Raw genomic sequence first — 125,987 nt, 5'->3', positions numbered from 1 at the left:
ATAGTGTCAATGCTTTTCTTAGTTTACATACATTACCAATTATCATCATTCATCAATTTAAGGGAGACTTTGGCGCAAAGGTAAATTATTAATAATTTTATCAATTTATTCAATTATTTGTACTTTATATTTCAGATCCCTTTTCATCTTTAATTAGTTATTCATATGATTGTATATTTTCAACTTTCAAGGAGTAAAAATTATAAATTGGTGTAATTTGCGACTATGTATTCGTGTTTATTTTAGGCTACAAACCCTATAATTGTGCATTAGATAGTATTGCTACTTGTTACTTTGTTAGATATTTTTAGTTTCCAATAATTAAATATTGGATTGTTCATTGCCAATTATACATCACCAGACCACCTAAAGATGAAGAGTTGAGCGTTGAATTGGCTCATCTTTTCAAGCGTCAACACAGTCCATAACCAACGAAACTCCTAATTGTAATAATCAAATAAAAATTATTGTATCCTTCCTACTTCTTATCTATCTATACCGTACACATATTCCTATTCGTTTTCATCATTTTTTATACTACTCATTATCTCCAATAATAATCATGGAAATTTCTAATAATAATCGCTCTATGTTCGCCAAAACCCCCCTATGTTCTCCAAATCACAATTCTCCGATCAATCGCTCAAATTCTCGGTGAGAATTCGGTGACTCTTACCTATAGATGTTAAATCTACCAATATTTTCTTGGAAAATTTGTAGTTATTAAGCTAATCTTTTGGCCATCCGCTTTTATTATGTCAACCTGGCATTTTTATTATTTAACTAATGTGTGGCCTGAGCGATGCTCCGAGTTATTTTTTGTAGCACTTGTAATTGAATAGATATATAGGGTCATTGTTTACTATTTATTTATTAATTATTTGTTTATAATTTATAATAGTTTCTCATTAAACCTTTGAATAAATTATTTATTGAATAACTATTGACTAATTATATAAACATGTTCTTGTAAAAAGTTATATAGACATGTCCTTTGTATATAATTTAGGTAAAATTGGTATAAACCACCTTTTTTGTCCAACTTTTCTGAAAAAACCACCTTTTATATATTTTTTTATTTACTAAACCACCTTTTAATTACCTAAATTTTTTATTGCACCACCCCTATTTAAAATTTTGACGAAAAATTTAATGGAGCGATTTAGGAGGTGTCGGGAACTGGTGTTGGAATTTCGCGAAATACTATGAGATGAATCCGAGATCATATAATATTGTATGGACCCATATATATATGACCATTATCCGGCAACGTAAAGGCCCCGTGAGAGTTTATAGCCAATACAAGAGGCATGTACGAAAACGGGTAAAATGATCATTTAAAGACAAATTGGATGGTTCCACCCACCCATTAAACTCTCATAGGGTATTAGAGACTATGGTAAACATCTCGGCAATTTTTATTTTCGGGCGAAAAAGAGTCAAAAAAAATTACAAAATTGAAGACTATTTAATCCACAGTTTTTGAGGAATTTTTGAAGTTTCGGGACCCGATGGAAAAAATATTGAGTCCCTAAAGCTGTCAAAAACTGACCCGACCCGAGGACCCGACCTTGACCGATAATGATCTGAACCCAGCCTATACTCGAACAATAGGGTGGATTATAGCCTTCAATTTTGCCACATTTCGCCACCGGGCCCCAAAATCTCAAAATTTCCTTAAGAAACGTGTATTATAGCCTTCTATTTTGTAATTTTTTTACCTTTTTTCGCCCGAAAATAAAACTTGTCGAGATTTTTACCATGATCCTTAATACCCTCCAAGAGTCCAATTGGGTCGGTGGAACCATCCAATATGCCTTTAAACGGTCATTTTACCCGTTCACAACTTGAAGTGATTTCGTAAACTCAAGTTTACCACGAACGTTTATGACAACATATAATGATCATATATGGTTTCAAACGGCTTTATATAACCCTAAGATGTATCCCTTAGGCTTTCGAGGCTTTTCGCTACCAGGCACTGAAACCTCAAATTTTCCTCAATATACGTGGATTATAGCCTTCAATTTTGTAATTTTTTGACCTTTTTTCAACCGGAAATAAAAAATTTCGAGATGTTTACCATGGTCTCTAAATCCTCCAGGAGTCAAATTGGGTCGGTGGAACCATCCAATATGCCCTTAACAGTCATTTTACCCGTTCACAACTTGAAAAGATTTCGTAAACTCAAGTTTACCACGGATGTTTATGACAACATATAATGATCATATATGGTTTCAAATGGCTTTATATAACTCCGGGATGTATCGCTTAGGTTTTCGAGGTTTTTCCCCACCGGGCCCTGAAGCCTCAAAATTTCCTCAAAAAGCGTGGATTATAGCCTTCAACTTTGTAATTTTTTGACCTTTTTTCGCACGGAAATAAAAATTGCCGAGTTGTTTACCATGTTCGCTAATATCCTTCGGGAGTATAATTGGGTCAGTGGAACCGTCCAATATGCCCTTAAACGGTCATTTTAGCCGTTCACAACTTACAGTGATGTCATAAACTTAAGCCTATGACGGACGTTTTTGACAACATATAATGATCATATATGGTTTCAAACGGAATTATATAACCCCGAGATTTATCCCTTACGGTTTCAAGGTTTTTCGCCACCGGGCCCTGAACCTCAAATTTTCTTCAAAAAGCGTTGCTTATAGCCTTCAATTTTGTAATTTTTTTGACCTTTTTTTGACAGGAAATAAAAATTGTCGAGATGTTCATCATGGTCCCTATTATCCTCCGGGTTTCAAATTGGGTCGGTTGAACCATCCAGTATGCCCTTAAACGTTCATTTTACTCGTTCACAACTTACAGTGATTTCGTAAACTCAAGCCTACCACGGACGTTTATGACAACATATAATGATCATATATGATTTCAAACGGCATTATATAACCCTGAGATGCATCCCTTAGGGTTTCAAGGTTTTTCGCCACCGGGCCTTGAAATCTCAAAAATTCCTCAAAAAGCGTGGTCTATAACATTCAATTTTGTAATTTTTTGACCTTTTTTCGCCCATAAATAAAAATTGCTGAGATGTTTACCATGGTCCCTTCCCTTCACGAGTCAAATTGGGTCGGTGAAACCATCCAATATCCCCTTAATCGGTCATTTTACCCATTCACAACTTAAAGTGATTTCGTAAACTCAAGCCTGCCACTGATGTTTATGAAAACATATAATGATCATATCTGGTTTCAAACTACATTATATAACCCCGAGATGTATCCCTTTGGGTTTCAAGGCTTTTTGCCACCGGGCGTCGAAACCTCAAATTTTCCTCAAAAAGCATGGATAGCCTTCAATTTTGTAATTTTTTGACCTTTTTCGTTCGGAAATAAAAATTGACGAGATGTTTACCATGGTCCCTAATACCCTCCAAGATTCCAATTGGGTCGGTGGAACCAACCAATATGACCTTAAACGGTCATTTTACCCGTTCACAACTTACAGTGATTTCGTAAACTTAAGCCTACCACAGACGTTTATACTACATATAATGATCATATGTGGTTTCAAACGAAATTATGTGATCCCGAGATGTATCCCTTAGGGTCTCAAAACTTTTCGCCACCGAGCCCCGAAACCTCAAATTCCTCAAAAAGCATGGATTATATAGCCTTCAATGTTGTAATTGTTTGATCTATTTTGCGCTCGGAAATAAAAATTGCTGAGATGTTTACCATGGTCCCTAATATCCTCCGAGAGTCAAATTGGGTCGGTGGAACCATCTAATATGCCCTTAAACGGTCACTTTACTCTTCACAACTTGTAGTGATTTCGTAAACTTAAGCCTACCACGGACGTTTATGACAACATATAATGATCATATATATTTAAAATGACATTTTAGAACCCAAAGACGTATCCCTTAGAGTTTCAATGTTTTTCGCCACGAGGCACCGAAACCTCAAATTTTTCTCATAAAGTGTGGATTATAACCTTCAATTTTGTAATTTTTTGACCTTTTTTTGACCGGAAATAAAAATTGTTGAGATGTTTACCATGATCCCTAATATCCTCCGGGAGTCAAATTGGGTCGGTGAAACCATCTAATATGCCCATAAACAATCATTTTACCCGTTCACAACTTGAAGTGATTTCGTAAACTCAATTTTACCACAGACGTTTATGACAACATATAATGATCATATATGGTTTCAAACGACTTTATATAACTCTGGGATGTATCCCTTAGGTCGTCGAGGCTTTTCTCCACCGGGCCCCGAAACCTTTAATTTTCCTCAAATATCGTGGATTGCCTTTAAATTTGTAATTTTTTTATCTTTTTTTGCCCGCAAATAAAAATTACCGAGATATTTTCCATGGTCCCTAATATCCTCCAGGAGTCAAATTGGGTCGGTGGAACCGTCCAATATGCCCTTAAACGGTCATTTTACCCTTTCACAACTTGATGTGATTCCGTAAACTCAAGCCTACCACGGACGTTTATGACAACATACAATGATCATATATGGTTTCGAACGGAATTATATAACCCTGAGATGTATCCCTTAGGGACTCAAGGCTTTTCGCCACCGAGCCCTGAAACCTCAAAATTCCTCAAAAAACGTGGATTATAGCCTTCAATTTTGTAAATTTTTGACCTTTTTTTGCTCGGAAATAAAAATTTCCGAGATGTATACCATGGTCCCTAATATCCTCCGAGAGTCAAATTGGTTCGGTGGAACCATCTAATATTTCCTTAAACGGTCATTTTACCCGTTCACAACTTGTAGTGATTTCGTAAACTTAAGCCTACCACGGACGTTTATGACAACATATAATATTTTGACCTTTTTTCGACCGGAAATAAAAATTTTCGAGATGTTTACCATGGTCCCTAATATCCTCCGGGAGTCAAATTGGGTCGGTGGAACCATCCAATATGCCCTTAAACGGTCATTTTACCCGTTCACAACTTGAAGTGATTTCGTCAACTCAAGTTTACCACAGACGTTTATGACAACATATAATGATCATATATGGCTTCAAACAGCTTTATATAACCCCGAGATGTATCTCTTAGGTTTTCGAGGCTTTTTGCCACCGGACCCGAAAACCTCAAATATTCCTTAAAAAGCGTGGATTATAGCCTTTTGTAATTTTTTAACCTTTTTTCGCCCGGAAATAAAAATTGTCGAGATGTTTAACATGGTCCCTAATTTAATATCCTCCGGGAGTCAAATTGGGTCGGTGGAATCGTCCAATATGCCCTTAAACGGTCATTTTACCTGTTCACAACTTGTTGTGATTCCGTAAACTCAAGCCTACCACGGACGTTTATGACAACATGTAATGATCATATATGGTTTCAAACGGAATTATATAACCCCGAGATGTATCCCTTAGGGTTTCAGAGTTTTTCTCCACCGGGCCCTGAAACCTCAAAATTTTTTCAAAAAGCGTGGATTATAACCTTCAATTTTGTAATTTTTTGACCTTTTTTCGACCAGAAATAAAAATTGTCGAGATGTTTACTATGGTCTTTAATATCCTCCGAGAGTCAAATTGGGTCGATGGAACCATCCAATATGCCCTTAAACGGTCATTTTACTCGTTCACAACTTAAAGTGATTTCGTAAACTCAAGCCTACCACGGACGTTTATGACAACATCTATTGATCATATATGGTTTCAAACGGCATTATATAACCCTGAGATGTATCTCTTAGGGTCTCAAGGCTTTTCGCCACTGGACCTTAAAACCTCAAAATTTCCATAGCCTTCAATATTGTAATTTTTTGACCTTTTTTCGATCGGAAATAAATTTTTTTGAGAAGCTTACCATGGTTCGTAATACCTTTCAAGTGTCTAATTGGGTCGATTGAACCATCCAATATGCCCTTAAACGGTCATTATACATATTCGCAACTTGCACCGATTTTGTAAACTCAAGCCTACTATGGACGTTTATGACAACATATAATAATCATATATGATTTCAAACGACATTATATGACCCCGAGATTTATCACTTAGGGTCTCAAGGCTTTTCGCCACAGGCCCTAAACCTTAATATTTCTATAAAAAAAAAAACGTGGATTATAAGCCTTCAATTTTGTAATTTTTGACTTTTTTTCGCCCGGTAATAAAAATTGTCAAGATGTTTACCATGGTCCCTAATAGACTCTGGGAGTCCAATTGGGTCGGTGGAACCATCCAATATGCCCTTAAACGGTCATTTTACCCGTTCACAACTTGTAGTGATTTCGTAAACTCAAGCCTACCACTTACGTTTATGACAATATATAATGATTATATATGGTTTCAAACGACATTATTTGACCCTGAGATATATACCCTAGGGTTTCAACACTTTTCACTACCGGGCCTCGAAACCTCAAAATTTTCTCAAAAAGCGTGGATTATTATAACCTTCAATTTTGTAATTTTTTGACCATTTTTTCGTCCGGAAATAAAAATTGCCAAGATGTTTATTATGGTCTCTAATACTCTCCACGAGTCCAATTGGGTCGGTGGAACCGTCCAATATTCCTTTAAACAGTCATTTTATCGTTCACAACTTGAAGTGAATTCATAAACTCAAGCCTACCACAGACGTTTATGACAACATGTAATGATCATATATGGTTTCAAACGGCATTATATGATACCTAGATATGTCCCCTACGGTCTCAACACTTTTCTCCACCGGATCCTTAAATCTCAAAATTTCCTCAAAAAGCGTGGATTATAGTCTTCGATTTTGTAATTTTTTGACCTCTTTTCACCCAAATATAAAAATTGCCGAGATTTTTACCATGGTCCCTAATACCCTTTGGGATTCCAATTGGGTCGGTGGAACTATCCAATATGTCCTGAAACGATCATTTACCCGTTCGCAACTTACATCGATTTTGTAAACTCAAGCCTACTACGGACGTTTATGACACAATATAATGATCATATATGGTTTCAAACGAAATTATATGACCCCGAGATGTATCCTTTAGGGTCTCAAGGCTTTTCGCTACCGGGCACCTAAACCTCAAAATTTCCTCAAAAAGCTTGGATTGTAGCCTTTAGTTTTGTAAATTTTTTACCTTTTTTCGCCCGAAAATAAAAATTCCCGATATGTTTACCATGGTCCCTAATACCCACCGGGTGTCCAATTGGGTTGGTGGAACCATCCAATATGCCCTTAAACGGTCATTTTACCCATTCACAACTTGCATTGATTTCGTAAACTCAAGCCTACTACGTACGTTTATGATAACATATAATGATCATATATGGTTTCAAAAGACATTATATGACCCCGAGGTATATCCCCAGGGTCTCAACACCTTTTTCCACCGGGCCCCGAATCCTCAAAATTTCCTCAAAAAGTGTGGATTATATCTAGAGCTGTAAAAAACTGACCCGACCCGAGAACCCGACCTTAACGGAAAATGATCTGAACCCAGCCTGTACTCGAACAATGAGGTGAAACTAATGACATGTAACTTGACTTGATCTTAACCGAAATCCCATTTGATCCAATACTTTATGGTCTGAACTCGAACATGTCCCCAACCTGATAGTAACCATCAACCGATTTAATCCAACCCGAAAATAATCCGAACTTGAACTAGTACCCGACCCAATTAAACCATGAACCCGAGTCATGGAAGGTTTAATAAAATTTTGATATACCTTTTATTCAGCTTATATACTGGTATAATTCTGTAAACCTTCAATCCGATTTAATAAAATATTTTGTTCAGCTTATATAACTTTTGTTCTCTATTACTCGTATATAAGTTTAATAAAATATTGATGATGCTTGATCAAATTATAGAAGGCGTAATTATATAGTTCAACTTGGCTACATCGATATTTATTAGAATTGAACTTGAACTAGAACCTGACTCAACACTAACCCGAACCCGAATGTACCATCTTGTTAACCCATCCAAACCTGACTCAACACAACCTGAACCTGAAATTGAACCCGATCTGATTTTAACTCGATTGAACCTGATCCATATCCGATTAGGTGAACGACCCGTTATTACTTGAACTGAAATTGACCCAACGTGAACCTGAACCTGATCTGAAGCTAGATTGACTCGACATAACCCGATCCCGATTTAACCCGAGACCTAATTTGACCCGAGCCAAACCCGATTTGAATATCCGAATTGACAGCTCTAGTTTGGGCCCATTTGGATAGACAATGCAAAACCCCAACCAGCCATCTTGGTCTATGTCATCAAGACAATTTGAAATGGACTTGTTAGGAAATGAGTACTGAACTACTCTTTCCTTAATTTTTTTTTAAGATGTTGCACTTAGTTTTAGACAATCATAAATTCTCAAGAAAGACGGAAGTACGTTAATTTATTGTAAGACTACGGGTTAAAGTTATCTTAGAGCATTGCCACTAATGGGCATTTTTTTGGTTGCCCCATCTCTCTCTAACCACTTTCTCACTCCTCCTCCCAATGGGCATTTTCTTGGTCATTTTTATTCTAAACCAATGGTCAAAAGTTATAATCCCCACCACTCTCTCCTACTTTTAACCCTATACCCCACCAATATTTATCTCTCCTACACATCATTAAATTTGTAATTTAGTATTTCTTAATTTTATTGTTAACAAAATTTTGTATTGATTAAATTATTTATGAGTAGTACAATATTAATTATTTTTAATATTAATTTATGAAAAATGTATTTTTTAATAAAATAATAATATTTATTCTTAACTAAATTTTTTTATTGATTAAATTATTTATGAGTACAATATTAATTATTTGTGTCATTATTTTATGCGAAATTTCATTTTTCATTAGTACAACATTAACGATTACAACATTGGAACATAATGATCGTACACCAATCATACAAACCAAATAAATTAACGATTACAAAACTATTTATTCATTACGACCGTATTTTTGCCAAATATGCTCAACTAAATCATCTTTCAAAGAAAAATGGGTTTGGCTATCACGCAGGGTAATTCTTCTTTGAATATAAACGTCAAAATCAACGTTTGGTGGTCGGCCAACGTCAAATTCGAAAGGCTCGTTGTTATTCACTGTGGCACTTGTACTCAGACCGAACCTTGCTCTATGAAGCTGAGGGCGATCTTCTTCATAATACCTTCTCAAAACTTCGGCACGAGTGTAATTGTGTCGTTCATCCTCGACAATCATGTTGTGCATAATGATACAAGCTTTCATTATGTCGCTCAAAATGTCTTCGTCGAAAGCAAGTGAGGGTTGTCGTAATATGGCAAACCTAGCCTGTAGAACTCCAAACGCATGTTTAACGTCTTTCCGAGCTGCAGCTTGTTTATCTGCAAATAACTTGTCCTTCTGGAGTTGAGGATATGTGATACCTTCTATAAATGTTGCCCAGTTCGGATATATACCATCTGTTAAGTAGTATCCCATGTTGTACTCATGGCTGTTTACCATAAAACTAATTGGTGGTGCCCGACCTTTCAAAACATCGTCAAACACCGGAGAGCGGTATAGGACGTTAAGATCATTACAAGAGCCGGGTATTCCAAAAAATGCATGCCAAATCCATAAATCTTGATCCGCAACAGCTTCAAGGATAAGGGTTACATTCTTGCTACGACCTGCGTATTGTGCTTTCCAAGCCATAGGACAGTTCTTCCACTCCCAGTGCATGCAGTCGATGCTACCGATCATGCCCGGGAATCCACGCATTTCATTTTGGTGAAGGATTCTCCTTAAATCTTCATCTGTTGGACTTCTTAAGTACTCGGCCTCAAAATGCTTGATCACCCCTTGAGTAAAATGTTGCATTGATTTTCTAGATGTTGTTTGACCCATGCGTATGTATTCATCTACGGCATCCGGAGCAACACCGTACGCTAACATTCTTATTGCAGCGGTGCATTTCTGCAGAGGTGATAAGCCAAGCCTACCAGCTGCATTCCTACGCTGCTGGAAGAACGGATCGCCCTCAACCACTTTATTCATAATCCGACAGAATAAAGGTTTGTGCATTCGAAATCGACGACGAAACTGATTTTCGGAATACACAGGATTTATTGCGAAGTAATCATTGTACAATTGCAAATGCCCTTTCTCCCTTTCTCTATCTCCCCTATGCTGCGGGACTGTTTCATCTTCATTTACAATTTCGATCTGGATGGAGGTGGTTGAGGAAGCATTATGTTAGGTAAGTGATTTGTGACAAATTCGTCAACTAGATTATCAAATTCCTCATATTAATCTGAATCAGAAGAATTTGAGCTTGAGGTTGAGCTTATGGAAAACATTTTCTGTGTTTGGTTTTTGAATGTTTTGGTGTTGTGGATCAATTTATGGATTTCACACCTTTAAATAGGAAATGTTATCAGTGCATGTCCTTCAAATGAGTGTGAACTGACTACTCAATGTATAGTAAAAACAAAATACATGACTACTCAATTCTTAATAATCAATACCAATGCTTGTCATACGGTTGAAGTTATGTATGAAATGACTACTCAATGCTTGTATAAAACAAAAACTACAATTGGACTTGACTACTTTTTGGGATTTGACAGTTCAATGGTTGATAAAACCAACCACTTGACTCATAATTGTATAAGACAAAATCTACACACACTAACTAGTACTTCACTCATAATTGAACAAAATATATGAAAATGTAATATAATTTGATTAATTTTTGGAACATAATTAATAATAAAAATTAATTCATTGCAACATAAAATAAACAAAATACTTGAAATCATAATGCATAATAAACTACTCTACTTTCCACCATACACTTCTTGAATTAGTTCCTCCTTCCACGCTTCTTCAGCTGGTGTAAGTGGCGTCGTTTTTGACATAATTGCTTGCAACATATCAAATTTCATCTTCTTCTCTTGTAATTCGACCTGTTTGTTTTTCCTCTTTTTTCTTTTCCCTTTCAAGCTCCAACCTTTGCTGCCGTAAATTTGCCTCAAAGCTTCTAACTTCAGTACAAGCCTGTATCTGTTCACCAATACTTAAAATTGCACTATAATGAGCAATAGCTTTTCCCTTACGCTTAGCCTTTGCTTTTTTTACCCCGTCGGGTTTGGGTATACCTCCTAATGAAAACCCACCAACGGGAACATCTCCTTCAGATTCACTGTCAGTTCTCGATCTCTTTCCACTTCCACTGCTATCCTCGGTGTCCCCTTCCGGACGCAGTTGACAATCCTGTTGTTCCTTTAGTGACAATGCCCATCTGAGTTTCGGCCTCCACTTTGGGTCATTCTTTATCATTTCCCAAGCGTGGGGAAAAACAAAATTGTGTGGTGGTTTGGCTGATATATGGAACAACTTCGAGGCCTTTTGAATTCGATCAACTTTGTTGAATCCACTTCCAGTTAACGGACCCGCTTCATCATAACAACTTGTCCATAACAGTACATCTGCCACCATCCTTCTCCAACGGTTCTCCAAACTCTTCGCATTTCTGGGTGGTAGTATTTCTAGCTTCTTAGCTTGAACCATGTCGTACGCCGCAGATATTTGTCGCCAAAGTTCAGCTGCTTTCATGCCCGTACCCACTATCGCATTTCCACTGTAATTTAAATATAGCCCAATAAGAGCTTCATCTTCTGCGACTGACCAAATACGACTAGCTTTAGCGAGTTGTTGGTTGGAACCCACCCGCATTCTTTGAGTCGACGGAGGGTATTGAGGTGTCTCAGGCACATTTTCTTCTTGGCTATCATCGTACTAAGAGTTACTTCCTTGGTAGACAGGAGGTGATTGCTCGTAATCAGTGTTTTCAGTTGGAATTTGTGGAGGTATTTCAAGTTGTGGAGGTATTTGTTGTTGTGGAGGATTTTGCAGAGAGGTGTTGCTCAATCTTTGTAGGAAAAGTTGAAATTGAGGTTGATTCATGAAATTCTCATCTAAATCATTACAATTTTGAGAAAGTATTGAGTAAAAGGGGTTATTGGGATCCATATCTATTTTTTTTTTATTAATTTCAAAAACTAACACAATAATAACAATAATAATAATAATAACTATTATAAAAATAATAATAATAATAATAATAATAATAATAATATTAATAACAAAAATAATAACGAACAACAATAATAATATTAATAAGCTAAAATAATAACAATAATAATTATACTTCCAATAATAATAATAATAATAATATTTATTTTAATATTAATAATAATAATAATAATAATAATAATAATAATAATATTAATACTCATATTAAAAGGATGACTAATTATGAGGGAGAAATTGAGAGAAAATGTAAATACAACAAATTTATGTGAATTTTGGAAATATGAAAATATAGGCAAAATGGGTCTCTATTTGTAGAGAATTTTTTTTTCTACCCGTTGGTAATTTTTTTTTTTTAAAAAAATTTTATAAGCACAAAATACCCGTTACAAAATTGTTACCGTTGCAATAATCAGGAATTTCCTGATTGGTCCAACTCACCTGACAGGACGCGTGTCAGCGCCTGATTGGGCGTGCTGACGCGCCTGTCAGGGCTGCAAATATAATTTTTTTTTTGCTTGTCCTACCCTCAAAACGCAGCGTTTTGAGGTGAAGCAAAGCACACGCTTCCTCAAAACGCAGCGTTTTGAGGTAAGCTGAGCAAAAAAAAAATTAAAATGCAGCTATGCACGTGGGGCCCAGTTCTTCTTGGTCAGATTTTAATTTTGCCCAAAGTTTGATCAAAAATTGATTTGCCCATGGGCATTTTTAATTTAGACCATTGATGGGGAGTTATTTTTTTTTATTAAACCCCAAAAACTACCCATGGGCATTTTTCTCCCCATTGGTGGCAATGCTCTTAAAAGTATTTAAAGTTACCCTATATACGTAGTACTATAAAAGTTATTATTCTTTTTTTTAATATATAAACTTTATCTTATAAAAAACTTACAATGTATAAGATTAATCCTTTAGTATATATCACGAATCTATAAGAAATCAAGATCATATACGATCATACGATTCATACCCAACAAATCAAGTTACTTATTCAAACTACTGAGGCTGAAAAGATTTGGATGGAAAGACAAGATTGTTTTAACATGTTCACTGACTTCTCATCCAGTCAAGATCTAATTACTAGTACAGTATGATTTAGGCCAGTAACAAAAATATTAGGCCAGTACTTAAAACCAAACTGATTTCACCACAAAATTCCATAAATTCAAGCATAATTATTAATTAAGCTTCACAACCTTGAGCATTTGCGCATTACTTAGAAATTTCAGTTTTTACAGCCCTATTATTTTAGCATTTTGATAAGAATGCAAGACAACACTATACAGCTTATATAATCTGATTGTTAGCTTAGGTTTCAAATGTATGTATGACTTCCACTTCCTTATTGATATATAATTTTTGCATTGCATCCCAAATTTGGATCTAATTCAACAACAGAAAAAATTCAACAACAGACATAATTCGTCATGAGGAACAAGTAAGTGTGCGGAATTAAATTAAAGTAATATACTGGGAGTAACCTTAACATATTGCAATTTAAAAATGAGGGCGCTCTACCCACAAGGGAGGAGTAATATCACAGAATTGTGAAGGACCTTCATAAAATCGTTCAATGACTTTTCTTTCCTTCAAGCTGTAAATACCCATATCGCTTCCTCCATTGCATACACTCGTACTACGAAATGTTTCGATATAAACATCGGTAAAATATATGCAATCAGCTTTACAACCATGTTTATACGATGATGCATCTACAGAGAAAGTAGAGTTAAAACCCAAGAATATAGCATGCTCACCCACACCCTTGACTTGTTTGAATTTTCCATCGTTCACATTCAACTGGAGTATGTCAAATGAATCGGTGTAATACTTGTCTTCATCCTCTTCTCCAACATCACCCATGTAAATCTTCCTCAGTATTACCAACAAAGTGTTTTCTACTTCTACCAAGTATGGAATGACATCTAGGTGGCTATCAAGGTCATCACTTCGAAGCGAAACATCAACAACAACTCTAGGTTGTCGTTTCATTACCTCACTTCCAAATGCCATTACCTTTCCGTACAAATCTATGGCATAGAATTCTTCTTTAAAGTAACAGACATCGAACACTTGATTAATAAAAAAATGCGCGTCAGGTATACTCCACTCGGCATGCCCAGGTCTCCAAAAGGCCAACCTTTGGGTTTTGTCGAACATTGTTGCAACAGCAAAATCATCACCAGAAGACGACGGCCTAGATGATATGATGAATTTGTAATACACAAATAAAGATGTAACCTCATCCACTAATTCAATTTCATCAAAATGCAATACCTTTGGAAGAATATTCGGTAGCTTGATCACTTTATTAGAGAAAGGATCAAAAAGGGTGATGTTTTTATTACTGAGACTAGAAGAAATAAGCCACCCTTTCGAAGCGAAAAACATCCATCGGTCATCATGATGCTCAGGCAGATTGATATTACGGAACATGTGTTTGGAGAGACTGTAAAGTCTGCGGTGTGAATTATTGGGAGGGTCGGCTAACATCAACCAAGGAAGTTGGGTGTTTTTATATGGACAGAAGTTGTTGATATCCTTTATTGAATTTCTCCAACTTGAACAGACCAACCCAAAAGCATCAAAATCTTCTAAACTTTCAAGATGCTCCATTGCAATTTTCCTAATAATTTCTTCAGGAATTTCACTCCAATTTACCATGCTTGCTGTAGCCTTCAAAAGGGAATAATAATACAATCAATCAGAAAAAACAATTGCTTTAAAAAAATATAGGCAGTATGTGGGAGAGTTTTATATGGTTTGGGTTAACTTTTTGTAAGCTATATTATTACAAAGAAGCAATTCAACTCACAAATTGATTGCAAATCACAATTCATATTCAATAAACAAATTGATTACAACCCAAAATTAGAATTCAATCAGCAAACTAAATTCAAAAAAAAATTAATATGAGTCTTCTCAATCAAATACGAATTCAATTTGTTGGCAGATAATTAAGAAACATAAAAAAAACAAAAAATGGTTATTAAATAACCATGCATTACCATTGAAAATTAAAGGTGTTTCCAAATATAGGGAAAAATAACTAATGGTAATAAATATTGCAGGCTAAATTTTAAATGGCTTAGGTTGTTTTAGGAAAACTATAAATTGAGCATTTCCTTCATTTGTATGTAATAATTTCAATAGAAAATCTGAGAGAAGAAAAATAACTCAGAGAAAAGAGGGGTTGTGTTTTTGCACTTTGGTATAAATAGACATTTTGTTTATGTAATTTATTTCTCCCTCAAATATGATTAAATAGAAAATTTGCATTATTTTCTTAACAATTGGTATCAAGAGCTTGGTTGACAATTAGTCCACATTACGATAAAAATAAAAACGATCCTAAAAGAAAAAGTCAAATTTGAGTGGGAGAAATGGCTGCAGACAAAGGAGAAGTTAAACTTGAAAAATTCGATGGTAAAGATTTCGGATTTTGAAAAATGCATATTGAAGATTATTTATACCAGAAAAAACTCTATCAACCTTTGGAAGAGAAAAAGCCAGATGGCATGCAAGAAGCAGAATGGAAGTTTTTAGATAGACAAGCACTCAGAGTTATTCGATTGACGTTATCACGCAATGTGGCGTTTAACATTGCAAAGGAAACCACAACGGCAGGTCTCATGAAAGCTCTCTCTAATATGTATGAGAAGCCATCAGCCTCCAATAAAGTTCATTTGATGAGGCGGTTGTTTAGTTTGAGGATGTCGGAAGGTGGATCGGTAGCTCAACACCTTAATGAACTCAATTCTGTCACAACCCAATTGAGTTCTGTTGAAATCAAATTTGATGATGAAGTATTAGCGTTAATACTTTTATCTTCCCTGCCAGATAGTTGGAATGCTACAGTCACAGCTGTGAGTAGCTCATCGGGAAATAACAAGTTGAAGTTTGATGACGTTCGTGATCTGGTTCTTAGTGAGGAGATTCGACGAAGAGAATCAGGTGAATCTTCATCCTCTTCAGTATTGCATACAGAGTCAAGAGGAAGAAATTTAATCAGAAGGAATGAACGCGGAAGATCAAACTATCGAGGACAATCCAGAGATAGGAGGTCAAAATCCAGGAATCCAAATAATTTCCAAAACTCAAAGACTGTGGAGTGTTGGAATTGTGGAAAGATTGGGCACTATAAAAATCAGTGCAAGGGAACACCAAAAGGCAAAGAAGTGAAGGCAGAGGCAAATGTCACTTCTACCGGAGAAGGTGATGATGCGTTGATATGCTCATTGGAGAGCAAAGAAGAGTCTTGGGTATTAGACTCTGGAGCATCGTTCCATGCTACTTCTAATAAAAACTTTTTTGAGAAGTATGTCCATAGAAACCTTGGACAGATATACCTTGGTGATGACCACCTTGTGATATTGTTGGTCAAGGTAATGTCAAAATTAAGTTAAATGGGTCAGCTTGGGAGCTGAAGGATGTCAAACATGTTCTCGACCTAAGAAAGAACTTGATCTCAGTTGGGCAGTTGGCTCGTGAAGGTTACACTATAATCTTTCAAGGTGATAATTGGAAGATTTCAAAGGGAGCAATAATAGTTTCTCATGGTAAAAAGAATGGTACTCTCTATTTGACAGCTGGAGCGTGTTATTCGATTGCAGTTGCAACAGAGAATGAAAATTCCAAGTTATGGCACCAAAGACTTGGTCACATGAGTGAGAAAGGAATGAAGATCATGCATTCAATTGGAAAACTCCCTAGTCTAAAATCTGTGAATTTAGACATGTGTGAAGAATGCATACTTGGAAAACAGAAGAGGGTAAGCTTTCAGACATATGGAAGAACTACAATGAAAGAAAAATTGGAGCTTGTTCATTCTGATGTGTGGGGACCAACAACCACCCAGTCTATAGGTGGAAAACAGTACTTTGTGACTTTTATTGATGATCACTCTAGGAAAGTATGGGTTTACTTTCTAAAATACAAGTCCGAAGTGTTTGAAGTTTTCAGGATATAGAAAGCTAGGGTTGAAAATGAAACAGGTATGAAGATCAAAAGATTCAGGTCCGACAATGGCGGAGAATATGAGGACACCAAATTCAAGAAGTTTTGCTACGAGCATGGTATTAAGATGGAAAGAACTGTGCCAGGTACACCTCAGCATAATGGCATAGCTGAGCGGATGAACCGAACATTGACAGAAAGAGCCAGAAGCATTCGTATACAGTCAGATCTACCAAAACAATTCTGGCAGAAGCAGTCAATACAGCATCTTACTTGATCAATCGAGGACCATCAACCCCATTGGAGTACAAATTACCAGAGGAGGTATGGAGCGGCAAAGAGATCAAATTGTCGCATTTAAAGGTATTTGGTTGTGTAGCTTATGTGCACATTAGTGATCAAGGCAGAAATAAGCTTGATCCTAAATCAAAAGTTTGCACTTTTATCGGTTATGGCGAAGATGAGTTCGGATACCGCATTTGGGATGATGAAAGCAAAAAGATTATTCGTTCAAGAGATGTAATTTTCAATGAGAGAGTCATGTACAAAGATAGGCATAAAATTGAGAGTTATGAAACAAATCAAAAAGAATCTACATTCATTGATGAAGATTATGTCCCAGACAGTACGATGCAAGAGTACACTATCATAAGTACTCCGCAACAAGAAGAACAAACTGTACAGGGCAGTACATCGCAATCAAATGACATACAACAACCTTCTTGTCCAACTCCTACACTAAGAAGGAGTACTCGACCACATGTGCCTAATAGAAAATATATGAATTATTTGTTATTAACTGATGATGGGGAACCAGAAGATTATTATGAAGCATCCCAGACCAGAGATGCTAGCAAGTGGGGGCTTGCAATGAAAGATGAAATGCAATCCCTGATTTCAAACCAGACATGGGAACTAACTGAGTTACCCATAGGTAAGAAGGCCCTTCATAACAAATGGATATATCGAGCAAAAAAGGAGCACGATGATTCCAAGAGGTATAAGGCTCGACTAGTTGTCAAAGGTTTTCAACAGAAAGAGGGAGTTGATTATAATGAGATATTCGCTCCTGTTGTGAAACTCAATACCATTAGAACAGTGTTGAGTATTGTTGCAATTGAAGATCTTTATCTCGAGCAGTTAGATGTGAAGACTGCATTTCTTCATGGAGATCTTGATGAAGAAATATACATGCATCAGCCAGAAGGTTTTATAAAAAGTGGGAAAGAGCAGATGGTATGCAAACTTAAGAAAAGTTTATACGGGCTAAAACAAGCCCCAAGACAATGGTACTAAAAGTTTGATAACTTCATGCACAAGGAAGATTTCCAAAAGTGCAACGCTGACCACTGTTGCTACTTCAAGAGATATCAATCCAGTTATATCATCCTATTACTTTATGTTGATGATATGTTAATAGATATGAATGATATTATAAAGTTTAAGCATCAATTGTCAAAGGAATTTGACATGAAGGACTTGGGTCCAGCAAAGAAGATTTTAGGAATGCAAATCACAAGAGATAAGCAGAAAGGCACTTTACAGTTATCACAATCAGAGTACATCAAACGTGTTCTTCAGAGATTTAATATGGGTGATGCTAAGCCTGTTAGTACACCGTTGGCGAGTCATTTTCGTCTATCAAAGGATCAGTCCCCTCAGACAGATGAAGATAAAGAATATATGGCCAAGGTTCCTTATGCCTCGGCTATTGGAAGTTTGATGTATGCAATGGTTTGTACAAGACCAGATATTGGACATGCAGTGGGAGTTGTAAGCAGGTTTATGTCCAATCCAGGAAAAGTCCATTGGGAAGCTGTTAAATGGATTTTGAGGTATTTACGAGGTACAATTAATAAGTGTTTGTACTTTGATAAAGGTGAATTGAAAATACAAGGTTACGTTGATGCAGACTTTGGCGGTGAAGTCGATAATAGAAAGAGCACAACGGGTTATGTATTTACAGTTGGAAATACAGCCATAAGTTGGATGTCCCAACTACAAAAGATTGTTGTTTTATCCACTACAGAAGCTGAGTATGTGGCAGTGACCGAAGCTAGTAAAGAGATGATATGGCTTCAAGGTTTGTTAGATGAGCTGGGGTTCAAACAAGTGAATAATATTTTGTATAGCGATAGTCAGAGTGTTATACATTTAGCAAAGAATTCGGCGTTTCACTCAAGAATAAGGCACATCGGTATTCGTTATCACTTTATCAGGTCTCTTCTAGAAGATGAAGTGTTAACTCTTAAAAAGATTCTTGGCAGTAAGAATCCAGTGACGATTGACAAGTTGAAATTGTGCTCAACATCAATTGGTCTTAAAATGACAGAAGACTAGTTGAGGTTCTACTCCTTGGTGTAAAGACAGATTGAAATCAGTCTTCAAGTGGGAGATTGTTGGCAGATAATTAAGAAACATAAAAAAAAAAAAATGGTTATTAAATAACCATGCATTACCATTGAAAATTAAAGGTGTTTCCAAATATAGGGAAAAATAACTAATGGTAATAAATATTGCAGGCTAAATTTTAAATGGCTTAGGTTGTTTTAGGAAAACTATAAATTGAGCATTTCCTTCATTTGTATGTAATAATTTCAAGAGAAAATCTGAGAGAAGAAAAATAACTCAGAGAAAAGAGGGGTTGTGTTTTTGCACTTTGGTATAAATAGACATTTTGTTTATGTAATTTATTTCTCCCTCAAATTTGATTAAATAGAAAATTTGCATTATTTTCTTAACACAATTATCATCCATGCTTGCCGTTGCATTCAAAAAGGAAAATAATTTTATTATTTACAATCAATTAAAACAATTAATTGCTTTAAAATTTAAAAATCAGTGGCAATTTCAAGATTATACCACCTTTTTTTTTTTTTTCAATCCGTTTAAATGTTTAATTAGGAGTCCTTCACATATCGGAAACATTGCATTATCATTTAAACATGAATTCAACAAACAAAGTGATATAGAATCACTTATACATATTCAATCAACAAATTTATTGCAAATCACAATTTAAATTCATAAATCATATTGATTTCAACTCAGAAATAAAAATTCAATCAGCAAACTAAATTCAAATCGACAAAATGCAAGTAACAATTTAATTTTAAATCACAAATACAATTCAATTAAGAAACAGGATTCAAATCAACTAAAAATTCAATTAACAAGTGGGAATACAAATTCAATCAACAACTTGTTATCAGGAATTAATGTTAATTTAGAGGTAAATATTAAACTCTTTTCAATCAAATACGATTTCACCTTCCCCTCAAAAAAAATACGATTTCACCTTTTGCCTCAAAAAAAAAAAAACGATTTCACTTCACAACAACCAATCAAAAAAATAAGAGTAATTTAGAATCACAAATACAAATTAAATCAACAAAATTGAATTTGCATCCAAAAATATATACAATTATACATATAGGAAAAAAATAAAAGCAAAAAATAACTTCAGAACTCAAGAACTCGGAGGCTTACAGTACAAGAGTTGAAACAAGACCAGAACTCACGAACTCGGACTGTCGGGGGCTTGCAGCAGATTTTAAAGATTGAATTTTTAAAACCAAATTCTTTTTTTGTTTATTATAATACCTATTTTTCCTAAAATAAATCATTAATAAACCTTATACTAGTACATTCCTATACAATATATATCTTTTTTTTTTTTTTTTTTTGAAACAAATACTTTTTTGAATTTTATTATTTGAACTTTAAATTATTTTTTAAAGTACAAATTTTTGTATGCGGTTAGCCACGTGGTGCGGCAGGGGTTACTTGTAGGGTGTTATTAGATTTGTCAGGGGTTACTTGTATTTTCATTATTTACAGGAAATTTAGAAACTATTGGTACATGTCTCTTTGGCTTTGAGTTAGAAGAGTTCTAGCAAGAGAAAGATTGTGTGCTTTAAAATATTTTTAATGTTAGAATTAAATTAGATACTTCGTATTCTCATTAGATTGAACAAAGTTGGAAGTTGCTGATAATGCTAAATATTACAAATTTTATAGCATAGATATGATACTTTTCCAAGAATAAGAGAAAATGTGATACAATTATTACAGTAACAATTTAAGATCTCAAAATTTGTTTTGAGAACAACAAATTGGGATTTTTTTTTTAAAAGAAAATAAAACTGCATCATCTTGTAATAATCATCCATGATCATTGATCTTTATTAATGATTGTCAAGCTCATTTTTTCCCTTGGCTCTCTAATCTGTCTCTTAATATCCTTACTCCCATGTACCTGCAATGTTAACATATCATTAGTATACTACTCTTAATAACATGATGATATTATTTGTATGTAATTAGTGAATTAATATTAAATTACCTTCCAAGCATCATAACAGTAGCCTGAGGATTAGTCCCAGGGGAGTAATAAAAGGTTGATCCATCAATCACTCGTAATGAATCAATTCCGATAACCTTATAATCCGAATCCACTACTCTTCCAACCAGACAACCTCCATGGTAATGCCAGATAGTCATGACTGTGTCCTTGCAGAACTGCTCGAGCGAGGTTGATACGTTGGCGTGGTGAGGCAGCAAGTTTACAGGGGTGCTAGCAGTCATATTGAGGAGTGTATGAACTGATATACCTTGATACTTGAACTTAGAAAATGGTTGAGATTCTATTACTTTTTCAATGGTTTGGAGCCCTTGCACACACCTTTGTAGGTCCTCGGGTTCTTGGAAGTAGTTGAAGGTTACTGATGGGTTGTCGTTTGGGTTGAGACTTTGAAGCTCGAGGTGACCTGTTGATATTGGACCCATTATTTTTTCGAGTATGAACCCGCCTTGGAAGGCTATGTCTGGTAGGTTGGACATTTGCTCTATGGCCTCGGCTAATGCCTCTGGGGTTCTTTGCTTTGGTGGTACTACTGATAGTTGACCAATCTGTAAAATGTAACACGTCATAATAACAATGTTAGGTAAAACTTGATTAGTTTTTGTATTTAGATATAGAATATATCGCGTACCTTTGGAGAGAGCATGCCAAAGTCTCTAGGATGGGTGTTGCTGCCACCAAAGTTCTCGCCGCTAGCAGCCTCAATGTAGCTGCCAAAGGGGGTGATGCCAACGACTTGGATGAGGGAGACCTCCACAGGAAGAGGAGAAGGGATGTAAATTGCATTCATTGGATTGTCTCTCATACCCTGCCCAACCATGGGCTGATCCAAAACTAGGCTAATATTGTAGGACTTAAGATGATCTGCTGGGCCAACTCCACTAAGCATTAGCAATTGTGGACTTCCTAATGCTCCAGCTGAAATTATAACTTCACTTTTAGACCCGGACTTTAAGTAGGCCGTGTGTCGTACCCCTTGTGCATCCACAAATCGCACCCCGTGGGCTTGTGGCCTCGCCACCCCTATCCATCCATCGTTAAAATATTTTGTCGAGAAAATACATTTAGGAATTACATACTAAAAATAAATAACTATGTTCTTAAATTAGCACATTGACAAGCGTGAAAAAAAATGACATTATATTTCGTACCTTTTGTTTTAAACAAGATCTTGTGGACAGTAGCATGTAAGAGCACATTAATTCCTTGGGGATTGGCATAGCCCAACAAATTAGCCGCAGTATGCCTATTACCATCTCTATCAAAGATGGTCCCACCAACTTTAGTCCCATTAATATGATCATAAGTGAACCCATTATTAGGGACTATTCCAGCTTGTAGTAGACCATCCCTAACGGCTGTTTGCCATTCCCTCATTGGGGGCTCAAACGCCACCACGTCCTCAACCCAGTGGTACGACTCGTTTACAAGACGTGAGTCCCACCCCACGTCTCGTACATAGCCGGGTCCTGCACGGGTGTAGAACCCGGCATTGAGGCAGGACCCGCCCCCTAGGACACGGGCCCTTGCATTAATAACCCCGTCCTCAGATATAAATCGTTGGGACGGGGAAGTTGGGGAGAGGTCCGAGAGGGCGGACCCAAATGAGGAGAGTAGGGTTATGTTCGAGTTTCCATACGGTGAGCCCCCTCGCTCTAGGAGTAACACGGTCGCGTTATGAGATAACGTTGCAGCTAAGGGACACCCGGCCGTCCCGCCCCCAACAATTATGTAGTCGTAATAGGAGGTTGTTGGTGCTGTTGTTGCATTATGGACAAAGCTATAGTTGGGAGCTGCCACCAAAATCACGTCCAAAAAAATTTAAAATGTCAATAAGATGTTGCATTTGGGTTCATAATGTTTAGCGTTACATGATTACACCATTTTATATTTATATGTACATGTATAATGAATTAGACTAATTCTGCCTCTTGCTATAAAAAAAATATAAAATAAAAATAAAAAAAAGGTAACATGATTCCTTTGAAAAGCTTGGATATCATTTAATGCTATTACTAGTTTTACATTATGCAAAGAACCTTACTAAAGTCGTTCTAAATCTTCTAACTGCTTTTGGCTACACTAATTACAAATTAAAAGGCTAGTATACTTATGTAAAGTGGTTGAGTTCTTCATTATAAAAGACAATATGTTTCAAAAAAAGTTGCAATGTCAACTAAATTTTAAATGGTGTACGCTTGTTTATAGGTCATACTCGTGCAAATGGGAGAGAGGAGCATTAAGGCAACCTTCAAGACTGTACTAATACTTATAGTAGAGTATTATTGTGTTTTACAATTTAAGTTTGGTCATCCATATATGGAATCTAAGGTTCAAATCTCAATTAAATCTGTATAGCTTCGTGTGTTAGACTAACTTTTTATTACTTTGTACTCAATATATGTATTAATAAAACTTAATACAATGTAAAAAAAATTGATTTTGTGTACTAATGTACTCTATGTACAAGTAGAAAAGATAAACGGGTAATATTTAGAATTTCCCAATATAAATGGTAAATCTTGATCTTGTTAAGAAAAAGGAAAAAAAAAGAGTAAAGTTCAATTTGTGGAGTATAATCTTCCTAATTGACCTAATCCACATTATTAAAATTAAAAAATTAAAAAATAAGATAAGTCAATAAGCACGTACTTTAATTATATTAAGCTCCTTTAACACTTCAACTAAAGTGAAACCCTTATTATTAATTAGAGAATTAGTTTACTACTTCATCTTTACAGTTAGTTCCTAAATTGACGGGGATTATCTTATATAGAAACAGAGAGAATAAACAGACTATAACGTGCATGCATGTACATTCAAAAAGCTAGTTAATTAGGAGAAAAAGAATAAAAATTACCTTTATCAGAAGAAGAAAGGCCATGAAAGAAGAAAGAAGCAGCAACCAACACTCTCCACCACCCAATTAGCCTTCCAACTGACTTACTCATTTTTGTTAAAATCTTTTCAAGCAACTTTATCTATAATAGTAACACTCGAAATCAACTAACAAGAATTAGAAGTTTTTAGTGTATATTACTTAAATTGCATGACTAATAACTGAACTTATTATATACTACGAGAAGAATACACTATGAATAAAATATAACTAGACAGTCCAAATATAGTAACTAATTAACGATCAATTTGGACGCCTAAAAATACTACCCCACTACAAAGATGATACAAAATATATATAAATATATATACCAAAGTTTGTAAAACCCTCCCAAAAATTTAAGGCAAATATTTCGAAACTATATTATAACACTTGTAATTTAGAAAAAAATTCACAACATATTTATGCGTGAATATATAAAATATTTTTAGTAAGTGTGACAACTTACACAACGTGGAGTATATGGATACCGATCGAATTTCAAGGTTTTTTTTTTTTTTTTTTCTTGGGGGGGGGAGGTGAGATAGAGAGAGTAGAATTAGCAAAATATTTGAACAAACATACACACCCCCTCTCTCTTTTTGTCCCTCTCAAAGAGTCACAATTTTAGAGGTTGATAGGAGAGAGAGAAAGAGCAATGCTTAATGCTTAGGTGGTGGATTAAAATTGATTGTTGCAACTAATTTTGGAGACATTAATTGTTAAGTTTGTACTTGGTAGTTTAGGTTTGAGTACAAGGTATCTATAATAAATATTTTACTACTCAAGTATTTGACACTGAGAAAGTACAAATTTTGCAGTGTACTTAAATTGGGTTAACTTTATGTTGCAACATAAGAGATAGATTTAGAAGTAAATCTCTATTTTGTTTTCAAGCAACATTAACATCTAACACCATGAATAACTGACGCAGTGGTAAGAGAAATTGATCATGTAATGAGATGAAAAATAATGACAGAGTATGTAAATATCTTTCAGCGATAAATATATGCTATATAGATTCAATAATTGACTACTTAATCAGTTAGTTAATGAAGGTCAAAAATCTATTTTGAAAAGACATCATTTCTTATCATGTTTAGATAATCTATCGACCTATTTGAGTTGTTCAACGTTTAAAACTTGTTCCTCATGAATGAACGTGAGATCTCTCTTGAATAGGATGTCTAACCCGAGGTTTGTATTTATATCCAACCCAAAAACAAGGGTGAAGAAAACCATCTATATCATTGTCATCTTTGATCAATCTAACATTTTCTTTCTTCTTTAGTCTTTTCTTTGCCTCCTCTAGAGTCATCACAAATGATTATATTCGATCACACAATGACACAAAGGGCATAACTAAATATGAGTTATTGGCCACAAATATGGAAATGTTAATATGTTATACATACTGTAATATGCTTAAAGTCAGTTTTTATAATTTTGCTGCCAAATTAGGTATATTTATATGTTATTAATTGTGATGAATTTTGGTGAATTAATTGTTGGAAATGGATGTATATGAGCACGATATTCACAAATTTTATAGTTGCTGGCGTTACAAATAGGCATGTCAAGAAACTCTCATGGAGTGGATAACCCCAACTAACTTTATTACTCATTTATGAATTATGCCAAAACTGTACCTAAATTTGGATCAACTCTTCATAACTCGATTCCAACCAATTCAAATAAATTTTTTTGATTGAAATTTTCTAGTAAATCAACACCACTCAAATCAAATTATAAAAAAAAAAAAAAAAAAAAATCAAATTAACGTGCATTATAAAATATACCAAACTATAAACAAAAGAAACAATTTAATTGTGAGACAATATTTATGTGTGTTATGAACCAAACTAAAGTTAGCTTTCTATTGAAAGAGAAAGTGTAAAGTTTTGAGCGTATGATAGAATTTTCTTCCCTTTTTTATTGCCTCATTTGTTATCGGGAATAACACATTTATTTTCCCTTTCTGATTGCGTCATTTTATTTGTTTTTGGGAGTAATAAAATATACGTAGTTTTACCTCTGTTACAAAATAGTTGCATCAATATACGTTCGACACTAAAAAAAAATAGGTACTTCGAGTACATTTGCTAGACAACCACGAGTACACACAAATGCTTTTCTACTAAACTAGCACTGGTTTCAACCATCAGGCCCATATTTATCACTAAGCTGTCGAGACAGAGGACAATAGAGTTCTAGATTAACCACTAAACAGAACATGAAGTGTACAGCCTCAAAAAGACTGTTCTTCCCCAATTTCGTACAAACAATTGATTTTAAAATAAATCAATACATTGATTCTGTGCTACATAACTAACATCACATTTCAAGTATTGGAAACTTGCACGATTTACACATGTACGAGTTATCAAGAATATGCGTATTCACCCCAATTTCCCACGGTACTATTAAGTACTCATCACTGTTATCAAATATTGGAAAATTTCATGTAATTAAATTTCAAAAAAGCTGCACAGAAATCATGCAGAAAGTGGCGAATTACAAACATTATTACTGCCCACAGCAAACCACCTCAAGTATTTAGCTAATTGAGGGCAAACTAACAAATAGGCCTATCTTGCCCTACAATATACAGCAAGAACTGAGAAAAATCAAAATTTTAAATACCACCAAAAAATTTGAGAGTTAGGAACAGATGCAGAAGATGCTTAGGACTGTAATAATCTAGTGCTACTGAAAAGACCGATCAGTACAGGGAGTTGTAGGTGTAGCAAGTAGCAACTATGCAGCCAATGCAGATGAATAAAGAAGGAAGAAGAGTCAAATTCAATAGAGTACTTTGACCCAAGAGCCCGATCAGGGTGATTGTGCCATCGGCAACCACTCTTGCCAGAGTTCCAGCTTCCGTTGATAATAATCCACCATTGTATGTTCCACGTGAGAGTCTTGATGACATAACCCGAGAGAGGAGTGACAGGTTGACCCCTAAAGATCCAAAGTTTATTGAGTTTCAAGAGAAAAGCCATGAAAGTTTATAAATATAATTAAATCAAAAATAAAGGCAGATAAAAGCAATTGTTAGGGAGAAAGAGCTTGCAATGATTCATCAAAATATTAACTTATCAGGTTATTCTACCTCCGTCCAGTATAAAAGACTTGCAAAAATTAAGCAACAAGAGAGGATACATCTTAATCAATAAAAAGCTATACAAATTCTTAAAGTCTAGATGACTAAATCCTGTTTCTAAGTGGTAATTAACAAGAACAACAGGGAATGATTAGTAACCAAATAATGCCAATTGTAAAATGAAGCTTGTATTTCAACATTTTAGGAAATTAAAAGCAGTCAGCATTAATATGAGAGGTCCCCAATTCTCCATTTAAGCCAAAGTTAAGGCTGTCTCTACCACCATAAAAATTTCACAAAAAGACAACTTTTAATGACTGCCAAATGATTTTGCAATATGCTTCCAATTTATCAGAAAATGACTATCTAATCTACTACGGAGTACTTCGTACTAGTTTATGAAATATTTACAGCTGTTCATTCTAAGGCATATCAAGCTGACCGAATATACTGATGCCTAAGGTCTAACAAAATAAATTTGTTTAAAATCGTATAATTTTAAGCTACATGCAGATTATTGTGCGTTCATTAGTAGGAGTATCATTTACCAAGGTTAACTCTCCTTGTTCAGTTAAAATCCTACATGCATCTCATAGCTCAACATCAAGCATACAATACCCTCCTAATTTCCTTAAACAAAAGACAAATTATATCAGGAGAGAAAATGTTAATACTACCAAACCATTAAATCACAAAATAGACTACTCTCAGGGTTCAGGAACAAAAAAAAAAAAAAAAAAAAAAAAAAAAATGTGACATATATAGCAGTAATCCCTTGGCTGTTTGCTTTATTAGATCCCTCCTAAATCTATAAGGTTCCACATGGATGCTGGTCAGTTATGCCAACTCTCCGTTCCAGTACAGTAAACTTAAAATTCAGGAAACTAATTGAAATTACAGTTTACTGTATGGATATATGTAGTAATAAGAAACCTTACCCTCAAGAACTTCAGCAGAGACAAACATGATCAAGCCTGAACAGACATATTGGGGCACAGTATACGGAATTATTAAGTTGAAGCTTAGCACGATGCCAATGCAAACCATAATCTCAGACGCCAATAAAATTTGCCTGCAACCAGATACAAGTGTCAAAATATAAAAAAAAAAATCAGCTACTACTGGCAAACAGGAATAGCTTATCAATAAGACAGCTAACTTGCTCCAAACTTCTTTCGATCTTAACTTCCTTTAAAAGGTAATTTTAATTTAAAGTCAATGTGCTAATAGAAAAATCTTTTTAAGCTATTGAACAATTTGCGATACAAAGGAACACCTAAGAAAAGCTGCCAGTTGAAGTGGTGACTTTATTTATTAATCTCAATTTTATCCACTCTTTTAAATCCTCCTTGGGCAACAAAATTTGACAGCTTGAACACACTAAATTTTATGTGCTCCCATTGGAAGACATCATATTTTTATACCAAATTATGAGGATAATCAAGAACAATTACCTCTCCTGAAACATGTTACTGATGTAGCTCCCAACAATAATATTCACGGGAAGTACTGTCAGTCCAAGGCAGGCAAGGAAAATAGACACTGAGCTTGTAGACCAACTAAAGTAGTATGTCGTAACAACACTAGATTCTGAAAGTAATATCTCCATTGCATACTTAAGCATAAAATAAATCAATAATTGGACCTGAAAACATCAGAAAGGAAAATGCAAAGTCAGTAACAGAAAAACTTTAAGACAGATGATTGTTGTTACAGTTTCTATATACTCCACCCATTCATATAAATAGACAATTTACCATTGATCATGTAATCCTAGAATATTTTTACGAAAACATATAATATATATATAAAAATAACAAAAACTTGACGAAAACGTCCTACCATGATCTCTTTCGTTAGGAAAGTAGAATGTAACGAAAGGAGATGATGGCGAAACCAATCAAGCACAAAATGCTTCTTAAAAGAGCTACAGAATTCAAAGACTTAATAATATTTTCATGGAGATTTAAACAATGAATCAACAAGGATTGAGATAAATTATTATAATAAAAAAAAACTCTGTAACTAAAATAGAAATTTCATCCCTTCATATTTGTTTTCTCATATAATCATGATGGTCACAAACAGGGGTAAACAGGTAATCAAATGGACTCAAAAAATCTTTATTTTCTTCCTGAATGTAGAGATCACCCAGAAAAGAAACAAATAAAAGGAATTGTGAATTGTGATATTGTCAACCCCCATATCAGAAACAGAAGCTTCCTATATTACTGTGTTTAACTAGTTCCTATATGGCTTCCTGAATCCTGAAGGTGGAACATTAGATAACACTGTAACTTATATTTCTATGTTAAATGTGCAATAAAAAAATATATTAGATGTTACAGATGCCTGTCTTATATAAAGACATATCTAGCCATTATATCTACCAGTAAAAGGCTTCTGGGATGTTTGACCATCACCATAATAACCGAAGAACCAAATTTCTTCAACTTAGAATGAAATACACTTCAAGGCACATTTCTACTCAGCAATCAAATCACAAGCAAAACTCTATTTCTATCATCAGCACTTGCAGTGAGAAAGTTCTAAAGATTTTTGGCCCAGTATTTGCTATTTTTTTTTAGTCTTGATGACAAAAATTTTAATCATCTTTAGCCGGTTGACCCAGCTATAAGCTTATAATCAATATCAGAATGCTTTTCCTTTAGTTAACAGCACAAAGACCTAGGCCTACCCAACCAGATTATAACTGTAAATGCCTTTAATTTAAACATGAAACCTGGAGGACTAAAAGCAATGTGATGTTGACAAATTGATATATGCTACTGAATTTGCATTAATCAGCTCATTAGCACTATCAAAGATTATACCAATTACCAAGTAAAGTGAGTTACATATCATAATTTCAGTATTCAGTAGTCAAGTCATCCATGAGGACCATGAAAATATCATGTTCCAGCAACTGTCTCCACTAAATAAAACACAGTCCAAGCTGAACACTGTACACTGTATGGCAAAGGTATACAAGTTCTGGTAACCATTTGATTGCATACCTTAATAGAAGGTGTGAGCAATCTGTAAGCAGCTGCAATTGAAGTGACTGGCTCACGGGAATCTTCAGGAGCTTCTTCACTCTCATCTGCATCATTATCACCATTATCATCATCATCCCGTACCTTTTCTTCTGAATTTCCTCCATTCTGTTCTGATGTCAAAAGCAAAGGTTGCTTAACACCTCTCTCCATAACATCACTCTGCTTTGTTTCTGTCAAAGGAAATGGCTTGGCTGCTTAATACTTTAACTTTCTCAACAATATAAAAGTACAATATCATAATAATATAAATGCAGTCATAAGAACCAACCAGCAGATACATAGCTCCAACGTAGTTCTATTTCAGCTAGGGAAAACTACTATTTTATCCAAATTAAGGAATAGTAATAATGTGAAAAAAATTAAAGAAAAAAAATTGAGAATATATGCTCTCTTAGCAACGGAGTTCCCATTACAGTTCTCATTGGTATTTGAATTTAATGTTAATTTCACACACTGCCAAGTCTAGTCAATGAAACAGGGGAGTTTCAAATATAGAAAAGGAAACCAACAAGAATGGCATCATAATATTTTCCATATAAAAACAATGATGTCTAGTCACTAGTTCAGCATCATCAAACTACACAGCTCAAGGCAACCCATCAGCAACTACAATTTTGCAGGATTCAAACCAATTATCATAATTCTCTAGAGTCTATAGTGATTTTCTTTCTAATTCGTCCCTGAGTCCTATAAAAAGCATACCTGTTGTAGATTGTTGTTCCACATGGTCGTCCTCGTGTGCAGGTTCTTTAAATGCAATCCACAGCCAAACTAAATAGAGTAGCCAGGCGACTGCCATAATCCAACCAGGCAGAGTATCCTGGTTGAAGGTCCAGTTAAAAAGCTTGAAATTTGTTTGAAGTAAGCCAGCAAGAGCAGGACCACATGCCATTCCAAGAGCACTTGCACTGACGAAACCAGCTGATGCTTGCATTCTAATCTTAAGAGGCACACAATCACTGATGTAGCGCCGGTTAACTGCTCTAGCAGAACCCAATCTGAAAAATAAATAAGTTTGCTAAATCATTCAAATCGTTGTTCCCAACAAAAGACACTTGCCAACACAGAAAGCAATAATACGTATAACAAATGCAGAATAAGCCATTATTCTGGTAATATCCAAGTAGAGAGACAATCTCAACATACCCACAGAAAATACGACCAATCAAGAGAATCCATATAGAGTTGAAATCATAAGCCATTGCATACATGACGTTTCCCACAAAAAGAACGATGCTGCTGAATACAAGAGGTCTGAAGTATGATCTGTTAGACCAGGCACTAAAATACACAGAAGAAAAGACTTGTGCAATAGCCATTGCCCCAATAACAATACCACAGACGGTTGCAGCAGCTCCAAGGCTCATGGAGTAGTCATCGGCAGTTGGAACAATAATATATGTATTGATCATATATAAAAACGTGTTCGCTAAGTTCAAAATAAGTGACATATAATTGTATCTTTTGTCATCTATTTGCTCCTCAACTGGACTTGGTAATATCTCCTCCTGCATGATAAGGGCATGTTGTGCCATGAAGTGAAGGAAATTCGTTGAGTAGCCCAACCTATCTACAGCTGATTTAATCGAATCAATTACAGGATCCTGCATAACATTTTAGTGAATTAGCAAGGAATGCTTAACAGATTGAAATAGCAGAAGCATTCAATTTAGCCAAAAATTAAAAAGCAACCTGAAGGGGAAAAGCGGGCTGATCATAAATTGAAGCATAGCTTCCTTGACGCTCCTGCAGGTCTCCAAGATTGCGAGTAATAGCTCCCACTACTGCTCCTATTCCCTGCTCGTAATGAAAAATCATGTAAGTAAAAAATGCTCAAATTAAGATCCCCGTGTGATTTGAAGACTGACATAAAAGTTTTTATCAGACTTAGTAAACTCACCACATGCTTGAACACTTGCTGGAGCTGGGAATAAGGATGATTAGCACGTGTTTTGACATAGTAATCAGTGAAACTATATCCAAATCGTTTATCAAACTTCTTAAGAATCTTACGAAGACCTATAGCATTAATCTCAACAAAGTAAAGAAGCTTTAATAGATCCAGCCCAACTTCTCTATATGCTTCCCGTAATTGACATATCGTTGCTATGTCAGACTGTTGATCAGGAGAGTTATGCTGCTCACCAAGCTTGGCCAACCTCCCAGCGAGTAGCCCTTGTTGTTCCAAAAGGAAAAGGACAATTTTTTCGATCTACACATCACATCATAGTATATGATGATATTACTACTGGAGTTCAAATTGAAACTCAACCATCAATCTAAGAACAATCAAAAACATTATTTCCTTACCTGAATATCTAGCATTCTTGAGAAGTCTTTCAACACCTGTCGTTTGTCCAATGTTCCATTCTTTATATGCTGAGCATATTGCTTGACTTTCTTCTTCATTAATTTGTAGTCAATATAATACCTGAAACAAATAGTACACCCTCAAATAGATAAAAATCTACTAGAACAGAAGTAGCTAAATGACCATCAACATTGGCACGACAACAAAATAAGGCGTCAAACATCATGCCCATATAGAATCAGTAATGCAACCAAATACCTTCCACTGATTGTGTCATTGTGTGTCTACATCATAAAATCGATGTGAAAAATGCAATAAAAATTGTAATTAGATTCCATACTTTAGTTGCACAAAGTAGCACCTCTGTGTCTGTAAAACACCTGAACAAAAGTTTCATTCATCATAATACTCATGGTTTCAAATCTTGAATAAGGTCGTGATAGCAGTAACGGTCATAGAACCACTTTTGTGGATAATGCGGATAGTTTGCGGCCTAACATCTCAGTCTTGGTAAGTTCAAAAACCTTTAGAAGGCGTTAGACGCAAAATACTATGACACTAACGGCCCCAGCACAAGTATATCATACCTGATACCACAAATCTCTTTCTCATTCTGCAGCTAATACATATACCATGTTTTTAAGGAGAAAAAAAAAGCTAATACATATATATAACATAAGTTCCTGACTTTTACTAAAGTCGTAATCTTCTTTTGCATCTTTTCATGAGAGTTAATTTAACAATGGTTTTAACTTCAACAACACCATCCAAAAAAAAAAAAAAACTAATCATTCAGTGAATATATTTCTTGTTAGTATTTACATTCCTTGGCTATCCTTGCCTCTTATTTTACCATTTAGAAGTGTTATATCACTCTGATCAGACAGCAAATTGCAACACATAAAGTAATTTCTTTGTAGGATTCAAAAACTACAAGCTATACTTATCAAGAATTAGAAAACTAGAAACACAAAAGTATAGCAATGTTAAAAAAAGCCGAAAATTCGAATCACAAACGTAACATACCCTTCCCATTCTTGAAGTTGCCTTTCTTTTAACTTCTTCCCAAAAGCAACCATCGTGAATGATCTGATAAACAGCAAAAGATACAATCGATCAGAACGTTTGGTAAAATGCAAATACAAACCAGCTACTTTCAAAACTCTACAAATATACCAAATGTAAAGATGTTATTGGCTGCTAAACTACTGACCAAATCATAAACACCTTTGCTCCCTTAATGACGCAGCCTAATAGAGAGATGATAACTTTACACTCTCACTAATTAAACTAAAAACTGTTTTTGTAAATTAATGCCACATCTCTCACCATTTTAAATCATGTCTTACCCTGAATCTGTCAATTGTCAACAACTTAGTTGCCATGCATCATTAAGTAACTATGTCAATTGAGATTAGGCACCATTATCTTCAACTGGTTGAAAACATCATAAAATGCTTAAAATATAACAGCAAAAACACATTTTTTATTCTTTTCAATAAATTTTTTCTTGTTTTTGGGGTGAAGAGGTCTCCAAATATGTCCATCAAAGTTTCGTTGAATTCGCCACGAATGAAAGTATCCTCATCAAGTCCATCCTTTTAACTTCTTATCAATATACTAACAATCATCACAAAAATATGAAAATTGACTGTTCTTCAACGAATATAATGACGAAATCTCATAATTTTCATCAATGCCTACGTAATCATATACCCCCCATCCCCTTATCAAACAAAACACGGCAACCCATTCTGATGTCCCATCTCTTCAAAAGATCCGTTCTCCCCAGAATATATTAATATAACAGAACAACCCCAAAAATAGACAACTGGAAGTTGTAGCAAATTTCTTTACAATCAATAACCCAATTATTCAATCAATTCAAATTTACATACAACAACTTAATTAGAATTACCAATTTATGGTAGTGTAATATACGGAAAATGATATACGTAGCCCTTTTAAAACTGAAACACTCGTACGAACACACCTGATTTTGTCATAAATTCCTAAATTAATAATTCAACAACAATAAAGCTACCACGATCATATAAACAAACAATCGCAATAAATTCAACTACTATCAGACGAGTCCGAACTGAGCAAGAATAATTCAGCTCTTCATTTCCAATCAAATCAATAATTTAATAAACCTTTAAAATTCAATATAAAAAACAGTCATATTCGACTAATCAAAACCACAAAAATACAAATAATCATTATAAAATCAATAATTAATAAATAATTAAATAAAAAACAGGCAATTGTCACGCCATTAATACACTGAACATGCAATTATAAAGAAGAACAAGCAATTTATCAATTACAAAAATCAAGTTGACATTAAAAAAAAATCAATTGAAAAATAGAAAACAAAATTAAACCTGAAGAAAACGAATCGAGAAGCGTCGTAATTAGATGAGCATCAACAAACAGAGATTTGCGATGAAATTTTGAAAAAATCAGCAGAATTTGCGGCAAATTCGAGGAGAGAGAAAGTGAAAAAGAAGACGGCGATTAAAAAAAGTGGATGTGTTAATTCGTCGCTTTATTTCTGTTGCTTTTTTATAGTGAGTAGTACTACTTCCGTATCAATCATGTAACAGAAAAAGAGGAGAGAGAAAATTGGAGAAGCTGCCGCCAAGATTAGTACTACTAATACTATTTTTTTTTTTTTTTTTTTTTTTTGAAAAGTTTATTTAATGAAAGTTGCTAAAGTTCTATAAATAGACATTTTTGGAGTATATAGTATACTACGTATTTGTGAGTTATGATCATATAAGGTGTGATGAGAGTGAGGCCATGTTATGGTATTCAAAGCTTAATACATGTGGATCTTGTACAATTTTCTTATTGTTTGATTTTATTTATTTTGGTGATTTCATATGATTTGATCTAGTGTTTATTGAATTTTAAATTTGAATTATTTAAATCTATATTAAAGGTGTAATTAAATGAATGTTTTTACAACTATGAGTTTGGCATGGATGCGAAAAATCTTTATTATTTGATTGAGAATCGAGATTGTAAGCCCGTGCGATGCACGGTTTTTTAATTTCTAATTATTTGTAAAAATAATATAAATCCTAATGTAAAAGATAATATAAAATATAATTTTGTTTTTTTTTTATAATTTAAATCTTAAATTACTATTTTTTATTTTCAATTCTCAAATTTCATTTGTATAATTTCAATTCTCAAACTAGATGTAAACCCGTGCGATGCATGGTTTTTTAAATATTTTATTTTGTATATTTTTTTTTGTAATTTCTTAATATATTTTTTTTTTATTTTCTATTCTATTATTTTAACATTAATTTAAGGTAAAATATTTTGTTAAGTTTTATATTATTCTTATTCAAATTTTACGTATATAGAACTTGAATATATAAATTGAAATAAATATTATCTCATTCATCGGATAGTTAGATAAAATCATTAAATCAAAATATATTTTTTAATTTCTAATCATTTGTTAAAATAATATAAATTCTAATGTAAAAGATAATATAAAAGATAATTTTTGTTTTTTTCATAATTTAAATATTACTATTTTTTGTTTTCAATTCTCAAATTTCATTTGTTAAATTTTTCTTAAATGGCGGCTGAATATTAAAATTCTAAATTAATTATAAATCTAATTTTTCATTGGTCGAAATATTACTTTTGCTTATGTGGCATGCAATGCACGAATTTTTATATACATTTTGTATATAAATATTTTTGTGGTGATCTCTTAATTTTTTTCTTGCATTATAAGTTTTAAAATTTTGTATGAAAGTATCATATCATCATATATTTACATAAAACCATTAACATCAAATGATAGTTTATATTTTTTAAAAATCAAAATATAATTTTTATTTTTTTAAATAATATAAATCCTAATATCTAAAGATAATTTTTAGTTTTGTAACAAATAAAAATGATAAAATTTAGTGTTCTTAAATAATTAAAATCCTAATAAATTACTATTCGTCGTTTTTACCTAAGTGGCAAAAATTTAAAATTTCATTCGTCACTTTTGTTTAGGTGGCGAGTGATTTTTTTAATTCTAAAATAAAATAAAAATCTAATTTTTGATTGATCGAAAATATACCTTTTCTTATGTGGCGCTCCCAATGCTCTCCAAAAATGCCTACTTTATTTATATATATTAGATTAGATTAGATTTGAATCTAAAATTATATCAATCGAGGATGTGTGAAAAATTAACCTGATTCGACTTAATTCGATCAATTTGGAAGTAACCACGTTTAAATTTAAATTTGTACAAGCACAATGATTTAGCTTTAGCATAACTCAAACTTAAACTAGACCCAAATCAACTTAACCCAAAAGTGAATGCCTCAAATTTCAATCAATATGGGCACAATGATTTACCATTACTCAACCCGAACTAAGTCTGACCCAACTGAATTCGACCTAGTTATTCGAATTGACACCTCTATGTACGAGAGTTACACGCGCCGATATATGGTTCAATAACTAAAAAACGAATGGAATTACCTTGAGATATATCCCCCCTCCAAAAAAATGATTTTTATAGGTAAAATAACACTCTTTACAAGATATTATTCACCCTAATCTCTCATTATTTATAAAGCTAATCAATTTAAATTTATAAAATGATAATTATACGTATAATATATAAATATAAATGGTGTATTGTGTGCATAAAACAAAATAAAGATAGCAATCTGAGGTGATGGAGTATTGACATCGCTTCTACCTTGCAAATCTTAAGGACTAAGAATTAAATTTCATGGAACTCATTTGAGGGATTTCCCTGATCTCATCCCCTCGAATGGGACCCTTCTTCTTACCAGAAGGGAGGGAAATATTAAAGATCAAACCCTAGAGATAAAATGGTGCCGATTGGAATCAGCTCCATGATTCCGTGTTTCATGTCAATTCTTTAAGATTCCAATGGGTTAAGTGTTGGAGTGGGACACTAAGCTGCCTGAGCATGCATGAATGCAGCACCCAATTATCAATTATTTAGTGGCTACAACATGTGCCATTTTGCAAGCAGTGAAAGGACCATCTCATTACTATGACAGAAGACAAACTTTGCCCTCATCTAATTTAATTTGAGACATACTTACCAAAAAAAATGGTTTGATTCAATTAATTATATTCTTAACTTACCACTTGTTTGGGTCCAATTTAGTCCAATTGGGCCTGGTCACTGAATGATCCAATTAAAAGCCCAAGGTTAAGGTTCAACTCTCCAAATGTGCTGAAGTCAAAAATCAACATCCTCAAAGCCATGTCAAGGTCAGTCAACGGCCCAATCAGCTTGGCCCAGCCCAACTGACTTCCGGGCCCAATCCGCCTCCTTCATTAGCCAAGGTATAAAAGCCAACAATTTGGTCAATTCTTGGTAAGACAATAAAGCCTCAAGCAACTAAACTCTTGCACAGCTTTCTCTCTCTAATATACTGACTTAAGCATCGGAGGGGCCTTCCTCGGCGTCCCCCCCGAGGCTAGTTTACGTGTATTTGTTGTGCAGGAAACCCTCGGCTCCTGCGTCGTTCGGACCGAGACCAAGTTCCCTCAAGATAAAAGGATCTTCCGAGATTCGATTGTTTTCATCCGAAACAATTTGGCGCCGTCTGTGGGGAACGCTACTAAATTTCGCGTCAGTCATCAAACACTCCGGCAGTCGCCATGACTAAGAGTGGAAAGAGTTCCAAGAAGGCTAAGAAGGGAGGAGGCCGGATTACGGTGAGGGAACGCCAGCCGGTTTATCCCTCCCCGGTGCAAGCCTCTTCCGAATCGGAGGCCCCCATTTCTCCGGAAAGGGAAGCCTCAAGAGGTCCTAGCCTCCAGGAGGAGAACACCTCGCACCACACTCGGCAGCCGGGGCCATCCCCGAGACCGAGTGGCTCAGGAGCGAGGAACTCCCCGCCGCGCCATAGCGTGCAATCCAGGTCACATCCGCGGGAGACTCCTCCCTCCGGACCCTCCACCGAGGAAGTGGCCAGAGCAGTGGCCATCTGCATGGAGTTCCTTAAAGCTCAAGGGGCTCCAATCCAGATGCCTGATGATCACCAGCCGAGAAACCTGAAAAGGAGGATCGGTCAGGATGATGGTGGACAAGTTCCACCACATAGACAACTCGGCCAGAGGTGGCGAGGGGACACCCGAAACTCCAGTAAGGAGAGGAGGAGGAACCCTCAACCCTCTGACCACTCTGAAGCTCAGAATTCCATGGGGCCCTCCAAGGACCCGGAATTCGCCCGCCAAAGCGTTCACGAACGCTTGGGTTCGAGGGAGGTGAGTGTGCATAGCCGCCTCACCTTCCCAGAGGATACCGGACCCCACCCAACCTTGTCTCAGCCGGGGACGAAAACCACTTCCACCTCTGAGAGAGGAGGGAGCGAGGTCCCTGAGGCCGGGTACAAGGGGAAGGCGGTCATGGTTCCATCGAACTCGCCCTTCCAGAAGTGGATTCTGGAAGAGCATGTGCCAACGGTCAAAATCCCGGCACATATTACTTACGATGGTACCTCAGATCCTAAGGATCACATTGCCTCTTACGAGGGGCACATGTATCTGAACCCGAGGTCTGAGGCTACCTGGTGTAAATACTTTCCTACGACCCTCAAAGGTGTTGCCCAGTCCTGGATCACCAAAGGGCTCAAGGAAGGCTCCATAACCGGTTGGAACGACCTCTCCAACAAGTTCAAGAGCAAATTCTCTACGGCCAACCGCCGAGAGAAGACCACTGCAGAGCTAATGAGTCTGCAGCAGGCGGAGGACGAGAGCCTCCGCGACTATCTGACTCGCTTCAGCAACGAGTCATCCGGAATCACAAGCCTGGATCAAGGCCTGGCCGTGTTCGCGCTACGGAACGGCCTCCAAGCTGGAAAGTTCCTGGACTTCATGGTCATGCATCCCCCGCAGACCCTGGAGGAAGCCTTGGAAGCATCGGATAGGTTCATCCGAGCCGAGGAGTGGAACAGATCCAGGTCTCAGTCTCGTCCGAGAATTGAGAAGCCGAAAGGGCAGCAGCCCGAAGTCTCGGCGCAGAGGAAAGGGAAGGCTAAGGCCTCAGAACCGTCCTCTGCTGCCGAGCCGAAGAAGGAAAGAAGCCTTGGAAGCATCGGATAGGTTCATCCGAGCCGAGGAGTGGAACAGATCCAGGTCTCAGTCTCGTCCGAGAATTGACAAGCCGAAAGGGCAGCAGCCCGAAGTCTCGGCGCAGAGGAAAGGGAAGGCTAAGGCCTCAGAACCGTCCTCTGCTGCCGAGCCGAAGAAGGAAAGACACTTTCCCTACACGGGAAGGTACGATTCATACACTCCACTCTCCCTTCCCCGTGCTAAGATTTTCAGCACGACGAAGGACGAGGGGAGATTCAAAAAACCTCGTCCGTTGCCTCCCTGGCATCAGACGAGGGGAAAGGACCAGTGGTGCGAGTTCCATGACTCACCCGGACATCGCACCGAGGACTGCGTCCAGCTGAAGGACCAGATTGAGGATCTGGCCCGCAAGGGGTACCTGAGCCAATACCTCGCGGACAGGCGCGAGGAGAAAAAAGCTGAAAAAGATTCTCGGCAGGACCTCAACTTCGCTCGGAAGAAGGATAAGGGACCTCAGGGCAAGGAGTCCCTCGACATCCTAGTTATTTCCGGGGGAATCTCGCGAGGCACAGCCAAACGCCAACTGAGGGGTCTAACCCATCAGATTCATCAGGCTGAGCTTCGGCAGTCCCAGTCACCGGCGCCGAACATCCTGTTCACAGCCGAAGACTGTGAGGGGGTGGTATACCCCCACGATGACCCACTAGTAATCATTCTGGGCATCGCCAACCGCAACGTCTGGCGGACCCTCGTCGACGGCGGTAGCGGGGCGAACATCCTCTTCCGAGGAGCGTTCGACCAGCTGAGGATGGGAGCCGAGCACCTGGCCCCCGCACCCTACCCGGTGTCTGGATTCAACGGCTCTTCATCGTATCCTGACGGGAAGATTACACTTCCTGTCACCATCGGCGAAGGCCGAGCAGCTAGGAATATCATGGCCGAATTTTTGGTCGTAGATGCTCCATCTGCATACAACGTGATCATGGGGAGACCCCTCATTCACGGCATTCAAGGAGTCGTCTCCACGTATCATCAAATCATGATATACGTTTCAGACGAGGGACGCTCCGAGAAAATAAAGGGCAGTCAAAAAGAAGCCCGCCGATGCAATCACCTCAAGCCATCCACGTCTCGCCGAGGCGACCGTGGCGATGGGGAGGAAAAGCACCGGGACCGAAACGCCAAAAAGCCGAGAGGCTCAGACGTTTCGGCTAATGAAGCCCCAGACAACGAGAAATCTGATGGGGGCCAAAAGGCTGACTCCGCCTCAGGGCCGAACGACTCTGATGGCCAGCCGCGGTCTGGAAAGTCTGCTAATATTGATAGCAGGCCGGAATTCGAGGAATCCAACTCTAAGAGCATGGAAACGGATGACCTGACCGAGTCAATAGAACTGACCGTAGGAGATCCGAACAGATGTGTTAGCATCGGGTCGTCACTGGAGCCAAACACCCGTGCGGCACTCGTCCAACTCCTACGGGCCAGTGGAGACGTGTTCGCCTTCTCAGCCGCAGAAATGCCCGGGATTGATCCGGACTTCGTCTCCCATAGGCTTAATGTCGACCCCTCCAGTCGACCCATTAAGCAGAAAAAGCGGAACTACTCCGCCGAAAAGAACCAGAACATCGCAGCTGAGGTCGATAAGCTCCTAGATGCTGGGTTCATTGAACCCTGTCAGTATCCGGAGTGGCTGGCCAATGTTGTAATGGTTCAGAAGGCAAATGGTAACTGGAGGATGTGCGTTGACTTCACGGACCTGAATAGGGCATGTCCCAAGGACTCCTATCCGCTGCCGAGGATCGACCAACTGGTCGACTCGACAAGCGGGCATGCTCTGCTCAGTTTCATGGACGCATTCTCGGGATACCATCAGATCTTCATGCACCCCGAGGACCGAGCTAAAACAGCGTTTATAACAAGTTCCGGGTTGTACAATTACAGAATGATGCCCTTCGGATTGAAAAATGCGGGGGCAACATATCAGAGGTTGGTTGATCAGGTTTTCGCCGAGCAAAAAGGCCGAAACATGGAGGTTTATGTTGACGACTCAATCGTCAAAAGCATAAAAGAAAAAGATCATGTCACGGACCTAGCCGAAACCTTAGCCACCCTCAGAAAATACAAAATGAAGCTGAATCCGAAGAAATGTGTCTTCGGCGTGAAGTCAGGCAAGTTCCTCGGCTTCATGGTCAGCAAGAGGGGGATTGATGCAAACCCCGCCAAAGTACAAGCTGCTTTAGACCTCCCCGAGCCGAAGACAAAAAGGGATATTCAGCGTCTAGCCGGGAGAATGGCTGCCTTGTCCAGGTTCATCTCACGAGCCTCAGACAAAGGGCTCCCTTTCTTCAAGGCGCTGAAGCTCCAAAATTCAAAAGGCATTGAATGGGGAGACGAACAAAAGTCAGCCTTTCAGCAGCTCCGTGAACACCTGGCTCAACTCCCAACACTGGCAAGGCCAGTCGTAGGAGACATCCTATACTTATACGTGGCGGTCAGTCCAGCCACGGTAAGCGCGGTGCTGCTAAGGGAAGAAGAAAAAGTTCAACAGCCGATCTATTTCGTCAGCCACACCCTGACGGATGCCGAGACGCGCTACCCATTGTTAGAAAAAGTGGCTTATGCAGTGGTGGTGGCTGCTCGGAAGTTGCGACCCTACTTTGATTCTCATCAAATAGCGGTTCTAACTGATCAGCCGTTAGAGAAAGTCCTCGGCAAGGTTGAAAAATCCGGTAGACTAGCAAAGTGGGCTTTCGAGCTCACCGAGTTCAGTATCGGTTATCAGCCGAGAACAGCCATCAAGGCGCAAGCCTTGGCAGACTTCTTGGCCGAGTGCTCCTATCAGGAGACTCTGGATGCAAGGAGGAAAATCTGGACCGTCTTCACGGATGGGTCCTCCACCGTGAACGGTTCGGGGGCAGGGGTCGTCATTACCTCTCCCGAAGGCAAAACCTTCGAGTATGCACTAAAATTTTCATTCAAAGCCTCTAACAACGAGGCCGAATATGAAGCAGCCATTGCTGGCTTAGACCTGTGCATATCGTTGGAAGCCGAGCATGTCTACCTCAAGACAGATTCTCAGCTGGTCGCCAATCAGATCCGGGGGGAGTATGAGGCTAAAGAGCCTTCAATGGCAGCTTACCTCACAAGGATCAAATCGACAATTGCGAAGCTGAGATCTTTCGAAGTAGAGCTGATCCCAAGGGGTCAAAATGCTCAAGCGGACGCACTCTCCAAACTTGCAAGCTCAACTCTGACTGAGTTAAGCCGTTCTGTCTATGTGGAGGTGCGCCGAGAAAAGAGTGTAGCCGAAGCAATATCAATCTGCTGCGCTGCACTCGAGCCGAGCTGGATGGATGACATCCTGGCTTATAAACTCAGGGACGAGCTCCCCGAGGATAGGAATTCGGCCTCCAAGATAAAGCGGATCAGTTCACGATTCCTCGTCTTCGGCGGCCAACTCCTCAGAAAATCCTTCTCCGCTCCATTATTGAAATGCGTGGGTCCAACGGATGCCGACTATATTCTCCGAGAGATTCACCTCGGCATCTGCGGAAACCACATAGGAGGGAGATCCTTAGCCCACAAAGCTCTCAGGGCAGGGTATTTTTGGCCTACAATGATCTCGGATGCAAAGAACATGGTCAGAAAATGCGAGAAATGCCAAAAATTTGCACCGGTAATCCATCGGCCATGCCTAGATCTCCAGCCAATTCTTAATCCTCTTCCATTTGCACAATGGGGGTTGGATATTCTGGGACCCTTTCCCGAGGCCCCATACAAAAGAAAGTGGCTGATAGTCGGAATCGACTATTTCAGCAAATGGATTGAAGCGGAAGCTGCTTCAAGCATATCTGAGCAAACTGTCAGACAGTTCATCTGGCAGAACATAATAACTCGGTTCGGCATCCCAAAAGTTTTTGTGTTCGACCACGGCAGACAGTTTGACAACCTGCCCTTGCGCCGATACACTGATCAATTCGGGATAAAATTGGCTTACTCCGCGGTTTGCCACCCTCAGAGTAATGGCCAAGCCGAAGCCGCGAATAAACAGATCCTTAACGCTTTCAGAAAAAGAGTAGAGGATCAAAAGTCCAAGTGGGTAGAGGAACTTCCGGGAACCCTCTGGTCACTCCGGACAACCGAGAAGGAGGCAACGGGGCATTCACCTTTTCAGCTGGTGTATGGATCCGAAGCAGTGCTTCCAGTGGAAGTGGGCTCAGAAAGCCTACGAGTGAATCTCTTCTCAGCCGAGGAAAATGAGCAGCTCATGAAAGAGTCCCTCGACTTCCTTGACGAGATTAGAGATCTAGCCCGAGAAAGGATGGCTGCACACAAGCTCAGAATGAGCAAGTCCTACAACCGAAGAGTCTATCAACGACCTCTCAGAGTTGGGGATTTAGTTTTGAGGAATGCTGCAGCTGTTCAAAAAAGTCGCATTCATGGCAAACTCTCAGCATCTTGGGAGGGGCCTTATGAAATTTATCAAGAGCTTCAGCCCGGTACCTTCAGACTCAAACAAATGGATGGCACCGAGCTGAAAAACCATTGGAATGCCGATGTGCTCAAAAAAATACTATGTGTAAATCCTTCGGATAGTACAATCTAGTCTTTATGCTTTCTACGGTTTTTCAAAAATTCAAGGTTTCATTCGGCGCTGTCCGGGGTATTGCATAATGATGCCTTGTACCTCGGCAAGCCGTAAAACCTGCCAAAAAAGGATACAAGCCCGAAGTATTGCATAGTGATGCCTTGAACTTCGGAGAATATGTTCCTTTGGGCAAAAAGGCCATAGACTTATCCGAAACATAGCCTAAAAAATAGGAACTGATAAAGCCCCGAAGTATTGCATAGTGATGCCTTGTACTTCGGATGAATCAGTTCCGGGTGGTAGTTGCAACTCTGAAGTATTGCATGATGATGCCTCGTACTTCAGATAAACTGCTGCCCCGGCATGGTGTTTCGGATAGTTGTTCCCTTGGATGAATTGAAGAAAGTGTCACAAGAGTACCATCTCTAGAGTGAAAACTCTCAGGTGGGAAATCAGTACTTTAAAAACAGATGTAGAAAATAAAGCAAAGTGTTCAAAGATCCTCGGCTTAGCCGAGAAAAATTATCAGCCATTCCAGAATTCAGAAGACCTCATCTTCAGATTTCTGGGGGGGCAGAGGGAAATAGAGAAATGGCACAACTGATCTAATACCCTTCAGCTCAGCCGAAGTTTGATACTTATGTCAGTTTTTTCACAAGTTGAAAACATCCGAGTACAAACGGCAAAAAGAAGTCTCAGCAGAAATGATTCTCGCTAGCCGAAGTTCTGCACTTAGCAAATATTTGAAAGATCATTCAAAGAAAGCAGTAAAGTGCGAAGACTGGTAAAGCGAAGAAAAAAAAAAAAATACACAAGAAAGCTGAGAAAGTGAACTTCTTTGAAATAAAAATGTTGAATTACAAAAACAGTCGGCAGCCGCCCACAAGCGGAAAGTAACAGCTGCCGAAATACGTACAGGCAAAATAAAAATATAATAAGCTGTTGTACGATAAGGCAAGCTGAAGCAAAAAAAAAACAAAAGGCAAAAATTCAGAAAGCGGCAAGTCTAAAGTTGAGCGCATGATGAACCGCAAGATTCTGAAGACGACTGCCCGAGTTCCTATGCTTCAGCCGGAGGATCAGACTGATCAGCGTTGAGTCCCATGGTGGCCTCAGCCCCAGCAGCAGAAGAGGCGGGCTTTGCACTTTGCCGAGCCTCCCTTTCCCTCTGCTCAGCTTCCAACTCCAGTCTTTCAGCTTCCTCTTCGGCTTCCTCAGCCTTAAGAATTTCAGCTTCAGCTGGAGTTGCATACTTCATGTGAGGGTCTTCGGGATTCTGGACCCACTCAGCACATTTAGACCAGTCCAGCTTCGGCTCAGCATGAAGGCAGAGTCTTCGGCATACTCGGAATCCGTTTCTGAAACCCATCTCATATTCCTCTTGGGTGTAAACACGGACTTTGAGTAAAGCCTCAGCATCAGCCAGCTTCTTCTGGGTCTCCTCCAAGTCCTCCTTGGATTTCTTCAGCTGTTCAGCGACTTTGGAGGAGGACCCCTTCAGCTCATTCAGCTCTTGCTGAATTTGGAAAGCCTTTGTCTGAGCTTGGGCCACTTCAACTTTCTGGATCAGCAGTTGATCCTCAGCCTCTTGGAATTTAGCTCTTTGAGCTTCAGCAGCAGCAGCAGCCTCTGAGAGTTGGACGTCTTTGGCCAAGAGCAACTCTTCAGCAGCCATTCGGCTGGCTTCAAGAGCCTCTAGACGCTGCTGCACTTCAGCTTGTGCAGCAGTTCCTTCTTGAATTCGGCTCTCAATAGCAGCCTTGAATTTGGAGACGTCCACTCCCATATGCTCCTGGAGGAATTTTTCCCCTTCCATCAGTGGGGGAAAAACCTCCATCTCCATAGCATCGCAGAAGGTTTTCAGAGCTTCGGCAGCTTTTTTACCGTACTCCTCAACCTCCTGCTGCTTCTCTTCAGCTGCTGCTTGCTTCAGCTTAGCAAGCTTAACTTCCTCTTCAGCCACCTTCCTTTCGTGCACAGCAGCGTCTACCCTATCTTGTAGGGTATCAATCAGCTCTACAGTGAGAGTCTGATTGTGCACGAACTGAAAACGGGGGCACAAGTTAAAAAAGTAAAAAATAATAGCTGAAAGGTTGAGTTCAGAAAGAAATCAAGGCAAGGAGAATTACCTGCATCATCAGCAGTTGGTTGGACCTGGCAGGGTCAGGAACTGATCTGCTGGATTCGCCCATCCCAGCAGTGGCCTTCAGCGACCAAATCCTTGCCCTATCTACTTCGGACAGGCCAGCAAAATCGCCGAAGTAGGCTGCAGCACCTTCTCGGTTCTGACCCCATATGAGGTCCCAGATGTGGTCTGGGACTGGAATTCGGGGGGCCGAGAAACCCATTTCTCCAGACTGCAGCGTCTGGAAGGAAGGGAAGGATGACGATGGAGCCTCTTTAGCTTTGGGTGGCTCAACGTCCTCCTCCTTCTCAGAAGAGTCAATTATTGTGACCTCTTCTTCTTCAGGTGTGAGGACGAAGGCCCCAACCTCTCTGGCAATGTCCGCCGTGAAACCCTCAGCACTGGGCATCACGGCGTCTCCATCCTTGTCCTCGGCGGCACTCTCTCGAGCTTCTTCCAGAACCTCTCCCTTAGGTTTGGGAGTTCTCTGATCCACCTCCATCTCGGGGGGTGGCGGAGAGGCCCTTGGGGGTGATTGAGGCGGTGGCCGGGGAACCCTCGGCGATCCATTGCCTTCCTCGGGTTCCCTTATTTCAACGCCGATGGTCATCGGCCTCCGCTGAAAGTCATGCGGGCCGATGATGGCCATTCTTCGGCGCCTCTTCTGAAGCGGCTGCTCGTCCATATCTGAGTCTGAAGACTCTTGTATTTGATCTTCGGGACGAACAGGAGCTTTGCCTTCTCTGTGTCTGTTACTCTCTTCAGACTGTAACAGACAGGGGGGAAGAAGAGTGTGAGTAAAAAAAAAAAAAAGAAGAAAGACAAAGTTAAGTCTAAAGGCTCACCGAGGTCTTCAGCAAAGCCTCGTCTTCTTCAGCTGCCCTAGCCGCAGCTTCTTCAGCAACTCTGGAGGACCCTTCTCCACCTTCACAAGCTTCAATAACCCGTGCAACCTCTTCGGCTGTACGGGCAGCTTCAGCTTCTTCTTCCAGCAGCTGAAACAAGGGATCCCTCTTCTTCCACCAAGGCTTCTGCCTCTGATACAGAGCAACAGCCTCAATTTGGAAGTGGGAAGAGTCCAGGTGAACCTCTCGGCGCCTTGGTTCAGTGATAGGGGGAGCCCGATCAGTTACGACTCGTTCTCGGTTGACGCCAAGGCGAGCGTAATCAATGCCGACGTTGGTCTCGTCCCGTTCTGAAAAAGAAAAGGGGAGAAGTCAATTCAGTTAGTTCGGCACATCACAAGAAAGCAAAATGAAAGAAGAAAAGAGATAATTAAAAGGCCTCGGCCCCAGCCGAAGAAGATTACCATCCCTAAACTTTCGGCTGAGGCCGACAGCTGCCAGCATATTCTCTTGGAAAACATAGTGCGTATCGGGGAGCCAAGTCTCCGGGATATGCTGCATTCGGCCGCTGCCTCCCCGGTTCGGCAGCTTGCCGAAGATGTTCTGCTGATTAAGGTTCGGGTCTGGCCCGCTATCTTCGGGAGGACCTAAACTTCCCATATCAGGATCCGGCTCGGCAAGATACCGGGGAGCGCTGAAAACGTAAGGGTGGCTCGGCTCCGTGGGTGCCCTAACCCAAATCCATTGACCTCTCCAGTCCTTGTCTGAAGAGTCGTTCGGCCACATGGTTAGGAACGGGGGCCGAGACTCAATCCGATACCACCCAGAGCCATGGCATCCGTGCCCACTTTGAATGTTTGGCACTAGCCGATGGAGCCTTTTGAAGCAATGCAGGTTCGGCACGTACCTGAAGAATTTGCAGACCCATAAGTACGTCATTACCCTTCGGATGCTGGTGGGGGTCAGCTGGCACAGGGAAATGTTGTAATGGATCAGCAAGTCTCGGACGAAAACGTCCAAAGGGAACCTCAGCCCATACTGAAGCTGTCTCGTGTACACCCCCACATACCCCGGGGGTGGACGATGGATTCTATCGGATGCTGAGGGCATTCGGCACCAATATCCATCAGCTTCAAAAATGCCGTAGTGCAACTCAATTTGCTCGGCAAATCGATATTGATCGGCGTTCTCTACCCACCATGAGTAGGGGCGGTTCTTTATCATGGCCGAAGCTACTTCGGCATCCTCCCACTCTGAAAACCCTGGGAGGATATCCCAAAGGACAGCGGGAACTTCATCATCCCGTCCTGAAGCGCTCACCCCCTCAGCCCTCTGAGGAGGAGCCGAAGAAATGGGAGTCGCCCTAACCCCTTCAGCAGGGTCAGACTCTGTCCTTCGTCCATTCCAGGTCCCAATCCTGTCCCTGGGATCGGGGATTAGCCTTGCTCTTCTTGGAGCACGGGCTCCACCTCTAACTCCCCTCACCATTGACGAATTTCGAAGGAAAAAGTCGAAAAAGGGGAAAGAGTGCAAAGTCGAAGAAAGATGAAATAAAATCAAAGGAATTTACCTCGATCTGAAGCAAAAGCCGCCGATTTACGAATTGGTAGTGACAAGTCTCAGCTTCTAAGCTTAATGCTCGGGGAATTTGCGAAGTTTTGATGCGGGCTCTTGAGCGTTCTTGAGAATTCTGGGTTTGTGTTGATGAATGAGTGGGGAGAGAAGACGCGCCTCTATTTATATCTCCAGAAATGGGAATTCAAGGAGTCTGCGTTTCAATTTCTCTCAAGCACCCCACTAAGTAACCGTTAAACACACGACCTTGCAGTTAAGTCGCCCACTACCCGTCCAACTTCCGCAATTATCCACATTAACTGTTGTTATCTCATTAATCATGGGTTAATTACGGTTTAAATTCACATTTTTGGATTAACAAATCATTCACTTCCCTCCTTTTCTGATTAAATCAAACCCGACCCGTCATCCTTCCAAATCGGGTCTGGGGGGCAAGTTGTTTGGGTCCAATTTAGTCCAATTGGGCCTGGTCACTGAATGATCCAATTAAAAGCCCAAGGTTAAGGTTCAACTCTCCAAATGTGCTGAAGTCAAAAATCAACATCCTCAAAGCCATGTCAAGGTCAGTCAACGGCCCAATCAGCTTGGCCCAGCCCAACTGACTTCCGGGCCCAATCCGCCTCCTTCATTAGCCAAGGTATAAAAGCCAACAATTTGGTCAATTCTTGGTAAGACAATAAAGCCTCAAGCAACTAAACTCTTGCACAGCTTTCTCTCTCTAATATACTGACTTAAGCATCGGAGGGGCCTTCCTCGGCGTCCCCCCCGAGGCTAGTTTACGTGTATTTGTTGTGCAGGAAACCCTCGGCTCCTGCGTCGTTCGGACCGAGACCAAGTTCCCTCAAGATAAAAGGATCTTCCGAGATTCGATTGTTTTCATCCGAAACACCACTAATTATGTCAAAAAAAAAAAAAACCTATGAATAGATATTTATCACCTTAAAATATTACTTTGTACAAGTTATAATTTTATTAAAATTCCAACTTGTTTAAATTTGAATTTAAATAAGCTATTAGCGAGACAAGCTCAAACAATATTTAACTTTTGCCAAACTTGAACAAGCATTAAGCATACTGAAATGTCGGTTGAGCTCGGCTCCAACTCATCTATTAACCCAAATAGGTCAACATCGGCTCGGCTCGGCTCGGCTCGTAGACATACATATATAGTATTATTAAGCCGCCCAATATTATACTGCATGCAATACATGGGAATTATTGACCAATCAACATGCTCTTCATAAGAGTACAGAGTATGAAAATGATGGAAATGGACTTTAGTTTAATTAAAAGGCCTGCCCCAGAAATAAACCAAAACATATTGGGACAATGATCTTAAGGAGCATATGTGGCCTTGTAAATTCTTAACCTCAGTCCAATTAGGTTGCTAAAAAAACGTTTCTAAATTATATGCATGAATTGAGATCATGTCATTCATGTCCCAAATTATACTACAAGTTGAGACTAGTCTATTGTCTTAATTTCCATTCCATCTCACGTTTCTGATCTTACACAGAGAGAGCAAGAAGCGCCGTAAGATAAGAACGTAGGAGGCCAGGGTGTAATTTTACATCTAGGTGTTGCGAACATCATTAACCTTAGACTTATTTCAAAATAATTTGTACTTGATGTAACGTATTTCATTTTCATATTAATCCCATCAATAAAAATCTCCATCTTAATCCAAGTTAAACAAGAAAAATTTGCATCCCTACTTAACACTTTAACACTCTAGGCTAATCTAGTAAAAACAAGTAAAATCAAATACCTCAAATAATCACTAATTAATCTAGTATAGTGCCAAATTATCCAAATCTAGTTTAAATAAGAGGTTTATATTTATCATCCTAATTTTTTGACTTAGATATTATTCCAAAAAGCAGAAGATTTTTTGCACCTGAAAACTTGAAATGGTGACAAAAGAGACGGATAGGAGGCAAAGGGGTAGGGAAAAAGGCAATATTATGTCTTTTGGTTAAGCTAAAAGCATTTTTTAATTTTAATTAGTGTTCTAATTATTTTATGACACTTGCCCTTTTAACATTTTATTAAATGCTACTCTTAATCCTATTAGCAAACTAGATATTGTTTTTATCCGCTTAAAGTATAAAGAAATGACTATATAATATTCATACTAAGCATAACAAGTTGCATAATAAGGTCGTTTTAGCTTTATCCATTAATCAAGATCTTAATGTTATCAACAGGCAAACTACTCTGGTTGTCTTACATGTGAGCAATGATAAAGTGGTTTAACTACTACAGTATTCAAGTTAGTCATCCACTTTGTTTCTGAAAGTGTGACATATATACATGTAAGTACATTTGCACATTCGCGAAGCCACTTAGATGCATGTGGTGTCGGTTACTCTATTAGAAATAAAGTCTATAATTAATTCTTTATACATAGTCGTGCATCGTTCAATTTTAGTAACGCAAGAGATAATCTGTAGCCGCCGTAACAGAGTACTAGTATTAGTATTACACATTAATAATGACTATCACTGCCATATCAAGCTTGATTAGCTTAGTTAAGTTAAAATATGAATATGAAGTAACAAAGAATTGAAATGGATGAAAGGAAAATGTTTGCACTGCGAAATACAGTTTTACAGATTACATGAAGAAAGTCAGAAACTATAATATAAGCTTTCCCAGCTTCTCTTTGCTGCTTCCACTAAGATCTTTTTTGCCTTTACAAAATCGCAGCAAAATAGATGAAGATGAAGCTGCAAAAAAGAAGCATAGAGGAAGGACTAACCCTATCATATTTCACAAACACAACATAACGCAACAGGTGGTCTGCTGCATCACAGTTCAATTCGGCAAAAAAATTGTACTAGTACAATATATATAGTTCTAAAAGCTTAAATTGTTGCTCAGATACCTTGCTGTGTCATTCAGGTCTGAAAACTCAAATATTCCAGAAAACCACAGAAATAGGTTTTTTTTTTCCTTCATTATCTTTTTTCCGATCCTTTTGGGGGAAGAAGGGTGAAAGAACACCATCTGTTCAAACATCAGACAACCATTGTTGGACCATCAGGTTTGACAGAGTTTTGCCCTCCAAGGAGCCATAAGCTTCAGTGCACCAAACACGCATTTCTTATACGAGAAGTCTTCCAAAGTTTCACCATCCCTCTCCAAAACGAAGCACTGTGTCACGTGCCGACTACTTTGCCCTAGTCACGCACCGTGCGCCACCAGCTTACAGTCCGTCGTAAGACGAGTTAGGCTTTGTCCCTTGGCACTAACTCCTTGTGCCCACGTAGCACAACTCCTTGTGCTGCTAGTATAAGTTTGCTAGCACGATCCCTTTGTGCTAACAAGTCCCCTTTGGTTGAACTAAGCACTCACCCTTAGTGCCTTAGTCCGAATTTACGACTAAGTGTCGTAGACAATTGAGCACCCAAGCTATCACCCTTGCTGGTATGCCCGATCACTCACTTGGCACCCTCGTGCCTTAGTTTTCCTCACACTCTCTAAGTGTTGGAAGGAAAGGATTGAGTTGCAAGAGAACACAAGTGCTTAAGAAAGACTTTTTGTATTGCTCTCAACTTAAATGTACAAATGATGCCTTGGAGCCTATTTATAGTGCTCCTCCCTACTTACAACCTATATCTAGAACGTTCCTAACCTCCTCAAATGGAGGGTTCTAGACTACAAGGATCTAGAGTGTTCCCACCTCCTTAGGAAATACATACATGGAGGTTTTCTACAAGCTTCCTTCCTAGAATGCTAAGGACTAACCTAGAACATTCTAGAACTTTACATACAAAATGTACATACATAGAAGACCCTAGAGACTTCTAAGATGCACTAGATGAACCTTGAATATTCTAGAGACATCCCTTCTAGAATACTCCTCCAAAAGAACCCCGTAGATAGCTCCGGAACCTTCTAGAAGCTTCTCGCGTTTTCCGGGCTACCTGCTGCACAAACTTGTATTTCGGGACCTCGTCTCGGAAAACCGACACCACCATCGTCTTCCTTGGCCCAAAATACGGTGGACCCCCAAATTTGAGCCCATTTAGAGCCCACTTGCTCGTCCAAATGGCCCATTATTGTGTTACTGTCAAGTGGGTGTTCACTAGTATTTTAAGCAAGGTGCTAAATAAAGCTCTTTAGGGGGAAGTGCTTAGCTGAGCACCAAGGCAAGCCCCCTAGCCCCGATTGTTGCCTTGCTGCCTAGTGACCCTCTTGACGTCCCTCCTTGGTGTGGGAGATGACCCGTGACAACTGGCTGTCTTTGAATTCAGCCTGATGACCAACCTGTAACCACACAGCTCTTAAAGGGTCAGAATAAATTGTTCAAACATTTTGTAATGACACTTTCTGTTAGAAAAATTAAACATATTCAGAGGCAGAAGTCTATACAATTCACTTTCATCATATACACAAAAGGGAGGAAAATGTACAGTATATGGCTTCAGTTATATTTCCTTTTACAGTCCAATATTATGCATCACACAAATTTGAATCATATAACTATAGATATTGTATTGTTTCTATCCTTCTATAAAAAAAAATTCACATCCCTTGTTCAAAAATCATGACAACAATTACTACATACTTCATACCTTGTATAATTCACTCCCTCTGTCCCTAAAACAAACCATGTATTTATTTTAAGCCATCTCGATTACAATTTTCCTTCAACATCTGCTTCAGAGAGCTAATACTGGGTGAGGAAAGAACTCTCAAGACGACACATGTGAGATGAGAAGAATAGTTAAAAGTTTCAATAACAAATAAACATTCACCAAAATGACCAGACAGATCAGCTAATGCAAGAATAGGGATACACATGAAGTAAAGTCAGCTTTTCAGAGAATTTTAAGACGAGGGGAAAAAATGAGCATTCCTGGGTTACGAATGATACCCATAACTGAAAATTCCAAAGGCAAACATTGGCAGAGGAAAAATTTAGAGGTGTTTTGAAGTACTAGCATTACAGCCTTAACAGGTGCCTATAAAGAATCACAAAAGCCTAGACAGGATGCAAATATACAGAAAACCAGAATAACCAATTACCAAGGCAATCATGCAGACTTTACATGCTCGACAGTGGAAGCGGGATTCAACAAGACACAAGCAACTGTACATCTGATAATGGGAAGAAGAGGAAAGAAGAGCTTGCCTTAAAAATGTGGGTGGATTTTTAAAGCTGTCAGCGACATTGCCTTGTGCAAGTCACTCAACTTCTCATCATTGCATTCTTGTATCAAAATCGAGGCACATGAGAATATAATATAACCAAGAACAAACTTTGATAAAAAAATCTGTGAAGAGCTCAGGCAGCATAAAATCGAAGTCAGGCAGAACCGCAGAACCAAACTGAAGTCATACAAAAGGCAATAAGTTGCCCATAAAAATAGTCATATAGCACATACCAGTTGTTACTTTTCTAAGTAGATTCTAAACACATATTGCAGGATTAAATCACAATGTTAATCCTGTAAAATGCATTATAGACATTTATGATGGGGCGTTCATAGCTCATATAGAATTCCGTGCTAAGTCCACTGACAGACATATACTAAGGTGTAAGAGTTGTGTAAGAGTGTGCAATCCAATTACAGGAACACCTCTTTGTTCACATCACCAGCATATGGGCCAAAGCAGGAAGTAAACAGGTTGCTAAGTTGCATACTAAAGTATATAATGTGGCAACATACTAAGAGGATGAACTTCAGAAAATAACTGGAGAATTTGGAAGTCTGCAGCCAATTTTTTTTTCCAAATCACATCACATATTACAAAATCCCAGAAATTAAATTTATGATAGTTCATATTCAACTTTAAAAGGTAAATATGGGTTCTCTAACTGGCAACTACTAAGTTCACAATATTCACAATCAAAACTTGAAATTTAATTAATGTTGACCAATATATGATTGCAATTTAGCAAAAAATTTCACAACTCAACCAATTTTGGAACTAATTTTTAAACATAATAATTTTTTCACATATAAAATTTTTTAAGTAGTCGTTTGAAATATGACTATCATAATGTTTTAATGATTATATATTTCATAATTGACATATTTTTTCCAAGTAATTAATTATATTACTTTATTAATGGTATTAAATATTATTATCAATATTTTTTTTAAATTTATCAAATTTTTAGTTTTATTTATGTAAATTTTATTCTTATTTTATAGTTACTCAAAAAATATTTATTTTATGTTGGATTAAAATTTTCAAAATTTATATTTACATTGTAGATATTATTAGACTAATTGTGGCCATTTTATAACGTGAAAAATAAACCGATCATATTATATATCATTAAAATAATATGGTAGTTCCCTCAAAAAAAAAAAAAAAATGGTAGTCATTTTTCAAATGACTGCTATTTCACATAATATACCCGGAAAGCAATGGAGTAGTACATACTCAGAAGATAGAAATTGTGCAAAACATATCTTCATGAAATTATATTGGTAGAATAATCAAGAACCTAATTTGTAATAGAACACTAGTAGAATATTTGGTAAAATTGCAAGAAATAATAGAATATAAAAGGGAAAAGAGAAGACATGACATACCAAACACAGAGTAATTGCTTAGGAGAAGCAAAGAGAGCAATATCAGCTTCAAGAATGTTCTGACAGTGTGATTCAACAACAGAAAGACCTGATTCCTAAGGCCATTTTCAGCATCTTCACTAAAATTTCAGCTTCCCTGTTTTTATAGTGGGATTTGATTATGTGGCGAAATAAAACTTGTAGTGTTCATCGCATCTAGAAATCTTGGGTTCTTTGGTTTTTCGAAGCAAAAATCACGAGTTTTTTCAATTCCATATGACTACCTAAAAGTGAAAGCAGCATTAAGTTAGTTTCTGTTACATCAATAACAAAAAGAATAAGACAATTGGAAATGCTAGATAGAGTAGTCAATCAAGTCATTCACTGGCACTACTCATCTGTTATTCCCTTTGCTTCTTGTGCTATTCTTATTTATATTTATTGAAACAAAAGAAAATGACACAGATGAGAAATATTTGACAGCGAGCTTTTAAGATACACAAAACATGGCACAACAAAACGAAAGATCAATCCTTCCTAACAATCTAAAAAGCAAGATAACAGACCACAAAACCAGACTCTTGAAGCCTTTAGACAGTTGAACTATTTCTGTAACAATGTTTGAGAAGTTATAATGGATCAACATAAATTCATACATTCCAAGAAGTTACAATCAACAGTTAGACTATTTCTGTAACATCGTTTTAGAAGTTATAGTTAGACTCTTAAATCTCACGATCTATATTCTGGGATTTTACGATCCACATAAATTCATATAATCAACTTAACCACTTAGTAAGCATGATTAATTGCTCTAATAGTAAATAGAAAGTATTAATAAAATTTATCATTTTAAAACACTCAGTAATACAATGCTAATAATTCAATAAGAAAATCACTAGACTAAGTAAAATATTTATACGACAGACGCTAAAGAAACTCGCTTATAAGACTACTTGTTTAGACAACAATTCTAACACATCTAAACTACTCTTGTAATTGTGCAACTCACTGACTAGCATAAAAAAAAAAAAAAAAACAAGAGGAAGCAAAAGTGCAGCAAAGGAAACTTAAAATCAATTCAGCATGCTACACACAGCCTCACAAACTAGGCAACCCAAAGAGCCCCAACACTCATGTTAACCAACAACCAGCAGCCACTTTTTCACCCAACACACCCATTTCAGTCTTCTGTCCCCTGTAACCTCTGCACTTGCTGCCCAAACTGCAGTCACACCCAAGAAAACTTCTTGTACTCTTGTAGCATCACACCATACTAAAACAGCCCTGTGACTACAACACCTACACTATTCGCACACAACACACAGACTAACACAACCCTTACCGGCCAAGACTCCCTTGCAATCCCCTAAACATACACAACAACACAACTAATACCCCACAAGGTCTCAAGCACAGATCAATTCTTGTACAGACCAAACGTGCAACACAACAATAACAATTCTGCCACAACACAAACCTTACGGATAATCACCAATCAACTAGAGCAAATAATCCTGCTGCAAAGGCCGGGCCTTTTACCCAGGAAAAGGCCAATTAGCAGGTAAAATAATACAGTTACTGTCACTACCTATACCTTAAAACACATTGCAGTAGGCAATATCTAAAAGAACAATCAATAGGTTTGGCTTCTTAATAGAGTGGCAGCCTTCCAAATTTACTCTCATTCTCTATATACATCTTTTGGAGTCCTCTACAGTGTTTTACTTCTCCAGACTCGAGCTAACTATTGTTTTAATCTGTATAGAAGTAGTCAAGTACTACCTCCGGTCCAAATTACTCGCAACTTTGAACCTTTACTAACAATTTTCACACAATAATTGCAATTGACCTTCTTATGCTACTCATTACTTAATGGCATGATGCTGACTATTGCCAAGGCAAGCAAGCAAAAGCAAAGACGTCATTCCCATCAAAGACATTACTTGAAAATTTGGATCTCCAATTTACATCACACTTTACAAAAATCCCAGAAACTAAAATCACCATCATTTCATATCCAACTTTACAAGGTAAATTGGTTCGTTTTTCTCTAATTCACAACCACTATGTATACGAATCACACAATATTCACAATCAAAACTCGACGATTTTATAATTGCAATTTGGCAAATAAATTGCCTAAATCAACCAATTTTGGCACTAATTCTTAAACATCAACAACATTTTATATAAGTAGGATAATCAAGAACCAATTTTTAATAAATTACAAGTAAATTGAGCAAGATTGCAAGAATTAACGAAACATAAAAGGGACAAGAGAAAACATAACATACGAAAACCCAAAAGAATACTGCAGTTACTATTTAAAAATCAATACTTAATAAATTCAGTGAGGCGTTTCATCAAACACCTTGCAAACAGTCGCAATACCCAGCTTGCCGCCAAAACACGTCACACAACAAATTACAAAAAAATAAAAATTAAATCTTTAAAAATAACTTCAACTTAATACTTGCAATTAATTAATTAATTAATTAAAGAAGAGAGAGAAAATAATTACCCAAAAAAATGAGGAAAAAATGTCGACATTCTTAACACATTCTCTCCCCAAAAAGTCACCTTTATTGGTTGAACAATTCTGAAATGAAAAACCATGTTCTTGATAAATGTCGACATTGTTAATCCACATTTCTTGTTCACCTCTTTATTATCATCATCCCCTGTTAATCCAAAAATTCCTAGAGAGAGAAAGTAGAAAAGGGGTTTTCTCTCTCTAACTATCTATCATTCTTTCCAACAAATTGCGAATTGAATTACGCAAAAATTTTCCCGTAATTCGAGAATCGTGTCCTTAAAAAAAAATATACCCTTTTTATATAAAACCCTTTTTATCACTTGTATTTCTTCCCATGTCTTCCTTCTTCCAGGTTTGTTTGTTTTTCTTTTCTTTTCTTTTTCTCTCAAAAATAATTAAAAAAATTGAGTTGAGTTTTGATTTCAATTTTAATGGGTTTTAATTTCTCAAACAGGATTTCTTGTTCCCAATACTCAGCCTCAACCCCATCAGGGAAAACTTTAATGTGTTGTCAGGTATACTTACTATTTTAGACTCGTTTCGATTTAACTGTTACGTTACTAGTTCAAGTTACAAGTACTCGTATTTCATCTTTTGTTTGAATGTTACCTTGTTGGGGTCGTCATTTAGTTGTTTACATATGCATATATGCTATTACTTCAAATTACACTATTTGTAATTGTTTGATGAGTATTTCAAAATTTTAAACCGTCCTTATTTTGTTGTTAATCCGTTAAAATACATGTAACTATTTTAGTATTTTGGTATGTCATCCTTCAACGTCACCTGTCATTAAGTATGTCGTGTCTACATTACTAGTTCGAATTACACTGTCAATTTTGGTCCAACCGAGATTTGATGGGATTTTCTTAGGGGGGAAACAAATATTTTTGCACCCCTAAACAAAGTTGATTTTCTTGGATCTTTTTCCCTCTTTATAAAAATCAATGTTCTTTTTTCTGTCTTATATAGTACTCCGTAACATCAATTTCAGAGTTATGGGACCATTTATCTGCGAATTTAATTCCAACTTGAACTCCTCGACAAGCGAAAATCCCCATAACAATAAATGATTGAACAATGAGAACTCTATTTTATCGCCATTTTGATAAAAGAACAAGAACAACACTCTGTTTTCTGGCTAACTAAGTGAGGAAATTATTGGAATATAACAATCTTGGCATTGTGTTTTTACCAAATTTAGGTACCCTTTTGAGGCAATTTCAAGAATCAATGTCTAATACCACCTGTAAATTGTCTGATTCGATGTGTCGCGACGACACGGCCGCATTGACACTTAAACTGGTGGCAATTGGGTCTATTTTGGTGGCCGGAGCAACGGGGATTACGATTCCGTTGCTCGGCCGGAGAAAGAGTTTTCTTGCTACTGATGGGAATCTATTCATAGCAGCAAAGGCATTTGCTGCGGGTGTTATACTTGCTACTGGGTTTGTACACATGCTGCCTGATGCTGGTCAAAATCTTACTAACTCATGTTTACCAACTCACCCGTGGTCGGATTTTCCGTTTTCGGGTTTTATTGCAATGATGGCAGCATTGGTGACATTGCTGGTGGATTTTGTTGGGACACAGGTGTATGAGAGGAGAGCAGAGAGAATGAAGAGGAAAGGGGATGGGTTGGGGCTTGATGGGTCACTTGACTCGGTTTCGGCTGCCGGGGTTTTACCGGCTGATAGGATGGTGGTGAGTAGTGGAGGAGGGAGCATTGTGGGGATTCATGCTCATGAACATGGTCATGATGGTAATGGGGTTGATGGACATGTTGTTGAAGTGTATGATGATGGTCATGGACATGGACATTCTCATAGCTTTGGTGGAGATAGTAATGCCCGCCATGTGGTCATTTCTCAGGTACATTTAATGCTTTCTTTTAATATTCGGCTTTGCTAAAGTCTTGTATGAAGTAGTCTCACAATTATGACGTTGTGAGAGTAACGTTTAACTAGAATTAAATAAATTAGTATGAAACAGTCTCGACACATTCATTGGTTTTGAGGGTTTATGTATGGAAGTGGTAGTATTTGCTTATATTTAATTAAATAAGTTGGTATGAAAATTGAAAAGGTCTCAACTTATTCATTGGTTTAGGGGTTAATGTATGGAAATGATAGTATTTGCTTATCTTATCTTGTACACCAATTTGCAACTTGTTAGCTTCAAATGACATATATACATGTATGGTGTGCATTTTCCATTAGCTATCAAATTACTTCTATGGTGTGCACGTACAAGGCAGGTGTCTCACTGGTCCCTTGCATTACTTCACAATTTTTGTTTGAATTTTAGTTTGTCATCTAAAAAGCCATCGTACGGCTGTTTTTATTTATTTATCTTTCTATGGAGTATATGATGTCTCGAGGTGACGACCATTATGGATTGATTAGTTAAGATTCGTTTTAGTGTTTTCTTTAAGCAAGTAGTCTTTTCTTTGGTGTGTAGAAATATTCAATGGTTGATAGCAAAAGTAAATCTAGTAGGGCTATTACAAAATACAATCACGTCACGTTTGTATAGTAGAGCATTAGCAACTTAGCAATTTTCTTGGCCCTCCTTTCTTCTAATAGAAAAAGTCACCTACGATTTGAGTAATGGTCACAGACTCACAGTCGATCATGAACCCTTCATATCTATTTTAAATTGGGATTTTACTATTTTAGCGAGTGCAAGTGACTATTTCAAAGAGACCGAGTGTATTTCACTGATAAAAGAACTCATTTAGGACAATGGATACACTGTAATTGACTTATTAGATAATAGTTTTCATTTTTTACTTATAAATTATTAGAATATACACTCCTTTTTTATTTGTAATAAGTTATAAATTTTGATGATTTCTTTAGCTCTCATAAAACAAACTAACCTCTAAATTTGTACTGGGGTATTCAACTAGTTAGAACTTTGAAGATATTTTAGGATGCCTCAAATAAGTTTGCCTAAAAAAGTTTAAGTTGGGCAATTCCCTTGATATTTTTGGTTTTTTTCTTAAAAAATATTTCTATTTATTTTTTGTTCTCTAAAGTTTGTTTAAGTAAGTTCTTTGAATCAAAGAGGTTTCGTAAAAACCAAAAAAATAAATAAAAAAATAAATAATAAATAAAAAATCAAGAGGTGTTTTTTTACTCAAAGCAACTAAGCCAAATCTTGTGGCATATACTGTTAGATGGTCCTTTTTGAGCTTTATTAAAAAATAAGATTCTATTGCTAAAGACTAAATTAGCGGACGAGCTTTTTCTTTCTGAGCATATGGTTCGTTGAGTAAGAAACAGTAGGAAAAGATAGAAAGTCTACTTGAACAATTATTGATTCTCCATTAATCAGTTGTAGAATCTTGGACCAATGTATTTTTAAGGGTATGGAACAAAAGGGAAAAGGGGGGAACGTATCTGGCGTCTTGTCGAAATGGTTTTTATTACTAGTATTACTTTTTGCCTTTCATCTTTAAGCAATTCTCAATGACCAGGGATTTTAAGTAAGTTAGAGTTGAAAGATACTGAAATTAGTATCTAATCGAATGTCATACACGAGTTTTTGTTATAGATGCTGAGGACTGTTTCAAAAGCACTGATCTTTTTTATAGTGAGTGGTTTCAGCTATTTTAGATAAAAGAAAGTGGATTTAGCATAGTGTAAGTTCTGGTCCTTTGCTCTGCCTCATGAAGTGTTTGAAGAGCTAAACCGCCCCAAGCCAGGAAGCAATGCCGCTTAGATACAGGAACCGTATTTTTGTAGCTAATATGTTGGAGCATTTGGAAGCTCATTAATGCTAAATAATACCTTTTTACATTGATGGAAGTATGAAGAGCTTGTTTATTGTTTCCCCTGCTTTATATGCACTTTTCTTTTTCTTAAAATAAATATTTTGCTTATATTATATTCTTGTGTATGCAGGTTTTAGAGCTTGGAATTGTTTCACACTCGGTCCTCATTGGATTATCCTTAGGAGTGTCACACAGCCCTTGCACAATAAAACCATTGGTTGCTGCATTATCCTTCCATCAATTCTTCGAGGGCTTTGCCCTTGGAGGTTGTATTGCTCAAGCCCAATTCAAGGATAAGTCCACCATTATCATGGCCTGTTTCTTCGCGCTTACAACTCCTGCAGGCATTGCTGCAGGTATCGGCCTTGCCTCCTTTTACAACCCAGCTAGCCCAAGAGCCCTCATAGTTGAGGGAATTCTCGACTCTATATCAGCAGGGATCCTAGTCTATATGTCCTTGGTTGACCTAATAGCAGCTGATTTCATGAGTAAGAAAATGAGATCAAACACAAGACTCCAGGTTGTGTCTTATGTCGCTCTTTTCATGGGAGCTGCTTTAATGTCATCGCTTGCTGTCTGGTCGTAATCTATTGGTAAACTTTAACCTAATGTGACGTTTTTGGAATTTGTGTGTGTTTTGTTTAACTGCTGCCCATAAATCACAACTGGGGAGTTCTTTTTAGAGCCCGGTTATCGATTGTTTCATGCTTAACGAGCCTGGTAAATTGAAGATGTATCTGCATATCTGCTTGGAGGGAAGTGTGGTTTTAAGTGGGGAGGAGGAGAATATCTACTGGGCATTAAGTGTGAATTTTTGTACTGCCTGTACAGTGCTGTGTGGCTGTGTATACCGGTTACCAACCGAAGTTTTTGTTCCGTGACCGTGAAACTGGAATTGTTGCCTGCGCTAACTAGATAAAGGAAAGGAAAATGATGAAGATGATAAAGACTGATCAACAGTATACTATCTTATACAGTACAAAGTAACTCTCTGTAAATATGTATTTTGAAATTTTTGCCAGTAAATGCTATTGTAACAGTATTGTACCATTTACCAAATATGTTTTCTATACTCTTAATCTCTTACTAAATGCAAAGTTTCATATTTGAGCTTTTAGATAAGATGTATAATTGCATTGGTGTTTTGACTGGCCTTTGAATCAAAAAGTTATCCAGTAAAGGAAACATGATTAGTAATAAATTACTAGTAAGAACGTATAGCGGCAACCAGGATGGCTATCAATGGATAATGACTCTAGAATTCGGAATTTGCACGCTTAAGCTAGTCCGAAATGAGAAGTGGGTTTAGAAACCAGTTATGAGTTATACAAAGACTAGGTAGGTTAATCAGTATATCCCGATTCCCGCTACGCACCTTGCTTTCGTCAATAAATTACTATCACAACTAATAAGCAAGTAACTTGGAATGCAATAGTACCAATGTCCAGTTATGTGCGAACGCTAAAGAAAAATGAGATTCAATGTAACCAAGTTACGAATAGAGCAAAAAGGATTTACATACAGTTGAAATTTAGTAACAAGTTATGTATCGTTCATTGTTTTTAACTTGATGCCAGATAATTTTACGCGGTTATGGAGTATTGCAGAACACACTATCAAAGTAACAGAATTGTGCGTTATTAACAACCACCACAAATTATCTACGAGACTACTGATATATCATTCCATAAGATAATTCGGAGTACTAGTATTTGTATTGAGCTTGATGAACTTAGGGTAAGATAATAACGAAAATGTTTGCATTGTGAAATACAGTTTTACAGATTACATGATGAAACTAAAATAATAATAGCTTTCCCAGCTTCTCTTTGCTGCTTCCACTAAGATCTTTCTTGCCTTTACAAATCGAGGCAAAAAAGATGAAGTAGAAGCAGCAAAAAGAAGCGTAGAGGAAAGAACTAAGCTACCATATTTTACAGACAAAACAACACAACACAATGCAACATGTGGTTCCTACTTCAACATGTGGTTTGCTGCTTAACAATGTTTCTCAGATACTACAATCTTCCAAAAATAATGTACTAAAGAGTTCATAAGCTTTGCGGGTAAAAGGGCAGAGAATATGATCCGGTCAGACATCAGACCTTTTGCGTGGTGCCATTTTTGGCCCATCTGGTCTGATAGAGTTTTGCCCTACTAGGAGCAATAATCTCCAGCGCACCAAAAACGCACTTTTTGTATGAGAAGTCTTCAAAAGTTCCATCATCCCTCTCCAAAACGAAGCAACGGCTGTCTTTATGCTCAGCATGATGACCAACCTGTAACCACACAGCTCTCAAGGGTCAGAATAAGTTGTTCATTTTCTTCTTTTCATATTTGTCAAGAGCACTTCTTTTTATACAATTTTACTCACAACAAGAATACAAGACGCATAAGTTTATACAAACCATTTTCATCATCATATATGTTCTACAAAATAGGTAATGAGATGTACAACATATTTGTTGTCAGTTACATTTCCTTTTACAGCCCAAAAATATGCATCACACAAAGTACAATAATAAAAATATTGAAATTGTTTTGTTTCAAACCTCCCATAAACATTCTCCTACCCCCTCTTCATATACATCATTACAATTATCTTCTACTACCTCCATCCATTAAACAAGCCACATTTCTATTTCAAGCCATCCAAATATATAAGCCACTATATATTTAGTAAGTCGGACTTTCTCATGTTTCCCTTAATGATGCCCATAATTAAAAGTTCCAACATGCTACAGTAGATAAGGGATTCAAAAAGTTAAAAAGAACTGTACATCTTGTAATAAGAAAAAAAAGGTAAAGAAGGGCTTGCCTTAATATCTACAGCTCCACTCCCAATCTTCTCCTCTCGGTGTGGGTGGAATTTTAAAGCCATCAACAGCATTGCCTTGTCAACGTCACTCAACTTATCATCAATTTCATACCTGGATCAAAATCAAGGAACATGAGAATATGATAATGTGAGTATAATTCATACAGAGTGTCCAAGAATCTGTGGCAACACAAATCACCCCAATGATAATGTGAGTATAATTCATACAGAGTGTCCAAGAATCTGTGGCAACACAAATCACCCCAAAAGATGAAAAAAATTCAGGCACAACCTGTAGAAATCATACAGACTAACAGAAGGGTATAGTATTCGCACTATGCCAAATAGTCATATAGCTCATACTTTGTATCAGTTCACTTCTATAAGTGGTTTTCTAGCACATATTGCAAGATTAAAGATTGGTTGTTCATATTGCTTAGCCTGTGCAATGCAGACTTTTAAGATCAAGTTGTAGACAGCTCAATAAGCTCATATAGGTTTCCGCGGTAATTCCAGTAATAGATATTAATAAAGTGTAAGCGTGTCTGTAGACTCTACTACCATGTCATAGTATGCTATCCAATTTCAGGGAAGCATCTTAGTCCACAGCACCATCATAGGCCAAAACAGGAAGTAAAAAAGGCTGCCTCTACTGAATGATGTCTAAAGCTTATTAAGTGTACAGGCATTTACACAAATTTTCATGGATATACTGAATACTATATGCTTATAAGTGAAATTCTTGTAATTGATTTTGTGAATTAAAGAGACAAATGTAGGAGCATATAGTCTTTAATTTAATGTTGATATCCATTCATCACTAACTCTCCTTTAAACAATTATGAAATTATAATTATGGACCAAATATTTCTTATCATACTTACTTTCTTAGGCTAACCAAACCTTCAAAATAACTCAAAATAGACAAATAGTACCAACTTTGGGCTTTGCATTCTCATGTAGATACACAGACACACAGTGGTCTTTCACTCCTCAAAGTAGTCTCCAAAATAGCCAAATGAAAATAAGTGTTGGATTATGTAGGATTATTATGAGAATACTGTAGAAATAACCATAATTAGTTCCTTAATTAAAGGGACTAAATATTGACCAATTTATTCTGCAAATATTTAGGCTGTATTTTTGGTAGTAGTTGCTGTAACCTTGGTAGTAGTTGCCTAATTTACAGGATACTTCTGTGTATAAATATTTGTACTATCACCAGCAATAAACACACAGAAAATTGCAAACACAATTCTGCTTAATTCTCTATATGGTATCAGAGCCGTAAGGTTCGGATCTTCGGGAAACCGAAACCTAAATTAGCCTCATCATATACCGGAGACTTACCTTGAAATGGGGGAACCACCGGAAAACAACAACAACAACCAACTGATTTCTATGGAACAGATGGAACAAATGTTCCAAATGTTCCAGAAATTAAACAAAAACCCAATAAACACTGAATCAGGGACATCACAAACTGTGCGTGTTGCTGAAAAATTGAATTTTACGAATTACACCAAATGGTGTAAATTGATGCAAATTGCAATTAGTGGCCGGGGAAGGCTCAATCACATCACTGCCAACCCCGTACCACCAGATGATCCGGAGTACGCACAGTGGGCACAAAGGGACTCATTGGTTCTGTCCTGGATCATCGAAAACATCGATGGAGATCTAGTGAACCAATTCCTAGATTATAAACATGCTCGAGATCTGTGGAAGGGCATTGAAACCCTACTCAGTAGTGGGAGGGACGAATTACAGACCTTTGATCTGAACACAAAGGCTGCATCTTTGAAGCAGGGAAGCGAAAACCTAGAGGTGTATTTCAGTAAACTGAATACCCTCTGGAAAGAAATTGATAGGAGAATGCCAAACCCAATGAAGTGCTCAGAAGATATTACCCTCTTTAATTCATTTATACAGAGGCAGAGATTATACCAATTTTTGGCTGGTGTTAACGACTCACTGGACAAAGAGAAGAGGGACTTACTGAATCAGGACCCTCTTCCATCAATTGACGCAGCATACGCATTCATTAGACGGGAAATTGCCCGTCGCGGGATAATGACCGGCGTTTCATCACCGGGACAAAATCCTTCAGAAATTGGAAGTGGGCTCGTTGCTAATCGCCGGTCGGAATCTTCATTCCGGCGAGAAGACAAATCCCACCTAAAGTGTACCCATTGTGGAGGAACGAAACACACCAAAAAGGGGTGCTTCGAAATTATCGGGTATCCGGAATGGTGGGAGGAATACACAAAGAAGAAGGCCGCCACCAAGGTCGGCGTGAACCAGACCGGCGGCAGGGCACATCTTGCCGTGAAATCGAGCCCAACCCCCAGTAGATCTGACAATGATGGTGGCGGGAAAAACTCAGGCAAGGAAGGTTGCGCAGAGAAGATCGCAAGCATGGAGGAAGCAGAAAGTACCACCGAGAATTATGGTGGTCAGGAAGGTAGAGAGCAGAAAATGGAAATAGGGATTGAAAATGGGAAGGATGAGGCAAGGACGGTAGAAGACCTAACCCACAAAAAACCCACCCCCTCTCACCCTCTAACCGTCTCTCTTAAAACCCCAAGCCCACAAAATAAATTTAGCCCAATAAAACAAAAAATAGGAGCCCAAGTTGAAAATACTCAGCCCCCTAGCTTAAACCAAAAATCTTTTGGCCTCGTTTGTCATAGACCTATCCCGTGGATTTTTGATTGTGGAGCTACTGACACTATGACGTGTGACCCATTAGATATTAAAGTCACTCAAACCACCCATCGTAACCAAATTCAAACAGCAAACGGGGAATATATTCCTGTTTCCCAGGCTGGGACCGTTGATGTTACCTCGGACATTCATTTAAATAATTGTCTTTTAATTCCCAGTCTCACTCATAAGCTTTTATCTGTGAGTCAGTTGACTAAAGAGCTTAATTGTACAGTCTTAATAATGGATTCTGGTTGTATTGTGCAGGATGCTCTAACAGGACGGATCATTGGGCGTGGTACTGAACGAGGGGGTTTGTACTATGTGGATGAGGTGGCTCAACAGGGTAACGCTTTGCTTGCTCATGGATCACCGGAAAACCAACTTTGGATGTGGCATCGTCGGCTAGGTCACCCCTCTCTTGGTTACCTTAAACGTTTATTTCCCTCATTTAAAAATATTGATGTAGCATTGAACTGTGAAGCATGTGTTTTAGCTAAGAGTCATAAACATACTTATCATCCTAGTTTAAGTCATGCCTCTGAACCTTTTGCTTTGATTCATTCCGATGTATGGGGCCCAGCGCCTGAATTTGCGTTCCATAACTATTCTTATTTTGTTTTATTTGTGGATGATTGTACTCGTATGAGTTGGGTTTATTTCTTAAAACATAAATCTGAAGTGTTTGATGTCTTTGTTAAATTTTATCATATGATATGCACTCAGTTTCATGCTCACCCACAAATTTTACGATCGGACAATGGGGGGGAATATATAACCTTAGATATGGAACAATTCATTATTGACCATGGTCTGATTCACCAAACCACGTGTCCAGACACTCCCCAACAAAATGGGATTGCTGAACGAAAAAATCGAACCCTTCTTGAAATAACCAGAGCTATCATGTTAGAATCCCATGTCCCGGTCTATTTTTGGCCAGAAGCCATTGCTACATCCACCTATCTCACAAACCGACTTCCCAGTAAACCACTTGACTACAAAACACCTCTCGACACCTTATCCTCTCATGTCACCATCCCATCAGTCCATTCTTTACCTCCACGAGTCTTTGGGTGCGTTGTCTATGTTCATTTACCAAAACGGGCTCGAAATAAGCTCGAACCTAGGGCAGTTAAATGTGTCTTTATTGGGTATGGGGTTCATCAAAAAGGGTACCGTTGTTACGATCCAATTCAAAAAAGGGTCTACACCACCTTAGACTGTGAGTTCTTTGAACAAACTTACTATTACACCCCGCTAAGTCCTCAGGGGGAGAATTTGAGTGATGACCTTAGCTGGCTGACATATCCAGAAATGGTGGACCCAGATCCTACAACACAAGTAGGCAATACCACCGATGCTACCCCAGCAGTAGTCTCACTTCCTCTTCGGTCTCCACCAAATCCGCCAAATGAGCATCCATCTGAAGAGGTACCATCTGAAAGCTCTCCTGTTTCCTATAATATGCCTGAAATTAATCCTGTCTCCAATGAAAGTGAACAAAACAGGTATGAGTTACCTCCTAGAAGTACGAGAGGAGTTCCACCAAGGAGATATGATCCTGAATATGAGGACCAACGGTCGAGATACCCAATCGAAAGAATCAGCACTGAAAATCTATCCAGCACAGCCATAGCTTTCAATGCCTCTTTATACTCCGCAGACATTCCAAAGAATGTGGAGGAAGCTGTCAAGAATGAAAAATGGAAGCAGGCTATGGAAGAAGAGTATCAGGCCCTACAGAAAAACAAGACTTGGGAGAAATGCATCTTACCAAAGGGGAAGAAGAAGGTGGGATGTAGATGGGTATTCTCCATCAAATACAGAGCAGATGGAACTATTGAGAGATACAAAGCACGGCTGGTTGCTAAGGGATACACTCAGACATATGGAATAGACTACTTAGAAACTTTCTCTCCTGTGGCCAAAATTGACACGATACGAGTTCTGTTTTCTGTAGCTGCAAACAAGGAATGGCCTTTGTACCAGTTTGATGTAAAAAATGCCTTCCTTCATGGAAGCATTGACGAGGAGGTGTATATGGAAGTACCTCCTGGATATTCTCATGATTTTAGAGATGGGGAAGGATGCAGATTGAGGAAGGCTCTCTACAGACTAAAACAGTCTCCTAAGGCGTGGTTCGGAAGATTCACAAAAGCTATGAAGAAGTTTGGATATAGGCAAAGTAATTCCGATCATACTTTATTCCTGAAGAAAGAAAAAGAGAAAATCACTTGTTTAATCATCTATGTAGATGACATGATTATTACAGGAAATGATGAGGAGGAGATTGCAGACTTAAAGGGAAAATTATTTCAGGAATTTGAGATGAAAGATTTGGGCAATCTCAAATACTTTCTTGGCATAGAGGTCTTGAGATCAAAGCAAGGGATCTTCATTCACCAGAGGAAATATATTCTTGACCTTCTGGCAGAAACAGGAATGCTTGGTTGCAAACCAGCTGAAACACCGATTGTGGCAAATCATGGCCTTCAAATTCTTGAAGGTGCAAAATTGACTAATAAGGAGGAGTATCAAAAGATTGTGGGGAAACTTATTTACTTAGCTCACACAAGACCAGACATAGCCTATGCAGTAGGGGTAGTGAGCAGATTCATGCATCTTCCACAAGTACAACACATGACAGCAATAATGAGGATTTTGAGGTACCTAAAGGGTACAAGTAGTACTGGGATTTACTTTGACAAGAATGATCACCTAGATCTAATTGCGTACACGGACGCAGATTGGGCAGGAGATCGTGATGGTAGAAAATCCACCTCTGGATACTTCACCCTAGTAGGAGGTAATTTGGTCACCTGGAGAAGTAAGAAGCAGAAAGTAGTGGCTTTGTCAAGTGCAGAGGCAGAATTCAGAGGTATTGCAAAAGGGATAACTGAAATCTTATGGATCCGGAAACTTATGAGTGAAATTGGTTTTCCACAAAAAACAGCATGCAAACTCTTTTGTGATAACAAAGCAGCAATAAGTATCTCAGAAAATCCAGTTCAACACGACAGAACGAAGCATGTTGAGATAGACAGACACTTCATAAAAGACAAACTGGAAGATAAGATAATTAAACTTCCATTTGTGAGATCAAGAGATCAGTTAGCTGATATCCTGACAAAAGCTGTCAACAGTGAAGCATTCGATGAGACATTACGCAAGTTAGGCATTGGAGCACCAAATGCCCAACTTGAGGGGGAGTGTAGAAATAACCATAATTAGTTCCTTAATTAAAGGGACTAAATATTGACCAATTTATTCTGCAAATATTTAGGCTGTATTTTTTGTAGTAGTTGCTGTAACCTTGGTAGTAGTTGCCTAATTTACAGGATACTTCTGTGTATAAATATTTGTACTATCACCAGCAATAAACACACAGAAAATTGCAAACACAATTCTGCTTAATTCTCTATAAATACAACTATATATGGATTTTTTTTGAGATATTCCAAAGTCTTAAATATTGTAAGAACACTGTCAAAAGTTCAGTCTGTTCATGTTAATTTTTTTTCTCTGGATTTAAAATTCATACAGGTGCAAGTAATTATGTTGCTTTGCATTTGACCTCTTGCCATGGAACTACAAAATAACTTTGTCATTAACGCCTCACTAGTATGGTTCATGATAGGAGTAAACAGAAAACAATTATTTCAAATGGATGCAAAAATAAGCCACTAAGTAATACTACCTCCTTGGTTCAGTGGAGTTGAAGTGGATGAAAAGGTATTATTCGAATGATTGTTGATGAGAGAGTATACTGGGACCAAATAATCATTACGGAAATGGATCATTCTTTTAGGGACACCCAAAATAGGAAAATGTAGCATACATATTGGAAGAGAGGGGGTAACTAATAGACAGAAACAGAATATTAAAAGTTGTAACAAAATACAGGACATCCACTTACTTGTACAATATCCTCTTCCATATCCGACCAAGCTTCCAAATATCATCCACAGAGAAATGCTTCTGTAAGAATTTCTTTGGTATCGCCGCATTGAAAACTTTTGCATTTGACCATTTTTTAACATGGTGAGCACCAAGTTTTTCAGATAAAATCGTCTGATCATTGGGGGGCAAATTGATTTTAATTTCACTATCATGAGAACTTGTGTGGCTTGCCAGCAGGTTATAGATATCCACAGGCTTCTGGATTTCATGCCCCTGATAATAAAGACAACAGATTAGGTTAAGCAGGAGAGACAGCAAAGCAATAAACTAATAATATCAGGCAACAATGAAAGTATAAACATCCAGCAGAATCCTCTAGGCTTAGGGTCTGGGAAGCCATTACGTAAAACCGATTATCCCGGGCAAACAAAAGGATTCTTTATAAAGAAAACAGAGAGCATTATATATTTATAGAAGATAAAGCATGAGCAAAAGCAGCAAATGAGATTGAACGTTTGAAACAATAGTTGCAGTGAGAATAGACTCACAATCTAAGACAAAGGACTCTCTCCATTTAATACATAAGGCATCCAAGTTTTATAAAACTGAAATTTGACCATTAACTTCCTTCATATACAATGAGAAGCATTATAAAATGTATGCTGTTGAAGTACTCCTCCGCTTTTAAATACTTGCTCCATTTCTCCATGGGTGGAGTTTTAGGAGAGAATTGGAAGTAGTGAGGCAAGTGGAAGAATAAAAAATTGTAAGAAGTAAAAGTAGAGGAGAGAATTGGAAGAGAGAGAATATGAAATTAATAAAATATGATTTATAGTGGTCCACTAGGTGAGAGAAATTAATTAAATAGTGTAAAAGCTTTCCAAATAAGGAAATGGAGCAAGTATTTAAAAACGGACGAAAATGGAAAGTGGAGCAAGTATTTAAAAATTAGGGAGTAATAAGTAAAATTTAAAAACTATGACTCAATGCATATTTACAAAAATTAATGATAAAAGTTCGATCTTGAAGTGTGTGCATCTTGCTTAGAGTATGAAATGGAGGGAGTAGATAATAGATTAAGAAACGCACAGATGACAGCATAGATGAATATTTTGAGTCAATAAAGAAAAAAAAAAAAGGTAAACAAGTGGGAGTAATTAAATATAATCATGTAATATCATTAAAAATAACTATCCTTAACCAATAGCTCCCCCTGAATATTTAATCTTTTAATTTAAACATAGTAATCTAGGAGGTAAGTTTACCAATAGAATTGAAAATTAAGACCTTCACTTTCAATATATTTTATGCAAAATACTCCATCCAAAATGATGATGAAATTTTTTAAAATTAGAAGTCTCAAGAAATGAAGTTATTCGCAAGAACGTGGATATCACAAGCATTGCAGACAAACTAGGGGAAAATCGCCTGTGTTGGTTCGGGCATGTAAGACGGAGACCCCAAGTACGAAGAGTGGAAGAGTGGGATCATGGAGAGGTTAAACAAAGTAGAAGGAGACCGAAAATAACTTGGTTGGAAGGGGTTAGGAAGGATATGAAGCATATGCATTTGCATGAGAATGAGGTATTTGATTAAGGGATGGAGGAAGATTTTTGTGGATGACTATACAAAATAAACACTTTTGGTTCATGTAGCCGACCTCACTTATTGACTTATGGGATTAAGGCTTTGATTGATTGATTGAGCAATATCAAAAAATTAATTAGAAGCTACAATGGAAAAGTTGAAACTGCATTAAAATTATGCACGTCAAGATAATCGTAAGAAAAGATGTCTAGGAAATTAAGTACCCCAATCCCAAAGTGTACTCAACATTTTGGAATGGGGTATAATTAGCTGATTGTTTTTAGCGAATATTCCAATTGCACGTGCCATAATAGGTCCTCATATCTAATCTACTAATAATAAAATAAAATAAAATAAACTTAAATACTTTAGGAGGGAAGCTGGGAAGGGAGTACCTTGCCAGAATATATAAAATCAAACTGTGCACCAGTTCCCAGACGTGGCATCTTCCCCCAAGCCAAAGCATCTATGCTTCCTAGTAGCCCATCAGCAGCCCCCTTCTTAGCAGCCTTTATGAAGTTAGGTCCAGCATTCTGCAAAAGTTTTTTGGGTTATGAAGTTTTTGGGTTAAAAAAAATCAATAAAAATACAAACAAAGGTAAGAGCAGGATGATACAATAATACATGTGAAAGGAGCAGAAACCCTATATGGTTATGGTTCAAGGCTTCAAAGCTATGCCATGTAGTGTTAACAGCATGGGTATCAAATGGCTAAGTGTGAGAACTAAAACAGACATATATCAGGAACACTAAACAACTTCTACTTAGAATTGAGTGACAAGGAATGAACAAACACATTTTTTAAGGTTTATTTTAAACCGTTTCAAAAAGGTCCAACAATGGTATCACGATATACTCTTGATGAATTTGTAAACACATTTTACACCCCAGCATTTCTAATCTATTTATTTATCAAACTCTCACGTCTAGATTGGCATTTGATAGTTACATACTTATGACATGCCACCCCCTTTACCATCAAAAAAGAAAGATAATTCACCATTTGGGACAGCAGCATAACTACCTTAATCCAAAAATTAGACTGGTATCCAAGCATAATAATCTTCTACTATTATAATCTCCGACAGTTTTCTGTCTCAACTTCAAAATACTTGACAAGCCATCTCAGCTAATATGGGACAGTCAGTATACCAAATCATATTGGAGTCTAAAGGAATTATAAATAACAAGATGGTTTTTTAGGAAAAAAAAAATACTAAGCAACATAAACAATGATAATAGAACAGTAAAACCACTAAATAAAGCCAAAACTTGATTATGTGATTGTCATCTCGAGGGGTGAGCAAAAAATCAAGGTACCCAAGAGGTCGGTTCGGATTTCGGGTAGTGAAATGGAGAACCTATTGCAATAAGTTCCGATTGAGATTCTCAATTTTTTGGAACCAGGGTATCCTGTAACCCGATAAAAGCATCAATTTATCCCACATCATACATCAATTCAAGCCCAATTTTTAAACAAGATAGTAATTTGCGGGTTCGTTTGGCATCACTGTGGTTTTCTGTTTTTTGGTTTTTTTGTTTTTTAAAATCATATGATATATATGATGTAATGAATAAAAAATTAGTCAAATTTATTAAAATTATGATAATTTTGAAAACTGACAACCAAAAAGTGGAAACACCTTTTTCTTGTTTCCTGTTTTTGGTTTTTAGTTTTCAAAAAAACAAAAAACAAAAAACAATGCCAAACAAGCCCTGAACAACAATTTTTGGTTTGTAAACTTACGACCATCCAATTTTTTTTTTAAAATAAATTTGCAAAATAGTATAAAGTAGATTAAAAAACAGCGTACCTAGAACCGGAACCGAAACCTGCAATAGGTTCTGGTTCTGGTTCTCATTTACTAGGAACTTGTTCAACATATACAGCTTCGATTTTATTTTTGAGGAACTTATTGCAACAATGTCCGGTCTCAAGAATTTAACAGAGTAGCTTGTTATGCTCACCCCTAGTCATATCATCAAAATGCACAAAGAGACCTTTCACTTCTCATCTCGTTTTACTTCTCTCTAAGATAACTACCCTTACAATCAACAAGGTTATTAAGAAATTTTCACTGTAGAAGGAATGAAGGATTCAATAATGAAATCTGTCAGGTCAAAGGTTTACTATTGGAACTTTTGAAGACTGTTAATTTTTAGGACATAAAATAGACATGTAAAGAATATGGAAACAATTAAGCAGAAGTATTTTTTTTTAAGGCCCAGGGATTTCTCAGGTCTTCTATTAGCAGGAAATGATATTTCTCTGTTTTCCTGTTACATCATAAGATTTAAGGTGACAAGCTCAGGCAATAAGAATACACTATTATGCATTTACCAAGGAACACATAAAAATGAATAGCATAGACACACTCACATTAAAGCATGCCAACATAAATGGTGACGAAACAGATACAAGAGCTTTCTGCCGAGCAACCCCTTTTGGACTCAACCCTACAAATTCCCCTGTCACAGACAGACAATCTGCCAGTAGAATTAAGTGCTGGGGAAGAATAGTTTTGCCTGTATCGGTAGCAGCACTTCTCAAATTCTGCATATTAAAAATTTATATCAATAAATAATTTATAAAAGTTTCATATATTAACATGAAAAAAGCCAGTATATGTTCTAAAAAAAGGAGAGAGAACCTCAAGGAAGCATCGCCAGGCAACATCAATTCCAAAAGCTGAATTTATCTCACTCAGGTCATCAGGATAACTGCGTGTCCAATCTATCAAATCCATGATTGGAAGACAATTGTTCATTAGTCTACTCCACATATTTTTGCTTTTGCAATTTGCTGACAGAGAGACACTTAGATATAGTTCACCACCAGGTGGCTTTTTCTGAATCCTTGATTCCACCGGATGATCATGCCATAAAATCTCCACCTTATCAACCTCAGCAAATCCTGAAGAGCATGAATAAGCTAAAGAACTTGGGTAGAGGATGTAAATAAACATAGTTGGGCATAGAAGATAAATTTGTTCCACAGAAAAAAGATGAGATGCAGAGCATAGAGCTCAACAATGTGGTAAATAAAATAAATAGCTTTTGGCACATCTTATCGTTCAACAAACCTAAATGCAAAAAACTATTTATTTACCACATAGTGCGAAGAGCTATTTATTGATCACATGTACATCCATGAGTTAACAAACTATCCAGCTAAAGAATATCCAGTGTTCCGGAAAAATAACATGATTCATACTTCCGTTTTTTTAGTTAAACCAGGTTCAATTTTTGCACAATTCACATTTTCCACTTTGATCATCTTTGTCTCAATATGTATTCTAAATTATCAGCTAGTAGATAATTAAAGTTATCAATGGTCAAAGCTGAGCATTTGCAGACATGTCAAAAGTCAAACATACACAGCTTAAAATATACAGAGGAAGTAAATGTTCAGTTTTTGCAGGCTAACATGAAGGATTGCCTTGGAGGTGATGAAGACTAAGAATTTTTTTACTATGAATATGGTGAAAGTTTTTCTTCTAACACAATAAGATTACCAATGAATCACAAATTTAAATCAATGATCTATTCTCTATTTTCAAAAAGTTCGCAATGTTAATGCAAGGAAGAATACTCAGGAAAATCCACCGTTGTGTGTTACAGATTACATATAGATCTTTAAAGTGCTGAAATATAACAGAAATAGTCCCAGATTGAAATATCTATTATGATATATATTTTTTACTCAGTTGGAAAGGTGTTAGCTGAGAGTTCTTATTGAGGTATCTCAATCTACTGGTATTTTAAAAGTGTTCAGAAACATATAAAGAAGTAAAGCTTCAATAAAGATAAAACAGGAAATATTTTTTGAAGATAAGAACCTTTTACTACAGATCCCAGAAGACTTGGTATTACCACCTCTCGAACTGAATATAAATCTGTAGATGATTTCCTTGGACTTTCAGTTATGGTAGCAGTAATGCATACAATGGTAGTATCATTCCCAGCATCAGAACGACAACCATTCCTGGAATTTCATTAGTGAAGTCAATATGGATATAAAATTGTAAAGCTCTAAGAGGTATAGTAGATACAATATCATGAAGCCTAGGAATATTGAAGAAGAGATAAATTATGTAGCAAATAAAATGATGCTCCACAGTTAATACTAGCCCCATATTAAGTACACCAGCTACCACACAGCCAGTGGCGGATCTTCAAACCTTTTCTTTTAGGGGCCGATAAATTCAGATAAAATGTACTCCCTCTATTTATTAAGTTCTACTCAGTTACAATAGATATGCAATATAAGAAAATATTACATAGTTAAGTTGGTGTAAGATAAATTAGGATAAAGTAAGAGGGAGAAGGTAAAAAGGTAGGTGGGTAAAAGAAAATTGTGAATAAAATAAAAGTGAGTGTGTAGAAAGGTGTAATCATTGTAGAGTAAAAGGGAAAAGATGGAAAAGAGGGTATACTTATATAGAACTAGCCCTTTAGAGCACTCAGTCATGGGAAAAAAAATTCCCATGAGGAAAATTAATTGGAAAAAACACATATATAGTCCCCCACTCATCAGAAACTCAAGTTTTTGCACATGAGCAAAAATGATTTCACCAAGAAGTGAGGAATGGAAAATGAACAATGTTTTGGTGTGGGCCCCACATTTGGGTGCTAATATTTTAGTTGCTTGTACCAAACCAAAATGACCTGTTTTGGTGATGAACATGAGGAACGGAGCGTCAAAACACACACACACAAACAGACATATATACGGTATATATATTTGCTGCGAGCTAACAGGGCGTGTCAGTGTGACCAATTAGGCCGAGCCACGTGTTACGATCAGCCATACTACCCAATAAGATTAGTAAAATATTTTGAATTTCACTATCATTTACCAAAAAGTACAAAATAAATGGAAGCAACTCCTCAAGCTAATCAAGGAAGCAATTGTCAAGCTCAACTAACATCACCATCTCACATTTGGTCAAAAGCTGAAGCACTTTGAAATTACAAGAGATGAAGATTAAGTTTGACATGCTTGAGGCCTTGAAGTCAGGGCATCACAAACTCCTAATGAAGAGGCATTCAAGGAGAAGTTACTTATAAATCTATATGGTAAGGTCTAAATTTTCATAAGTTTTGTAGGTTATGTTATTATCTAATCATGTTGGTCTTGTTATGTAATCTATGTCTTGTTATAAGAGTCATAATTTAATTTACTTTTGTGAAATACATTTTTATAATTTGATTAATGAAAAAAAAACACTTAAAATCCCTTGTCTAAACAACTGTTAATTTTCAAATGCTTCTAGCAATGGCTGACAAGTCAGCATGAGAAATTGAGAACCCATCCTCACTCAGCAAAAAAAAAAAAAAAATAAATAAATAAATAAATAAAACAAATAGTGATCAATTCTTTTGTACCAAACCATATTTAACTCATGTCTTTTAAAAAAAATAGAAGAAAAAAAAACACATTCTTAACTTTCAGCATCTAAGAGGCATGGGGTATAAAAATACAATGTTAAAATAAAATAAAATTAAATTAATAGCGGATCAAGAGAAAATAAAAATAGTGAGAAAAAGTACTGGAAATAGGAGAGAAAAAAGTGTTGGTATAGATTAAAAAAATATAAAGGAAGTCGAAATTCATTTGGAAAATCCCAAAAAGAAGAGCAAGGAGTTACAAAAAATTATATATATATATATATATATAAAATAAAAAAAATTAAAAAAAATAAAAAAAATTAAAAAAAATAAAAAAAATTAATTAGAAAGAAAGAAAGGAATGGATAGAGTAATTATTTTAGGTGCACCATCTGAAAGTAATTTGTTCAGTTGGCCATTAGCTAAGCTGCTTAATGTCTGAAATATACAGGAATAGAAAGAGTATTTCCAAACTCATAACATGCGCTCTTGAAAGGCAATTCAAGTAGTTAAAGATTGGTAGAGATAAAGATATGAAGTACAACCACCACCACCCGTCTAATCCCACCAATAACCAAAGTTTGGAGGGATCAATATCTATACATGTATACTACAAACTAGTCTAGTCAGGTAGCGAGACCGGATAGATAAGAAAATGTAATATATATATTAAAAAAAAAAAAAAAGGATCAGACACCTTGAAGGGCATTTACAACTTCAAATTTCAAAAAAAAAAATTCAAGCAGAGGCTGCAAAGGCTTACTTGCTCACTAGTTGTACATTAGCAAGGGAGGCAGTTGCTTCACATTTCCTCTTGAGAGCATCAATAATTGAAAAAACTTTCAGCCGCATTTTCTTCAGAATATCCTGGACAAAGTTGACATAAGAGACAAAGTTAGCACTGAAACATGAGATCTGAACAGTATTTTAAATAAATTCTTTCGCCATACAGACTTACCTTGCTCACATGGAAATGGCAAACCCAAGGGCAAATCTGCATTCGATTATGGTTCTCTGGAGAATAGCTGATAAACCAAAAAAGACAACCATATAAGGTAAAATAATTGTAAAGAGTGAAACAAGAGTCATGACAAAGAACCAAAAAATGAACACATAGAAAAAGGTAACTTACAGTATCATAACTGTTGAGACAATATCCGAAAACAAAAGTTTCTCAAGATGATTTTTAACTTCTAAGACCCCATATTCAGAACCGTAACGCAACCTTCTGAGCTTTTGTGAGAGAAAAAGTGAAACAGTCCTGCTTCCTTTGGCTTTTCTGGAACCACTCTCCATTACTTTCTGCATAATATGATTGCGTCTAAATAAAGTAAGTTCAAGTGAGAAAATTTTTAAAAATAAATAAATAAAACCACGTTCTATCAGAAACAAATCAAACACTTTGACATCATCCTATCTACATATTTTCAACAAGATACATCATTTCTTTAAATTTAGTGCATTTTGAGTTCTCTCCTTTTTTTCTCCATGCAAAGAATATAATAAACAAAACCAGGAAAAGAGAGTCAAGAGACAGACTATAATGTGCCCAGACAGCAAGGTAGATAAAGATAAATGTGCATTTGACATCAGCAAAGAGAGAAAGAAGGCACCTTAAAGTTTAATAAAGGAGAAGGTTCCAGAACAGTGACGGGTTGGTCTAGTGCACCATATGCAGCTTCAGAAAAGGCAGAAGCTGCCAATGCACCAACAGCATGACCGCCAACAGCTTCACATGCATTCATGCTCTCACCAATTGATTCATCATTTCCTTGTGAGGAAGACTCACCCTTATCAACAGCATAAGAAAATTGAACAAGTTGATTTCCATATGCATTTCTTACAGTGCCATCATAGGCCAATTGTATATCACGCATGAAAAATGAAAGCTTTCGCATTAAGGTACCAGGGACACTAGCATGATCACTAAATGTACTATCTCGACATGTTACGGAATGAATAAAGCATTCAAGAGGGTTCAAGCCTGTGACAAATGAACCTTCCACCACAGCAGTAGGAATGAAATTTTTGGCGCATTCAAAATTTTCTTGAAAGTTTGAATTTTTTTCTTTCAGCTCATTCCAAGCAGAACACGAAAGCTTGTGAGGGAGCCTGAAAGTCAATGGTACAAGTGAATGTTGTAAACCAAGACACATACTTTGCTGAACTAATTTTGACAGATTCCCTTTGCTTCCAGATTTCATCATGGCCAACAAAGCATTGTCACTAGCAGCATATTGATAAGTCAAATTCTGAATATCTCGGAAAACATATTTGAAGGCACTGGCAGAAGCTCGACTTAGACCAGCAGACTTCTGTTTTTCACAGCATAGTTTATCAACCTCAAGTAACATAGCAGTTTGGTTTTCTTCTTCATCATCAAGAAGGTATTTTATGGAAGATTTAACCAAAAACTGTGTCATATGGCAATTCTTTTCTGCTTCTTGAAGACCACAAGAGACTTCATCAACCAAATTCTTACGCAGGTGCCCATCAGAACACAGATAAAGGTCCAGTAGAGAGACACTCAATCCCCTTGATGACAAATATTCACAAAAAACACTTTGAGCAGCATCAAGATAATCCAGAAATTTCCCACCAAAATGATTAATAAGACTTTCAAAAAAGTTTCCATCTGCATCCCCACGAAACCAAGATGACCCAGTAGGAGATGAGATTAACTCTCCTTTAGTAATTTGTACACCGTTTGAAGGAGATACATAATCAAATTCAGGTGGCAATAGCATGCTGAATATTTGCTTCCCAGTCCAAAAATCAGAATTTGCAGGAGATGAAAGCAATTTTGGGGGACAAAGCATCTCAAGATTCTGCACTTGAGGTTTGGACAGAACATTCTCCTCAGCCGTGAGCAAATAAGCAGCAGTCATGCTATCATGTGCCAGTGAGAGCAAGTTTCTTCCATTCTGTTCATTTCTTAACTGTTTGTCAAGGCCCACGAGCTCCCTTAACTCCACTCTAGCTTCCATTGACTGAGGGACATAGCCATGCAGGCAATCACCGTCAAAATCTCCTTGCAAAGGAGCACAGCACAAAGGATTTATGGAGACAACGGAATTTATCGGAAGAATTTTAACATGCAAAGCAAGCATTGAATGTTGATGAACTGAAGGGGGCCTATTTATTAGCATAATATCACCATCATTCAAAGGCCTATATATAAGGTCTCCAAATTGGAAGTCCTCCATTTCACGAACAGAAACCAAATCACCTTTTCTGCGAACATAGACCTCTCCCTTCTCAAGAAGCCTCAAATTGCAGCTGGCAGTCAACTTCTCCCAGTTCAAAGAGTTCAAATGATCAGATATTTGCAGCCTTTCTGCGATATAACAAGGGATGCCAATCTCACAGAGTTTCAAATAAGGATCACCAGTGACAACGGAGCGAATTATGTGATCACTTCTCTTCGTAAGAACTACTTCCTTCATCCATTTAGAAGCTGATGTATTTAACACATCTACATTATCAGAATCATTGTTGGACTTTTCCAGGCGTAACTGCAGAAATAAATAACCAAAATGGTGCATTAAGTATTGAAATAAAGACACGTGTCAGAAACAAAGAGAGGTATACATTGAGGAGTTCATGATAGGTTTCCTGCCTTTGAAAGTTTCAAGCAATCTAGGACACGAGACGCCAACTCATTGGCAGCACCCCTGAAATCAACCAGCTTCCTGAAAGCCCTAGTTCGGTCATCCTTATAATGAAGCAGACAAATATAAGAATAAAGACAAGGATAAAGGAAGAAATCATAGATAATGATGAAATAAGCATAGAGAGTTTAAAGAAAAATCACCCACAAAAATTAACTTCTGTCCAGTAGAAAATGGATGAATAAGTTCAGTAACACGATGACAATTAGGGGTCACTGCAAAGCAATTAAGGAAAAGCGCATCTTTTCTGGAAACAAATTCTTTTATGAAGCTTGGGTCAACATCTTTTAGTAAATGGTAGACCTGCAAATGGAAAGATAAAAGAAGCTTAATTCTACATAAGCACATGCACCAGTATACAAAGCATATGATAAAAAAATTCGCACAAAAAGCACAAAACAGATTCTAGAAGCCTGAAATTTTGTAGACGGAATTTAGTTATCCATCTTGAGTTTATATTTAAATAACATGCCTTTAAGATTCAGCACATTACGCTACACAAGAAATGAAGACCTAATTAAGAAGATGTTTTATACCTGTGCAGGTGACAACACTCTTTTATTATTGTTATTGTTCACACTTTCTTCCACTTGAACATCTTTAGGAATAAAATCCCAAAAATTTTCAAGCTGGTATTTGTTTTGTGGTCTCTCAGTAAGTTCTACGGTAATTGCCGTCTTCCTAAATAAGTCATTGGTGGAAACTCTAAATCTGATAGATGGCCTTCCCTGCATATAGGAATTACATATTAAATTAAATAAAATGGTAGAGATGAATTGGAAAAGATTTGGAATTGAGTGTTGTTTAAATACTAATTGAGAAAAACTTACTACTGCACAATATTTACAAGGATTACAAACCCTTGACGAATCATGCTTAGCCCCTGCTTTTGCACCCTGACGACTCAGAAAACAAGAAAAGAATGTCATGAACATCAGTTCATCAAAAACAAAGACTCTTCAGCAGAGAAATATATCACTAATATTCTAAGCCTCAAAGAGAATCCCCCTTCCATCACCTCAAGGACATGGAAATAAGGAACGGATACCCCCCCCCCTCCTTGCCCCCACAGAGTACATCACAAAGGTGACTAAAACCTCTTTCCATAAAAAAAAAATTAAAAAAATAAAATAATAATAATAAATATAAATAAAAAGTTGAAAATGAATATATAATCATATGAATAAGTTGAGAAAAATACTAGGTTTGGTCCCTTCAATTCAGAATTCAGGCCTTGCTAAAAGTCAAAGCCTTAATCAAAAGAGGTAGTAGTTGCATTTTCTGTTGTAATAGTTAAGTAACAAGTTGGTTGATTTTAATTTAAATGGTGTTATGTTGTTAGAATGTATCCTAGGAAGGGAATCAAGTATCCACAGTAAAGCAAAGAAAATTGTGCAGTGGTTCTTAACTTCCTATATCGTGTTGCTTTATAACCATAGTTTGCATGCAAACTATACCATAATTGCAGCGATAAATCTGTGAACTGAAATCTATTAGCCAAGTTCTGATAAGGAAGGTATCTAACCTTAGTGCGTCTTTCTCTTCGGAGAGATTTACATCCTGGGCAGATTTTGTTCAAAATTTGTACAACTTCAGACGTAAAATATGGGTGGATAATTGTGTATGGAAAATGGATAACACCAAAATGACCTGCCATATACTTCGCAATATTAGATGACATTTTGAAACTTCAATATAAGAGTGAACTACAAAACATGAAAGTAAAATATATCATTCTCAAAACTACAAAGATATATGTTTATGCCTTACCTTCGCACTGTTTATTGCTTCTTGCACCACAGGTGGCACACTGGGAAGTTGGATTTGGAAATCCCAACTTTGGATCAGTCACTCCGGCAGGACTTTCAATAGTTAACACCGATATATTCTCCTGAAACACAATAATTTACGTAATATAACAAAAGGCCAAACGGGTGATCTCGGCATAACTACATGTCATCATAGAATCATATGTACACACTACTTGTACATGATTAAAATAGTAATACAAGAAGAAACTATAGCTCTGGGAAATAACGTAAGATCACACATTTCAAAAAGTAGCAAGTTGCTGAGCATATTCATTAAACTATAGAAGTCCACCACAAACTTCAGACGATGTGGCATAACCAGAAAAGAGTGAGCACCTTCTCATTCAGATTAGTAATGCTTCTTAATGAGGTTACTTCTGGACTTCCTTCAATTCCTTATGTTCGAGCTTTACCTCTTTAAATTATGCTGGCAATGTTTGAAAACAAAGATGCTATGTAGATTTAAGTTATTTGACAAAAGAATCTAACTACGCCCTATATCAAGTAACTGCTTTGTGCTGGAAGAACAGATAGTGGGTTAGGTAATAAAGAGGGGATGGGACAAAAACAGAAAAATAAAAAACTCCAGCCTGAGAAAAAAATTCCGAAAGAATGCTAAAGTGAGTGAGAATCATACTAATCTCATTATAAAGTATAATTCTAAGGCCAAATGTGTTAGCACAGAAAACTGTCATGGAGGTCTACTACAGGTTAACAAACAAACATATTTGCAATTTTGCATTTCTAGGAACAAGATAAATAGTAAAGGAGAAAGGCGAAATTGAAATAAACTTACTGCATAGTTTTCAGTCAGCACATTAAAGTGAACTCCTGATAGAATCCCAACAGGCACTTCATTCACAATACTGACGTCATCGTCCATGGAACTCAGCATTCAGATACAGCTAATATGACTGAAAGGGGCAAATAATTGCAAAAAAATATATAAATATATCAGATTCATTACTGATAAACACTTTTACAAGCAGTCAAATGATAAATTGCATAAATTAACCAACCCTCACAAAAAATAACATAGGATTCCCAAAACAAGAATCTTAATTCAAAGATGGCCGAAAACTCTAATATCAATTAAGATAACAGAGATTGATACTGAAATATTGCACTGAGGATTACAAACATAGGTATATAAATTTAAAGGAACATTTTCATCAAAAGATGACTACAATTCAATTCCTAGAGACATGTTAAAGAAGAGATCTTGTGAACAGCCCAAGACTTACAAACAGCTTTAAGTACATTCCAATTCTTACTCACCATTGCCAGGAGTCATTAGCAAAACTTTCAGTAGCATTTATAGATCAAAATTTTTTAAGTGTGACTTTATCCGTTATTCCAAATCGAGTGCAGGAGAGAAAAATTCTATGAGGTCAAGCAACGGAATCAGAATAGCAAAAATTACAACAGATGTTTTGAGAACGTAATAAAAATAATCTTTTGTTGGGATTTCATCATTTCAGTGACCTATTTGGAGCCTTGGAGGGAACTGCCATAACATATGTAAAATAAAATTGCTAGAGCACACAGGTGAAGGATTGAAGGAAGCTGAATGGCAGTGATTGGCTCTAGAAGCCCCAAACTATGTACTCAGAGTGCAAATGTCCCACCTACACCACATTTAAACCTGATTTCGAAATACCATTGAAAATTGGAATAATTTACCAAATAACGGTTTTCAAAAGTAACGTAGATAACTAACTTCGCCTTCCAGAAAACCAGTATGTCAAGTAGGTTTGAAACCTTATAATACCTAGTTGGCAACAGACTCTCCCCTTAACAAGTTAAAACACGAGCTTGTACTGGCAAAATATGTTGATCACTCTGATCATAGAGATAGAGTAATAACATCATCGTACTCGTTGTAGAGAAATAATTCCTTGTGAACCAACCAAGTGTACCCCATCAGCATTGATGATGTTTTACACCAGCTGTAAGACGTGAAAACCCGACAGCGAATGTAGCAAACACTTCCCCCGCCTCCCAACCCTCCACCTTCCCCCAAACGGCCAAAAGAGTCTCGAGGGTGAAAACTTACAATCAATGTCTACACTTACACCTAAATGACACCAGGGACCGGGGTCTCCAATTCTCCATTGTCATACCAAATACCTTCCTCCCAACCTTAGGGAAAGAGGCAGAAACTCTTAATCCTCAAGAAATCGCCGTAAGTGATAAGATCACGAACGCAACAGCAATTGATCCCCGAAAAAATGATCTCACAGTCATGACTTGAATCTCTAGTTACCACTTACAAACCCTATAAGACTACAAGAAATCCAAAGACATCATAGAAAACTAGGAAACAATGTCAACAAGGATCACTATATATCTCAATCAAACCATACCATATACTTCAAATTCAGCAAAAGATCAAAAGATTAACTTAGCGCATACAAAGCATGCAATCAGTCAAAATTAATAAAAATAAAATATTAAAAATTACCCCATCAAACAAAATTTAAAATTTTACCTACCCACATTGCCCAATTCATCCTTCCTAACCCCTCATCATCCAAACACATGCAAAGGAAACGATCATCACAACGACCCCAGATAACAAAACTAAAATCAATCAAAACCCAAAAAAAAAAAATATATATTCTTTCAAAAAATCAAACATCACCTGAATTTAGTTAATGGGTTAAGAGAAAACAACCAAAATTCTTCTGACCCACCACAGAAAATCAACCTGAAAACAGAAAAACCCAAAAACCCAATTAAATTAAGCAACTTACAATGCAGCATTCACAATCAAAACACACAAAAAATCAACATGATTATCAAAACCCAAAAACAAAACCCATTGGAAAAATTAATCATACTTTCTGTGGGGGATGTCTTAGATGAAAGTTTACAGAAGAATAAAAACCACTTACCCACAAACCAATTATATATGAAGCAGAGTAACAAAAAAAAGAGGAAAGAGAGAGAATCAAAAACAATGGAATTCAGGACAAAAGTTGTAAGGGGCCCCACTGAATGGGAGGAATTCAAGGGCTAAAAAACCCAAATTGAAAATTGAGAAATTCTGTTTAAGGGAGAAGAAAAGCTGGGAAAAAGTAGAAGAAAAAAGAGTTTTTATGGGGGTTTAAGCCTGAAAAATAAAAACTATACATAAAATAATTACTCCGTAATTGATATATTTATTAGGCAAGAATAATAATAATAATGTTGGTAAAATAATAATTATTGTATAAAAATGGAAATAAATACAATTAAAAGAGAGCGCCGCCGGATACTTGCAAAAGTGACCAGAGTCGCGCCGAGTTCAAGACGGAGGAGGACTCGTGAGAAAGGGAGAGTTGCGACAATTTTGTTGTGATTGCTGCCTTTTTTTTAATTTCTCTCTCTAGAGTCTCTCACTCTCTCCCCTCTTGGTTTGTTTAGTTTTAAACCATCATCACTCATGGTATAAAAATTATATCACCCCTCTTTTTCTACCACTTTCTCACTCATCCGCATCACCTATACCATAATACAATATACTTTCTTCAAAAATCACCCCAATCACCCCATCCATGGTATAAAAAAAAGTTTACTAACACACTTTCTCTCTTCTATAAGTATGAATTATACACTTAATTAAATTATAATTATATTTTGTTTTAGGTTGAAAATAACTAATTACTATTTATAAAGTTAATTAAATAAAAATAAGCAATTTAGGTAGAAAAAAGTGAATTTCAAAAATATATAAAACTATATCAATATGGGTGTCTATGTGTATGTCTTGAAAATTTATGAACAATGGTAATTTTTTCATAATTTTTGACTTTATAATTTTTTCTTAAAATGCAATTGAAAAAAAAAAAAAAAGATATATGACAATCAAGCCACATGGCGTGACCTGGTTGGTTCGTGTTTCACGTGGAACGAAGCAAGAGTTTACCATGGGATGGTATATACCATTTGATGGTATAGTTTTATGCCACCAAGGTAGTAAAAATTTGCAACTTTTGGATGAAAATTTACACCGTGGTATAAAATTATACTACTAGTGTTGATGCTCTTAGAGTGATGTGAATAGAAATTGATTATACGTTAAAGTGAGAGACTAAAAAAATATACTTCCTCTGTTCTTTTTTACTTGACCTGTTTCTTTTATCACGCTTATCAATGCCAAATTTTTACATTGAAAGAAACACATCAAGTAAAAAAGAACAGAGAAAGTATATTTTTTTAGTCTCTCACTTTAACGTATTTAATATTTAATATTTATCTTTGTCGATAAATTCCCAATATAATACTGAAAAAGAAGTGTAATAAATTACCCTTAAAAAATAAAATCTTTTATACCTTTATTCATATTAAGAAAAAATAATTTGAAGATAATGCAATCTTTTTCTCCCAAATTCAGTAGTGTAAAACTTTTTGTTGCTACTCGTCGAGAATTAAACATATACGGAGTATTATTATTATTTTAAAAAAAAAGAAATTCATTATGTTAGTATATCGACATAACGTACGGATACAACTTATAAAATTTCTTATTTAGAAAAATTATAGAATATGAATACCTTATCGTATATTTTATAAATAGAGAAAAAATTGTAAAAAAACTTTTGAACTACAAATTACTCCTTTTTTTTGGAAAAATGGAAATAAATAAACTCATATTTGCCCGAACTGAAAATAACAAACCTACCTTTTGATATTTACGAGACAAACCCACCTTTGTATGCCATATAATGAACTTTTTTACCTACAACCTGTTAGACAAGTTAAAATGTTTTTTTAAGCCATGAGTCGCTCAATAATTGTTCTAAATAAAAAAAAAAAGTGAAAGACAAAAAGAAAAATATGTATAAAAATTAAAATAATTAAATAAAAAAAAAAAAAAAAACACCACCCATCTCCCAAGCCACCGCAAAACCCTAACCCTTACCCTAGCCCCAGCAAAAACCGCCTGACCACCACCCTAAACCCCCGAAAACGGCCAGCCAGAACCCCCTTATACCAAAAGCCACCCCGAATTCACCACTAACTTAATTCCTACCCCCGAAACCACCATAACCCACCATGGCCGCCGCCCTTAAAGCCATCACAGTTGCTGAAAACGCCTCTCTAACCGGCGAAAAACCCCTGAAACATCAATTTCAGCACCGAAAAAACACCACCCAACCTCCCTTACCACCCCGAAATATCCCACTTTACCTCGCTAACCACCCCGAACCTTTAACACCCTAAAATCCACTAAAACCCGCAAGGGTCCACGGTTTCCCTGATGGGCAGGTGTCATTGGCCGTTTTTGGAGGTTAATGAGGGTGGTCGTCCGGTTTTGGTGGTGGATGGGGTAAAGGCTAGTGTTTCAAGGTGTTGGGTTGGTGGCTGGAGTTTTTTTTTTTTTTTTTGTACTTTTCTTTTTTTATTAAAAAAAGAAATGAAATGCACCAATTAAAATTTGACACGTGGCATACAACCTATTAAACTTGATCACCAATAGGTCAAGGTTCATTTAAAGAAGATGTCATACAAAGGTGGGTTTGCCTCACAAATATCAAAATGTGGGTTTGTTAATTTCAGTTCGGGGGCAAAGGTGGGTATATTAATTTTCATTTTTCCTTTTTTTTTTGAAGACACAAATTATTATAAATCTTTATAGAACTTGGTAAAATTGTATATTATACGGGACTTAGGCCCTGTTCTTTTGAGCTGTTGGATAGAGCAGAGCAGGGGTCAGTAGAGCAGAGTAGATTAGATATCAGCTAATTATAACAAAATTTAGAATAACAGAGCAGAGCAGAGCAAATTTCGGCATTACTACTACTACTACTACTATTGTTGCTACTACTGCTTCTTCTTTTGTTGTTGTTGTTGCTGCTACTTCTACTACTACTACTAATACTAAGTGCATATACCATTGATTTAGGTGAGTGAAAACATAAATAAATGTGTATTTAACATATGTTAATTGTAGAAAGATAACACACAATTGTTTACATCTTCAAATTATTACAATCGCATATCAAAATAGGAACATGATTAGATAAGAGTTTAACATTATTCTTGGTAAATAGTAGATTGAAATTGTTATTATTTTTATTTTCAAAATAAAAATTAAATTGTTATTATTATTGTTTTTTTTTAAAGAATTGTTATAATTATTAGAAATTATTAATTAACAATATTATTAAATATCCATTCTTAATATTTTGAATTATTAATTATTATTAATAATTATTATTATGAATAATAAATATTAATTATTATAATATTAATAATTATTATAATTATTTTTAATATTAGTAATTATTATAATTATTTTTAATATTAATAATTATTATCATCAATACAATATTAATTATTATTATTGAATATTAATTATTATTATTATTTGAAAATAGAGCAGAGTAGAGCAGCGTAGAAATCTTTTGCGCAGATCAAATTAGATATGAGCAGAGCAGAGCAAAACAAAACAGAGCAACTCTAAAGAACGAGGTCTTAAGCTAGTAGAAAGTTAATACTCCGAACTATGCATATTTAGAATTACTTGAGTCATTGTTTTCAAGTTCTGTCCAAAATCATATAAGTACGAGATATTCATTTCTCAAATTCTCAAACATCATATATAAACTATGCACACGAAGAAAAATCATAAGTACCAAAGTAAATGAAATACTTTGTATTTATTAGAATTGTCACACTCCGTTAGAGAAGAGGGGTAAAGACGTAAAGTAGCCAATATGAACACAAGTATATATGGGTAGAGAACTAGAGATGTACGAAAAATCATTCATTTATTTTTTGACGTAAAAATTCATTTATTATGATGTTTTATCCTTCTACATTAATCTATTGTTCAATTTATCCTTTATCCCCTGCCTCACACCTTTTTTTTTTTTTGGACAAATTTTTGAATTTGGGAAAAGGGTTGAGATGTTTTGTAGCTTAGTTTTCATTGTTTGTGCGTAATGAGGAAAGAATGTGCGTATATGCATGGGTAGAGATCCGATCCATGCATTGTCCTCTCCCCTAAGTTGTGTCTTTGTGTACAAATATACGATACAAACTTTTTATTGGTTGTTTCAGTGTTTGTACTTACAACTTTGACTATAAATGAAACAACAATTTTTTTTGAAAAAAAATGTACAATTTACTTACTTTTATCCTCCAGTTTAGGCGATTTTATCTAAAAGCTTAAGTAACTTTCACATTTTTGTACGGAGTTTTTTTTTTTCTATATCTAAAAAGTTAGGATATTTTTTAGAGTAAATGTAGATATTTATTTTTCTAAAATAGGTATGTAGTAGGTTGTAATTTTTGTGAAATTTCCTACAAAAATAAATGATGCAGTATTTTAAAAAGCAGATTCTATTCATTCATCAATTAAATCAAACATCCAATCTTTCTAAGCTTATAAATAAAAGTTAAGGGCTTGTTTGATAATGGCTTTTTGATGTGGATCTCTCAAGACTCTCACAAGGCTCGCAAGATATAATAACATTGGATCTTCGGATTTTAATAAGGACTAAAGAAATTACACGAAAATTAAAAGGATAGTACTCTAATTCTCGCAGGCATAGAGGGTCTCTTCCTAGTCGCAACTAGAAGATGATCACAAGTCGCAACAAGTGATGTTTTTTTTATTAACAATCAAACGAGCAACGCTCAAAGGATTAAATCCCATAACAAATCTCTCTCCTTCTTAAACTATTATTGATATACACCCATATTTATAGGGTAACAAATCGTACAATGATAAGTAGAAAACTAATAATTTTATCCTAAAATAAGATAAAATATTAAGAATTATAATCATAATATATCTACTAATCATATTTTAACCAACTACAAAATCTATCCCAACATAAATAGATTAAATAAATAAATATCCTAATGGCCTTAATGGCTAAAACTCTTGAAGCCTAAAAATAGGAAAAATCCTTTCAAGTGAAATGTAAAAACCCATAGGCAAAAATCCTAATAATTAATAATAACTAAAAGATAGTGTTGGCTTTCTTAAAATTCCATGAATTTTCAAGAACACCAATATTGTTCAATTGCTCTCGCATCACTTTTCATTGGCTTTTGGCTTTTTCATTTGGTCAAACATCCAAAATTTGTGTTTGGTAAATGGCTTTTTAGCCAGCTGAAAAGCCGGCTTTTAAGCCAAAATAAAAAAGTTACTTAGAGTAGGTTTTGGCTTTTGGCTACCTAAGTGTTAAATCAATTAGGGCTCAAATCTTAGAGTCCTTCATTCATTCATTCATCAACATATAGAGTACATAGTTTCCCTAAAATATATCAAAAGATATCTTAAGATAATCATAGCCTATAAACTAGGAAACTAAATATACGATAAACATGGAGATGATATGATAATATTTTCCTAATGTTCCTAGCACTGAGTTACTAATAACATCCAACATCCAATTTTATCAAACATATTTTTAGACTAATAAAAAGTCAATCAGCCAAGTAGCCAACAATAAAGTCAATACAAACAGCCAGTCGAACCAGCCGACAGTCAATTGCCAAACAAGACTCAAGTCTTCTTGACAGAGGAAAATGTCACAACTCTAGATTAACAATTTAAAGCATGGACCTACATAATTCAGAACTTTTCCTTTCTACTAAGATGATTGTGATCTGTGATTGGCAATAATATACTTGTAATGGAGCAGTGATGAATCAATTCCCACAGGACTAAAATAGTACAATATGAAACAATTATTATTTCTAAAGATACTAATTTTATTTCTTATTATTAGAAGGAATTTAAAAAGGTAGCAAATATGTTAATAAAGACATCAACTAACATATTGTCAACATTATTTATATACTTGCTGCTTATTTCAGACTGTAAAAAAATATGGTATAAGATAGGTGTACAAGCCTAAAAAAAATATTGCATTTAATGCAAGTCTATTGCCTCAACTCTCAAGTATACGACCACCAAGCTAATTATGCCACTTGCCACTATCTTATACCATCCAATCTAAAGCTGATCCATCGAGATAATCTCTACGTCTTATCCTTTCCCCTACTCACTATGTGTCTAGCTAGTCTCCCAACCTAAGGTAGATGGACCTGTGAAAAATTCATTCCGAGCTGATACAACACTTCTTCTTACTTAAAATCAAATTAATTAAAACTTGCCATTATCTTATACTTCTTCTTACTTAATAAGACCTTGCCACTACCTTATTTAGGTATGGCTTTTTTTTTTTTTTTTTTTTTTTTTTTTTTTTTTTTTTTTTTTTATATTGATATGTCCCTACTTTTCACTTGGGGACCAATTCCCCCATGCTCTTTTTAAAACTTTCAGTGATGAATGAATTCATTTTACCATAATTGCTTAACATACCCCTCACATCACACGCTCATGCTTTTGGTCAAAAAAATGGTGCAACTATATAGAAATGCAGTACTACATACAAATTACAAAAAGGTGAAGAGAATATGAAGAAGAAAAAGAAGAAGAACAATGAGGAAGCTTAACATGTTAATTTTAAACTAATTTGTATAATAAAGGAAAGTCGTGTTATATGTGCAAGGTTAATGTAATGTTTGATCATACAAAAGTAGATACAATTATCAATTATTATCAATGAGATCTTAACTTAGAGGTTAACACAGGTGACCTATATACGATAAGTCATAAGTTCAAATTCTTCACCCCCATTTGTAGTTTGTATTGTCCTTATATCTCATTTTCAAACTTTTATCTTTCGAATTTGAGGTAAGAATCTTCTAAAACAATTGAGCTTTGCTATTCAATCCCATAATTATGAAATTATTCACACATCATTTTCAGGAATTTATATGATTCCAATTGTGTCATAAAAGTTCTCATTACATATTATGGACATATAAAAGACAGGTGTAAAGTTTTTACCTACATAGTACTTTTACTTTATTTGATTCTTCGAAATTTTTAAAAGAAAAACAATTTGGTGATTTCGATACTGTTTCGATTTGATCATTTGGTTTTTGAAACCACTCAATCATACATATTTTGCGATTTTATTTTCAACTTAGCTAGTGTCACACCACGAAAGAGTAATACCGCTCCAAACCGTACCACAAACATCCGAACACATATTGATGGAAAATCTTAAGCTTAAGGGGAGGATGTTGGAAAGCATGGTTGGTGTTACATTGGCAAATTGCAAGGGGGGTAATAAATGACCACAAATGAATTAAAAAGGTACCAAACTCGATGTGAAATATACTTGGCAGAATTTATTAGGGCTCTTGTATGGAGCAAACTGCCAAAGTGCAAACATTGAGATGGCATGCATATTTTACCTCGGGCGCCATTCTTCTCAAGTCTTGTAACCAAAGCGCATCATTTACGTTCATGATCACTCCTAGGGATACTAAAATACTTTGTTAGGGTATTTTCACCCAAATTTATATTTCATCCGCTTTAAAATAAATAGTACTACCTCTGTCTTTGGAAGAACGACCCATTTGGCCTAATTTTAGTCCTAAAAAAAACTGACCCATTTGCATTAAAACTGACCCTAATGTACTTTTATTACTTTCTCTCTCAATTTTTTTTACAAACTCTATGTAAATTTATCTTTCCAATATACTTTTACTTCTTTTTATTTAACTTTCTTAATACCCGCGAAATCAACCCAAATGGGTCGTTCGTTCGGGGACGGGGGGAGTAGTACTTCTATTACAAATAATTAAATGGGTCAAACTATAAAAAACTTAGACCATGAATTTTTATTAATCAACAAGAGATAATATAATCAAGTGAAGTCTTGTTAAATTCGTCTCATTGTATATTTAATTACGAGGTAATATAAAGTTTTTATAATTTTTACGCGTATAGACTTGAAGTTTTAAAATGCGTCTTGAAAACCGTGAAAAGTTATAATGGAGCAAAAAAAAGGGACAGACAGTATTATTATATGTAAACACTTTTTTTTTTTTTTGACACATTTTGACTTTAATTTTTGTCAAAAAAAAAAAAAAACTTTAATACTTTTAACATTTACTCCTACTAAATTTGTCATGATACTTGTATATACACCCTCTGTAAGGGAAAATGTAATATTGTTGATAATTTGTGGTCAAATTTTTATTAATTAGCTCACAAAAAAAAAGCAATAGGCCAAATTAAACAAATAGAAATAGAGGAAATACTTTTACGATAGAGCACGAGAAAATTACTCAAATCATATTTTTCCTGTTTTATGTTAGCCAATACATTTTGACTTTCATCACTATACTCATAAGTCATAAATTACTTTGACTTCATTTGTAATTTATTCTAAAGAATAAACATATTCGAATGTGGATTTTGCTTAATTCGTTTCAACGTCTAATTTTCAAATATCAAATTTATTTTTTTACTTGTACATAATTAAATATATTACTCCAATTTAAAGTTATGAATTGACAAATACAGCTAAACAAAATGGGTCGACTAATATGAAACAGAGGAAATATATGATTAATAAATGTACTTCTAACTTTCTAAGAGATCTGACGATGCATGTTATTGGTATTGGATTCTTGAATTATGTCATAAACTTATAGTGGAGGTTGAAAGAGAAAAAGAGTATTCAGTTGCTAGATTCGAGCCATACATATGATATTGATACAATTTTCAAGCTAAAAGCTTGGAAACTCCACTCCATTAATGCATCGACTGTCGCCTTTACTGATTTATTGATCATATTTTCTACTCCATTAAAAATACATTACTCTATAATAAAGTATATGGGCGTGCACGACCAACTAGTGCTCAACTCGAAATGTACACTTTAAACATTAGTCCATGACTCCCTTTGATCTCCGTAGACATTCTTACTAGCTAATTGCAACGAAAGATTGAAATTAATTAGTCATAAGTGTGTTGAGCCTATTATTTGTATAGCTATCGGGCCGTAGTTATTTATGAGCCCTAATCTCTTTAGGATGTATATATATACTTGTGCATACCTCAATACGGAGTACAAAATATATAACTCTATTTTCTTTACTCTTGACATGGTATCGGAGTCACTACAATTCTAAACCATAAATACTCTAATTTTTTTTCTAATCTATATTCTCTCAATTAACAATGGTGGATGACGGCAAACTTGATCCTTCTTCCCCTTTCTATTAGTCATAAGTGAATCCCTCTTCTTAAGTTTTTGGGGAAAAAAAAGAATTAGAGTGTTTTTTATGCAATTCTTTCTGTGGAGGCGGATGCACCATCCGGTTTTCTTTTTTAAAAAAAGGCGGAATGAACATTTAGTTGTTCAGTAAAGAACATATAGCTATTTTATAAAGAACATCCAGTTTTTTTTTTTTTTTTTTGAAAATCTAAAGAACATTTGTAATATTAGTAAAGAACATTATTCATATAGTAAATATACATTTGGTATAAATGATCATGTATGTATATGAAAAAGTACATTTTACAGTATTATAATGTACATTGTATTATATTCTAATGAACATATATGTTATAATGTTGGTTACATGTTTAATGTACATTGTATTATTTGGATCATGTAAGTATATGAAAAAAGAACATTTTACTATATTTTGATGTACATTGTATTATTTGGATCTACAACTTTATCTAAATTTGTCTATTTGTTTGCTTTCTTCTTCCAAAATGTATTAATCGATCGATCATCTTTAAGAACTTCATTTTATTTCTCATTGCAACAACAAAATTTCATCAAAATCGCAATTAATTCCCAATAAAATCAAATATTACAATTTTCAATCAAATTTATAAAGAACAAACACTCAAACTCAAAATAAACAAGTATAAATGTCAAATAAACAAGTATGAATGTCGAATTTGGTCTTACCTTTCGTTTTTATATGTCATCTTGAACAATTTTGGACTCAAAATTTCAAATTTTTTGAAATTTTGCTTGAGGTTTGAGGAATTTAAATGAGTTTAAAGTTTTGTTTGGAGAGAGAAAGTGAACATTTGGTAAAAAAAAAAAAAATTGAAATGATTTGTAATTAATGTATGGTAAAAAAAAATAATTATAGTATTGTTTATATATTTCATTATACAAAATTTCTTTCAAAAAAAAATTATATATATATACAAAATTGTTACACAAAAATCTGATGTACATTATAAATGAACACTATTTTCTTTTATATGTCCATGTACATTAGTATACACCTGCATGTACATTCCGCCTTTTTGTATTTTAGAGCGGATGCACCATGCACATGTTGCATCCGCCTGCACGAACCACCTATTAGTTTTTTATTCACCTGATCGATTTTTACGCATATGAACTTACTACACCTAATTAAAACTTTTTTGAATTGTAATTTAAACTTGAGTAACCCTTATTAAAACTTATTTTTCCCCTAAATTGAACTTATATAAGTTTATTAGACCTGAAATAAGTGAAAATAAAGTGAACAGAATAGCCGAATAGGCCCTTAGTATTGGAGATAGAGCTTGTTAAATTTGACCTAGTTTGCTATCACAATTCGATCTTAGCTCGTATTTGCTAGTTGGTGTTTTAAAATTCAGCCAAATAAGTAAATGACCTAGACTGACACAAATACCCCATTTGATTAATTAATTTGGGGTTAAGGTTGACAATTGCAATTTAAAACCAACCCTAGTGATTACCCCACCAAATTAATCAATTTAATTATACTATTTTAGTCTTATCCTCACTTGCTTCATCTCATTAATCTTTCTTTCCGGCTTTCCCTTCCCATCAATCAATTGAGTAATACACCATGGGTTGCCTCTCTCTCTTCTTTTCTCGCTCACTCACATAATTAATTTTTTTTTCCTTTTTTTATACGTATTAAAATGTTACAACAGTATAGATATAGCTATAAGAATCATGTCCGCCCCATTACTCCTCACTATAACTCACAATCTTAATATATAAACGTACTCGTTATATTTAAATTTTAGCAAAATTAGCCTTATATTGGGTCGTACTTATTTGTGATTCAAACAAAAATTAGTTGGTATTATAACATGATGATAATCTTTAAACTTTACTATATCTACAATAGTGACAATTTTACACTTGGAAGGAACAATTATTAATGAAATCTTAATAAAGTAAACAAGTCAAACATCTGTACAATGTACACTACGCATGTTATTATGTGCTACGTACTTACAACAAGTACACTAAAGAGGCTTAAGTAAAGCTGCTTTATTACATCAAAGTGGTAAAATAAAGGACTGTATTTCATCAGTTGTTTTTGAACTTATGATTTATTTTATCATAAATAAAAGCCCAGCTACTTTTAGGTCAAGGTTCATCAGAATTTCAGCAATCATGCGAAAATGTATCCCCTTATATGATGCATAAAATTTATACCCACGTAGTAAGTAACTAGGTTAAATCCCGTGCCATGCACGGTAATTTTTAATACTTAATACTTATCATTAGTTTAACACTATTATTTAATTATAAAAAATTATACCTAATTGCAAAATAGGATAAAAGTTCTGTAATTACAAAAAAAAATAATGAAAAAAAAATAAAAATAAAAATTCATCACACTAAAGAAAACAGAGAGAATAATATATGCACGACTAATAAAAATAACTATGAATTACATTACAAAGTTATAGATATCAAACTATTATTACATATTATTGTATAAAAAAAATAAGGAATATCTTTGTTTGACTATGCACAAATAGAATACACTTATTAAATAGGAAATGAAATATTATTGCATAGTTTGTATTAAAAACTTCTCTAAGAAGCTTTGGCCAAAAAAAAAAAAAAAAATTAAAAAAAAAAAACTTTTGGAGGGAAAATTTTTAACCAGGATATGACATGTGTCATTCCTGATTTTGTCTTTAGTATAAAGTTATTGATGATTTTAATTTGCATAATTGTAATAAGCACTAAATTGGATAATTATTAATTATTCACAAACTCATGTATGAGCAAGATGTCATGAGTTGTTCTCATAATAATTTATTACTCCGTATTAATTTAGATAGCTTAATTTTTTTTATTACTCCGTACTAATTTAGATAGCTTAATTTATTACTTCGTAAGTGATTTAATCTAATAAGAAATGACGTATTTATTTTGCCTCTTATAATTTAACTTTACCTAACCATCCACTTTAAATTTCTACTTTCTTCCACTTCCCTAACAAAAACGAAATAATACTTGAATTGGTATTAAATTTTACTCACTATCTTATTTTATTTATTCACATTTGATTAATAATTGAATTATACAATAATTTTTTATCCTAAATACTTGCGCCCAACCAAAGTGAGAAGTCTACTCCACAATTAACAATTAACATAAGGTCTAGTTTTTCACTAGACTCTAATTGACAATTAGAGGTTAGTTGTTAATTATTTGTTCATTTATGTGTTTGAATTAACTGCTTATGTTAATTAGCTAGCTTGACTAGTTGCTTTGTCTATATTAGATATTTGTGTAAAGGATTAATTTGAATGGGTAAATAGTTTAATACTCCATAATTGTTACTTGTTAGATGTTTGCTACGAAGTACTTTATTAGGTCATTTACTAATAGGATATTTGTATAAAAGGGAATAAATTTGACAATGTCTACAATATAATTGCCATTTCACCATTAAAAGTTTGAAACACACAAACCTCTCTTCTAAAAAGCTTATATAATTGGCTTTTTTAAAATTACCCTTACAGACTCAAACCTCTTTTTCAATCTTTTCGCCATCAAACACTCCTTTCTAGATATTTAAAATAATCAAATCTTTCTTCTTGTCTCAAACATCTCTCATCCATACACCCCTAATTCTAATGAGTAAGACCCTACTCTTTTAAGCTGTTATGGTATGTTCTGCCCTGCCAAATCATGCTCTACTAAAAAACTCAAAAGAACAGACATAACTAGTTTTTTTTACCCTATTTTATTATTTTTGATATCCACATTCATTAAAAAAATAAAATAAAAAAGGGCATCACACATTCACATTGAAAAGACTCAAAGAATACCAACCATATCTTGGAAAGTTGGAAGTAATCTCATAAAATTTCATCAAGTTTTGGCCTTCACCATCCCTAGATGTAAAAAGCTTATGTTATGTCTCAGCCTTGGAAAAAATGAAAGATTCATCATCTTGGGAAAAGAGCATTGTCTCCCTATTAAGTCATGTCCAAATATTCCTATTATAAATATGTAATCACCATGATTGTGCTAAAATAATTCCTACTTAACATGATTAATTAGTCTTTTTTATCAGCCAGTAGGCACAAAATTCTTGTGCATAGTAAGATTAGTAACAATAATCAAAGTTATATCTCAAGATTCAAGGAAAAACATAGGGGATTGAACTATATATATTATTCTCATTGTAAGCACCAAAAATTGAGTCTAATTAAATTGCTTAATTAGCCTAATATATCTACAATTATATGAATTAATTATATAGGCATTGAATCTTGTGAATAAAGGGAATGTCTTTTTTCTCTTTTCTCTACCATATGATTTCATATGACTGTTATGAGGAGATTCTCTAGATATTTAAGCACTTTAGGCAATTTTTTAAAGATAGAAAAAAGGGTGTCACTAGATTTTTCTTTAACCCTCTTCTTTTTGTCATGTTTAGAATTCAAAGATTCTAATCAAATACCAATTCCCTTCCTTATGGTTTGCACCATATGTTTTTGTTTTCCCTACAATCTTCTAAAAAAACCATATATGTTTTTCCAGTGTACTAACTAATCTAATCTAAATTATAAATAATTGATATTTTGAAAACATGCATTTTAACGAATCTATCAATATCTTATATGATTTTACTTCTTATAAATCAATAAGAATACAATCATGGTCATCAATCTTGATAAATTTTGCATATTAGGAAATAAAGTAAACAACTAGTTTTTGGCCCAAGCGATACATACCCCGGTACATCATAAATTTATAATTAAGTTTGATCAAAACTAATAAAAAGGGTTAATATTAAACAATACGGATCATTAATAATAAGTGAGTGAAAAATATAATAACCTACGTAGTATATTATCTTTTATTAATATATGTTTAAAATATGCATGTCAAATTTAAATATGGAAGCTATACATATGAAGAGTATTTCATGAAGATTAAACACTATCATATAAAATTAAAGTTGCAGAGCTTTTTTAATTTAACTACAAATTATTACGTACAATTCAATGCTGTGAGAAAATGACGATACACATAGGATGACACTAAATAATAAATGAGGGTGATGCGTGGTCGTGACGTTAGCATGTTGTTCCTATAGAGATTAGAGATGAAGGAAGTACAACACTTGCAAAAAGCTAAGAGCCTAAGAATATGATACTTTTGTATGTTCATTTTAATAGCTTTACGCCCACTTCATCGGTCCATCCTCTTTCAAGAGCATACATAAGGTATCATGAACGATAAAAGTTTGTGCAAGTGTAAGTGGATTCCTAGCACTTCTGGTTTTGATCTTTAAAGATAAGAATTTCAAAGATAAGTATCTCACAGATATATCAATTGAAAGAGGCATTTCCCATTTTAGCAGGATACTATACCTGCAATTTGATTTCATTCCTACATGAAATTGGGCATGGCGCCGTAAATATTCTTTGTAATCACGCTTTATATTTACATCAATTTGGAATATATTCTTTATAGCTGTGTATGTTTTTTTTTCACCTGATGTACTGTTGAGCACATGAACAAACTTACGCGAGAGTGAAAGTATTGTCCCACATCAGATAAGAAAATAAAAGTATTGAGATATGTATCCCTAATTGAAGTGAGTAGAGAGTTGTTGTGTCTAATATATAAGGTTACAAGGCTGCTCTCCTTATAAGCCTTATTGTCATATGGTTTTGAGTTGAAATCTCCTTTTAATCTTGTATAAAGTAGACTCTTTGAGGCCTGTTCTGTTCAGCTTAATTTCAGTACAATTCATTTCAGTTTCTAATTTCCTTCTCTTATAAAGAATTTATTTAAGCTCCAATAAGTTCAATTAAGTTGTTTTTAGTAAATCGGAACAAACCCTTGTAGCATGTGTGTGCGGTCTAGTGTAAGTTGTTACCATGTTCTCTAAACAAATCTATAAGAACGAATATCAAGTAAAAAGAATGTATATGTTTTATTTATTATTATCTTTAGAGAGTTACAATGACGGGAGAAAAAATCGATTTCAAAATCTATTGAAACTAGAAGAGAAGCTCTAATCACTTAGGGCATGTTCTCATTGACTGAACTCAGCTGAGCTGAGCTGAATTGAACTGAACTGAACTAAATTGAGCTGAACTGAACTGAACTAAACTGAATTTCAACGTAAGAGAACATGCCCTTAATTTATCCTTCACTGCACCCTCAAAGAGAATATATGTGTGACAACCGTTTTAATTCAAACAAAGTAAAGTTTTTCAAAACAACACTTTCTTTGAATCGGAAACTCGAATTAAATTCTAACGCAAATTACTTGACTCATTTGCACCCTTCCAAGTCCCCACCACTATTTTAGTATATGATACTGTTACTTCTAATGAAATTCCTATTGTTTGTTACTAGGGATTAGGAGTTAAACAACCTCATTATCCCTCAATTTCTATCTACGGGTGTTGGTATAAGGGAGAGGGATAAGAATTATAATGGAAAAGACATTTATGCCTTTAATGAAAAGCAAAAGAATAAAGTTAATAACGGTATATTTACAACTTTATTACTTATTCTACTTTCATTCTCGAAACAAACGATAACACTTTATTTTATCCTTATCCCATTTATAATTCCAATTCCTATCCCACCCTCCTATTTTTCTTATCCTTATCCCTCATACTAAAAGCCCCACTAATAAAAATAGAATAAGTTTATCTAAATGAGAATTGAAAACAAAAGCAACTAATATAGCTTACAAACTTTTGACTTTTATATAAAATATAATATAATATACTTCTTTGTTTTAAAATATTTGCAATACTTAGGGCTTGTTCTCTTCCGTTGAAATTCAGTTCAGTTCAGTTCAGTTCAGCTCTTAATTTTCTAATGATATTGCTATTAATATAAAGCCAAATTTCCTTCTTTTAAGCTCTTATTACAACGACAATAATAATAATAATAATAATAAGTAATAAATAATAATAATAATCATCAATAAATAATAATAATAACAATAATAATAATAATAATATTAATAATAATAATAATAATAATAATAATAATAATAATAATAATTTGGGGTAAGATACTAGTTAGATACATGTATTAATTAAAACATTAAAGAGAGCGGGTTAGGGTGTTGGACTATTGGGCCGTTGCCTCTGTTAGCTTTTCGTGTTTTTTTCTTTTTCTTTTTTTTAAATATATTTTTTTAAATTTGTTTAAATGGGTTAGATACATGTAAGTGTTTTGTGTTCTTTTGTGTCATAATACTATTTTATTTTTAAATTAAATAGTTTATGTGTTTAAAATGTTTAGAGGTTTCAAGTTTTTAATATATTTTCCATAAATTTTATAATTATATAGTATATTTTTCGTAAATATTTTAATATGTACATTTGTATATACACATATGTATAGTAATAAATAATCAATAAATAATCAAAGATCACTAATCCATAGTTAAAAATCACTAATTAATAAGTTCAGTTCAGTTCAGTTCAGCTCAGTTCAGTTCAGTTTAGTTCAGTTCAGTTCAGTTCAGCTGAGTTCAACCAATCAGAACAGGCCCTTAGGGCCTGTTTACATTTACTAAACTGAGCTGAATTGAACTGAACTGAACTGATTAGAGATGGACTGAACTGAATTGATTGGAATTGAACTAAATTAAACTAAGTTGAAATGAATATTTTATGAGAGAGGGAAATTAAAAGCTGAACTGAACTGAACTGATTGGAGCTGAACTGAAATCAAGTAAATGTGAACAAGCCCTCAGATATTTACTTTTGTCAATGAATAATAACCATGATCATCAGTATATATAATGTATATAATTAAACAATACATTATTATAAAAAGGTTATCATTTAGAAAATTAATATGTATTGATGCATGCTCAAATTATGCACGATATTAAACATTGTATTATCTGTTTTCCTATCTCTTTTAATTTGAAATAGGTAAAATGTGTACTCCCTAATCCATTTTGTTTGCCACATATTCCTCTTTTGGGTATTCCTTTAAGAAAGCTTCATAGTCTAATTATAACCCCACTTAGCACTTACAACCACATGTGCACAATTTTGCCTCAATTCTTAATAAAATGTATTCTCTCCGTCTTTTATCAGAGTCTCATTTCTCTTTATTATGTGAGCAATAAATTTTTGAAATAAAACTTTAATAAAAGGACGGAGAGAGTACTTTACTTCATGGTACAATCATAAATTAAATAGAGGAAATAGTTTAGCATAATAATCCCTCAATTTAATACCTAATTCACCCAACACATGTTTTCAGGAGAATAGCTATAGTGAGTTATGTTGAGATAAATATGCACATTTTATAATAGTGGATTGTTATGCTTTTCTTATTAAGGAATGAGAATATGAGATAGTGGGCATTCACACCATCTTTTACAAAATTGTCTTGAATGGTAGGCGAGTCACATATGGTTTGAGAGCTATTTTGTTCACTTTATTTTCACTTATCCCCAGTGTAATAAGTATTGGTAAGTTAAGATAAGTTTAGCTTAGAAAAAATAAGTTCTGATATGAGTTACGTACAAATTACAACTAAAATAAATTTTAATAAGGTCTAATAAGTTAATATAAGTTCAACTAATTGGAAATTAAGTGAATAAAACACACCCTTGAACCCAAAGTTAATAAAAAACAAAGGTATTTGGGACAAAATAAAAAAAAACGAATAAGCTACGGAGTATTAATTGAAACATGAAGAGTATCATTTGGTTTGAGAGATAGGGATAAGAGGGAAGAGGAAGGATAAGGGTGGAATAAGGACAAATAATTCTTATCCCATATTCCCATGTTTGATAAGTATTAGAAATAATTTTAAATACTACCACCTATTTAAGTGATAAAATTACAAAGTTACCCTATTTAGCTCTTATTTTCCAATTTTATTTATTTTATTTTATTTTTTTTTTTTTTTTTTTGGTTCTCTATATACCACCTTCCTTAAGTATAGAAATAGAGGGATGAGGAGGGTAATTTATCCCTAACCCTCCCTTTTTACCTCTCTGAGAACCAACACCCCTTTAAATATAAATAGATTGTTCAATAAAAACTATCCTCTCGTTTTAAAGATTGTCTCCTTTTGAAATACCAAATATTAGTATAAGGTTTACCCATACAAAATTGGAAATACCTATGTTATAAGACGTGTTTCAACTTTTAAGTACCGTATAAGACAATAGAATGAGACGAAGAGAGTATAAATAATATGAAGTACTCCGTATAATATAAAATAAATTTAATGGCAAAACAAAATGCCGAAAGTGTACAATACGCTAGTGAATATAGTTGCATATAGGCTTGTTGGTGGAATAGGAAGTGGGCCAATTTAGTTACAAAGTACACCCATTCACTTTAGGCATTATTTATACTGTCTAGGCCACATGTATTCTCTTTTAAGCTTTGTTTTTTCGCTTGTTTTATTTAATTTCGCAATCATTCTTTTACTTTTGATCATTTTCCATACATTATATACTTGGGCTCACTTGATTATTGACTTGCATCTTTCATTTTATGAAACTTATAAAATCCCAATTATTACAAGCTCTGAAAGCAAAGATCATGTATGAGAAAAGTCAAAAGTTATGGTTTGGTGTTTCTTTTTATCCAAAATCAATTTTCTCTCACTGAAGCACCCTATTCATAATATTATTGGGCTCATTCTTTGATATTTAACTACGTCATATTTATCAATTTCATGATGGTCCAATATTTTGCATATATTTGTTTTTGAAAAGAAGATAGGATTATTTTTAATATATTATATTACCTCCGTTTTATATTATTTGCAATGATTAGACATTTTTTCTCTCTACTTTATGTCAAATCGTTGCAAATAATATGAAATGGGGGTAGTATATATTTTCAAATACCAACTTTTAACAATTTTAATTACTAGATAGTGTAAAAAATATTAGTAGTCAAATTTGCACTTTAGCAAACGGAATAATAAAAATATTTCACCATTTTTCGATATCCTAAAATTTTCTGGTAATGTACTTGGATGTGGTCAAATATTTGAAAGCATTTACTAATTGAGAATTCTATATACCTAATAATTCTCCAGAATTGGGTGGGTGTAGTTGGCAGCAATAAATGTGAGCTCAGGTAAACTCGTAATAGAAACTATTCTATATTGATGTCTAATATAAGCATGCTTACACTATTAGCTTTCTAATTGAAGACAGCCAAATTTGAGGAGTTACAAGGGCAACAAAGGTGCAAAAACTTGTACTCCGTATATGATATGATTAGACGTGTTACTCATCTTATCTTAGCATGCCACACCACTTAAGTGAAAACTACTTCGGGACGAAGGGATGGAACATACAAGGAAGTCAGCAGAATGGATCTGTAACTTCGGGACAAAGGGAGTACTCGTATATATATTAGCATTAAGCAGCCATTCTGAGGACCAGTGACAATTGACTGAATAATAGTAGTATCAATAATATACATGGCATTAAAAAAAAATTAAAAAAAAAAAAAAAAAAAAAAAAAACAACAACAACAATTATGGAAAACCATTTCGATTACTTTGCGTAAGAGTTGAACATTGCCTTTGAGTTACAGATTTGTAGCCTATAAAAGAAATCTGACAAACTAATATCATGATACATACCATTTAATGACAAGGGCAGAGGAAAATTTTTCTAACCTTCTCACTATTGTTTATGATACATGCCCTCCCTGCTCCTGTGTATCAACATCTCCTGAAAGCATTGGAGGATATTGTAAAACAAATTCTGGCACAAAAGGGTTCGTCTGTACTTGTTTTCCTGCAAGCTCGCCTTCTCAAAATTGCAGCAGAAAACAAATAACAACTGCTGCCTGACATTAAGTACAGCCAGAACACCCACGAAGAACTATGAACTACAATCATAAACAAATAGTTTATCTAGCTCTCAAGCAGCTGGTGCATGTTCACGTATAGTGTCTGCCAGCTTATTTCGTTCCACTTCGTTCTTTACTCTTATTAGAAAGGTCCGGGGGGTTACTTTACTTTCCCCTTCACTATCCTCCTACACAGAAAAGGATTGAGAAAAGTAAAATTAGCCACAAAAATGTAGTAAGTTATGTTATGGTGCATCTCATCTCATATTAAGACTGCCTAAAGATATTTTTCGGTGAAAGTATGTTACTTCTTCAAAAAGAAAAACGCTAGCCAACAGAAGTCAAGGATGAATTAAAGTCAAAGGACCAAATGGTAAGAAAGCACAAGGCTCTATGGAGATGAACAAAGTGTTTGTGTCCACCTATTTCTTGAAACTTTATGTCGGAAACATACAAGTAAGAGGACAAGATGGGAGATCATAGCAGAATGCAAAAGACATTCCAATATCCATGCATACAAAAGCAATTTGCCAGGGACCGGGGAAACTAAAACAAAGAACAAAGAGAAGATGAAACATTAGTGTCACTTGCAAGGTGTCACTACATTTAGTACAACTGTATAAGCAGCAGAGCGACAAGTAGTAACAACACAATAGGACTACAAGAAACAAATATACACAAGGTAAATTCAATACAAGGCATTGTAGTGCATTACCGAAGTATGGAATATGGTCACAATGGCATTTTTCTGCATACTTGTCTTTATGCCTGGGTATATTGAAGCATTAAGCATAATTCTTCCGACCTACAAAACCAACAGATAAACAGACACACAATAGCAGCAGTCAGAAATTATAGAATGCTGATACGCAGATGGAAAGTCCAATGGGAAACTATAAATGAATAATCATTCAAACATACTACGATATGGTTATCAACAAAGAAGCATAATATCAGAAACATACATCATTACGAACAAGAATTATTGGCTTGGATTCCTTGGTACCCTTGCTAGCACCCTCCACACTTTTGATGGAGAGCTGGCCAGTACCTTTATCCTTCCATGGCTCTTTATCAGCTGGATCAGTTGACTGAAAATCAATAGAAAAACACCATTTTAATATCATTAGAAATAGGTGTGACTTGTGAGAGTCTCTTTACATAAACAAAATAAATTAATAATACTGTTCTATGTTTCAACTGAAATCTTTATTTAATCATATGCCACAACCTATCACATGACCAAAAAAAGCGCCTACCAAAATCCTGGATCCGGGAAATCAATATCACAAAACACTTTAGATAACAAATGACAGTCAGCATACAGAAATGAGTATTAACCAAGATTCTGCAAACTATGTTACAAACTCAATATGCATACCATTGTATATTTATGTACACAGTTTAGAACTCTATGACTGTGTGACACTACAACCTACTTTCCAAACCTTGTAGAATACTCATCGATAATAAGTACTTCATATTTGTTGTTTCGGCAGCCAAGATATGTGCTGCCTATGCAGTACTCACACAACGCGAATTAAAGAAAGGCAAGCTATAAAATTCAGACAGTACCTTTACATATAGTTTGCATTTGGTTTCATGCACCACAGTAATACCCTTCTCTTCAGCCTTTTTCACAGATGGGCTGCTAGGCTGCTCAGGTTCATTATCTGCAGATTCATATATTTGAGCAATAGTTGGAAAGATAAGCATGCACAGCTAATAAAATAAAAAAGGCTCTCAACATATATCAATACATAAGAAAAGGTTATCAACATAAATGAAATAAACCATGAATCCCATTATGATCCAGTCTTAAGCAGTGTCTAGGAATGTCAGATGTATGCAGCAGGTATATGTGTGTCTAATATAGAACAATTGACAATTAAAGTAACAGAGAAAAATTCCAGGAGCACATTCCAGAAGCGGATATGTAAGAGAAAACATTACAGACATCAAACTTGGGATATTTTACAGGGAAATGCGGGAACCCAGAGCACCAACTTATACTTTTTGGAACAATATGGCAGTACGCGAAGCGAAAGAGCATGTCAGAAAAACATATGTATAGGTATTCTAGGTGGCCAGAGCTTCAGACTATACATGAATTTCTGTTGTAACTAGTAAGGAAATGTTTAAATTGGAAATGCCCGACAAATACCACTGATGTTTCAAAAGAACAAGGCACAGCTCGGTTCCAGGGACACGCTTATGTGTAAAAAACTGCCTCAAGACAAATTCTAAATTCATGTTGTCTCATCTAACAGACTAAAATAACTACACATCATTATCAAGAACTCAGTTTATTGAGAGCAATTAAGCAGAACCTTTTCTCTCTGTTCTATTGTAGTTATGATTCTTATGATGGGTGTTTAATATGAGGAGAGAAACAGTTGCAAAGAAAGAACACACCCTCTTTGACAAAAAAAATAAATGATTGGCAAAAAGTAGCTAAACAGAAGTACACCAATTCTTGATCAAACTCAAAAGCTATCCAAGTGTCCGATCCGGCAAGTTCCAAAATTTTAGGACACGGGGACTTTGTCTGATATTTGGACCCGGGTACGGGGACACGTCAATACGTCACTAAAATTTATATAAATAAATTATATATTGCAAAAGCTTTAAAATTTTCATTATGTCTACCCCTATTTTTTTTTAATTATAATTCTTTCCTCGGTAAATTCTTTAAATAAAAGGCAATCTTCTCTCCATCTTCTCTATATTAATGGTGGTTTTCGAACAAGATATGTTTTTCTTTCATGTTTCCTCTCCTCTTTTAATGGAAGTGTCCGAGTGCATAGTGAAGGATCGGACACGTGTCCCGTGTCCGTGAAGTGTCATGTTGACACGAACCCTTCGCGATATAAGCCGTGTCTGATTAACATAGCTCAAAAGGACATACACCCAAAGTCTCAACGAGAAGGCTAGAAAGTAGAAACACGTTCCCAGAGCAATACCAGCAATAACAATAAAGTATAAGTTGAAAATAGGTACCTTAGCCAGAAAAATAATTAGGTTTTTTCAACAAAATAACTATAATAAGCTTTCCAGTTATGACTTAAAAGTTTTAACATGACTAATTCCCTGTATCCCCCCTAAAATCCAGCACACAAAAAGGTATGTGTGGTGGAGGAAATTAGTTAGAAAACTGAATTTGTATCATACCTTCATTAGCATCCTCCTTAGCAGTGTCATTTGAAGCTGCCGGTTTCAGATTACCTGAGTACAAAATAAAGAGTATTAATTAATTATCAACTAAAAAGCATAAGTTTAAACAATTAATGAGCCGCCAGCCCGCCACACCCATATGGGCCATATCTAAGTAAAATTACCCAGAACTCTCGAAAGGGAATAAATGGCTATTCATCTTCAAATAGATGTACCATTCCCAGTATTTCATGAAAAATACCTACCAAAGAAAGATGTTTGACTGTTGGAGGAGGTTCCAGCATTCCAAGCACCAAACGGTGGTGTTTGACTGTTGGAGAATATTCCAGAACTTGTGGAACCCATAAAGCTTGTGGTAGTCGTCGATGAGGGTGCATGATTGTTTGATGTTACACCAAAATTAGGCGAAGTAGAAAAGCTAACAATTTTTACTGGTGATACGGATTTGTTATCAGTGGATACTCCAGAGCTCCATGAAGTTGTAGGAGCAGTACTCACACTTTGCGAAAGAGCTTGAGAACTGGCAGACAATCCGAAATTCCATGAAGGGGATGAACTTGAAGCTGTGTTAAGAACTGAGGCTTGGGTGCTGGAAGCTCCAGAGTTTGACGAAGATATGAGGCCCGCATTGGCACTAGACATACCTAACTTAAATGACCCTGGGCCAGAATTTAGTTCCTTGTTGTTTGCATGTGGTGTATTTTTCTTCTCATTGCTGTGGGTTCCCATTATAGGCGGCACCCTACTACCTTCACTACCAGTATTTGATTTTAGCCAGTTAACAACGTCAGCAAATTTCTCCTATTAAACAAGAGGCATATTGATCATTGGAAAAAGTTGGCCATAAAAATAAATATCTAAACTTAATTGAATGCAGAAGAACAACTAACAGTGAAAAACTGCAAAAACAAGAACAAACACTAAGGTCAAAAGGCCTGAATAGGAGAACATGTATGTTCAAATTTTCAAAACTCTATTGTTAATAAAAAAAATAATAAAATAAAAAAAAAAAATTTAAAAATAATAATACTATTTGCACAATAAATGCATTATGAACCATAAGCGTAAGTGTAATTCTGTAATATGCAGCTTTGATTGGCTATGAACTACGTTGATTGGTGATCATCCATAGCTCGGATACGAACAAAATTTTTTCTGTCTCTCTATTTGAACTTCTCTGCCTTCCTACATCAATTTCTTTTCTGTGACTCTGCTATTTAACTTTTCCACAATTCAACACTAACAGAGGGTAGATAGAAAGGAAGAAAGAATTGGATAGCCAAATAGAGCACAAAAAAAAAATCAAATAAGCTAAAACCAACCCGCCAGAAAAAATAAAATAATATGAGGTACATGAACACAAATTTACTAAAAAACAATATCACCAAGTACCAAACTCTGGCTGAAGAACATTTTAATCATCATTAAAATATTAAATGATTAAAGGACTTAAAATATATCATACCAGTATGTCCGAACCCTGAGTTAGGTAGTCCCTGACGCCATCTTCCCAAAGTTCATCTGGGTGATCCCGCAACTGAGATTGCACCCAACTGTCGACATAATTAAGCAATATAAAAATTCAAGGTGTCAAATATATAGCTTTGCAAATAATAAAGAGGTAAATACATATATCTAATCACAAAGACAGTCAAAAGGGGATCACTCAAAGAAGGAAAATAAAAATAAGATATAGCATATTAGCATCACACTTCAGAGCCAAAAGAACACCAGTTTATTGCTGACTGCAGACAGTCATTTGTAGATCACAAACATCTCAAAACAAGCAAGGTGATCCAATAATAGAGACATAGAATAAACAAGAACTCCACTGGAAAGAAGATGGACCTTGCAAATTCAGTATTTAAAGCCCTCACATGTTGTCGAGCAACCTTACGCCGATCCAATGGTGGTGTTGCAGCTGTTTCCACTCCAGATGAAGGTGATGCTATGGCCTTTTTACTTTGAAACTGCATGAAGAGAAGAAAGTAAGTGCAATAGACATTTCATTATCCTACCCTTCACCTTAATGATGTAACAGCTGATATAGAAAGGATTGACTAATAGCCATAATCTGCCTAAAACAGCTCAAAATTATGTTTATGTTATAAACTGGAAAAATTGTGCAGAAATTTTGAGAAAGGAGGTGAAAAGTATGCACTAAACGCTGAAATACAAGATAATACAAGTCTTCTAGAGGCTTGTTCTCACCCAAAGTGTAAAATAACTTATAGAAAATTTTCAATAGTATTCTTCATGATTTCTCCCTTACCGGTCTACTCTTTATCAGCATTTATAGTCTAACTATGACTAGCTTCTTCTCTAAATTATTCTAACCACTAAATATGCATTGCTTACACTACCGCTCCCCCTTAGGCCAGTTCATCACAATGGATTATAATTTTTCATCTTGTTTACCTAGAAGTTACGAGTACATCATAAACATTTATCGGGATATACCTATAAAATTAAACCAGACATTAACTTATAATCAAAGTCTAAGGGCATCAAACATTGAAAATTGGACAAAAATAACCGAATTATTACTTTATTAGACTAAGAAAAACATTATGTAATTACACATTTCCAATTTTCCATTCAACTTGATTCCTCTACCAGAAGGAGCTCAATATAAATCCACCGCCCCAAAGCAACCATCTCCAATTAAAAATATGCTCTTGGTAAGATATTAAAAAGGCAACAAGTTCAAAGCGTATCAATTAAAAATTTGCCACATAGATGAGATCCACCACACAAAACTAAAGGAATATCCCCAAAGTAGCCAAATCTAAGATCAATGAGTTCATACAAACATTCAACTAATGCCAATATATCGGCACTGTATATGAAATACTTCGTGTTAGAGCAAGTCAGCAAACATACATCTCATTACCACTCAAAGAAAGACTTTAAATAAGTTGTCTAAGACAATATTAAACTAATCAAGAGCTTATTGATCAAATAGGATATTTCTTCATACCATCTGACTCCCCCCCCCCCCCCCAAACCAAACGCTTGAATACAAACCCAGCTCATAGTGTACCTATCTCAGTAACAAAGCGTGATACAGCACTTTTTACGAAAATTCTGAGCTTGCTCAAGAATAACAGGATTACTAAAACAAAAGCACCCAAGGTGCCATAGGTAGAGCAAAAAATGGCAACTGGCTTCTAGTGAGTGGACTCGAGATAAGTTACAGGTTAATCAACAACGAGTATATCGAATCAACCTATCATTTTTAAATCAGTCACACTTGCAGGATCAATAAAAACATATTACAACCGAGATGGCTTTGGGCATTCCACTCCTAATTATGAACAGTCTTTCGAAACAGATCTAGAAAATCCACTAATTCTACTGCTTAAGGAAACTGTTGCCAACACACTGACAGGTTCAAAGTACCACCTATTTTTTTCAATTCTATAGCTCAAACTCCAAATTTGCACCAATTTTTTAGGCAGGTCACAAATTCAGCTAACTTAATACACTCACTTAACATCTAAGCACAAACTCTACCTAACCCAATATAATCAAACAACATAAATTTATATTTGAGTAACAATTACAAACTTCTAACCAATAAAAAGCATTGATTCTAAAATTAAAATACACTATAATCACAATATAAATCCCAAAATCATCAAATACCCAGGAAAACTAAGATAAAACCAAACATAGGTATTCAATCAAATAGTATTCCGTGCTATAAACTAAAATCAAATTACACTAACATTAAAAAATTAAAACTTTTGAACTCACAGGATTTTCATCAGCATTGGAGCTCAATGAAACGTTTCGACGCTTTGTACCAATCATTGGATTCGACACTCAGAAACACCAATACAGTTGAAAGAGACGAGAAAACAAATTGACAAGAGTGATTTAAATTTTGCAGAAAAAAGAGGAGAGAGAAAGAAGTAGCAGGAAATTATTAGGGTTTTTGTTTGGTTCAAATAATTTTGGGGGTTAAAAAAATAATTAAAAAAATTAATTGAAAGAGAATGAAGGTGAAAATTAATTCAATAATTAAAAAAATAATTGGGATTTATGGTGAGATGAAATTATAGCCGTTATGATGTGATTGGTTTTAACTTTTAATTTGAACCGTAGATTATAGTTCCGTTTGCGGGAAAAAAAGAATATGCCAAACAAAGTTTTATTTGGCAAACCGCACATGATCGATGAAGCAGGTGCTCGTGTGTGTTAGTGATTCGGTTTGGTTCACTTTCTAATGGACCGTTGACATGGCTTATTGGGCCATTCTAATACTGGCTAGTATGCACTTTTATAAATAAAAATGGGGAGTAGGATAATTTTACCTAAATGCAGAATAAGTTATTTTTAAAAAAAATTATGTTCTAATTTTGTCCTTGTTTTAACTTAATCCTTTACACTTTTTTTAAATGATTAAAATTAAATCCTGTACACTCCTAATTATATAATCATCCCAACTGTTTTAATTTACAACCATATTATCCTATTTAATACGGAGTATTCAATACTATACAAATTCCTAGACAATAATGAAGTGCACTACGACATTTTTTTGAGGTATGAAAATTATGTGGTGTAATAGATGAACAATAAAACAACATAAAATTTCCATCTTATACGGCTAAGATTTTTGAAGGTCTCTAGCATCCCCCATTCCCCCTTATACAATTTCTGGGGGTCCCAAGAACCCCCTGGCTAGGATTTCCGGGGGTCTTAAATACCCCCCGGCTATGATTTCCAGGGGTCTCCAATACCCCCTGGCTAAGCTTTACGGGGGTCTTCAGTACCCCCCGGCTAAGATTTCCTGGGGTCTCTAGTACCCCCGAAAAATAAAGTCGAGGTATTTATACTGAAAAATTATAACAATTCAACAAAAAAATTATACGAAAAAAAAACCTAAGACCGGATGGCTTATGAGCGGTGAACGATTTCTTCGTCTCTAGGGCCCAGATTGAAGAATTTTAAGGGAAATGGTGGAATGAAATGAATTGCAAAAATATATAAATAAATGGTGACTGAAATGAAAAAAATTGGCGAGTATAATGAATAGAAAAATAAAAAATGTAAAAACAAAAATCCTGATGAAATGGCAAATCAGTTTTTTCATTTTGAGAAAGGGTATTTCAGTCATTTTATTATTTTCATATTATTAATTAATTTCTGCATTTAGGTTATTTTGTACTGCATTTAGTACTTGCGATAAAAATAACCTATCACCTAAAACAAAAGTCATGGCTCTTGCAATATTACACTCATTGACAATCATTATTACCTTCTCCACTTTCCTTATATTGAATACAGGAAATGATTTTGGCACAACATAAGTTGATTTTGGCACACCTTATGTGAGAGCACAGTCTGTTAATATCAATTAAGGGTGTACCAAAATCAATTCCCGTTGAATACATGTGGGACCTTTTTTTTCAAAAAAAAAATTAAATACTTGCCATTTTGAAAACAATAAAAAAAAAAATTCAAATGTGACAATTCTTCTGTTAGAATTTTAGAAAGGGAGTATTTAACAACATTAGTTTGGCACAAATTGAAATCTTTTTTCTTTTTATTTATTTTTTATTTTTATTTTTTGTTTGACAAAATTGAATTGAATGCCTACTATAAATGAGTGACATTGAGTCATTATTGAAGTGATGGAAGAGTAGTTAGATAACTTAGATGTGTTTTCAAAAATTGATTTCAGTTATGGGTGTTCTTGTAAATGTGTTTTTGGCAATTTTCCCCTTATTGTTTACGTTAGATTGTAGAAATCGAATTGAATACAATTCACCTACTTTTTCTGTTTCATATTTCCAAGGAAAAAAAAAAAGAAAGAAAACTGCAATGTAATAACAATGATGAATTACAAATTCTTAAAACACATGTATGTGTTTGTCGATAATGAATGCTACCACATCTTTAGATTTTACGAACTTTAATTTATCGAATTTGGCATGAACAATTATCAGTTTATCACTACTTCTATTTATTTAGTCGCTATTGACTTTTGTAATATGGAGTATTATTAAATTCTCGAATTTGATTCTCTTCAATATATAGTTTTATACTCAATTGAAAAATAAACTTAGCTTACATCAAATCTTATTAGATTTTTGTAGAATATAAAACTTATTCATGAGGTTAGGCTTTTGGTTGAATTGATCTTATTAAAAAATTAATCTCAACTTATACTTTCACAATATCAATCATAAAATTTTTGTAACATTTGTGATGTTACAACAATGAAAAATAAAGTGAACTATTTAAATATCCTTCATCTTAATAGATTTGTTTTGATGAAACGTAATCCACATATGAGAAAATGAAAACGTATTCTAGATGAAATTTCGCTACTAGCATTTGAAAAACATAGAATTATACACCATTGCATGTTAACAAATTGCAAAAACGTTTTGTTAATTGAAATCCAAAAAATCTCCATCCTTTTTCTCAAGATAAAGAAAAAGGAAGAACCAAAATACAGAGTACATGGGATGATCAACTACTTATAGTTGTATCTATTTTATCTCCTCCTATCTTATTCAAAACTAATGTACCATAAGAATTCCCCTATGCAAATATTCACATACAATAGTGTTAATACTAATGAACTAGTCCTACTCCCTCCGATCCTTTTTGTTCTTTCCATTTTGATTATATTTGTCTAGCAAGAGATTTCAAATGGAAAGAACATAAAGGATTCAAAAGGAGTACTAATTAAATCTATATCCCGCTTCTGATTTTATCTTAAGGACTCCTAGCTAGGAATTACACATTTCAACCATAAGATCTTCCATCAAATGTGCCATAACCTCATCGCCGAGCTTTGTTGCAACTTCTTCCCTTTCTAATTGAGTATCTCTTGGCCACCATCCTCCCTCTTCCATGTCCCTAATGTAAACTTGCCTCTTGTCCTTCACCTCCCACCCTAATATTAACTTTTCATAATGTCCGTCTATCCAACCCTCAGCTGCTTGCAACAATGCATCATTCGCCTTATGTGGAACATTTTCGCGAAAGAAATCAAGTAAAACATCTTCAAGATCACACTTGTGCATTGTTTTTGATTGTATCCTAGCATTCACAATGCTTAGTAAGTGTTGCGCTTGTTTTTCAACGTCGCTTACATGACTTTGTTGTTGTTCTTCTTCTTCCTCTTCTTCGTCCTCTTCTTCTTCACTTTCACTAGATAGAATATAGCTAGGTGTTGAGCAAGGTATGATCGAATGCTTAGGTACTCGATCTACAATCTCAGAGGATGAGATTAGGCCTTCGAGATTAATGGGTTCTAGTCCGGCTAAACATTCAAATCTTCCAAGCTTTTGCATAAGCCTTTCTTGAGTCCCTGCCAATCGAAAATTCGAGAGCATTAGGTTAGATTAAGCTACTTAGTAGTAGATGAATTTTTATATGGGACAACATGTTAAAGACATGTACGTAAATGATCGAATAAGGTACCTTTTAGCCTTGATACTCTAAGAGTGAAGGGCGAGGAACCTCCTTCATCATTGTAAGGAAAATCCAAGACAGATATTGGGCTTGATTGTTCCTTCTCACTTTCTTCGTTAAACCACATTTTCTCCTGTAATCATATTCAAAATCTAATTAGACATTGCTCTAAATTGCTTAAGTAATTTTTATATCAATGTATGAAACATAGAGAACAAATCAAGTATTTCCATAAGAACAATTCAATGTATTTGTCACTTGAACAAAGTTTTTAGGCCCAACAGCAAGCCCATCATATCCTCCAACCAAATTTCTCCAAATATTGTTAAGGGTTTTTCTTTCTATGATTTTTTTCTTTTTTTTATTTTTTATTTTTTATTTTTTTTTTTAATTTTGAAACATCTTTCTATGATTTAATTAAGTGAATGTTTTTTATGATGGAATTTCAAGCAAGATTTTCTTTCTACGGTTTAAATAATGGCAAACTATGAAATTATGTCGTAAGTCAGTCTAATGTCTTAACATCGCTTATAAAAATATATCAACTTAAGCTATTGACATTCACTTGCGTAAGTTGCGTTGTCTTACTTTGTCAACTAGAAGTGCTAAAAGAATTTCAAAAACTTTAAACAAAAATTGGGTGTACAATAAAGATATCCATTATAAAGATAACCTAAAGTGATTAAAAGTTACTATTGAAATGAATAAAAGTTACTGTTGGGAATATAGGAAAATATATTATTGTGATATATTTTCCATATATATCTTATGATATTATATTTAGGATAATAATATATCTTAGTGATATTCTAAGATAGATTTATGGAAGTTTATATGATAGAGTTTATATTGTGTAGGTTATCTTATGTAGGCTATAAATATTAGCCAAGATCATCAATACAATTAAAACTATTCTCTCATAAATAATTTGTCATGGTATCAAGAGCAGGTTAAATCTTGGGACCGTTCACACAAATTCTCTCCCTGCCGGTGGGTTAGAATATTAAACCCACCGGTGGGATTCATAAATTTGCTTCCGCTATGCAATAGTATTGCTCTTTGAAATTTCTATTTTTTTTTATTTAATCTTTTTTTTTTTGGAATAACCATGTGATACGTGATCAATATGAATGGTCATATGTGATTTGATTAGGTTGTAGTGTTTGAGTGTGCTTCCTCCATTATTGCATCTCCAAGGAGATGAAGAAAAGCCATGTTTGGCGTATTATTTATTATTTAAAAAAAAATTTGCAAAAAAACACGGACACCAGCAAAGGGCATGGCAAAGAAGATCACGGACACCAGCAAAGGGCCGTGGCAAAGAAGATCACGGACACCAGCAAAGGGCCGTGGCAAAGAAGACCACGGACACCAGCAAAGGGCCGTGACAAAAGACCACGGACACCAGCAAAGGGTCGTGACAGAAGACCATGGACACCAGCAAAGGGTCGTGGTAGCAAAAGTTCTTTTTTTTTAAATAAAAAAAAATTTGAAGGCGACATCAACAGAGTAGTGCAACTCGATCAACTTCAACAAAGTGCGAATTTCCAATCATAACGTTCGTGTTACTGTCGTTACAATTGCGGGAGGGTGTTGGAAATATAGGAAAATATATTATTGTGATATATTTTCCATATATATCTTATGATATTATATTTAGGATAATAATATATCTTAGTGATATTCTAAGATAGATTTATGGAACTTTATATGATAGAGTTTATATTGTGTAGGTTATCTTATGTAGGCTATAAATATTAGCCAAGATCATCAATACAATTAAAACTATTCTCTCATAAATAATTTGTCAGTTACCCCAATATGAGTTAAAGTAACCCAATTCAAATAAAAATTATCTAGCTTTATTAGTAAAGAATCAAATTTTAAATGACTAAAAATCAACTATTTGTGATTGAATGTAATTATGAATGTAATTAAATTACCTTTATAAAACTTTTCTTGTTGTTGATTTATATAAAAATTGTATTATGTTTAAAGTTATCCAAAAAAGACAAAAAGTTACCCTAAAATTATCTAAAAGTTACCCTTATACTGCTCGATGTACACTAATATTAGTGTAAACCGGATGTATACAAAAGATTTTGATTTCACTTGACATGCAAACCTCATTTCTGATTAATTATCCATATTTATCATACAATGGTCACTTAAAAATGATCCAGAAAAAAATGAATACTCTCTCTATTCCTTAATTATACTACGTATTAATTTAAAGTTTAAGACTAAGGAGTAATTTGTACCAAACATTGCCTCTACTTTCCTAGTATCAAACACCGACCAAATGTGAAAATGTAGCTAAATAATTAATAAATGCACTTACTATAAACATAATTAATAATCTGAATCGGAGTACATCTCATAATTACGATATAAATTGGTGGTCTGACTATAATAGTTAGAGTTAATTATAGCATAGCATGCCCAATTTCATAATATTATACGGAGTATTTTAATTAGAGCTGTGATCTAATAATATCTCGAATTGTACGAAAATACCATGGTCCAGCGAGTTATGATAGCCGTTGATCTCGCTGAGTGGCATAACGTGGCAAGAAGGGACGGTGATGATTCCCTGGAAAAAACTATGTGGCAAATTAATTCTTACACCTCCAAAAATATTTCCCCACGAATCAATGATATGAAATACTCCCGCACGTGAGTGTCATGCTCTTTCCCCTCTTCCCGCCGCCATATATTTTCAATGTTTAATCTTTATTTTTCTAAAAACCAAAAAGTCATTTATTAATTTCTAATGAGTCAAACCCAAGCTAATTAACGGCATAGATTTACATCTTACACTAAAACGAAAGCTATAAACCAAAAAGAAAATACTCCGTAAATATTACTTTATACTTCTTTCATTTTTTTTTAAAAAAATTTACAAATACTTGTAACACTATACTATAATTTTTACGCTTCTCATTATAGTCATAGTTTATCAAAATTAGTTAAAATGTCTAAATAATATGATAAATCAAAATATTGCGATTAATAAGAAAACGAAAAAAGGTACCATCACTCAAATATTTTGAAATTGCGTTTATGAGAAAACTCAAATTTGATATCATACCTCAAGAAAATGCATAAAGTAATTAAGATTAGAGAAGCATTAAATTCAAAACACATTCTAACCTTAGCAACGGCTGGCTTAACGGTATCATCAGCAGCTATTACGCCAACTATTCGGCTGACCACTTCTTCCTCCATTTTCTCACTCCTCTCAACGGCGTCGTTTTCACTAGAACAAGTCAAACTATCCGAATTAAAAGTAAGATCCGACCAACTACTCTCACTTTTACCGTCGCTATTACTACCACTCGTCGTAGTTACCGTCGTATCATTCGACAAATCCGACGGCTTATACTTCTCCGTTCCAGCAACACCAGACGATATCCACCGTTCGATCTCATCATCATGAACACCTTCCTTCTTCAAAACAACCACTACATTATTACTCTTCTCTCTCTTCCAGAAACTTCTCCGAAACAGCTTCTTCGAGAAGCTTCTAGGAAGAAACCGTTTTCCGTCACCGGATTTCGCCTGAGAATTAAACGGAAGCATTTTCACGGCGTTGATCAACGCCATTGACGCTTTATGAAGCGTCCCCGAAACGCTCCTGTTTCTCACCAGGATACGTTTCGGAGGTTTCATATTATTACTATTACTACTACTATTACTAATACGGTGGTTCCGAGTAATTTCGTTCTCGATAATGCTGCGTACTGCAACGCAGCATTGTCGCCGAGGAAATGATCGGAACCCATTGGAGGAGCACGAGCTCAAGTCGTCCCCTAGGTAATCCTTCAACATCCATGGCTTCCTGAATGAGGACGATTTCCTCGCTTGACTTTCCCCACAAAATGACACTACAAGCGCCATATCTGTATATGTGACGGATAAGTTAGGTTACAGTCTTGAGAGAAGACGAACCTAAAAAGAGGTTAATGAGAGTGGACTTGATAAGTGAAGTTGATTGGAGAGGTTAAGTAAAGGAAGGAGAGGAGAGAGAAAATGGAAAAAAGGAAGATTCGAGGAGGTAGGAAATGAAGATCTCAAGAATGAGTAGCTAAAATTGACTGGAAAATAAATTTATTAAGTGAATATTTTTGTAGAAATCGAATCAAAATCCAAGTAAGTGTGCGAGTGAGTGAGTAAGTGAGTATTAGTAGAAGTGATTAGAAGAAGGAAGGATGGTTCGTTAGTTAAAAATTTGAATCTTAAGCATCATTAATTAAATGATTTGATTTGGATTTGAATTTGGGAAATTAGGATTAGTAAATTAATTAATCAAAGAAGTTACGAATCTTTGGGTGTTAGACTTGAATGCGACTAAATAGTTGACCTTGTAATATAGGGTTAAGTCGTAATTAATGAGGAGAGATAAAATACAGGTTATTTTAGTTGGTGTTCAGTGGTAGAGTCCACGTGTGACCAGGTTTTGTGAGGCAGATTTTGGGGGTCCCACTTTTTTGCTTCCAATTTGTCTTTTTTGTTGGTGTTGTGTCAAACTCAATGTGGCAAAAGACAATAATGTGTGTTTAAGCTAAGGTTGGATTTGGTGATAAAGAGTTGAGTGAAAATAATGGATCAACTTAACTAACTTTGGTGTTATGGTGGATTGTAATCAACATCAATAATATAGGGTGGGTTTATATGTTTGGTTTGTGGTTGATGATGATGTTTGTGTTGATGGTTTTGATAGTGGACAATGCAATGTAATTGTGTTTCTTTGCTTAGAATTGACATTCATGCATTTTGTTTAATGTAATCATTGATCATTGCTAGCTAGACAGATGAGCAAGTTTCGTCTATATATATTGTTTGAGTCCAATTTAGTCCAATTGGGCCTAGGCATTAAATGATCCAATTAAAAGCCCAAGGTCAAGGTTCAACTCTCCAATTGTGCTAAAGTCAAAGGTCAGCCCACAAAGCAAGCCAATTGGGCTAAGGCCCAACCTCTCCATGTATGATGAGGTATAAAAGCCATCAATATTGATACATTTCATAGATTCGTTCAGAGATTCATTCATAGATTCATTCATAGATATGTTCATTGATATATTCTGATATATTCCATCAAAGCCTCAAGCAATAAACTCTCTTGCATAGTGTCCTCTTCTTACACATTGTACTGACTTTAGCATCGGAGGGGCCTTCCTCGGCAACACCCCCGAGGCTAGTTTACGTGTGTTTACTGTGCAGGAAACCTCCGGCCCAACATAACTTGGACCGAATCCAGCCTTCTCCGTTTCAGCGGACCTTCGGCAAGGTCCCATTGTTTTCACCCGAAACAATTTGGCGCCGTCTGTGGGGAAGACTTTCAAAAAATCTTTAAGCCAAATTCCTAACCAAGATCATCTTGCAATTATTTTAGCAGCAATGGCTAAGAACCGCAAGAGCAAAAGCCTCCGTCAAGGAGCGGGCGAAAAGCCTAAAACCCCTACACCATCACCCTCGCCGGACCGGAACTCTCCCAAGGGTGCCGGCTCGGGGGGAGGATCATACAAGGAGGATTCCCTATCTCCCGTAATTCATGACTCTCATTATAGGCCGAGTTACTCTCGGTCTAGCAAGGGTGAGTCCGATCATAGGACACATTCAGTGTCCCAAAGCCAACCATCGGCTGCGCGCCCTCATTCCCACACTCGGCCGAGGACCCCTTTGACGGGGCCCAGCTCGGAAGAGGTGGCAAGAGCGCTGGCAGTACTCATGGAGGCGATGAGGGCACAAAATATGCCACCACCTCGTGATCGAACTCCTCCGCATACCCGGCATCAGCGGAGGAAGTTAGACCATGATGGCGGGAAGCTTCCTTCCTTCCGGGAACTGGAAGAGTGGGAGGAGGATTCCTGGAAAAATGAAAAACAGAGGAAAAAGAACCCTCAATTTTTAAAAGGATTCTCATCCTCAAGACCAGAAGCGCATAAGAGCAGCAGCTCAGCTTCTCGGCCAGAATCTACTCACCGAGAACCTGAGACTGTTCGCAGAGGCGTCCTTGACCGACTCGGCGGCAAGGAACCGAGCGTGCACAGTCGCCTCTCGTTCCCTGGAGCCGAGGCCCAGACTTCCCAGCCAGGGACGAAAACCACTCCTACCTCTCTAAGAGGGCGGAGCGCGGTCCCTTCGGCCAGGAACAAGGGCAAGGCCGTTATGCTACCCGCCAGTTCACCATTCGAGCAATGGATACTGGAAGAGCGCGTACCCACGGTTAAAATACCGTCGCACATCACATATGACGGGACCACGGATCCGAAGGATCACGTGGCCTCGTATGAGACTCATATGCATCTTTGCCCCAGATCCGAGGCGACTTGGTGCAAATATTTCCCAACCACTCTCAAGGGGGTCGCGCAAGCGTGGATATCCAAGGGAGTAAGGCAAGGCTCCATAACAGGGTGGGATGATCTGTCCTCCAAGTTCAGGAGCAAGTTTTCCACGGCAAACCGCCGAGAGAAGACTACCGCAGAGCTCATGAGTCTGCAACAGGGGGAAACCGAAAGCCTCCGAGACTACCTGACCCGTTTCAGTAACGAGTCATCAAGCGTCTCCCAGCTGGACCAGGGGCTAGCCGTTTTCGCAATGCAGAATGGCCTTCAGCCCGGAAAGTTCCTAGACTTCATGGTCATGCATACCCCGCAGACCTTGGAGGAAGCTCTTAATGCTTCGGATAAGTTCATCCGAGCCGAAGAATGGAACAAAGCGAAAACCCAACCTCAATTCGGGGGAGGGAAATAGAGACAAATACCCTTGTCTGAAGGCCAAGGCCATAAGGAAAAGGGAAAGTCAAAGGCCCCGGAGCAATCTTTGGCCACCGACCCAAAGAAGGAAAGATCTGCCTCATACACAGGCAGATACGAGTCCTACACTCCGCTCTCTCTTCCACGCGCCAAAATTTACAGCGTGACGAAGGAGGAGCAGAGTTACCGAAAGCCGAGACCACTCCCAGAGTGGTATCAGCGAAAAAATAAAAATCAGTGGTGCGAGTTCCACGAGTCTTCGGGACACAACACTGAGGAGTGTATCCAACTGAAGGACCCGATAGAGGACATGGTCCGGAAGGGATACTTGAAAAAATACATCGCGGATCACCGCGAGAAAAAAGAATCCGAGAGGTCAGCAAAGGACCCTCGGCAAGACCTCGACTTCCCCCGGAAAAACAGTAAAAAGCCGGAGGGGAAATTCCCTCCGATCAATGTTATCTCGGGAGGAATATACTCTCGGAGGGAGCACAAGCGACACCTTAGAGCTTTGACTCACCAGGTGAACAACGCTGACATTCAATCTCCCCAGTCGCCGGTGCCGAACATGACGTTCACAGCCGCCGACTGCCGGGGGATTACGTTCCCTCACGAGGATCCGTTGGTGATCATCGCCACGGTGGCCAACCACGACGTCAGTAAGGTCCTTGTTGACAGTGGCAGTGGAGCAAACATTCTGTTCCGAAAGGCCTACAAGCAAATTAAGCTGAAGCCCAGGCACCTTACGCCGGTACCCTACCCGGTATCCGGGTTCAATGGGGCTTCAACTTATCCAGATGGGAAGGTGACACTTCCTGTCACCATCGGTTGCGATGAGGCAGCCCGGAACGTCATGATTGAATTTTTGGTCATCGACGCTCCTTCAGTGTACAACGTGATTTTGGGGAGACCCATAATTCACGAGATCCAAGGGGTCGTCTCAACTTATCATCAACTGATGATTTACGTCTCAGACGCCGGCTTCCCCGAAAGGATACAGGGCAACCAAAAGGACGCCCGAAGGTGCAACTACCTCAAGCCATCCAGTAGTCGCCCAGATGACGACAAGGATGAGGAGGAAAAAGAAAGAGAGCCAAGCACAAAAAAGCCAAAAGGCCTAAGTGCTTCGGCCCAAGGATCTGTGCCCAGAGAAAAAGGGCCCGAAAGGGAAAAGGCTAGCTCTTCAGCTGAGCCGCAAGACTCAGAGAGCCAGCCGAAGAACAAAAAGACTGGGACACCTGCTGACATTGGCAGCAGGCCAGATTCTGAAGAGTCCAGTCCATCAGCAATGGACATGGACCAACAGACTGAAACAGTTGAGTTGGCCGAAGGAGACGTTGAGAAATGTGTAACAATCGGGATGGACCTTGATCCGAACACCCGTTGTGAACTTATTCAGCTCCTTCGGGACAACAGAGATGTGTTTGCTTTCTCGGCAGCTGATATGCCCGGGATAAGTTCAGACCTCATCTCCCATAAGCTTAATGTTGACCCGACGTGTCGACCAGTTAAGCAAAAGAAGCGGAATTACTCCGCCAATAAGAACCGAGACATCGCAGCCGAGGTCAAAAAATTATTGGAGGCAGGATTCATCGAACCTTGCCAATATCCAGAATGGCTGGCAAATGTGGTGATGGTTCAGAAGCCCAATGGTACCTGGAGGATGTGCGTTGACTTCACGGACCTAAATAAGGCTTGTCCAAAGGATTTCTATCCCTTGCCGAGGATCGATCAGCTAGTCGATTCGACAAGTGGCCATGCCTTGCTTAGTTTCATGGACGCATTCTCGGGGTATCATCAGATCTTTATGCACCCCGACGATCGAGCAAAGACAGCATTCGTCACGAACGCTGGGGTGTACAATTACAAAATGATGCCCTTCGGATTGAAAAATGCGGGGGCAACCTATCAAAGGCTGGTGGATCAAGTTTTCGCCGATCAAAAGGGCCGAAACATGGAAGTCTATGTTGACGATTCGATCGTCAAAAGCAAAAAACTAGAGGACCATGTAAAGGACCTGGCTGAAACTTTCGCCACCTTGAGAAAGCATCAAATGA

At 36.0% G+C, this 125,987-nt stretch overlaps 9 protein-coding genes and 1 long non-coding RNA gene across 12 annotated transcripts; 1 reads left to right on the top strand and 9 right to left on the bottom strand.

The window, feature by feature from the left end:
• Positions 1-8,870: 8,870 nt before the first annotated feature.
• LOC110702293 (protein ALP1-like) lies at positions 8,871-9,950 on the bottom strand. The gene has a single exon (XM_021879996.1). The coding sequence runs from the start codon at positions 9,948-9,950 to the stop codon at positions 8,871-8,873; it is 1,080 nt and encodes a 359-aa protein (XP_021735688.1).
• An 879-nt stretch (positions 9,951-10,829) lies between these two features.
• LOC110702292 (glutathione S-transferase T3-like) lies at positions 10,830-11,630 on the bottom strand. The gene has a single exon (XM_021879995.1). The coding sequence runs from the start codon at positions 11,628-11,630 to the stop codon at positions 10,830-10,832; it is 801 nt and encodes a 266-aa protein (XP_021735687.1).
• A 1,614-nt stretch (positions 11,631-13,244) lies between these two features.
• LOC110702515 (F-box protein At2g26160-like) lies at positions 13,245-20,591 on the bottom strand. The gene is made up of 2 exons (XM_021880236.1): positions 20,433-20,591; positions 13,245-14,663 (listed from the first exon to the last, which is right to left on the bottom strand). The coding sequence occupies exon 2, from the start codon at positions 14,649-14,651 to the stop codon at positions 13,485-13,487; it is 1,167 nt and encodes a 388-aa protein (XP_021735928.1). The 5' UTR covers positions 14,652-14,663; positions 20,433-20,591; the 3' UTR covers positions 13,245-13,484.
• Positions 20,592-20,890: 299 nt separating this feature from the next.
• On the bottom strand, positions 20,891-25,000 carry LOC110702514 (protein HOTHEAD-like). The gene is made up of 6 exons (XM_021880235.1): positions 24,654-25,000; positions 24,167-24,287; positions 22,458-23,099; positions 21,938-22,329; positions 21,289-21,854; positions 20,891-21,201 (listed from the first exon to the last, which is right to left on the bottom strand). The coding sequence occupies exons 2-6, from the start codon at positions 24,255-24,257 to the stop codon at positions 21,147-21,149; spliced, it is 1,746 nt and encodes a 581-aa protein (XP_021735927.1). The 5' UTR covers positions 24,258-24,287; positions 24,654-25,000; the 3' UTR covers positions 20,891-21,146.
• A 1,622-nt stretch (positions 25,001-26,622) lies between these two features.
• Positions 26,623-35,330, bottom strand: LOC110702513 (SPX domain-containing membrane protein At4g22990-like). Its single transcript, XM_021880233.1, has 11 exons — positions 35,045-35,330; positions 33,684-33,746; positions 32,657-32,777; positions 32,247-32,558; positions 32,039-32,143; positions 31,493-31,950; positions 31,049-31,344; positions 30,305-30,516; positions 28,742-28,932; positions 28,226-28,359; positions 26,623-27,145 (listed from the first exon to the last, which is right to left on the bottom strand). The coding sequence occupies exons 2-11, from the start codon at positions 33,734-33,736 to the stop codon at positions 26,907-26,909; spliced, it is 2,121 nt and encodes a 706-aa protein (XP_021735925.1). The 5' UTR covers positions 33,737-33,746; positions 35,045-35,330; the 3' UTR covers positions 26,623-26,906.
• A 16,080-nt stretch (positions 35,331-51,410) lies between these two features.
• LOC110702512 lies at positions 51,411-58,072 on the bottom strand. The gene is made up of 3 exons (XR_002507470.1): positions 57,940-58,072; positions 55,437-55,699; positions 51,411-54,100 (listed from the first exon to the last, which is right to left on the bottom strand). It is a non-coding gene; the product is annotated as an uncharacterized LOC110702512 (long non-coding RNA).
• An 8-nt stretch (positions 58,073-58,080) lies between these two features.
• Positions 58,081-62,851, top strand: LOC110702511 (zinc transporter 4, chloroplastic-like). Its single transcript, XM_021880232.1, has 4 exons — positions 58,081-58,306; positions 58,409-58,469; positions 59,159-59,826; positions 61,863-62,851. Exons 1-4 carry the CDS (start codon positions 58,289-58,291, stop codon positions 62,316-62,318), a joined length of 1,203 nt encoding a protein of 400 aa, XP_021735924.1. The 5' UTR covers positions 58,081-58,288; the 3' UTR covers positions 62,319-62,851.
• Positions 62,852-63,470: 619 nt separating this feature from the next.
• On the bottom strand, positions 63,471-87,142 carry LOC110702509 (DNA-directed RNA polymerase IV subunit 1-like). 3 transcript variants are annotated; one of them, XM_021880231.1, is made up of 20 exons: positions 86,854-87,142; positions 86,264-86,329; positions 84,416-84,533; positions 83,579-83,699; positions 83,334-83,458; positions 82,639-82,704; positions 82,345-82,536; positions 81,956-82,111; positions 81,757-81,852; positions 79,751-81,652; positions 79,270-79,439; positions 79,096-79,162; positions 78,901-79,004; positions 76,586-76,731; positions 75,398-75,660; positions 75,127-75,300; positions 73,142-73,279; positions 71,176-71,432; positions 64,551-64,662; positions 63,471-64,011 (listed from the first exon to the last, which is right to left on the bottom strand). In XM_021880231.1, the coding sequence occupies exons 3-20, from the start codon at positions 84,512-84,514 to the stop codon at positions 63,832-63,834; spliced, it is 4,368 nt and encodes a 1,455-aa protein (XP_021735923.1). In that variant the 5' UTR covers positions 84,515-84,533; positions 86,264-86,329; positions 86,854-87,142; the 3' UTR covers positions 63,471-63,831. The 3 variants fall into 3 exon arrangements, with proteins under 3 accessions (XP_021735923.1, XP_021735922.1, XP_021735921.1); XM_021880230.1 differs by lacking the exon at positions 86,854-87,142 and adding an exon at positions 86,517-86,732; XM_021880229.1 differs by lacking the exon at positions 86,854-87,142 and adding an exon at positions 86,463-86,508.
• Positions 87,143-105,882: 18,740 nt separating this feature from the next.
• LOC110702508 (serine-rich adhesin for platelets-like) lies at positions 105,883-113,709 on the bottom strand. The gene is made up of 9 exons (XM_021880228.1): positions 113,495-113,709; positions 111,584-111,705; positions 111,201-111,288; positions 109,981-110,536; positions 109,733-109,786; positions 108,137-108,234; positions 107,527-107,652; positions 107,277-107,366; positions 105,883-106,749 (listed from the first exon to the last, which is right to left on the bottom strand). The coding sequence occupies exons 1-9, from the start codon at positions 113,549-113,551 to the stop codon at positions 106,633-106,635; spliced, it is 1,308 nt and encodes a 435-aa protein (XP_021735920.1). The 5' UTR covers positions 113,552-113,709; the 3' UTR covers positions 105,883-106,632.
• Positions 113,710-116,116: 2,407 nt separating this feature from the next.
• On the bottom strand, positions 116,117-121,457 carry LOC110702507. The gene is made up of 3 exons (XM_021880227.1): positions 120,326-121,457; positions 117,182-117,305; positions 116,117-117,068 (listed from the first exon to the last, which is right to left on the bottom strand). The coding sequence occupies exons 1-3, from the start codon at positions 121,070-121,072 to the stop codon at positions 116,485-116,487; spliced, it is 1,455 nt and encodes a 484-aa protein (XP_021735919.1). The 5' UTR covers positions 121,073-121,457; the 3' UTR covers positions 116,117-116,484.
• Between the last annotated feature and the right edge of the window lie 4,530 nt (positions 121,458-125,987).

Source organism: Chenopodium quinoa, unplaced genomic scaffold (genome assembly GCF_001683475.1).
Source record: "Chenopodium quinoa cultivar QQ74 unplaced genomic scaffold, ASM168347v1, whole genome shotgun sequence".
Lineage (NCBI taxonomy): Eukaryota > Viridiplantae > Streptophyta > Magnoliopsida > Caryophyllales > Amaranthaceae > Chenopodium > Chenopodium quinoa.
The sequence above is the reverse complement of the archived record's forward strand: the minus strand, read 5'-3'. Positions and strand labels throughout refer to the sequence as shown.

Coding starts and splice junctions, on each gene's coding strand:
- LOC110702293 (XM_021879996.1), bottom strand. CDS start 9,950: ATGAATAAAGTGGTTGAGGGCGATCCGTTCTTCCAGCAGCGTAGGAAT.
- LOC110702292 (XM_021879995.1), bottom strand. CDS start 11,630: ATGCGGGTGGGTTCCAACCAACAACTCGCTAAAGCTAGTCGTATTTGG.
- LOC110702515 (XM_021880236.1), bottom strand. CDS start 14,651: ATGGTAAATTGGAGTGAAATTCCTGAAGAAATTATTAGGAAAATTGCA.
- LOC110702514 (XM_021880235.1), bottom strand. CDS start 24,257: ATGAGTAAGTCAGTTGGAAGGCTAATTGGGTGGTGGAGAGTGTTGGTT. Junction 23,100..24,166: donor CCTTTCTTCTTCTGATAAAG/GTAATTTTTATT, acceptor TTTTGGTGGCAG/CTCCCAACTATAGCTTTGTC. Junction 21,855..21,937: donor TTGGCATGCTCTCTCCAAAG/GTACGCGATATA, acceptor TACATTTTACAG/ATTGGTCAACTATCAGTAGT.
- LOC110702513 (XM_021880233.1), bottom strand. CDS start 33,736: ATGGTTGCTTTTGGGAAGAAGTTAAAAGAAAGGCAACTTCAAGAATGG. Junction 32,144..32,246: donor AGCAAGTGTTCAAGCATGTG/GTGAGTTTACTA, acceptor CATTACGAGCAG/GGAATAGGAGCAGTAGTGGG. Junction 27,146..28,225: donor CTCTGCTGAAGTTCTTGAGG/GTAAGGTTTCTT, acceptor TTGGATCTTTAG/GGGTCAACCTGTCACTCCTC.
- LOC110702511 (XM_021880232.1), top strand. Junction 58,470..59,158: donor AAACTTTAATGTGTTGTCAG/GTATACTTACTA, acceptor TACCAAATTTAG/GTACCCTTTTGAGGCAATTT. Junction 59,827..61,862: donor GCCATGTGGTCATTTCTCAG/GTACATTTAATG, acceptor TTGTGTATGCAG/GTTTTAGAGCTTGGAATTGT.
- LOC110702509 (XM_021880231.1), bottom strand. CDS start 84,514: ATGCTGAGTTCCATGGACGATGACGTCAGTATTGTGAATGAAGTGCCT. Junction 83,700..84,415: donor TGCTGACTGAAAACTATGCA/GTAAGTTTATTT, acceptor ATTGTGTTTCAG/GAGAATATATCGGTGTTAAC. Junction 82,112..82,344: donor GAGTGTTGTCACCTGCACAG/GTATAAAACATC, acceptor TTCCATTTGCAG/GTCTACCATTTACTAAAAGA.
- LOC110702508 (XM_021880228.1), bottom strand. CDS start 113,551: ATGATTGGTACAAAGCGTCGAAACGTTTCATTGAGCTCCAATGCTGAT. Junction 111,289..111,583: donor TTAAATACTGAATTTGCAAG/GTCCATCTTCTT, acceptor TTATGTCGACAG/TTGGGTGCAATCTCAGTTGC. Junction 108,235..109,732: donor TAAGGAGGATGCTAATGAAG/GTATGATACAAA, acceptor ATGAATCTGCAG/ATAATGAACCTGAGCAGCCT.
- LOC110702507 (XM_021880227.1), bottom strand. CDS start 121,072: ATGGCGCTTGTAGTGTCATTTTGTGGGGAAAGTCAAGCGAGGAAATCG. Junction 117,306..120,325: donor TTAAGCCAGCCGTTGCTAAG/GTTAGAATGTGT, acceptor ATATGATTACAG/GAGAAAATGTGGTTTAACGA. Junction 117,069..117,181: donor TAGAGTATCAAGGCTAAAAG/GTACCTTATTCG, acceptor TTCGATTGGCAG/GGACTCAAGAAAGGCTTATG.